This window comes from Spinacia oleracea, chromosome 6 (assembly GCF_020520425.1).
Source record: "Spinacia oleracea cultivar Varoflay chromosome 6, BTI_SOV_V1, whole genome shotgun sequence".
NCBI lineage: Eukaryota > Viridiplantae > Streptophyta > Magnoliopsida > Caryophyllales > Amaranthaceae > Spinacia > Spinacia oleracea.
The window spans coordinates 110,787,106-110,931,284 of NC_079492.1; the positions used below are offsets into that span (position 1 = coordinate 110,787,106).

The following is a 144,179-nucleotide window of genomic DNA, read 5'->3' on the forward strand; positions in this document are numbered from 1 at the left end:
GACCTAATCAAGAGTTTATGACTAAAAAGCGCTCCCACTTAAACCAATAAATTCATATGCTTTACTAATTTTAAACATAAAAATGTATTTCTAGTCTAACCGGAAACATACAAATTTAATTAAAATTTAAAGCTCATATAAATTTATAATTGAATCCAAAAAGTTTAATTTAATTTCAGTCGTTATTTAAATTAATTCATGATTTTAATTTTAGTAAAATAATTAGAATAAATAAAATTTATTATAATTACAATATTCAAAATTAAAATCCAAGAAAATAATTTAAATTATTAATTTTAAAATTAATTAAAATTACGTGAACTGAAATTTTCAAATTAAACATTCAAAACGATCTAATCGTAACGCAAACACCCTACGCATTGCACGCCCATGGGCCGCACGCACACAGCCATTGCTGGCCATGTGCGCGCAGCCCATGCGCTCGTCGCATAGCTGCTGCATCTCCCATCGCAAGCCATCGCACGCTGTGGTGCTCGCTGCGCGCGCGCCAGCGCTCGTCGCACGCGAGCCATCGCTCGCAGTGCGCGCTCGCCAGCGCTCGCTGTGCGCGCGAGCCATTGCTCGCTGTGCGCGCGAGCCATCGCTCGTTGTGCGCGCGAGCCATCGCTCGCTGGGCGCGCGACATCGCTCGCTGGGCGCGCGACATCGCTCGCTGTGCGCGCGAGCAACGCTGGGCGCAGCGCTCGTGGCACGCGAGCTTGCGCTCGCTGCGCGCGAGGCTGCGCGCTCTTGCGCGAGGCAGTGCGCGTTGTGGCGCAGCTCGCTTGCTGCCCACACGCGACTGCCTTGGCTTGCCTTTCGCCCATGCCCATTTGTTCATAGCTCGTGGCCCACGACACAAGGCAGGGCTGCTGCCTTGTGCTCGTGCACCATGCCTTGCTCATTGCATTGGTGCCGCACGGGCGACGAGCTCCCTTGCTCGTCGTCGCATGCCCGCACTATACAACACCCCTTAAGGGTAACACGAAGCGTCCATTGCTTTGTGCGTGCAAGTTATATGAACGAATCGCATAAAAATTTAAAATTTATATTTAAAATTAATGACAAATTAATAAATAATATTAATTTCATAATTTTAGGGCGAAAAAATCGAAAATTTATTATTCAATTGATTTCCGATTGTTATGGATTCAAGTCTAGGTCATAAAAATTTAAAATTTATCATAAATTTACAATTTTTATGGTGGTTTTTAATCATAGGGTTCTAATTAAATTATAATTAATTATGAAAATCAAATTAATTCTAAATTATTCTAATTTTCAACAAATTAATCATAATTACAAATTAGATTGCATAATTAACAAGGCTAGGCATTCAAACTTGTTAAACATATACAGTATGTCAATAAAAAATTCAAGATTTATCAACAAGAATCGCAAATATTTAATTTAACATCTTAAATTTACGAAATTTTGCATTCGAAAAACTAAAACCTTCGAAAAGTCATAGTTAGGCTTCGAATTTGAGAATTCTGGGTTCGGCAGAAAATTTTAGAATGCCTTTTACATGCGGAATTGACACAAAAATCACTCGATTTGGATGAGTAACGAAGAAACTGCCGAAAAAACTGCGTACGTATAATTAAATAAACGCAATTTGCAATTAATTAACAATTACGAAAATTAATCACCCCTTTTAATTCTTGCAAATTTGTAATATTTAACCATGTTCATGCAATTTAGATTATGAAAATAATAAGGGGCTCGTGATACCACTGTTAGGTTATGATACATATGATATTACATAAATCATGCGGAAACAACCATTAACCCAGGAATACATATTATTTACACATAATCATATAGCATAATTTAGATGCATACTCTTTGTTGCGTTCCCTCCCTAGCTGCGCCCGAACCGAGCAAGAACAAGTCTTTAGGACTCCAAGTGTCGTCCCTCCGTAGATAGTCCACAGCACGTCCGGATCCGCCTTAAGATTGACCAACTAGAATCGCCCTTAAGGTACTAGAATTTTCGGCACTTTTTGAGCAAGATGTGTGACTGAATTTTTCTCTCAAAAACTCACTTTGAATACTTGAAAACTCGTTATAAATTGTGAACCCAGGCCACATATTTATAGGGGTATGGAAAGAGAATTGGAATCCTATTAGGATACGAATTAATTAAACTTAGAATCCTACAAGAACTCTAATTAATTAATTTATCAAATAAAATTAGGAATTTAATCATTAACCGAACTCTGCACGTTTTAGGAATCGTGCATGAACACAAACTCACACACACACACACGGCAGCCACGATGGGCCGCCCATGCGCGTGCGTGCGAGCAGCAGCCCACGCAGCGAGGCCCACGCTGCCGCGGCCTTGGCGCGCTCTGGGCCTGCCTTGCGGTAGGCCTGGGCGCTGCCTTGGCTGGGCTTGTGGCGCGCGTTTGGCTTGCTGGGCGATGGCCTGGCTTCGAGCTGGGCCCTCGTCCGGCAGCCTCGTCCGATGCTTATTCGTACGATACGCTTCCGATTAAATTTCCGATTCCGGAATTCATTTCCGATACGAACAATATTTAACATTTCCGATTCCGGAATTAATTTCCGTTTCGAACAAATATTTAATATTTCCGTTTCCGGAATTATTTTCCGATTCCGATAATATTTCCGATTCTGACAATATTTCCGTTTCCGGCAATATTTCCGATTCTGGCAATATTTCCATTTCCGATAATATTTTCCGATACGTACCATGTTTCCGTTTCCGGCAACATCTACGACTTGGATAATATTTATATTTCCGATACGATCCATATTTCCGTTTCCGGCAATATCATCGTTTCCGGAGTATTCATTTCTTGCCTGTGACGATCTCAGCTCCCACTGAAACCAAGATCCGTCGATTCCGAATATTCATAGATGGAGTATTTAATGCCATTAAATACTTGATCCGTTTACGTACTATTTGTGTGACCCTACGGGTTCAGTCAAGAGTAAGCCGTGGATTAATATCATTAATTCCACTTGAACTGAAGCGGCCTCTAGCTAGGCATTCAGCTCACTTGATCTCACTGAATTATTAACTTGTTAATTAATACTGAACCGCATTTATTAGACTTATCATAGAATGCATACTTGGACCAAGGGCATTATTTCCTTCAATTACAATCACCAAAAACATAAAAAGTACGATTATTACGAAATCGAAATCATAAAAAAATAAAAAAAATTGCAATTCGTTATTAAAAATTGAAAAAATACCTTCATAAGTCTGATTATCAGCTGAAGAATTCAAATTAGAAGAAGAAGAATCATTCAAAATTGATATTGAAACAGAGAAATCATGGAATATTTGAGAATTTTCCACCACTTTTTCTCTCTAAAAACAATTTAAACACAAATCTATACTAATATATTAAAAGGCGTTGTGAAAAATGTCTATGTGCCACGTAGTACTCTTCCCATTGCGCCACATCATTCACTCACCAACTGGTATGCCATGTCATGGATAACCAAAAATCAATTCAATGAGGTTCGAACTCTAAACCTCATGTCTGAATGATATTTCTCATTACCATCTTAACCAACCACCAATTGCGGTTTATTTCTTCACATTAATTTTTAAATAAATGTTAACATGAAGTCTAAACCAACTAATAAAATTTTTATTTGATTTTTTATTTTCTATGCAATATTTTGAAAAAAAATAATAAACAATTAGGACAACTATGAAGAAACATGATGTCATGAATCTCATAAGCATCAACTATAGAAATACCTTGCATGGCTGCTTATATCTAATTTGGTGTTATTAATTTGAAGCACTTAGTTCCACTAGAAAATAAATTATACAAATTGTAAGATTATCTAATTGAAAAATTACTTTGCATGATAAATGACGTAGTGTGTTTTTGTAGTTGACAAACTTAATTGATGTTTTTCACTTTATGGTATACATGCATTTCGTCAAATATTGAGCTCAAGAAAAATATAAAATTTTAATTATTCAATGTATCGAGCGGGGCATCGCCCGAGCCACACACTAGTATACTTTTATAAAGTGGAACATGTTCTATTCATCTGCAAAATTAATGAAAACACGCGTTTTATTTTAAAATATTTGCGTTTTAATTCCGGTGCACATAGATCTAGGTGCACACGCCTGCACCATCCAAATTGCGGTTTCCTCCCTTTTTCGATACTAAAAAGCCGCGAAATTTTAATATTGCACACTTCTCTCTCTCACTGACGGCGAGCATCGGCGGCGATGGCGGAAAGCGGCAGCTCTGACGTCAACCCTCGTCTTCCTTACAAGCTCGTGCTCTCCTGCCCGTCTGGTCTCCTTCCTTCTCAGGTCTGTTTTTTTTTCTCTCTCCTCTTGATCCAATTTTTCCGAACAAACCCTAATTAAATAGTTAATCATGCTTAACAAATATCTTAAGTTGTGCTACTTTTGTAGGCATTGCGTAATAATTCGATCAATTTGATTAGTTTTTGTATTGTTTTGATGAAGGTGTCAGTGATTTTCAATAAATCATTTGATCGGATCCCACATCCAGATGTCCACCTTGAGAATTCTGTTGCTGAGGTTGTTGTTACGGAGTACTTCCTTTTTTTTATCGTAATTTTGTTATTATCGCCTCGATTGTTTTGAACTAGTTTTAGTCTCGCGCAATGTATCTAGCTAACACAAATAAGAATAAAGGTTAGGTTGTTAAGTTTCTTAATTTAGCTATTAATGAATTTCAGTTCTATATTGTGATGTGAGAAATTATGCCCATAAGCTTAGAGTTTTTTTGTGCTCTAATTTGGTAGATATGGGATCAAAGAGCTCGACAAAATTCATCATTGTATAACGGGAAGAAGTTCAGAGTATGTATTCTCACTGACCCAGTATATTTTCTTTTGAAATGGGAATCACTTTATCTTTTTGGAGCTATGATGTTAGAGTTTCTTTTGGTTTATGTCATCTTGGGTTTCTTTTGGTGCATGAATGGAGCATATACAAGTCTATTCTATCACATTTGCTTTTGTTTCCGCCCTTTCATGGAAAGTTTGCGTTATATGCACGAGTTTGCCTGGTAACTTTACAAAAAGAGTTTTGCAGTATGGTGGACATGCCTTTCATACTAGTGATGCTGATCATGAGAACAATTGTCACATGTACTTGAACCTTGGTTTGACAGATTACAGGTCTACTCCCTCGGTATCTCTTTTCTTTCTTATGACTTTTAATTTTAAAGTTTGGTTGTCAATGTCACTTTTATCTTGAAACTTGAACTAGTCATAAGTAGGCATTTGCAATGGGACGACCCTAACCCGCCCAATTGCACAGGTCTAATGTTCATAAGGCACCACATACACCCACAAATAGGATAAGATATGATCACTATACCATATTATACCTATACATTTACTAAAGCTTGCATCATGAGATAAGAGTACAAAGGTATGATCGCCTGAGTATACAAGCCTCTATTATGAAAGTTTTTCATAAGATTGCAATGGGAGAATCTATGACTTGCATATTAGAACAGCAGTTTATTAAAACACAGAAGTCGCAGAACACATAATTATCATAGAAAATCTCTTCTATATGAGGTACCTTGATATTGTGTAGTTCAAAATAAAAATAATCATTGCTTAATTTTGGCCCATCATCGTTGATAAGGAAGTTTCATTCTGCTTAATGTGGCAATTTTGGCTGGTAAGGATAGGGCACATGGAGTTGTTGGTTGTGTGAGCAGGTGATTTATTTAAGATGGCGGTGAACGAGTGAATGGTTGATAGATCAAGAAATTGCTTCTTGGTCTTATGAGGAATAGGAAAATAAGAAATATAATGCAGCTACAATAAGGGTATTGCCAAAAGTGTAATGCAAGTGTTGCATATACTTCCGGTAGAGTTTAAGTCCCACCTAATTGTAGATGTTCAAGTCCGAGGTCTTGTAGTAATGAATCTTGGCTTTGAGAACTTATTCTCTCACCATAGTGTTCTTTTAATTAGGCGTAGTAAGAGTGACCGTTTATATTGCCTTTGTCATTTAGGTTATAAGAGTAAATTTAAGTAGTTTTATATGTTCCAAGTTAGTGGCACAACCGAGTAAAAGAGGCTTTAAGTATTTTTTTTACAGGTAGTATTTTTTGAATGATGAAAGCTTGTTGAGATTTAGATATTTCCCAATAATTCCAAATTGCCTCTGAAAAATTGCCCACCAGTAAGAGCAACTCCAATAGTGAGCTACAACATGTTGTGGCTAAGTTTGACACATCAAATTTTTAACTATAATTGATTAAAATTACAAGTTATCACATTGGTGGGCTACAATACTTTGTAGCTCCCTATAATATTTAATTTAAATAATTTATTTATTTGAGTTATATTATTTTTGAGCTACGTAGCCCAAAATAGCTACAAGGATTTTTGAGCTGCTTATGTCATTGTTGTACCAATGGTGGGCTACCTGCTTACATATTCTTTTTTTTTTGTGAGCATGTCTATTTTTTAACCATTGGAGTTGCTCTAAAGTTCCACTTTCTGTCTCGTCACTACAAATTGATGGATACCGTGGTTCCACTTTTCAAGTGGCTTTTCTACATGAGTGGTTTGGGTTTCATTGCCTTACGTTATGTGAACAACTTGAATTGTTGGATATTTGAGGTGTTCTAATTGGTGAGAGTTTGAACAAATTTTAAAACTTGTTTACTAAATACTTAAGTTTGAACAAAAACATAGGATCCTAAGCGTGTGTGTTCATACATATATATATATATATATATATAGGTTTAGGCTCACGTGAAAAGGACATCTTACGTGAGAAGCAATCGTAGCCGTTCAATTCATTGATCCAACGGGTGAGAATAAGTGTATCATTAATGTCAGCGTTGTAATATTTGAGAAAAACAGAGCCCAATTCCCGTCCGTCCATGACTAACTTCTCTATCTCCTTCTTCCTTCTCTTTCCTTTTCCCTGAAACTTAATGTCGATGTTGATATCGAAATTCGACCTTGAAAATGCCGCTAAGCAGCCTAGTATGCTCGCTGTACTTGCATTCACTATACGATGTACCTATGGTTTTCGGTTGGTGTATCTATGGGCTTTAGTCGATGTACTTATGGTTCTTAGTTGATGTATCTGCCATACTTGATGTACCCATGATTTATGAGGATTGGGAAGAGAAATATGAAGCATCAACCATTTTAGACTTACAATTTGAACACTTGATAAAATTCCAGAGCCTTATTTTGGTTCATTTGCTATCATGCGATGTAAATTCATCTTTTTAATTTCAAAAAGGAAAAAGTGGAGCTAACCTCCATTAATGGAGCTCTAATTTTACCGAAAATCAATCTCTCTCTCCACCAACTTCCATTTCCTTTAATACAATTTGCAATCCCACTTTCTTAATTACATGATGTATCTGTAAAATAGGTATGATGTATCTCCGATGAATTGTTGTTGTATATCTGCTGTATTTTCGATATATATGCATTTCTCATATTATAGACTAGGAGGATGAAGATGGAGAGAAATAAAGAGGAGGTGGAGAAAAGGAATGGTCTCAGTTAGATCCACTTTTATTTTATTTGTCTGGTTTACTTGTAATTTTAAATGTTCTCGTTTGTTGCAGCTGCCAAATACAATACGTTGGATTACTTCTCATTTGTACGGTCCAGATTAACTCATTTACACAATTACACAGTCCAAATTACTTCTCATATATATATATATCTTCATGAGACACTCATTTGTTTGTGTTCATAAACAAATCTTGATACCGAGTTTTTTTTGTTTCAACTACAAAGATCATTTTTTTACGTATGAATATTTCTTTAGTTTCTTTGTTAGATAAATTACTTGAGTTAAACTTTTCGCTATTCATTGGTAGATAACTCATTTAGTTTTGATATTTGCATGGATATGTAAGGTTTTTGTAATTGTCTTGCAATAAATTCTTGGAAAAATATGAAAATGAGCTAATCTAAGAAAACAAGGTTCATTTGTGTGCACAACTCAATTAATCAAATGAGTTTAGCAAATAAATCACTCTTGAATGACCAGGTTTTGAATCTTTTGATAGCTCATGTATGTTCAACTTAGTTAAATGAGCTTGAACATGAACATAAACATGATCAAGAACAATATACACAGCTTGGCTCGTTTTCAATCCCTACATGTAATCTCATGTACTTATGCAGTCTATGCTGAGGATATGGTGGTAAACACTACTACTCTAGCATGCAATAATTCCCCAATAAGCTGAATGGGTGTTGAATGGGATGTTATGAAAGAAATAATTACGCATTACGGGAGTTGCAGAGTGAGAGGCGAGTGCTCGCTTTTCCCAAAACCTCTATCCTTCTATAACAAATTTCAGTTATCTGCTATCCATCAGTTTGTCTGTGCTGATGATGTGTCAGTTACGAAGCCAGCTGCATATCAAAATCTGTCTGTATGGATGCATGCATATTTCCTATAGTATTGTTATTCTGATCTTGTTTTTGACTTCTGAAGTCAAATAATATTTGAACCTTGCCAATTTGTGCTATCTTATACGAAGTACGACTTTTGTTCATTATGGTACTTGATGTTTTGCCTTTTTTCTACTTAAATGTTACTACCAAGCTGAAAATAAATTTTTGCTCAATCAATTTACTGTATGGTTTCTCCTAATTTTAGTCTCTATAGAGTTGCATCATTTTTGGTAAAGTCATTTCATATATGATCTAGTCAATCTTTCGATCCCTCTCCAAAGTCCAACCCTTCCTTGGAGTTACTGCCCCCCTCCCTCTATAAGTTTGTGGCGGTGTGGCCATCTGTAGGCTGTAGCTATGCATGTGAACAATGTCATCTGATGGTTTATTGTTTTACTAATGGAAACTCTTGGTTGCATTTATTTAGGACTTTCATGGGAACAAACTTAAATCCATTTTGGGAAAAGTTTCTAGTTCAATCAGAAGGTAGCATATCAATCTTAATGCTACTTCATGCTTATTTTGTTTCGTAAGCAAATGCAATCTCGCTCCTTGAAGTATGTGAAATATTAATTGAAACAAAGGTTGTTGGAGGTACTTAATCCAAACCTCATGTTTTGCAATCTGTATCCTTCCTAAGATGTTTTCCAATGTGACTTTGAAAGATCCGGACAAAGTTCATTTGTCAATAGGAAAAAAAAGGTTCTGCGGTCAATCATGGATAAAGCTGCTGCTTGGTGTTGTAGACAAAATAATTTATTTCAGATTCTCTTGTGTTTGTTTACTTGTAATAAGAGTAGAAGCTTGTCCTAGTGATCTTTGAATTTAATTCACTATCATTTATCATTAAAAACCTTCTATCAATAATCCAACTTTGTTGTTCTGATTGCTACATTTTATTACCAAGTTTATACGTCATATTTAGTGTAAAAACCACTGACACATGATTACATGATTATTTATAGATGAAACTGTACGATGTCAACACACTTCAAATCCTCTAGGAAATGGTGGAATTGTAGAGACTTCTGATGGAAAGATTCTTGTGCTGAAACGAAGTAACAATGTGGGTGAATTCCCAGGTCATTTTGTTTTTCCTGGTGGTCACCCGGAGGTAATTCCAATTATCAGCTTTTCCAGCTTCTAGTCTTATAAAAGTGCTGCAGATGATTTCTCATTGAGCTGTTTCTCACTCCCTCCCCCCCTCACGGCCTCACCAATAGACATGCATATATGCACACAAACTTTACAACGGACCCACATTCACTGACTTGAGCATGTGCATGTATATGTTGATCTTTGAATGAATTTCTGAAATTCCTATGAATGGTTGGTGCCCTCATTTTCTCTGACTGTGAATGTGGTATGGATTTTATGTTACAAAGGTGTTATGTATACCTTGCATGTTGATGTTTTGGTTAATAATCCTGCTACCAAATTGCACATTCGTAGCTAGGTAGGCCATCTTGTTCACTGTGCAAGTATTAATATTTTTTTTTGGCCATCCACCTTTTGCAGCCCGAGGAGGTTGGAATTATGTCTTATCACAATTTGGACTCTGGATCCTTAAGGAAAAGAGTTTCTTTGGAGATGTTTGATAGTATTATTCGTGAAGTAGTTGAAGAAACAGGGGTACCAACCATATCCTTGGTAAGTTAACGGTTTTCTCAGTTGCTTTGGTTATGCTGAGATTATATCTCTTGGGTTATTTGGTGCCACGGGCAGCTTCTTTTGCGTTAAGTTTATATGCATCTGATCCTCACTTATTGCTTGCCTTGAGTATGACCTCGCAAGAGGCTCATTTCTTTTACTAACTGATGCCAAAATTTCTTACTGGTTATGCACATATTTACCCCATCTTAGCTCTGTTTGCACATTGAATTAACCCTGCAGCCTGCAGGAAAAAATTTCCTATGGTTATTTGCTCTAGAAGAGAATTAAGATCAATATCTATATGAGCTTGATTTTTGGTTATGCAAGAGCTCTTATTCTGATGGTAACTCATTATTTTCTACACAGTCCAAACCTGTTTTTATTGGAATTTCAAGAAGGGAACTAAATGTGCGACCTACTGCTTTCTTCTTTATGAAGTGCTCACTTCAGGCAAAAGAAATTGAGAAGTTGTATGGTTCAGCACAAGATGGCTTTGAGTCCACTCAACTCTGCGCAGTTTCTAAGGTTATTTCTCTTAATTTCCTTGGATCCTGACTTGTGCATTTATATTTAACTTTAGTGATTACTTTTGTGGCTCTATCTTGGATTTTTTTAAAAAAATTGTTCGTAATTCGTATAGACTACAGATATAACATGCTAATACCACAACATCAAATTATATTGATAGCTCTCTTACCTAGATGGTACACTTCCTTTAGTTGCATTGCTCAATGCAAGTACTAAATTATATAGTAAATTGGCAGGATGAATTGGAAAATGTGGCGTGGAAGATGCCTGGCTGCCACCACGGAGGATTTGCTCTCTACAGACAAATGGAAGATGCAAAACAGAAGTGATACAATCTATTTGACTTTACTACATGGATTGTATCATTAGCAAAGTAGTGTATTGAGATTTGATGACATATCATGTAAACCTTACTGCTTTACCGTTGAGGTTTTTTGAATCTATACTAGGTATATCATTAAAATGGTATACTAAGGGCAAAATAGTAACTTCAATTGGTATATTATTAAGGGTTAAATGGGAAGTTCATGTAATAAATTGAGTCTGGCCAACGATAAATAACATTTATCTTTGATTTGTGAGTACCAAACTATGTTGTTTGGAACCAAATAAAAATGAAACCATGTTACCAAACTATGTTGTTTGGTATTACATGGAAAAATACAACTACTTTTCTTATTCTAAACTATGTGGTTTGATACTAAATAAAAATGTAGAATATTAGTATATCATTTCAATGATATACCCAGTATAGATTAAGACTTTCTCCTTTACCGCTACCAAATCCATATGCAAGCATGTATTTGGCTCTAATCTTCATGGGGATTATTACGTTATTAGGAAATAGATTGTTAATTTTGGAAATTGCCAATTTTCATACTTGCACTCGTTGCATAGAATAATAACGGTTAAATGTTAATTTTTCTTCTTTTTATTTTTATTTTTATTTTTATAGTTGTCCCTTTCCATTGTAAGATTTGCAACCATATGTATGATAAAATAGATGCATTCAAATTAGTACATCCTCAAATATTCATGGATCAACTGGAAATGCCTCTCTTTTTACCCCGGACGGGATTGTAAAGTAGTAGTACATATTACTATATTAGACACATTGAAATGGTGTTGATGTTGGAGTAAATTACAAAGTTTTATTGCAAAGAAAGGAGATTGAGAAATCAACAACAGGAATACATCCTCCCTCGTTTATAATACATCAGAACAAGAATACATGAGTGACAATGGAAATAAAACAGCAGAACAAGAACTTGGAACCTTGGTACTTAGGTTGTTGAAATTGCTCATTTTCATAACCTCCAAACCGTTGAATAGACCATCCAAGAGTCCACAAATACGTCGAAATATACACAGTACAGTTCAGTACTCACTATATCACATTAATGAAATCTTATAAGATATTGAAACCCTTGATCAATATCAAAACTCCATGATATTATTAGAAACTGTAATTGGATAGTAGATGCGTGATTGATATATCTCCTGCAACTTCCATACACGTGCGTCTTTTATGGTTGAACAGCCTCAATGTCATGGACTTTTTCCGAACAATTCGTACTCTCATAAAAACTCATCTTCCCAAGTCCTAGAAGAAATAGATCATATAAGAACAGGATCACAAATACAGCCTAAGAATTATCTGTACGTAGATTGATTTAAATCCACCTTTTAGAGAGTCTAGATATCTCATATGAAATTGCGTGACACGTACAGGTTGTCTGGATTCATTCCTGGTGCCATGTAGAGATTGCCTAGAATCCATTCCTTGTGCTGACCTGAGCTAACAAAATATTTGCAAAACCAAATTATATTTTACTTGATCGAATAGATCATATCCAAATAAGGCTATGCAAAACTGCCACATTAGTAATAAATAAAAATAAACATGAAACACTTTGAACAATTGAACAGACACAGTTTCCCAAACAACACATAACTATGCTGAAGCTGAAACTAAGCAATAAAGTACCAGAACATATGCACATAAAAATGTATCATCGTGAAAGACTTTTAACAGAAATATGTAACTCATCAGATTGCTCGCCACAGCTCAAGAAATTGAATGTTTCTTTTGTTAAGCAGTTGTCAGCAAGCAAAGAGGAATGCCAGTAGAAAGATTAAGATAATAAGATATCAGAACCAAGAATCTTAACTCAATATCTAAGGCTACTTTTCTCTAACCATCTGCGACTTATTCTATCCAAAATCTGTTTCTTTTGTCAAGCACATGTTAACATGTTATCAAATAGTATATGCTGCATGGATGTATTATATTTCTATCCTAATTTTCAGGCCTTGACTACGTTAACATATGCATTCTTAAACTCAGTCCCGTCAAAACTGAATAAATATTCACTGAATTCTGACCTAATCTTTATTCTGATCCAATGTCAACCAAAAAAAATAGGCACTCCACTAAACAACACTTATAACTTATAATTGAATAATCATGTTGTAACTAATTTGTCATGAGATATTCCTGTTGAACTAAAACATGATGGGAAGACAATATCAAAATAAGCAATAAATCAACTAGAATGCAGCAATTAACAAAGAGGATTTGAGGCAACATGAAAGGTATGGGACTGTGGGAGATTTGAGGAATGAAGTTACCTTCATTTGTCGGCATGCATCAAGAAAGAGGAGTCTTCCAAATTGATATCTGAATGTGGGGCAATTATTCGCTTGAAATTGACCTCAGAAACATTAAAAAGGACAAATTAAGGATCAAAAACTGTTAACATATGGGGCTAAATGGCTAATAACATGTTACGAGAGAAACTAAATTCAGGAATCCATTATAGAGAAATAACACATAACCACACTAGAAAAGGATAGTATTTTATAGTTTATCTGAAGATAGGCAACCAAATATATTCTTGACTTGAGGAACAGTTAAAACTTATTATGTTGGGTTGATTAGAAACCTGCACTGTTCTACATTCTGAAATCCCTTGGCACCAATTCTAAATTATGTTGTGCAGGACTTTCAGAAACAGTCTCCCGCATTAAGGTTGTGTTCTTTTCATTTCAAAATCTCCTAAATTATCTTAGCCAAGTACACATTAACTGAAATATTAGCCTTAAGTGCACTTATCTTAACTGATCCAAGAATTTTAACTGATCTGACTTATGTTTAGATACATAAGGAACCTATTCATCCAAACTGAATTACCTGAAACTATAAATTTAGACCACCCAAAGCCGGATCCATAGCGAGATGTTGTCATCGATACTTGTACAGTTCGACTGACTACTGAGCATGAAAACTAAAGAGACAAAAGATCAGAACAGGATCATATGCCAAACCCCTGAAACTTCTTTTCAGATTAAGAGATACCGCATACTGTATATGTTTCAAACATGTCATTTGAATAGCCAAAATCGGTAATCGAATGAAGTACAAGTCTTTCTAGCATGCCAGGGAGCCAATTCACTTCCACCAGCCTCGTGGTCATCTAAAAAAGATAAATACAAATCTTGACTGAGTATAGTATTAGAGCATACATCAAATTATAATATTACCTAAAATTTCAGACAGAGAAATGCACTTAAGACAAATACAAAAAGACATGTGAGTTCAAGCATTACACTGGAGAATTTCAAGAACCAAAAGACCCATATATATATTCTTAAAAGCATGAGCTTCATCTTAAAACATTTTCAATACAGAGCAATGAAATTGTCAGATTGTCAGATTGTCAGATTGTGTACATAATCATGCTGTTTATGATACTTTTTGCAAATACTTCTTAATGCGATACGACATCCTTATACCAAGAAGCAGCACCTGATTTAGAACATCCTTATGCCAATAAGTTATTTTAGTCAACAGGCAATATCAGGTGATATTTGAAAATTTTCCCAAAATTTTTCGGTTTTTCCATTTTAATTGAGATTACTTATCCCAAGGTTTTCAAATATACAGACACTTGAATTTAGTGATCAGAAAGAAGAAGCACGTGTAACCTGTCAACGCTCACAAGTTCCCTGCTCCGGCATACAAATCCCTACAATTTCAACAAGAAAAAGATCAAGTTAATAAAGAACTGAAGAACAATACAATTTCAACTCAAAATTAAATAACCTCAAGATAAAACAAAAAAGAGATATTAGAACTTACTTTCCTTTGTTCACGAGATCATAGAATGCACCAGACCCAATTCCAGAACTAGAGGCTAGCTTCTTCACTCAAATAGGTGATTTGTGGAGCAATCTCAGACCCAATTCCAGAACCAGATGCATCTTCAGTAGCAATCTGCTGACTTTGTAGCACATTGGCCTGATGACATTGTACTCTCTCCAGCTCTGACAGTACAAGTGCCATTGAAGGCCTATCAGTACTTTCACCCACACATCGTGCTGCAATTTCCCAATATGTCTGAAGACACCATGGGTCTACGGATCCCTGTAGATGACAGTCTATGATATGCTCCAAATAGTCATTATTTGCAGCATTTGTTGCCCTTTCCACTAAGTTCTGCCCATTTTCTATAGCCCGTTTTCCAAGTAAAATTTCAAACATAACCACACCAAAGGAGTAGATGTCTGACTTCTTCGTAAGTATGCCTGTCTTGAAATAGGCTGGATCCATATACCCCGGAGTTCCCTTTACTGCAGTAACGTTGTGACTAGGATGATCGCGGGGACTAGCTTTGGAAAGCCCAAAATCTGAAACTTTGGCATCAAAGTTTCTGTCAAGGAGGATATTTCCAGATTTCACATCCCGGTGAATAATCCCATCACAAACACCAGTATGGAGGTACTGAATGCCCGTAGCAACCCCAACACATATGTTAAGCCTCTGCTCCCAACTGAGACATGGCCAGCTTTGACACTGATGATTCTTGGTTTCAAAAAGATATCTCTGAGGGATCCATTCTCCATGAACTCATATACAATTATAAGCTCATTGTTGTCGTCACAATACCCAATCAGAGTGACCAAATTCCGATGTCGGAATTGTAACAGGAATTCAATCTCCGTTCGAAACTCATCCAGACCCTGGCCATGGTTGTCAGTTATACGTCGTTTAACAGCAATCTTTCTACCATCACTTAATTCCCCTTTGTATACTTTTCCAAAACCACCACCTCCAATAACTAACTGTTGATCGAAGTTGTTAGTGGCTTCTTCAATGACTACAATAGGGATGTGATGATCAGACCTTGGAGCTACAACAGAGTGAGAAGTCCCTTCAGCGAAAGAAACAGGAATTGAGGCCGTGGAATGACCTTCACCGATGCTACCCCTTTCACAGAACCTCAACAAAAGTATAGCCAAAAGGAGGGACAAAAATCCAATAACCACCCCCACTATCACACCGACCTTGTGCTTGGACTTGGGACTTAGCTTTGATAAAGTGATATCAGACTCATCATCTAAGTTTTTCTCTTCATTACTCACTTTAAAAATTTCCAACCCATTCAAAATAGCATTAGGTTGGTTCTGTGCCCCAGCAGTTGGGCCAATGCTTACCCTAAGTGTATTGGTGGTTAGCTCGGGTGTGATATAATCCAAATAAACAGGAGTATCCAAACTCCCTTTGGCTAAACTAGTAAGGTCAAGGTCTTCAGAAATCATCAACGAATCTACATAAACATTAAATTACAATTCGTCCGGAGATGTACTCACTATATCACAGTAATGAAAACGTAGAGAATACTGGAAACCTCGATTCACACTGAAGTTCCATGACACGTTGGCAATGATATCATTTTGGGAGTTGAGTTCTCTACAACTCTCATAGACAACTAATGGTGCAACAAGGCCACTGGTATAATTAGCAGCTCCATTTTTGTGGATATCTATAGAAAGGTCTTTTTGTTCTAAAAACCTATCATCTTGAATCCAACTTCTCCAGAATTTGTCACCATCAAAGTCTATATTCGACCCTCCCATATTTACCCGGTAAACTGTTTCTAAAGCCATTGTAACAAGGTCTTTGTAGCCTGGCAGTGGATTAATTAATGTTGCATAATCTGTGGTCACTGAATCAGGAACTAAAAAGACTTCAATGGCATTCAGAAAGGCGATGGAATTTACGGTGGGTACTATGAGAATGGTAAGTCTATTTGTGTTCACCAAAACTGAATATTCTTTAACAACACTAACTTTTGGTGGTGAAAACTCATTAAGCAGCTTAAACTGTTGAGCAAAAACCATAAACTTTGCGGAGCTCAAATCATAACTCTTGGAAGTGAAGGGAAAGAAATGAAAACGAATGAAATATCTCCCTGTTTGGCTTATAGGAAATGTATAACTCGTTAAATTTCTAAATACTCTAGCTGTGTGATACAACAAATAGTAGTATTACTAGTTGCCCCACAATCTATTAAATAACTATCAGCATATACCCTATATGCTAGGCAAACTAAACACAGAATGATAATCCAACTGACTAATCCATCTTTGTAACCCATATTTGAATTTCCTGCAAACCAAAAACAATCTGTTGTGACCATGACATCCATTAAAGAGGTCACAAGTATAATAACTGGTATTATGCCATATTGCCATGAGAAGTAAATATCAGCAAGTCTTCAATTTGATTTAGTTCTATACGAGTAAAATTTTTGGTCAAAAATACATCTACTCATGTTTTAATTTTTCCCACATTGTTAATCTTATAAAAAGTTGAGACTTTCAATTCCATGATTACAGTTTTACAAATTTACAGTTTTCAGTTTACAAATTTTGTCTAAGAGCCACTAAAGTCCTACCATTATAGTTGTTTTAATTTTTAAGGTTAATTAGCTTAGTCCAATTGTCTTGATTATGAGGACGTTCGTAGCTCAAGTTTCAAATGACAAAACCCATTAATTTCTGGAAACAAATTATACAAACCAACACATTTAGGTTCGTAATTTTCTCAACTCAAGTGAGTCAAGTTTTACTTTATCCATTGTTAATTAATCAAACAACCTTTGAAACTTTGAATTCCAACCTGGTTTAGAAGAGAATGATGCGAGGCTGATGATGGTTAAGATGTTGATCTTAACAAGCTGAAGAAAACCCCAAGACCTCCAAATTCGGCCAGAATAGGTACAACTCTACCCAGAAACTTCGATTTGACAAATTTCAGCCCGAAATTCGACACTGAATTATGATGTTGAGTTAAGGAAGAATGGTGTACGTGTTTGTAATCTTGTAGAAGAGTTGAAAAAGAATGTAGGAATTTATAGAAGAATTGAAGGAAGAATTGCGGTAATTGTATAAGAATTGAAGAAGAATGCGTGAATGTGTGAGGATCGAGTTGAAGAAGAAGGGAGAGGACATTACTATTTATAGAAGAAGGAATACGAGTTGACGTCGTTCAGTGTTCAATTATTGCTGCCTCAAGAAATAGGAAGAATTATTGATGCCTTAACAAAGGGTATTGCCTTCCCTCAAACACAAAACAAAACAAAGGGTTAAATTTGAGGTGTCGGATTAACTGATTGGGTTGATTCATCGGATTTGAGTTGAAACGGATCAGGTTGTAAAGGATTTATTTGGTTAACGGGACGAATTAGATCGGATTTAAAACTTAAATGGTCGGGTCGAATTTTAATACAAAGGTTCATATCATATCGGGTTGTAAACGGGTCGGGTTAGAATGCGGATTGTTAACCGATTTACCTGGATTATAACGGGTTCGAGTTCATATCGGGTTGAGCTAATATCAGACCGGATTAATCGGGTTAACGAACTGAAACGAGTTGGATTGAAACGGATTTAGCCGGATGACATCAGATTCAAATTGATATCGGTTCAGCTTCTTATCGGATCGGGTTAATCGGTAGCAGGTTGGAATCTGAGTCGGATCAATTTGGTTCTACATTATATAATTATAATATCGGTGACTTAATTAGGGGAAAAATGATAACTAACTTCTAAAAGGATGAACCATTTAAGATCACTACTATAAGTTATGGAGTATATTGTGTATAACTTAGTTTAATAATCCACATTATTTTCATAATAACTAAAGCAAGGCGGGCAGAAAGGATTCATAAAGAAGAATTCATTAAATTAAATATTTCTAACAACACAACTTCAATTTTTTTTTACCTTTTATAGGTTCTTTTTCCTTTTTATTGCGAGATTTTAGAAATACCCTAAAAAATATTCTAAGAAACAAATAATAGTAACTGCACATTTTACTTTAAATTCGTAATAAGTGATTTTGGAACAATCTTTTAGGAACAGAGGGAGTAACTACTCCCTCCGAAAGTATCGTCCCTCCTTCTTCCTCAGTCAAACAATTTTCCTTCGTCCTTAGAGAAATATTACGCTAGTCTGAGCAATAGTCCGAGTAATAATTTAATTGAATATTACAATAAAAACTCTCCGTCAAAAAATAAAAATAAACAATCCCCCCCCCCCCCCAGTTACCCTTTGTGCATTAAGAATCGGACTTGGGTTCATAATTCAACATATTTATAACACGTTGTGAAGACTCACGTGGTGAAGTTAATTCATTTGTCAAGCCTTCACGACTTATTTTATTATTATATTGTATTATAGGAAGGGTGTGTCATACTAGCTATATTATATAATCTATTCCATTCAAAACGCTAAAAAAATTCTAAAATAATATGATCGTAATAGATGACTTTGCAATGATAAATAAAAAGAGATAGCAACTAAAACATCTACTTTAACGGGAATTACGATGTCATGGAATCATTACAATTTTAAGTAAATCAAAAAAGAAATAAAATCATACTCCCTCTAAATAGATAAAAAAGAATTTATGTTGCAAATATTGACGTGATGATACCCTTGTCATGATGGTCACTGCAACACCATTAGAGCTTTATATATATGCGCACAACATGTGTTCAAATCCTGACATAAGCAAAAAACAATGTTTTAAATCATGACATTATTTTATGGGATTATTCATTTTTAAAAGAATGAATATTTAAAGTAAAAGTCACATAAATTTGTATTGCAATTGTAGCGTGCTGATACCCCTTTGTCATATTGGTTACTTGAACGGTGACTAATATTCACCCGTTTTTGAATCCTAACAAGAGCTTAGGATTTTGTTTTTTAATTTCACGTGTTTTTATGGGATCAATATCTACAAAAAGAACTCAATCAATAAACCAAAATCATTATGAATTTTATTATTGTACTCAAAAGTAAATCTAGTTGATCCTTTAACAACTATGATCCATAAACTAAAATCATGTTGTATTTTTTTTAATCGTGTTCAAAGTTAAATTTGGTTTGATCCTTTCAAAACAAAAGAGATTGTATGTAAAACAAACATATCCCATAAACTAACATCATATTGATTTTATTTGTTTTGTTCAAAATTAAATATTTTGTGATCCTTTGAAAACAAAATATATTTTACGTAAAATATGTCCCTCCCAAAAATGTGTAAAACTTTGATCAAAACATAAATAGTTGTACGTTTAAACGTCCATAAAAATTATTAAGACTATTTCTCATAAAGAAGTTCAAACGTTACTTTGAATTTTGTCCCCATCAAAAATTTCAAACTTCATCTTAGGGTTTTAGAGTAATGTAAATTTTTAATCTATTGTTTTAATCTATTCATAAACTATTGTTTTAATCTATTCAGTATAGAAGTGACAAACATGTCGTGTTGGGTCGTCTTCATATCGAATACTAACCAACTTTTTGTGTGTCGTGTTATCGTGTTGTGACAGATTTTCCAGGTCTTGTTCAGTATGATTTTAGTTTAATTTTCGATTTCCTTAAAACAATAGAATACCCCATAAATAGAGTTCTTGTATTTTTAAACAAAGAAGTATTTGTTTTTTGCTCTTTCTAAGTTTCGAACGCGAAGTTTATGCAAACTTTGTTGTAACCATTATAGCAAGGGACATCAGCACATCCAGATGTGTAACTACAATTATTTTAATCTATTTCTGTTTTGATTGAGTATGAAATGAATTCATTTATTTGATTTTTGTAATCCTAGAATGATTCCATAAATCCTAGTCAAAGTTTTTGATTTCTGTAATCCTAGAATGATCTCATAAATCCTAGAATTATTTTTTAGTGTATTACACGAGTTAATGGAGAACCCTAAAGCCGTTGCCACTAAAATCCACTATTTTCGCAGATGCTAAAAGTCACCATTCATCTACCCAAATTAATGGAAAACAAGAACATCCAGAAGAACAAAAACAAATTAATTTATTTCAATGAAAAGAAATGAAAAATAAAAAATCCTAATATCCCAAATTAACTATGAAGAACAAGAAAAACCACAAAGGAAGAACCAGAGAAACCAACCAGTAGGGAGAGAAACATGAAAGCATAGGTAAATTGGAAAAAAAAAAATCTCTCCTACCTTTTCTTGGAATTAATTAATGATTATTGAAAGGGTAAAAGAAATTTAAAATTCAAAATTAAAATCTCAAAACAGATTTCAAATTTGTGAATTTAAAATTTCCTGGGAAGGTTATCTTTCAAAAATGAGATGGCATTGTTTAATTGGTGGTGTGCAAGATGCCCCTTCACACCACGTGTACTCCTATCACTATCCCGCAATTCTTGATAGTTAAATCTAATCGTAATTTTGTTGAAAAGGAGGCAGAGATATTGCTAATAATAGATGAAATCTAGTTTAATATGCCTTATTGGTTTGCGTCTTATACTAACCACCTTTGTCGGTTGAGTCGATGGTGGCGGCGTTTGGGTCTGGTTGGTGTCTGTCTCACCAGAGCACGACGAAATTGTAGAGGTGTGGGTGTTTTTTAGTGGGAATTGGAAAACAAATGTTCCATCGTACTTTCAAAAAATGAGAATTCTTTTTTTTTTTTGTCCAAAATCATTTGATTGGGAGGAAAATATAATTATGATACCATTTTTCGATTAAGTTAACGGGATTCTGAGCTGGAGTTATAATATAAAATATGGGATTAAGTTTTATATTGTAATTAACAAAAATAAAAGTTTAAACTAATAAGTAGAACTCGTAAAGAACCAAGTCTATTAGGTTATTTGGAATTTTTTTTGTTTTGTTGGCATATGATATTCCCTTTTGGCCTTTAGTGTCATTTGAATATAAAAAGGTGAAAGGTTTGATACTCCCTCCGTATTTATTTAAGGGATACACTTGACTTTACGGTCGTATTTATTTAAGAGATACACTTGTCATTTTTAGTAATTTATCAACCACACAATCTAATTACATAATACATTTAATTTACACTATGACCCACCATCCTATTAAACAAATAATTTCATAAACACACCCACATCCCACCCCCCAAAATTACATGGTCCCAACTTGTTTAATTATTGAAATATCTACCCAACCCCACTTGCTTTATTATTTTATTTCATTCAATTCTTCTTCTTAATACCCGTATCCGGCCAAATGTATTCCTTAAATAAATACGGAGGGAGTAATACTTTTACTTATTTTTTAAAATTTTCTTTAATTTGGCTCCTCACTGGGATCAATCTCATGGAGGTATTCAGTGATGGGTCCACGCCACAGTTCCAAGTAGACCCAATAATTACGGTCGAAACCGGGACTTTCTATTTTAGGAAAGATAATTCTTTAATTTTGTAGTGGGACTTTCTATTTAAGGAAAGATGATTCTTTAATTTTGTAGTTTAACATTCCCATGTGCTTTGATTTGCTTAGTGATAATAAGTCCGTACAAATACTGATGTAGTAGTGCCAAGTTGCCAACATAAAAGCAGTAGATGCCTACGGAATCAAAAGCTACAAGTTACAACTCCTTTTCCAATTATTGTCCTCTTTTTCAAGGAACAAAGTGATGTCTCAATCAATTCCCCTATTTTCTCTAAATTTTATTAATCTTTACAAACAATTGTAGAAAATAATAGAAGGTAAAGATGTACGGAGTATGGAGTAGCACTCTCCTCCAATTTGACATTCTTTTGTATAAAGCATGTAGTCAAATAAGTGGGGAACAAATTTAATCTCAATGTACCTAGTGATTAGAAAGCTAGTTAGTGATCTCAATATGTATTTGACATGTAAGGGGAAAATAATTGATCGAATGTGGTACGTGTTGCAAATGTATGATGCATGAGGACCATGTTAGTTTATGCTCTTAATAGATCTTAGCTAGTTTTTTTCACCCTACCTAGCTATTATTCCATAGTCTCACATTCCATGCGTAATGATTACGGAGTATATGAGACAAGATCTATCACATGCAAATAACTTAATGATTTGCTGATAGTGTTTGATGTTCTCTCAAAGTTTGTTGATAATGTGTGAAACCAAATTTAACCTAAGTTTAAAATTATTATTTAAAATAAACAAAAGCTAATTATAATTTGTTTTGTTCTTGTGATGCTTTTGAGTTATTGTTTTGTAATTTGTAGTAACCTTTAATTCTTATTTTGATCCTACACTTTGTACTATACAATGTAGATACGAAGTAAAAAAAATTCAGTACTTTGATGTTCAAATAAAATAATTTGTATATCCTAATAGTTATCGGACCCGTTCTTAACCCGTGTCCGAGAGTGAACCCGGCCTGAATTTTAACCGACCTGATAATTATCCGATCCGAACTTGACTCGTACCCCAAATTAACTGCTACAAGCCGACTCAAACCCGACTCGATTAGACCTGAACCCGAAATTGTACCCGATCGGAATAAGATCCGACCTGAACCCGACCTATACCTGAAATGAAAAAATAACCCGACATGACCCGATCGAAAATCAACCTGGCCGAACGTGACCTGAACCTTGATGATAAAGTAACCCGACCAGACCCCGACCAGATCATGACCCGAAACTAGAGATGACAGGACCCAAATTAAGTAACCATTTTTAATTTTCACAACTTTAAATAGACCCAATAATTACGTTCAAAACCGAACTTTCTATTTTAGGAAAGCAAATTCTTCAATTTTGTAGTTTAAACATTCCCATTATGCTTTGATTTGCCTAGTGATAATAATAATATACTCCGTACAAACTGATGTAATAGTGCCAACTTGCCCAACAAACATACAAGCAGTAGTTGCCAACGGAGTCAAAAGCCTCGTACTACAATACAACTCCTTTTCCAACTATTGTCCTCTCTTTCAACTTTCAAGGATGAAAGTGATGCCTCATTCAATCACCTTCCCCTATTATCTTTTAATTTTATTTATCTTTTTTACGAATAATTGTACGAAGAATAGGCGGTGAAAATGGTACTATCAATTACACTTCGTAGGGAAAAAAAAAGGTATGTTTAAAGGGTGGTTCACAGTAATTAGAACTAGATACGAGATATACGATTGCAAGAGTATTGAGTAGTCCATAAACAAAAAAACACTCTCCTCCAATTTGACAAATTTTTTTTGTGTAAAGTGACATAATCAAGGAAATGGAGGAACAAATTTGATCTCAATGTAGCTAGTGATAAGATGGCTATCCACCAATATGTGTTTTACTCGTAAGGGGAGAAATAATCAATCGAATATGGTACGTGTTGCAATTGTATGATGCATGAGGACCACATTAACTAAAGGAAGAAATCCAAGATAAACATGCTCTTAATCGATAACGAGTTTGTTAAAACTTAAGTATTCAGTAATTAAACAAGTTTTAAACTTTGCTCATTTATACTCTTGCCAACTAGAGTTTAGAACACCTCAAATATCTAACGGTTCAAGTTGTTCACATAACAATTCAAATTGTTTTACTTTTTAGGGAAATAACCAAGGGCTTTTATGAGTTTATCATGATAGAACATCAGACGACAATAGTCTACGCCATAATAAAAAGCTTAATAGGAAAACACATATATACTACCCTAGCAGTTGGCTTCACTATGTTAGTTGTCATTGTTAGGAAATCCACTATAAATTTGACAACAATTCTCCCAAATTAAATGAACTCTTAAAAAGAACATTTTGTTTTTCTAAAGGTGAAATAAAGTAGTATAAATTAAAGGTCTTCTATCAGTCATTTTCAAATTCCAATACAAATTCAAAGATGGAAGTATAAAGTTCTACCGAGTAGTTCCACCAGCTGATTTGATACTCTTATCTTTAATTTGGTAGGGGATTTTTGAAAAGATTTTTGTAGCGCCTTTAAAAAAGCAAAAAAAAATTGCAGCGTTTTATTTAAAAGTAAAATTATCGTAGCTTGATAAATACGGAGTATATTTTTTTCACAATAATAACAAGGATAAATTGCTTTTTACCGCCTATAAAAATCGAAAAATTATTTTTTACCACCTAAGAAATTAAAATTTGTATTTGACCACATAAAAAATACTCCCTCTGTCCCTTAATACTCGACCTGTTTTGACCGTACATGCTTGCCAATGCTCAACTTTGACCATCGATTTCTTTAACTACTACGTACATATTATAAAACTTATAGAACTATTAATATTTTGAAAATATATTAAGATGAAGCCAACAATATATTATATACTAATATTTGTTTTCATATACTAGAAATAAAATAGGGTCAAAGTGAATTATGTGAATAGTGCAAAAAGTCAAAACATGCCGAGTATTAAGGGACGAAGGGAGTAATTTAAAACTAGTTTTTTACCACCTCAAAATGGAAAAATAGGTGAAACCTTCATGTGGGGCCTACAAATTCAATTTCCTTCAATTTTTTACACTCACTATGTGACTTTCTATAACTCCTTCACCGTCTCTCTTTACAGCCATTGAATTTTGTCAATTTTGTGAATTTAAGGGGGGGGAAAATTGGAATTCATGGAAGAGAATGAAGTATGGGAAGAGAATGAAGTTAAATACAAGAAATCATAAAATAAGAGGAAGTATCAGAAATATTACTATTAATATGGCCCCCACATAGTCTTCATCTATTTTTGCATTTTTCAGGAGGTAAAAAATAAGTTTTAAATATTTTTGGCAAATTTGCTAAAAAGGACATTTTATAACCCAAACTTTGCGAGAAAGGACCTTATATAATTTTTTTTGTGAAATCACACCTTAATGTAAATTTTTTTGCGAGAAAGAACCTTATATAATTTTTTTTTTGTGAAATCACACCTTAATATAATATTTTTTTGCGAAAGACTACCAAAAGTAAGTTTCCGGCATTGACTGAGCTTTTGTGACCATTGACTCGCATGTGAGAAGCACGTGTGGCTTTATTTTGTTAACCATGCCCAATTTTCCTCCAAAAATTTAAGCTTTAAAAATCTAAAGTTGAAAAAAAAAAATTAAAAAAAATCATGTTTGAAAATTCACGACTCGGGAAAATCAGTGTCTTTAGCCAACTTAAGCCACACGTACTACTCACGTGCAAGTCAATGGCCGGAAAAGCTCAGTCGATGCCGAAAACTTCCCTTAGGTTCTTTCTCGCAAAAAAAATTACTTTAAGGTGTGATTTCACAAAAAATATATATATAAGGTCCTTTCTCGCAAAATTTGAGTTATAAAAGGTCTTTTTTTGACAAATTTACCAATAATTTTTAGGTGGTAAAATACAAATTTAGTTTTTAGGTGGTAAAAAATAAAATTTCGATTTTCATAGGTGGTAAAAACAATTTCTTGTAATAATAAATCTTAAATGATCAAACTTGTAATCTACTCCGTATTTTTATTCTAATCGTAAAGTTTGTCAAACCAGACAAAGGTTTATAGAGATAGTTTCTTTTTGGTGAAAAGGTTAGAGGAATATAATTTAAATACCTTGTTGAAATAACACCTCCTTAGAGAGAACAAATTCGATCAAAAAAATTAGAAAACACCTCCTTTATGTTATATTATTTTTTTAGTTTTAGTTATGGACTAATAGATTTTTTAACCATAGATTAAACAATTTGCAAGTGCAGATTACGAAAATGCAAATCTCCGATCATAATTTGAAATATTAGTTTAAACGACGATGTCAAGATAGAATGGATGCATGACCTAGCTACTTTCATATGAGTCATGTAGTTTGTTGATATACTTTTCATTCTTATGCATGCGATTACCATCTATTTCTGATAGTACATTACTTTTCTAGGTAGGAGATAGCAAGGGAGCACGACTTTTCCTTTCAAGAATAAAAGAAAAATGGACGGTGATAAGATAAGACGAGAAAGAGAAAAATAATGTGTACTAGTCTCGTTATTTCCTTAGATAAATGATGGAGCATTTATTTTACTTTTTTTTTCTGTTAGCATCCGGTTCACCATTAGGGCTAATCCGGATTCGGGGCGAGTTCTGGGTGGTTAGGTTTCAGTCCCCTCCAAATTGTTATTGCGGGGGATCGAACACGAGTTCTCCCTACCAAGTTTAGCCCCAATCAGTCAATCAATACTAAATCAATAAACAATTGGTATTTATTTTACTTTTTAGTAACAAAGAAAAAAGAAGGAAAGGAGGTGATCGAGATTAATACGGAGTAGATTCGCATTACACGCCTATGGGCAAAATAAAAATGTCATTTGTAGTACTTGTATGTAGGGGCTCCATAGTCCATAACTCCATATTGGTAGTCCATTTCGATGATGTATATAATAAAATCAACCCATACGGCTCACTGTACCCACACGACACACTCATATAATTATATTTTTGAAGAACATAAATGTTGAACACACTCGTGTAGGGGAGATCATGCATATAAAGTCGATAACATAACATCCCCACGTAGAAATTGGTTATACATGTAAAATGTAAAATCACTAATGAAGAGATTATCCTAATTAAATTATCCCCTTTAATGTGACATATACAAATAAGTTACTACCCCTGTTCTTATATGATCTTTACGCTTATTATTTGCCTCGGAATTAAAGAATTTTGGTGAACATGTGATGGTGGGGTAACAAAAGGAAAAAAAAGTGGCTATAAATTGTCGAATATGAGTGGATGGAAATTAATATTAAAGTATTGTGAGTGGTTAAGTTATGATGGGCCAAATGAGAGTAAAAATTGAATAAAATAAAGTGTAAAGAATTTTGAACAACAGATTAAAACGAAAAACGTAAAAACTTTCAGGAACAGATGTAATATGTTACTCGAGTCGCACTGAATAGTTAAAATAATATTTCTCATTTAATTTATCATATCTATCGTTACTTTAACACATGCACATGCACTACTCGGCGTGGCTATTCAATCACCATTCACTTAGCACTATTATTATTTATTTGTATCTTTCGTCCAATTATGTGAATGTCTTGCTTGTTGATTCACTTTAAAGACGCTTTAAAAAAGAGATTAAAATACCTTTATCTTTCTTGTAGGAGACATAGGACTATAGGAGTGATTTACAAATGTTATGGACCTATGGTTAATTTAAGGAGTATTATATTGTATATAGAATTTCTAGTGTTGTGTAAACTCATAATAAAAGGTATTCGAAAATTATGTATTTAGTCAAATAAATAATTAATTAAAATATATTAATTGAAAATAAAGGAAATATAACGCTTATTTTGAAACACTTAATCTAAATTTGTTTAGGGTAACTACCAACAACTTTGATGGAAATTCCAAAACACGATATAGATAGACATTGATGTTGGCTGATGTATTGGTTGTGTCCATGTATGTTGTTGGTAGTTACCCGGCCTGATTATTATTTAGATCTAAATATTTCGAAATAAATGTTTGTTTGTGTTTTCATTTATATACTGCAATACTCCCAATAGCTTCGATGGCCTCAAACGCACGTTATTGTTGGACTATGTCATGGTAATTTCCATATATATTCTTGGTAGTTACCTTACACAACTTTTAATTCCAAATACTTTTTCTCTTCCTTTTTTCCCTAACTTTAAATGAAAATTTATTACCCTAGATCATTTTCTTTTTCAGTTTCAACTCCAATAACCTAAAGTAACTACTAACAATATAATATAGATGGACATTACCAATAACAAAACATTTAAAACTAATAAAAAGCCTTTACCAATAAATTAATATTTTTTAAGAGCTAAAACTAATAAAAATCGCTAAATTAAGCTACAAAATAAGAAATATAGGTTAAAATAGATAAAAGTATATGAAAATAACTTAGAAAATTATTTAATTGACTTAGCTTAAAATTAAAGGTTTTCAATGTGATACCGAAATAGTTTTAAATCATGTCACATATTTTTCAGAACTTAAACGAGAATAAACAAGTTATGCTCGAACATGAACAAGCTTCCAAGCGAACATAAACGAGTTGTTGTGAACTAATAATTGTTTAAGAAACCTACGAACAATATAGATAAGATGGACATTACCAATATACTTAAATTGGTTTCAGAATAACAAATCGAGTAATTAAGAAAACGAAAAGGGATTCTGTAACATATGACATAAATACAACCCTGCCTTGGTGGTTTCGTACATATTAGAGTTCTATAGGACTTCTAGGTTTAAGCTTCAAGCCTTGATAATACCTTTGTTTTAGATATAATTTATAAACTTAATTATTATTTTATTGGTTGTAATGCATAAATAAATTATATAATTACGAGTTAAAAAGAATAAAAATCGTTAATTATACTAATTAATCTACAAAATAATAAATAAAGGTGTCAACACATTATTCATCATTTTCTCCCCTCATACTCCCAGTAACTCCCATGGCCTCATATGCACGTTATTGTTAGGTTATGTCATGGTAATTTCCATCTATTTTGTTGATAGTTACCTTATTTTTTTAAGTTAACAAAAAAACTTGAATAACACAAATTAATCTCGTTAAGTAAACGAGCCAAGCTCGAACAATTTCATGCTCGAATCGTCAATATTCGTGAAGGTAATTTAAGGATATATACCTTAATTTAATAAGCTTGATTTAAGCTCGAGTTCAAACTCAAAATTAAAACGAGCATGTTAGTGGACTAAGGTCGAACAAACAAGTTTGGTTGAGTTTTGACCGAGCTTGTTTGCGAGTAATTCGCGAAAGTATCGGCTCATTTGCAACACTATTATGAACAATTTGAAATGGAAATCATATATTGGTTTTCCATATTAATTGAAAACAAATGGGGAAAAACACTTATTTTGAAATACTTAGATCTAAAAAGTATTTATGGTAACTACTAACAACATATATGGACATTACCAATATATTAGCCAACAACAATGTCAATTATATCTTGTTTTGGATAGTTCCATCTACGTTGTTGGTAGTTACCTTAACTTACTATGACAAAAAGTAACGCACGTACAATTAGCGGATGCTCAAAATTTAAGTTCCTCAAATTCAATTATTTTGGCGGTTCTCCAAATTTTCATCTCTCAATTTTTTTTTAAAAACCCAAAGTTTTCTCTCTCCTCCCAAAAAATACCCTAAATTTTATCTCTCCTAAAATTCACCAAAATTTTATCTCTCCTAAATTTTTCCAAAATTTTCTCTCTCCTAAAGTTTTTTGTTTCTCGAATTATTTTTCCAAAACAAATTTAAGTTTTTAATTTACAATTTCAATTCATTATGGTGTCTATGGTGGAGTTCACTACTAACTTTCTTTGAATTTACGTGGTTGGATATCATTTTGGTTGTCCCAAAACTTAGATCTAAGTATTGCAAATTTATTGTATTTTTGTTTTAGATCTATAAATAAAAGTTGTAGACTTGTAGTGTATGGAGTCTTTTTTTTTTTTTGGGATTTTAAAGCTATTCCATGAAACCTTTAAGCTATGGAAACTGCCTACTGGGAGTATGAGAGAGAAGATGATGAACAGTGCGTTGAAAATAGAAAAAGACGATGAGAACTACTGATTTTAAAATTAATTATAAAACGGTGGTTATTACCAAACATGAGGTTGGACATTACTAAACATACCATCATTATAGTGAATATTGGCACTGATCATACATAATACTGGACATGATCAAACCTATAAAGTTTCAACAAAATTGACAAAATAATTTACAACTTGGTAATCAGAAAATATAATGAAATTACCAGAACACGCACAATGACTTTGTTCTTAGCTTGTGTGTTGTTAATGTTCATCTACATTATTGGTAGTTACCTTAAACAATATTTAAATATAAATACTTCTTAAATTTTCTTGGATATTTTACTATATTTTTTATTCATATTTACATTTGTTTCTTATTTTGTATCTTCATTAGTTTAACTAACGATTTTTATTCTTTTTAACACGTAATTATATAACCAAGCTCGAGCGATTTTATGCTCAGTCATTTCTCTTGGGTTATTAATTTTAAATATAAAAAAATAATAGAAAATATTTTAGAAATTCTAATTGTTTGGATAATTGTTTAAGGTAACTACCAACAATATAGATTTGACATTACCAACACACAAAGCCAAAAACAAAGTCCTTGTTCGTGATTTTTAAGATTTTCCAAAACACGATATAGATTAACATTGTTGTTGGCTGGTGTGTTTGTGGTGTCCATGTATGTTGTTGGTAGTTACCTTAAATATTATTATATCTAAGTATTTCGAAATAATTTTTTTAATTCTTTTTTTCATTTATGTACTTCAATTAATATGCAAAAATCGATACCCGACTTCCATTTTAAAATCAACGAGCATGTTCATGAACAAAGATCGAACAAAATAAACTTTTAACTTCACAAGGCAATCATGCCACTCAGTGTAGTGATATTTTTCAACTTTTAACTTCATAATGAACCAAGCTTGAGCAATTTTGTGCTCAATCATTTCTCTTGGGTAATTAACTTTAAATATGAGTATGATCTACTCGCGAACAAACCCAGTCAAAGATCTGTCAAACTTTTTTTTAAGTTAATAAACAAACTTGAATAAACAAATTAAGCACGTTAAGTAAACGAGCCAAGCTCGAACAATTCTACGGCCGACTCGTCAATTTTGGTGAAGGTAATTTAAGGATATATACCTTATTTTAATAATCTCAAGCTCAAACTCAAAATGAAAAAGAGCATGTTCGTGAACTAAGGCCGAACATACAAGTTTGGTTGAGTTTTGACCGAGCTTGTTTGCGAGTAGTTCGCGCCGTGAAAGTATCGGCTCATTTGCTCCACTATTTTGAACAATTTGAAATGGAAATCATATATTGGTTTTCCATATTAATTGAAAATAAATGGGGGAAAAACACTTATTTTGAAATACTTAGAACTAAAAATTATTCATGGTAACTACTAAAAACATATATGGTACCAATATACTAGCCAACAACAATTTCAATTATATCTTGATTTGAATAGTTCCATCTACGTTGTTGGTGGTTACCTTAATTACTATGAAAAAAAGTACACGCAGGTACAATTGGCGGATGCTCAAATTTAAGTTTCTCAAATTCAATTATCTTGGTGGTTCTCCAACATTTTGAAATTACCAAAACACGAACAAGGACTTTGTTCTTAACTTTGTGTGTTGGTTATGTCCATCTACATTGTTGGTATTTATCTTAAACAATTTTTAAATATAAATAATTCTTAATTTTCTAGGATATTTTAGTATACTTTTTATTCAGTTTTACCTTTGTTTCATATTTTGTAGCTTCATTAGTTTAAATAACGATTTTTATTTTTTTAACTCGTAATTATATAATTATTTATGCATTAAAACCAATTAAAATAATAATTATGTTTGGTCATGCCCAATACTATGTATGGTCATTGTCAATCTGCATTACGTTGATGATTTGTTTGTAATGTCCAACCTCACATTTAGTAATTACCACATTTCTATAATTAATTTCAAAACCAACAATTGCCGTCGTCTTCTTCCATTTTAATGCATTATTCATCAAATTATTCCTCATACTCCCAGTAGCTTTCGTGGCTTCAATGTTTCGAGTAATAGTTGAATTAAAAAAAATTATATCGTTTGAATATAAAGATGGGTTGTTAGTAGAATTTGGTAACACATCTATCTGAAGCATAAATCAATAAAAAACTTGAAAAAGGCCAAGCATTTTAACAAATTAGAATAAATCCATATTAAATTTGCAAAGACAAGCTCAAAGAAATTCATTCAAAAATCCATGAGTTAATGTACAAGGATTAACTTGAAAAATTATGAATTTAATGCTCATAAACATAAAACCAAATAAATTTTCAGATATAAATGATAAAGTACAATCAAATAAAACATAAAAATCTAAAATACGATTTGAATCTCCATGTTCATAGCTTTTGTTGGTGATAGTGAGGGTATGATGCCCGAAATCTCTTTGAGAGCTTCGAATTTTAGAGAGAGAGAGAGAGAGAGAGAGATAGTGGTTGGAGAAGTGGTGAGGATTGGTTAGGGAGTGATGTGAATTTGGGCTTGGGCCTAGGTAAAGAAGGCCATCGAAAACATACGTGTAGCTTTGCCCAAATTAATTAAAGTAACTACTAGTAATATACATGGTAATTGTCAATCTTCACTACACTTATGCCTTGGTTTGTCATGTCCAACCTAATATTTGGTAATGACCATAGTTCTATAATTAATTATAAAATCAACATCTCTTATCCTATTTTCTATTTCAACGCACTGTTCATCATCTTCTCCCTCATACTCTCAGTAGGCAGTAGCTTCCATGGCCTCAAAGTTCCGAGAAATAGTTGTAAACTTCAAAAAAATTCCTAAGAGCTAGACCTACACTACAAACTTTATTTATAGATCTAAAACAAATACACACTAAATTTGCAATACTTAGATCTAAATTTTGGGACAACCAAAATGAACCTCCAAACACGCAAATTCAAAGAAAATTAGTAGAGAACTTCACCACGCAAATTGGAATGGTAAATTTAAAACTTAATTTCGTTTTAGAAAAATAATTTGAGTTAAAAAAACTTTAGGGGGAAATTTTTAGGAATTTTTGTGAGGAGAGAGAAAATTTTGGGGTTTTAACAAAATTTGGAGATGAAAATTTTGGAGAACCGCCAAAATACTTGAATTTGAGGAACTTAAATTTGTTGAACCGTCAATTGTACGTTGCGTATTTTTTGTCCTAGTAAGTTAAGGTAACTACCAACAACATAGATGAAAACTATCCAAAACAAGATATATTGACATTGTTGTCGGCTAGTATATTGGTAATGTTCATATATGTTGTTACTAGTTACCATGAATACTCTTTAGATCTAATTATTTCAAAATAAGTGTATTTCCCAATTTGTTTTCAATTGATATACTTTAATTAATATGCAAAATCAATATAGGATTTACATTACAAATCATTTACAATAGGGGAGAAAATGAGTCGATACTTTCGCATACTACTCGCAAACAAGCTCGGTTAAAACTCATTCAGGCTCATTTGTTAAAGTTAATAAGCAAGCTTGAACAAAAATGTAAGCTTGTGAAGTAAATGAACCAAGCTCGAACAATTCATTCTCGACTCATTAGCGTTCTTGAACAATTCGTTTGAATTCGTTATAAGTGTTTCGTGTTTAAATTGAAATTAAAGTCCTTGTTACTATGAAAATTTAGCCATGGTTTTTATGTTGAAATATTACACTACAAAATGAGAGCCTTTTAGAAACAAAGTTTGGCAACTGAGTTATGTACTGTTGCTAAATAGAAACCCACGTTTTTTTTTGGTTGCCAAGTTAAAATGTTAGCAACGATGCTTTTATTTGTCACCTTTGGAAACCATTCTTCTTACTATTTGTTGCTGGATGGCATCATATTTCTTATTTGTAGCCATTTAGCAACCAACTATAGAAACATGTATTTGATTTGTTGCAAATGGAAATAAATTATTTTTAATATTTGTTTCTAGATGGCATGATAGTTTTGTTTTGTTTCCATTTAGTAACAAAACATGGCAACGAGTACTTGATTTATTGCCATTAGAAACAAGTCATTTTACTATATGTTTCTAAAATATGCAATCATATATTTTTTTTAAATAGATAAAAAAATAAATTATTGTTAGCAACATAATATGAAAACAAATGTTTGATTTGTTGCCATTGAAAATAAGTTGTTTTACTATCCGTTGCTAACTTGGCATCAAATTTTTATTTTGTTTTCATTAGAAACAAGTTATGCTAAAATTTGTTGCTAAGTTAAATGTACGTTTCCATGAGCCTTGGAAAGTTCGTTTAATCCATTTTAGCAACCAACTATGGAAACATGTATTTGATTTGTTGCAAATGAAAACACATTATTTTTAATATTTGTTGCGAGATGGCATCATAGTTTTGATTTGTTTCCATTTAGTAACAAAACATGGAAACGAGTACTTGATTTGTGCCATTAGAAACAAGCCATTTAACTATTGTTGCTAAAACATGGAATCAGATTTATTTTAAAAAAAAAGATAAAAAAATAAAAAAGTTTTAGCAACACATTGTGAAAACAAATATTTGATTTATTGCCTTTGAAAATAAGTTTTCTTATTATCCGGTGCTAACATGACATAAGATTTTTAATTTGTTTTCATTAGAAACAAGCTATGTTAAAATTCGTTGCTAAATTATATGAACATTTCGTTATGGTCAAAAGTTCGTTGAATCCGTTTTCAACAACCTATAGCAAGTGATTTTTGTTTCGTTGTCATTAGAAACAAGTTTATGCTTTATTGTTTGCTGCTTTAATGGCCTTAAATCTTAATTTTATTGGTTGTCAATTAATTGATAAAATTAAAAAGTTATTCAAATAGTTTTAGCAACATGCAACAACAGCCTACATATGTAGACGATATGATTTATTGTCACGGGAAACAAGTGGTATTACAATTTTGTTAGAATGACATCAAACTTGTTTTTTTACTGTTGCAAATTGGTGATTAAATATATTTTTATGATAATTACCTAAAACTAGGAGTTGTTTATTTCATTAAGTTTGGCTAGCCTTATCTGAAAGAATTCAAATGTCAACGTGTGTAAATGATCTTGGTGACTGCATGTAATATTCTTTTGTGATCATAAAAGTCGATTAAATAAAGGTTAAATAATACATGTAAGAAATTAAATAAAGTCTATTAGCGTGTGGAAAAATCAATTATATATATTTTATATTCCATACTATGCAGCATTATAGAAAAATATACGGATAGAGAACATATCTAGTTGTAGGGGAAAAACGATAATAAAATAGAAAATCTGGATTTAGTGAATTAAAGTATTTTAACGGTAGAGAATTGAATCTAAGAGTGTAAGGAGTACATGTCTTTACTTATTGTAATTAACGTGTGATAGTACCAGTTTTTACTTTGAGTAGTTAAATTGTGGATTCTTCTCGAGCTTGGTTAATATTGAACCAAGTACAAATCACAACTTAATAAGTTATGATCAATAGATTATGCATGTTAGGTCAATTTAAATTCAGATACGTTAAAAGGTGAATATAACACACTTTATTAATTATCTTATTCAGACTTATCTGAAATTACTAGACCTTATCGATCTCAATTTACTTTTCATGAAATAAGTAAAAATCTATAATTATAACTAAAACAGGCTATGCTTACATCAAATTTGTACACATGTACGTTAACCGAGTAATAACTATAATTTTAGCAATAAACAAATAAAATTATTTGTGTTGTGCAATACTCCGTATGACTTACCTAGTAAGGTGAACATAACACTATCTTTATAAAACCTTAGTAATTATATGTAAAACATTTTGATTCATAGTATTGATAATTTTATTTTATTTTTCATAGTGACCAATCTTTACAAATGAAATTCAAATATCTCAAACATGAAAATTCAAATATAATTGGTGAAACTTAGTCTTACATATCTTTTCAAACGATTACTCACTTGAATTTATGCGAACTTATTTGAACTTGTTTTTAATTATACTTCAAACTTGGATAGCCCTTTATAAAATTATTGATTTTGACTAGATTCTTTTTTATTATTAAAACTGATTTTTAGTGGTTGAAAACTAATTTTTACTTTTAATAACTTATAATTATTACCATCCTTTTATTATTGTAATTTAAAACAAATTTTTTTACCATCCATTTTAAAACAATTTTTAAAGGCATAACTTTTTAGCTAGTTTTAATTTTAACGCCATTCCCAAAAAATTGACGCCTAAAACTTAAATTATTAAAAAATAAAACATTTGTCGATAAAAGAGCTAAAACAAGATTTAGGCCAACAAAAGCGGCGCGGGTCATCAGAAAATTTGAAAATAAAATAAAATAAAATTAGAGATGCATTTTCCCCCTTTTTTGTGGTCGTTATTGTTTCAACTTCAAAGTCGTTCATCAAATTACACCCAATTCTCTCCAAAACCTAAGTAAAATTGAAAACCCCTTTATCTTCCATACTTTTCTTCTTTCTTCTGTGATTACAGTTATTGCAGCGAGGGTTTATGGGAGTATGGTTTTGGTGGTCGAATTGTAAAAGGAAGCGGTATTGATGGTAGAATCGAAATAGGTAGAGGTGGTTTTGGGTTGCATTGGAAAGTTTGTGTGGCAACTTAGGTGGCGGCATCTGAAAAATGGTGGTAGATTTCTCTCATTCGGGTCGTTGTTGTCCGGGCGAGCGAGTAGGTGATTCGGCGTCTGCAATTAACATAGCGACACAACCCAATTATACTCTCTTTCAAGGAACATGGTTTGTAAGCCATTTTTCTATTTGAATCTCGCCCAATTCATTTACAGTTATGATCGTTCTATTTCTATTATTTCATATATTGTATTTAATTAATTCATTATTCTTTTGAAAAGTTCAATCAATTGTAAATTGGCAGATTCACATATGTTCACAATTCTCCTTCGCCATCAAAAAAACAATCTACAATTCTCCTTCCCTCTGTTGTTAACGAAGTAAGATGTTGAGTATGCCCTTGAAGATTTCTATAATTTTGTACTCCATCACAAAAGAGTTGTAAACAAATAGGAAATAGATTTTTTTAATTAAATTTCTGTCTAGATGGGGTTTGCTATGATTTTTGTTTTGTTTTGTTTTGTTTTGAAGCATCTTTTTTTTAATTGCTAATGTTAGTTGTTGAATCATTTGCCACTTTCTAAAAAACCATCATCGTTTGCAGCATACTTTGCATTTCTAAAGCTCAGTTTGTGTAGAGTAGAATGAACCTTGTTGCTAACAATGTTAAGTACTCCACTAACAATGATTAAAAGCAGCATGATTGACAACTTGGGTTAACATTTGCTGCTATATCTCCTTTTTCTTTGTCGAAGAAATCCTCTTTCTACTTCCATTTAAAAAGAACTTTGTGGGTTAGGAGATGTAATGGCGGAGTTCAGAGTGAGGGTATGAAGAGGGAACCATATTACTGAATTGATCATAGAAAGTTGATTCTTTACTTGTCAAGCTGCTCTTTACTCTAGCAAGTATGAATAGAACTGGTGTTTATTTTACCAGAAATAACCCGAGCACAACGTTGTGTATGTCCACCTTCCAACTGTCTATTGTTCTAATAACAAATGTCTAAGAAAAGAGTTGTTTTTCCTCATTCTGACCAGATCAAATGATATTTAAGAAACAATATATTGACATCGTGGGTGATATTGACTTGGTATTAATAGTGACTACAATCTACATTTATTATTTACTTGTTATATATTTTGTATTAAGTATTAGCTGATTGACACTAAGATTGTACATATGTTACCATAATATCATCCTGTTCTCATCACCTCCCTGCTCATCCACCCTTGAGAAAAATACGACTGTGTTGAATAATTTAGCAACCAAGAGTAAGAGCATACTAGTACTATTAGACGATCAATTATTGTGTTGGTCTGCACTTCAATTCAAGATTGGTGTATGGGTTGTTTTATCTGCAGGTGCAACTTTGAAGTTCTTAAGACCAAAGTTGACTTGTTGACTTTAATTAAGACGTTGGTTTTAGGCTCTTGATTTCTAGGCATCCTTTTCACTAATTCGCAAAGGTTCTTTTCTTTGTGGAATTTGGTGTTGCGGAATTCGGTGTTGCGAAATTTGATATGTAGTTCCATTGTTTATATTTGCCGTAGTTGTTTCCTCAGTTCTTAAATTTTCTTCAAAATCTGTCGAATAGTTATTTGATTGATTGTTGTGTTTCAATGTTTTAATTCATAAGAAATCCCTAATATTCTTGTCGATTGATTGTTGTTTGTCGATTGATAGTTATTTGACTGATTGTTGTTTGTCGATTTTTTGATTCAACTAGTAAATTTATCCAAGTTAAGTAGCACGCATTAGTTGTCAATTTTTTCTGTTTGATTCATAAGAAATCCTGCCCATGATTCCATGAAGGAAATACTGCAGTCTGTTTGATTCATAACCTGTCCTAGTTTCTTCAGCTCCCTTGATTTCTTCTCCTCCTCCTTTTATTTCTACAACAAGTGCATAGAGACTGTCATTCATAGTGTAAAGTACTCAACTTAGTAGAATAACCCCTGTCAATGGTACTCAAAAATTGTTTACATGCCTCCTCACCGAGCCACACAACTTTAACAGAATATTAACTTTGATCAAATTTGGAACCACAGAAAGACTCTGAATAGTACCATTCTTCTCCCCCTCCTACCATTAATTAGCTTCTTCTTGAGTTCTTTCTATTATTTTTATATTACTACCCGCCACTATCTTTACCCTCTTAGTATCTTCCACAAGAAAAGGTTTTTCTGTCTTCTTGGGTAAATTTTCAATTAATTTTCTGCAATTTTCAACTTTTATTTTCGGAGTGTGAGGATCTGACACGGTTACTCGAGCTGAAATGAAGAGTTAACATAGGTTATGACTGTCAATTGGTGGGAAATCACTTTAATACATTATATTTGTTGTTTGGACCTTATACATTGATTGACAATAGAGAAAAGAGAGTATAATACCATCAGTATTCGTCGGAGTTGCTGTCAAATTTTGATGATAACAAGTTTGAGAATATAGGACATCTTTGTTTATCTGATTATTTGCACTGTTTAACTCGAGTGTGGATCACATATACCAATTGCATTGTGGTGAATTGTTGATTGGTCCACTTGAGAGTTGGCTGATATTGTTGTATGAGCTAGCTGTCCGTTATGGGCCAAAAGTTATTGGAAAATATAGATCTGTTGGCTTATTTCATTGAGTTATATATATTGAAGAACCTTGCATTAAATCAGATGAAATATTTTTACAAACTCGATGAAACTAAGTAATTCTTCTAACTCTTGTTCTATAATTTATCCTTGAAAATCCACATTTACAATATTTTAAGAGTGATATGAAATGTCCATTGTTAAACATGAAGTAGAAATTTAAACATCAATATTAAACGGAGGAAGCATGTCACAAGCCAAAACAAGCTCAAAATCGTTCTCACTTGGCTCCCGAGCATGTACCTTACATATGATAAAGCCGAGGGGAGAATCGAGAAAATTGAATATAAAACAAAGTAAAATATAAAACACGAGTTATTGAAAGAAAATAAAATTCAAGAAAATAAAATAATTTAACTATAAATAGAAAAAGAAAAAGAAAGAAAGAAAGAAATTTATTTTGAAATAAGTTTGGACATGGAGGTTTATTATTTTTATTAAAATAATATAAAAATTACTCACATAAGATGTATCCTTTTTTATTTTAGAGGATATAAAAAAGGCTTAAGGTAATTACCAACAATATAGAAGGACATTACCATCACAAAATCCAACAACAATGTCCATCTATATTGTAGGTAGTTTCCTCAAGAAATTAGATCAAAGTGTTCAAAAATTAGTGTTATTTGTATCTTATAAATTATTCTACGAGCTATAGACTTGAGTTGATATTCGAATATTTTATTTGGATCCCAGCACGTACCTTGCATAAGATAAGGGCGAGGGGAGAATCGATAAAATTGAAAATAAAACAAAAATAAAATAATAAAAACACGAGTTACTAAAAGGAAATTAAATTAAGAAAAATAAAATAATTCAACTATAAATAACTAAAACAAAGGAAATTAATAAAAAAAAAACACTTACTTTGAAATAAGATTAGACATATAAAGGTTTAATATTTTATGAAAACAAAATAAAAGTAATTAAAATAAGATTTAGAGAATATAGTAAAAATCAAGAATTAAAAAAAATATATGATGTTATGGGGATTCAAACTCAGAGCTGACAAACCGCCAGTGGTAAGGATTGGTTAGTTAGGGTTAGAGATTTACATTCAAATCATTTACAATAAGAAGCAAATGAGTCGATACTTTCGCGAACTACTTGCAGCCAATCTCGATCAATACTCATCCAAACTCATTTGTTAAGTTAATAAGCAAGCTTGAACAAAAATGTAAGCTTGTTAAGCAAATGAACCAAGCTCGAACAAATTCATTCTCGACTCAATAACGTCCGTGAACAATTCGTTTGAATTCGTTTATAAGCGTTTCGTGTTTAAACTGAAATCAAAGTTCTCATTACTATTAAAATTTAGACATGGTTTATATTTTGAAATATTGAAGAACCTTGAATTAAATTAAATAAGTATATACGATTTTGTTATAAAGGTAATTTAATTAAGAATCGTTTATTATAACAAACTCGATTAAAACTAAGTAATTGTTATAACTCTTGTTCTATAATTTTGCCTTGAAAACCCATATTTACAACATCTTAAGAATATGATATGAAATGTGCATTGTTAAACATGAAACAGGAATTGAAACATCATTATTGAACAGAGGAAACATGTCACAAGTCAAAACAAATTCATTTGGTCAATATTTTTTCTATAAAATGTCAATACTAGTTTAGACCTAACAAATGCGTAAGGCACTTACCAACAATATTAAAGGACATTACCATCACAAAATCCAACAAAAATGTTCATTTATATTGTGGTTTGGCAATGACCATTTATATTGTAAGTAGCTTCCTCAAGAAATATTTAGATCAAAGTTTTCAAAAAAAATGTTCTTTTTATTGTATAAATTATTCTACGAACTATGTACTTGAATTGATATTCAAATATGTGATTTGGATCCCGAACACGTACCTTACATAAGATAAAGTCGAGGGGGAAATCGAGAAAAACAAAAATAAAATAATAAAAACACAAGTTCCTAAAAAAATTAAATTAAGATAAATAAAATAATTCAACTATAAATAATTAAAACAAAGGAAATAAATGAATAATACTTATTTTATAATAGGATTAGGCATATAAAGGGTTAATATTTTATGAAAATCAAATAAAAATAATTAACATAAAATTTATTCTTTTTACTTTAGAGAATAGAGTAAAGGTCAAAAAATCAAAATAAGAATATGACCTATGAGAGGGTTCGAACCTCAGACTTTTATGTAAAATAGAGTGGACTTGATTACATACCACCAATACAGTATTTGTTTTGTGTCATTTAGTGCATGTTTTTAGTCAACTTAACTTTGTATAACTTTAATTTTTTTGGGATTTTGGGCCTAAAACAGCCCGACGCACCGCGCATCTCCTCACGGTGAATCCAGCCGCAAATGCCCAGCCGCGAATCCAGCCGCAAATGCCCAACCGCAAGGTGGTTTAGGAGAGGTTGTGCCGCAAAGGGTGGGGGAGGCCGGTGCGAAGGGGGAGGAGGCTTCGACCGGGGGGACTAGCTGCGACAGGGAGGGGATGCGGCGAGAAGGGGTTGCGTCGGCGTCGGGGAAGGTGCTAAGTCGGCATCGGAGAAGGGGCTAAGTCGGCGTCGGCGTCGGGGAAGAGGATGGGACGGGGAGGGGGCTGCGATGGGGTGGGGGTGGGTGGGTGGGGAAGGTTGGTGGTCCGACGAGGTAGTTAAGGAGAAGAGAGAGAAAATTATTAAAACCCCAAATCTTAATTAGCACTAATTATTTCTTATCTATTTTGGAAATTAATTTTTAATATATATACTTCTATATATATATATATATATATATATATATATATATAGAGGAAGGCTCTCGTGAGAACACTTCCTTACGGTGAGAACACTTTCTATAATGGCATTTTCGTAATTTTTATAAACAAAAAAAACAATGTAATTGTTTTTCACGTTTTTTTTCATTATTTCTAATTCTGATTTTCTGGCACTCTTTCTCTCTCTTCTATTCCTCTCTCTCTCCTATTCGAACACCACCACCAATCGCCGCCACCGCTAGCCACCGCCGCTACTTACCTCTCATCGTTGCTTCTGCTCTCTTCTCGCCGCCGAATGCGCTCTCCTCTCGTCGGTCACCGTTCGCCGCTGGCCGTTGTAACTCGCCGCAATTTGAAATTCACGGTCGCCGCTCGCAGCAATCCGGTAAGTTAATGAAGGATTTTTCAATCGATTTCAATCAGCAAATTTCAATCTATGAGATTCGAGTATTGAATTGAGAAATCGATTTCGAAATCAATTGAAATCGATTTTGATTTTGTGAATTGAGAAATCGTTTTCGAAATCGATTGAAATCGATTTTGATTTTGTGAATTGAGAAATTGATTTCAATTCAAAACTCGGACAAAATCGAACCAAAGTTTGAACGAAATCGCCGGTGTTCTTCCTAGCATTTCCGACGGCAGAAGCGGTGGCGGCAGCGGCGGAGTTGGAAGCGAGGGAGCCAGCGAAATAGAACAAAAAATCCGGCGAACTCGAACCAGTAATCCAGTAAAATCGATTTTTCACAATCGATTCCACGATCTATTTTTCAGTCGATTTCTCAATCATTTTTTCAATCAATTTCGAATCGAAATCAGGTTTTCTCAATTCAGAAATTATAATCAATGTGAGTGTGATTTCTGATATGAAATTATAATCAAAAATTATAATTGAAATTCGTTTTTTCAACCTTGTGCGGAACGTAATAAGACCAAGCCCATGGAGAAATTTTTTAGAGAAGAAATAGTTTTTAGAACAAATTTTTTAGAATAATTTTTTTTAGAGAAGAAATAATTTTAAAATCAATTTAGAACATGCTTGAATAATTTTAGAAGACGCTTGAATAAATTTAGAACATGCTTGAATAAATTTAGAACATGAGCTTACAAATTTAGAACATGGTTGAACAAATTTAGAACATCGTTGAATAAATTTAGAACATCGTTGAATAAATTTAGAACATGCTTGAATAAATTTAGAACATGCTTGAATAAATTTAGAACATGAGCTTACAAATTTAGAACATGGTTGAATATTTTTAGAACATGCTTGAATTAATCTAGAACATGAGGTTAAAAATTTAGAACATGAGTTTGAAAATTTAGAACATGGTTCAATAAATTTAGAACATGGTTAAATAAGTTTAGAACATGGTTGAATAAGTTTAGAACATGGTTGAATAAATTTAGAACATGAGTTTGAAAATTTAGAACATTGTTGAATAAATTTAGAACATGTTTGAATAAATTTAGAACATGCTTGAATAAATTTAGAACATGTTTAAATAAATTTAGAACATGAGCTTACAAATTTAGAACATGGTTGAATAATTTTAGAACATGCTTGAATTAATCTAGAACATGAGGTTAAAAATTTAGAACATGGTTTAATAATTTTAGAACATGCTTGAATTAATCTAAAACATGAGGTTAAAAATTTAGAACATGGTTGAATAAAATTAAAACATACTTGAATAAATTTAGAACATCTTTGAATAAATTTAGAACATGAGTTTGAAAATTTAGAACATTGTTGAACAAATATAGAACATAGAGAGTGTAAAAGTGTTCTCACCATAAGAAGTGTTTTCACAAAAGGAGGTGTTCTCACCGGTGAGAACACCTCCTTATGTGAAAACACTTCTTATGGTGAGAACACTTTTACACTCTCTATGTTCTATATTTGTTCAACAATGTTCTAAATTTTCAAACTCATGTTCTAAATTTATTCAACCATGTTCTAAACTTATTTAACCATATTCTAAATTGGTTCAGCCATGTTCTAAATTTATTCAAGCATGTTTTAATTTTATTCAACCATGTTCTAAATTTGTAAGCTCATGTTCTAAATTTATTCAACGATGTTCTAAATTTTCAAACTCATGTTCTAAATTTATTCAACCATGTTCTAAATTTATTTAACAATGTTCTAAATTGGTTCAGCCATGTTCTAAATTTATTCAAGCATGTTTTAATTTTATTCAACCATGTTCTAAATTTTTAACCACATGTTCTAGATTAATTCAAGCATGTTCTAAAATTATTCAACCATGTTCTAAATTTGTAAGCTCATGTTCTAAATTTATTCAAGCATGTTCTAAATTTATTCAACGATGTTCTAAATTTGTTCAACCATGTTCTAAATTTGTTCAACCATGTTCTAAATTTGTAAGCTCAAGTTCTAAATTTATTCAAGCATGTTCTAAATTTATTCAAGCATGTTCTAAATTTATTCAATCATGTTCTAAATTTATTCAACGATGTTCTAAATTTGTTCAACCATGTTCTAAATTTGTTCAACCATGTTCTAAATTTGTAAGCTCATGTTCTAAAATTATTCAATCATGTTCTAAATTTATTCAAACATGTTCTAAATTTATTCAAGCATGTTCTAAATTTATTCGAGCATGTTCTAAGTTTATTCAAACATGTTCTAAATTTATATTTCGCAGCCACCAAATTGAACTTGATTTTAATTTTTGGAATTGAGAAATCAATTGAAATCGATTTTAATTGTTGAATTCAGATTTCAAAAATCGATTGAGAATTCCGATTAAAATTCGATTTTGAAACCTCCTAACAATCAATTGACTGATATTAGAATCAAAGAAATCAATTTAGAACATGAAACTGGATAAATTTCGGATTAATTTAGAACATGAATTCGGATAAATTTACTGATATTAGAATCAAAGAAATCAATTGATTTAGAATCTCAGAAAAACGAAATCGATTGATTTAAAATCGAAATCGAAGAATCGAAGAATCAAAGAAACCTAAATCGAAGAATCAAAGAAACCTGAGAGTTCGAACTCCGATTCGCGAACCACAACCACCGCGATCGGTGATGAATTTCTGCGAGCAGCGGCGAGCGACGTGAGGAGAGAAGAAGCGGCGGCGTAGAGGAGAGAAGAAGCGGCGAGAGATGAGCAGCAACGGCGAGTGGCGATTGGCGAGTAGCGATTGGCGAGCTGCGGCGAGACGCGAGAGATGAGCGGCGGCGAGCTGCAACGAGAGGTGAGAGATGAGCAGCGGCGGTGATCAGCGGCGGCGATCAGCGGCAGTAGCGTTCGAAAAGGGAAGAGAGAGAGAGTAATTGAAGAGAGATAGAGTAACTGAGGAGAGAGAGGAATTGAAGAGAGAGAGAGGAATTGACGGCGATGATTTCATAAATTAGGGTATTTGTTTATAAAAATTACGAAAATGCCATTATAGAAAGTGTTCTCACCGTAAGGAAGTGTTCTCACCATAAGGGAGTGTTCTCACGAGAGCCTTCCTCTATTTTTCGACGTTTTACAACTTTTTAATCTAAATAAAAAAGATAAAAAAAATCAAGAAAACCCGTCCCCATTTTTCGACGTTTTACCACTTTTTACCCCCCTCAAGTTGAGTACTTTGTCATGCGACTGTCCGTGTATGTTTGAATTTGAGTGTTTTCCGTTTTCAAAGATGTGAATTTGTGTAATTTCACTCAATTTGTTGTGATTCTGGTTAATTTGCTGAATTAGATGTTTTCTCTGTCCGGTATTAATTGCTGCCGAATTTCGACCCACTAGCATGCCATCATTTTTTAAAGAAACAACCTTTGATAGCATTTATGTTGCGAATTTTGATCTCATGTGCATTTCATTGTTAGATACTTAGAGTTAGATATACCATAATGTTAGAAAAGTTCATTGTTAGTTATTGGAACAAGTGTTATGTTTCATGTTGTTTTGGTGGGAAACAACTATATTTATCAAGCACTTTGGGAATTATGGTGAGATTACAAATTCGGTTATTATGAAAGACCGTTACAGTGGGCAGCCAAGGGGTTTTGGATTCATCACTTATGCGGACCCTTCAGTTGTTGACCTAAGTTATGGAGGATACTCATATCATAAACGGGAAAATGTATTATGAGTGGAGTTTTGTGGGAATATTGGTACTTTTGTACTCTTATTATCCTTTTTCAATAAGTTTTTGTTGATCTTTGTAGAAACCTAGAAGGTGAAAGAATTCAACAGTTTGTTCTCAATTTGTGTTTTCTGTTAGTTTACTTGCTTGTGCTTTTCTTTGTTATCAGGTCGAGATTAAGCGTACTATACCCAAAGGTGCTGCCCAGTCAAAGGATTTCAAGACGAAAAATATATTTGTTGGAGGCATTCCTTCGAGTGTCTCAGAAGGTATGTTGTTTTATTTGCATTAATCATGATTGATTTTTGTAAAATTTATATGGTGATCATTATAAGCATGCATTTGGTATTTGGTATTTGGTATTTGGTATTCGTCTTTTTCGTGTGCATACATACGATGTTACTCAATGTTAATACTTGACTCATCATATCTTTGATTAATTTTGAACATCTCAGATGAACTCAGAAGTTTTTTCTCCCAGTTCGGGACGGTGGCTGAACACCAGATGATACGAGACCATGAGACGAATCGTTCTCGCAGGTTTGGATTTGTTGTATTCGACAATGAAACCCACTGTAGCTCCTACTTATGGTAGCAACACTAGGACCCGTTTTTATGGGGATGGTAATGCTGGTTATGGAGCCCCCTATGGGCCGGGGCTTTTGATGGTGGGTATGGTGCAGGTAATAACTATAATAGGATGTCGGGAGGTGTTGTTGGTAGACTTGGGTATGGAATTAAGCTATGGTAGTGCAGGGCAATATGCTTCTTTTGGAGGTAGTAGTTTAGGGGCCTATGGATCGGAGGAGAGTCATCCCTTGGGTACTCTAGCAGATTTGGTCGCTATGGTGCAGGATTTAGTGATGCTTACTCTGGAGGCAGTTTAAGTGGATATGGCGTAAGTCAAGGTTATGGTAGCTATGGAGCTTCAGGCTATGGCAGCAGTTAACTTAATATTATTGAATTTATTTTACATTGTAAACTAATATTTTTTTCCTTTTATCCTTCATAGATGATATGAAAAGTGTTTTTTATTCTTTATTTTCTTTACATAAATTTGGATGTTACAACAACCCTTGTCAAGATTCAAGACTCTTCTATAAAGTTTGACGATAGTAAAGATAAGATTTTATTTTAGAAGAGTTTTGGGAAATGAAATACCATAAGTGACGATATGAGATTTTTTTTTTTAAATAAAATAAAAGTCTGGCATATAGTAAAGTGCATTTAGATAAATCTTAGCAAAGATAATAAGAATAGATATTTAGATGATCAAAGAAGTGTGTTTAGAGTAGAAATAGTCCATTTAGATAAATCTTAGCAAAGTAGAAAAATAGAACAATGTTACTAGGTCAGTTCATATATTTTCATCAAAGATTTTTCTTATTTAGAGTAAAATTTTAATTTTAGCTTTGGTCTTACAATTAGGCCAATTAGGGATATCATAGACGGAGTATAAGAGTTTTTCATAAACTTATATTCCCGTATAAAGTATAAGTCATTGTATTTTAACTATTGTTTTTTGCCGTGCATCGCACGGGCTTCAAACTAGTGTTTACACAAAAATTAAAAAAAAAAACTGATTTTTGATATTTTCTAAAATTATTTAATTAATTTTTGGATATTTAAAAAAGATAAAATAAAATAAAAAAAGGTAAAATAAAATTAATTTATGTGGTCCAAATTAATTCCCTTATTATCATCAGTGGCGGAACCAGAAATTGTAGTTTGGGGGGGCCAACGGTTCACGATCGAATATATTATATTTTTCTAAAAAATAATACGAATGATAAATTTTATTGCACATAATATTTCAAAGGTTTAAGTAATATTCCTTCGACTTTCTTAAGTTCTATTCAAAGCAGTAGAATATAAATTAAGTATATGAATATTTTTACTTATAAGAGAATAGAGATAGAGATTAACAGATTAATAAATTATCATACAGTTCCACAATGTACACTTATAGTATTATAAAAAATGATTAAAAGATTGTTATTAAGGAAATAACGTAAAAATGAGTAGAGAAACCCGAAAATTGGTGTAAATACTTTAAACATTGTAAATTTAAGTATAACATATTTGTGAATTTTAGATAAGAAATATTGAATTTTTGAACCTTTACCCAATAAATTGAACTAAGTTGTATGGATTTTTTCCAAAAAAATCATAATACCGTGGTATTAGTGGGGTAATAGCACCATAATAACCCCTCAAACATAGAAAAATACAAAGGGAAAAGAAAAATGATAAAGAAAAAGAAAGGGGAAAAGAAAAAGGATAAAACAAAAGAAAAAATAAGAGTGCTAGCTGCTAAGATTCGATCCTTGAAAGTCTCTACCTGCAAACCAGCTGCGCTATACGTATCACCTAGCCTTTCGTGCCCCCTGGTTCCGCCCCTGATTATCATGGTCATTTTTATCTTGAGCGATTTCCTTCAATATTGCACAAAGATACAATAATTCCCAAAATACGTTGCTTTTTATGTTAATTCCCACCATACTGTCCACGTCAGCAAGGGAGAGAGAAAACTAATTTTTTTTCCGGTTCACCACTGAACCGCTATATGAGATAGCGGTTTGGTTTTAAACTAAACCGCCATCTCAGATTGCGTTTTATGTCATCAAACCGCAATATGAGGTGGCGGTTTAGTTTAAAACCAAACCGCTATCTCAGTATGTACCATTCACCAGCCCATTCTGTTTCCAGTGTTCAACCAGAAAATGGGCTCCAAGCCATTCTATTTCCAATGTTCATGCACCTGCCAAATAGTAAACCTGCAAACAAATCCAAGATCTCCAACAACCTCTATAATCCAACTCCAACAACCTCCACAAATCATACCAACCAACCAACCAAACCATTACACTTAGGCAACAAAATAGAAGAGTGCAAACAAAAAATTTCCAAAATAAAATTTCCAATCGCTCCAAAGTTCAATCGTTCCAATAATGACACATGAGTTTCTAAAAGTTCCAAAAGTTCCAATACTAGCAAAAAGAACAAAAGATTACACAAAAGTTTCTAATGTAGCTCAAATCTAAGTTCTACGTTGTTTCTTTGCATGCTCGGACGATGAAAATGAGGACTCATCCTCCTCGGCAATTGGCTCGGGACGATGACTATCAGAGCAATCCTTTTGTCGCCGGTAAGTGAGAAACTGCAAAGGAGGAGATGAAATAACTTGTGATGCTGGCAGAGATGCAGTACGAACAGGAGGAGGAGTAAGAGGTGGAGGACGTGGAGAAGGTGGTGTTGGAGGGCGTGGGGAAGGTGGTGGTGGAGGGCGTGGAGAAGTAAGTGGTGGACGTGGAGAAGGTGGTGCTGGAGGGCGTAGAGGAGGAGTAAGTGGTGGAGGGCGTGCACGTGGTGGTCGAAAACCACGCCCTCGAGACACATGTGAGGTGGAGGAGGTGTCGGGTGTACACTGAGACGAGGCTAAATCATATTGTTTGAGGATATGGTCTTGCCCCACTCTTGATAAGGTCTCAATGCAAGAGGAACTTAAATTGCGTAACGTATCAAGAGTGAGAGGAAGGGCCAAACTGGGAGGTAACTCTAGCGCAGAATCCACAGCTCGAGTGCATCTTGAGGCAAGATCAGCCAATGCATGTGACTACAAAAAAGAATGTGAAACAATAATTAGAATTTAACATTAGTTATGAATATAAACATTATACATGAAAATGGAACAAGGATTAATTTACCAAAATAATATCAGACGAAGACTGCTGATAATGAGTGGTGGGGGGTGATCGTGTAACAGGAGTAATGAGGAGTCTGGTGATGCTACAATACCAATCCATATACTCCTTCATCCTCTCACGATGACCGGCAAAAGGAGTGCCTTGAACAATCCGACTCTCACGATCACGCCACTCCTCCACATATTTGCGATGCATCTCTTCAAACTTCATGTTTTTGTGCCGTCGATCCACATTATGAAGATCAACACTCGTGTCACACACAACGGGAAGTGACTGTTCCAATCCAAACTGATGCATCACTCGATTTGGGTAGTGGTACTCAACAATGTCAAAGCAAATCAACGGTACAACTGAGCGCCATATATCTCTATCACATCTACAAATCTCGGGTAGTAAACCAAGTACCGTCTCTGAATATGGCTGCCAAGTCATCTACAATAAGTAAAAAGTGAGTATTTAGGCTATTTTAGGTGAAATTAAGCAATTTAAGGCTATTTTAGGCTATTTTGGATAATTTTAGGTGAATTTAAGCTTTTTTAAGCTATATTCGCTGAATTTAAGCTATTTTAGGTGAACTTAAGCCTTTTAGGCTATATTAGGTGAATTGAAACTATTTAAGGCTATTTTAAGTGAATTTAGGCCATTTTAGGATATTTTAGGTGAAATTAACCAATTTTAGGCGCTTTTAGGTGAATTCAAGCTATTGTAGACTATGTTAGGTGAATTTAAGTTGGTTTAGGTGTATTTAGGCTATATTTGGTGGATTTAGGCTAATTAAGGTGAATTGAAGCTATTTAAGGCGATTTTAGGTGAATTTAGGCTATTCTTTGCCATTTAAGGTGAATTTAAGCTATTTAAGGCTATTTTAGGTGAATTTAATCTATTTAAGGCGATTTTAGGTGAATTTAGGCCATATCATGCTATTCTAGTTGAATGTAGACGATTTTTGGTGAATTTAGGCAATTTTTGGTGAATTAAGGCAATTTTAGGCAATTTTTGGTGAATTTAGGCCATTTCATCCTATTCTAGTTGAATTTAGACGATTTTAGGTGAATTTAGGCAATTTTTGGTGAATTAAGGCAATTTTAGGTTATTTTTGACAATTTTAGGTGAATTTAAGCCTTTTAAAGCAATATTAGGTGAATTTAAGCTATTTTAGGTGAACTTAAGCCTTTTTAGGCTATATTAGGTGAATTGAAACTATTTAAGGCTGTTTTAAGTGAATTTAGGCCATTATTTTAGGTGAATTTAAGCTATTTTCGCCTATTTTAGGTGAATTCAAGTTATTCTAGACTATTTTAGGTGAATTTAAGCTAGTTTAGGTGTATTTAGGCTAAATTTGGTGGATTTAGGCTAATTAAGGTGAATTGAAGCTATTTAAGGCGATTTTAGGTGAATTTAGGCCATTATTTGCCATTTACGGTGAATTTAAGCTATTTAAGGCTATTTTAGGTGAATTTAAGTTATTTAAGGCGATTTAGGTGAATTTAGGCCATTTCATGCTATTCTAGTTGAATTTAGACGATTTTTGGTGAATTAAGGCAATTTTTGGCCAATTAAGGCAATTTTAGGCAATTTTTGGTGAATTTAGGCCATTTTATGCTATTCTAGTTGAATTTAGACGATTTTAGGTGGATTTAGGCAATTTTTGGTGAATTAGGACATTTTTAGGCTATTTTAGGTTATTTTGGACAATTTTAGGTGAATTTAAGCCTTTTTAAGCAATACGAAGTATTAGATGAACTTAAGCTATTTTAGGTAAACTTAAGCCTTTTTAGGCTATATTAGGTGAATTGAAACTATTTAAGGCTGTTTTAAGTGAATTTAGGCCATTATATGCCATTTTAGGTGAATTTAAGCTATTTTAGCCTATTTTAGGTGAATTCAAGTATTCTAGACTATTTTAGGTGAATTTAAGCTAGTTTAGGTGTATTTAGGCTATATTTGGTGGATTTAGGCTAATCAAGGTGAATTGAAGCTATTTAAGGCGATTTTAGGTGAATTTAGGCCTTTATTTGCCATTTAAGGTGAATTTAAGCTATTTAAGGCTATTTTAGGTGAATTTAAGCTATTTAAGGTGATTTAGGTGAATTTAGGTAATTTTTGGTGAATTTAGGAAATTTAAGTTTTGTGTGTTTAGTTTAGTTCAGGTTGTTTCTTTGGTAAAGATTTATGCGGGATCGAAGAGGATGTCAATCTTTCGACTACAATCAGACGAATCAAACGGAAATCATATTTGTCACGGCTACAACAGATCTATAGACCCCCTCGTCAATGAAGGCTGTAAATCACAGCGATATAAAAGAGGGTATACAGAATGTTTGATATACTACGATCGTAGCTATGGTGAAAGGAAGTTTTTATTTGATTCGATTGTTATGTATTTGTTAGATTTATATCTTTATGTAGATGTCGTATGACTTTTTATCAATGAATTAATTTGTTTATCAAAAAAAAAAGGTGAATTTAGGTCATTTCATGCTATTCTAGTTGAATTTAGGCTATTTTTGGTGAATTTAGGCAACTTTTGGTGAATTAAGGCAATTTTTGGTGAATTTAGGCCATTATATGCCATTTAAGGTGAATGTAGGCTATTTACGACTATTTAAGGTGAATTTGAACGAATGAACGAGGACAAATTTTGGTGAATTTAGGCCATTATATGCCAATTCAGAATGACGCAAGACAAGGATCCTTGATTGCACTTAACCTCCATAAGCATTTGCATGAACTCTTTCTTTTACACTCAACTACGTATTTTGTGGGCTCACTCTCCAACACCTTAAATGAATGATTTTGACTATGTCTTTCAATTGCGCCAACGAATTAAACTCTTGCCCAATTGCAAATTCACCATCAAAAGAGTGGTTGTTGGACCAAGTCCGCCAAGAATCAAGAAAAATCGGATCCAACTCTGCTACATCGTTGAAAATTTGAGATGGAGCGCTTTCTCTTATAGCTTTGTCATTAGCATCCTGTGTATCTTCATCTTCATCAACAGCACTATCCACCCCAACCGCTTCATCTCCAAAAAAAGCAACAAATAGTTGATCTAGAGAATCGAAAACCATCATAGATGGATCACCATTTGTAGCTTCTACATGTGGTGTTTGAGTTGGAGAAGTGAGCTCCGAAATGTGTTCACTAGCATATTGTTCATCAGTAAGCATTCTTGTGAATGAACCCGTTAACCCACTTTGATTTGTCAAGGGCAAGTAGGGAAATTGACTCGCCCATGCATGAATCCATTTCATGAAAGGATTCCAAGTGAGATAGAGTTTCGGGTTGCTTTGGAAGTTGCTCGATAAACAATTGCATTGTGGTTGATTGTGTTTGAGACATAGCAATCAACATTGCTTTTAAAGAATTGTCATCATCCAATGGAATGGCTTCATATGAACCGGACATCATTGGATACCTCATTAGTAGCTTCAACTCCACATATCTCGAGTCACATCTTATAAGATCATAAACCTTACTCAAAACCTCATCATAACTCATTTGAGAATTGACAAACCCAAATTTTCGCTCTCCTCCTTTATATGTAACATCACCGCTAGTTTGCAAAATTTCCCCTCCCCAATGACAATAAATAGGATAGTCTGGCAACTCCATATTCTAAACAAAAACCATATAATTATTTTAAAATAATAGCTAAAAACAATTGAAAAACTCAAGAGCTAAACAAGAATCAAAGAGCATACTTGTAAGCGATAAACAAGAATCAAAGATCATACTTGTAAGCGATAAACAATTATCAAAGAACACTGGCTTTATGATCCAGCCATCAAAAGCAACTTCATACAGTAGCCAAACATCAAAATCCAATGCATGCTATAGAAAACAATTTGAGCCACAATTTGAGCCACAACCTAACTAGAAGCTCTGTGCACCAACCAAATGTGAACTTGGAAAAGATGTGGACTAGAAAATAAAAATCAAAGGATAATCATTTTTAAATAATATGATTACACTAGAGGAAAAAATATCATAAGTTGCCCTTAAAATAGGCTTATAAGTTGCCAATTATAAGGGCAACATATGGGGGGGGGGTCACTTTTGTGAAATTATCAAAAGTTGCCCTTAACAAGGGCGACTTATAATCTTATAAGTTGCCCTTGTTTGCAACAAGGGCAACTTATGTGAAACTTATAAGTTGCTCTTGTTGCATACAAGGGCAACTTATAAGCTTCACATAAGTTGCTCTTGTTGCAAACAAGCGCAACTTTTGAGTTTTTTTTTTTTAAAAAAAAAAAAAAATCTGCAATATAATTCCTGATATTTTGCAATATAAAATTCTGGATTATAATCTATAGAATACTGTTTCACCAAACATCAACTTGACATTCCTAAAAAATGATATAAATTTCAAATTTCCAATAATATTACCGAATTAATTCAAATGTAATTAATTAAATCGATAAATAACAAAATAATGTAAGAGTCACGGATAACTACAAGCCTGCTCTATTTATTACACAGAGGGTAGTTCACAATCATTGAAATAAATAGCCCACTTGTCTCGAACTTCATCCAACTCCTCTTTGGTAAAGGGCCCCTCCCTTGGAGTTGTGAAAACCTTTAAAAGAACAACGTACATGCAAACCAATAAATTAAATTAAGTTTCATATGAGAAAACAGAAATTATATTGGTCGCGAAAACAACTTTCTGAGTGTACTAAGATTCATTTCAAGTTCTTTATGCACATCTAAGGCTCACTTAGCTCGATATAGATCATATTTGGCCAAAAATGGCATTTTCGATCCCAAATATCAACAAATGAACCTAAATAACTTTTTCATGATTCATATGATTAGTTATATGTTTATAAGACTCATTTCAACTTCGTTATGCACGCTTATGGGTCATTTGGGGTCGATATAGATCTTTTATGGCCAAAAATGGCATTTTCGATCCCAACTACCAACAAACGAACCTATTTCCACATTCTAACCCTTTTTCATGATTCATATGAATAGTTATATGTTTATGAAACTCATTTCAAGTTCGTTATGCAAGCCTAAGGGTCATTTGGGTCGATATAGGCCATTAAGAAACAAACCTATTTCCACATTCTAACCCTTTTTCATGATTCATATGATTAGTTATATGTTTATGAAACTCATTTCAAGTTCGTTATGCAAGCCTAAGGGTCATTTGGGTCGATATAGGTCATATATGGCCAAAAATGGCATTTTCGATCCCAACTACTAACAAACGAACCTATATCCACATTCTAAACCTTTTTCATGATTCATATGATTAGTTATATGTTTATAAGACTCATTTTAAGTTCGTTATGCACGCCTATGGGTCATTTGGGTCGTTATAGGTCATTTACGGCCAAAAATGAAATTTTCGATCCCAACTACCAACAAACGAACCTCTTTCCACAATCTAACCGTTTTTCATGATTCATATGATTAGTTATATGTTTACAAGACTCATTTCAAGTTCGTTATGCAAGCCTAAGGGTCATTTGGGTCGATATAGGTCATTTATGGCCAAAAATGGCATTTTCGATCCCAACTACCAACAAACGAACCTATTTCCATATTCTAAACGTTTTTCATGATTCATATGATTAGTTATATGTTTATAAGACCCATTTTAAGTTCGTTATGCACGCCTATGGGTCATTTGGGTCGATATAGTTGATTTACGGCAAAAAATGGCATTTTCGAACCCAACTACCAACAAACGAACCTATTTCTATATTCTAAACGTTTTTCGTGATTTATATGATTAGTCATATGATTATAAGACTCATTTCAAGTTCGTTATGCACGCCTAAGGGTCATTTGGGTCGATATAGGTCATTTATGGCCAAAAATGGCATTTTCGATCCCAACTACCAACAAACGAACCTATTTCCATATTCTAAACGTTTTTCATGATTCATATGATTAGTTATATGTTTATAAGACCCATTTTAAGTTTGTTATGCACGCCTATGGGTCATTTGGGTCGATATAGTTGATTTACGGCAAAAAATGGCATTTTCGAACCCAACTACCAACAAACCAACCTATTTCTATATTCTAAACGTTTTTCGTGATTTATATGATTAGTCATATGATTATAAGACTCATTTCAAGTTCGTTATGCACGCCTAAGGGTCATTTGGGTCGATATAGGTCATTTATGGCCAAAAATGGCATTTTCGATCCCAACTACCAACAAACGAACTTATATCCACATTCTAAACCTTTTTCATGATTTATATGATTATTTATATGATTATAAGACTCATTTCAAGTTCGTTATGCATGCCTAAAGGTCATTTGGGTCGATATAGGTCATTTATGGCCAAAAATGGCATTTTGATCTCAATTACCAACAAAAGAACCTATTTCCATATTCTAAACGTTTTCATGATTCATATGATTAGTTATATGATTATATGACTCATTTCAAGTTCGTTATGCACGCCTATGGGTCATTTGAGTCGATATAGGTCATTTATGGTCAAAAATGGCATTTTCGATCCTAACTACGAACAAATGAACTTATATTCAAATTCTAAACCTTTTTAATGATTCATATGATTAGTTATATGTTTATGAAACTCATTTCAAGTTCGTTATGCACGCCTATGGGCCATTTGGGTCGATATAGGTCATTTATGGCCAAAAATGGTATTTTCGATCCCAACTATCAACAAACGAACTTATATTCAAATTCTACACATTTTTCATGATTCATATGATTAGTTATATGTTTATAAGACTAATTTCAAGTTCATTATGCACGCCTATGGGTCATTTGGGTCGATATAGGTCATTTATGGGAAATAATGGCATTTTCGATCCCACCTACCAACAAACGAACCTATTTCCACACTATAAACGTTTTTCATGATTCATACGATTAATTATATGTTTATGAACTCATTTCAAGTTCGTTATGGACGCCTATGGGTCGATATAGGTCATTTATGGCCAAAAATACCATTTTCGATCCCAACTATCCACAAATGAACCTAAGGACACTTAATTCGACTTAACATAACTGGAGTATATTTTAGTCTCCCTTGATTTATATATGTTTTTGAAGGAAATAATGCCCTTGGTCCAAGTATGAATTCTATGTTAAGTCTAATAAATGCGGTTCAGTATTAATTAACAAGTTAATAATTCAGTGAGATCAAGTGAGCTGAATGCCTAGCTAGAGGCCGCTTCAGTTCAAGTGGAATTAATGATATTAATCCACAACTTACTCTTGACTGAACCCATAGGGTCACACAAATAGTACGTAAACGGATCAAGTATTTAATGGCATTAAATACTCCATCTATGGATATTCGGAATCGACGGATCTTGGTTTCAGTGGGAGCTGAGATCGTCACAGGCAAGAAATGAATACTCCGGAAACGATGATATTGCCGGAAACGGAAATATGGATCGTATCGGAAATATAAATATTATCCAAGTCGTAGATGTTGCCGGAAACGGAAACATGGTACGTATCGGAAAATATTATCGGAAATCGAAATATTGCCGGAATCTGAAATATTGCCGGAAACGGAAATATTGTCAGAATCGGAAATATTATCGGAATCGGAAATTAATTCCGGAATCGGAAATATTAAATGTTGTTCGTATCGGAAATGAATTCCGGAATCGGGAATTTAATCGGAAGCGTATCGTACGAATTAGCATCGGACGAGGCCCGCTAGACGAAGGCCCAGCACGAAGCCAGGCCATCGCCCAGCGAGCCGCACGCAGCAACGCACGCCTGGACCAGGCCCAGCGCAAGGCCAAGCCCAGCCAAGGGCGCGCGCGCACGCAGCAACGCACGCCTGGACCAGGCCCAGCGCAAGGCCAGGCCCAGCCAAGGGCGCGCGCGCACGCAGCACCGCACATGGGCTGTGCGCTTGTCGTGGGCCGCAAGGCCTGCGCGGGTGCACGGCTTGTACGATGCGTGTGCGGGAAATCCTAATTCTATTAGGATTCGTGCGAAGATTAAAATCCTAATCTTATTAGATTTGCTTTGTTATTTAGAGTCCTAATAAAGTTCTAATTAACAAATCCACATCCTAGTAGGATTACAATTCCTTTTCCATACCTCTATAAATAAGGGCCTAGGGTCATTATTTATACACAAGTTTTCAAGTATTCAAAGCTAGGATTTTTTAAGCAGAAAAATCAGCCATAACTCTTGCCCATTTAGCCGAAAATAAGTAGTACCTTAAGGGCGATTCTAGTTGGTCAATCTTAAGGCGGATCCGGACGTGCTGTGGACTATCTACGGAGGGACGACACTTGGAGTCCTAAAGACTTGTTCTTGTTCGGTTCGGGCGCAGCTAGGGAAGGCACGCAACGAAGAGTATGCATCTAAACTATGCTAAATGATTATGTGTAAATAATATGCTTTCCTGGCTTTATGGTTTTTTCCGCATGATTTATGAATTGTCATATGTATCATAACCTAACAGTGGTATCACGAGCCTCTTATTATTTTCATAATCTAAATTGCATGAACATGGTTAAATATTACAAATTTGCAAGAATTAAAAGGGGTGATTAATTTTCGTAATTGTTAATTAATTGCAAATTGCGTTTATTTAATTATACGTACGCAGTTTTTCGGCAGTTTCTTCGTTACTCATCCAAATCGAGTGATTTTTGTGTCAATTCCGCATGTAAAAGGCATTCTAAAATTTTGACAAAAATAATGTTTTTCGGCCGAACCCAGAATTCTCAAATTCGAAGCCTAACTATGACTTTTCGGAGGTTTTAGTTTTTCGAATGCAAAATTTCGTAAATTTAAGATGTTAAATTAAATATTTGCGATTCTTGTTGATAAATCTTGAATTTTTGATTGACCTACTGTATATGTTTAACAAGTTTGAATGCCTAACCTTGTTAATTATGCAATCTAATTTGTAATTATGATTAATTTGTTGAAAATTGGAATAATTTAGAATTAATTTGATTTTCATAATTAGTTATAATTTAATTAGATACCTATGATTAAAAACCACCATAAAAATTGTAAATTTATGTTAAATTTTAAATTTTTATGACCTAGACTTGAATCCATGTTAATCGGAAATCAATTGAATAATAAATTTTCGATTTTTCGCCCTAAAATTATGAAATTAATATTATTTATTAATTTGTCATTAATTTTGAATATAAATTTTAAAATTTTATGCGATTCGCTCATATAACTTGCACGCACAAAGCAATGGACGCTACGTGTTACCCTTAAGGGGTGTTGTATAGTGCGGGCATGTGACGACGAGCAAGGGAGCTCGTCGCCCATGCGGCACGAAAGCAATGAGCAAGGCCATGGTGCACGAGCACAAGGCAGCAGCCCTGCCTTGTGTCGTGGGCTGTGTGCAATGGGCGAGGGCGAGAGCAAGGCACGAGCAGTCGCGTGTGGGCAGCAAGCGAGCTGCGCCACAGCGCGCACTGCCTCGCGCAAGCGTGCGGAGCCTCGCGCGCAGCGAGCGCAAGCTCGCGTGCCACGAGTGCTACGCCCAGCATCGATCGCTCGCGCGCAGTGAGCGTTGTTGTGCGTGCAACGAGCGCTGCGCCCAGCGATGGCGTGCGAGTGCTTGTTGCGACATGCGACGAGCGCTGCGCCCAGCGATAGCGTGCGAGTGCTTGTTGCGACATGCGACGAGCGCTGCGCCCAGCGATGGCGTGCGAGTGCTTGTTGTGCGTGCGACGAGCGCTGCGCCCAGCGATGGGCTGCGGCAGCATGCTCGTGCGTCGAGCCCTGGCGCGCGCAGCGAGCACCAGCTCGCGTGATGCCTTGCGATGGTGAGCAGCAGCGATGCGACGCAGCGCATGGGCTGCGCGCACATGGCCAGCGATGGCTGTGTGCGTGTGGCCCATGGGCGTGCGTTGCGTGGGGTTGTTGCGTTACGATTAGATCGTTTTGAAATTTTAATTTGAAATTTTCAGTTTACGTAATTTTAATTAATTTTAAAATTAATAATTTAAATTATTTTCTTGGATTTTAATTTTGAATATTGTAATTATAATAAATTTTATTTATTCTAATTATTTTACTAAAATTAAAATCATGAATTAATTTAAATACGACTGAAATTAAATTAAACTTTTTGGATTCAATTATAAATTTATATGAGCTTTAAATTTTAATTAAATTTGTATGTTTCCGGTTAGACTAGAAATACAATTTTATGTTTAAAATTAGTAAAGCATATGAATTTATTGGTTTAAGTGGGAGCCCTTTTTAGTCATATACTCTTGATTAGGTCTACAAATCCTTTAAGGTTAAACAACTTGATTAGAATTAATAAGGACTGAATAATTTGTAGATTATTGGTGCCCTTGATTAATTGCTGCAAATGTTTATGTGATGCATAATGTGTTTTACTAACCAGCTATGTGGGCCATTCATGATAATGAATGGGTGAATGGTATATATTGTATATGTACTGTTTTGCAGGTTATGAAGTGACTAGTATGGCCCAAATAGGATTGAAAATATGGTCTGCGTACCATTAATTTGAATGTAATTGGTCTAAAGTACCAAAGTCGTTTTTCAATTCAAATATGGTCTGCGTACCATCAAATAGTTGTAATTAGTTTTAATTATAGCTTATTCTATTTGAAGAAAATGGTGCCTCCCACGGAGATTTTCAAGACGGACTTTGAAGTTAAAGCTTCAAGATGAAGTCGGGCCATACTAGATCACATTTATCTTATGCATGTTTTAAGTTATTTATTGCTTTTAAATATGTCTTAAAATGCATGAGATCAAAAGCTTGATTATGTTGCATGATTAAGGATTTTAGTTCACTTAAAATCTAACCAACATAGTAAGAGCCTTAAGTTCCAAACTTAAAAATTGAGTTAAAAGGTGCCATGCCAAAATATACACTTGCTTGGATATCCTTTACATCAATCTAGTAATAGTTTTCGCTCAGCGAGGTGTTACTTATTGGTCCTAAAGGGGCAAGGTACACAAATAATTGTGAGTACATGTTAGTTTTGGTGAAACTCAACGATATAAGTAAGGAGTCCTTTTATGTCGTGGCAAAATCGATAGGTTTACCTAATAAGTTCTTAGACGTACCTATCAACCAAGAATAGTTTCTAGACTATTAGCAAAAGGCTTTTGCTTACCTAAGATGTTTTAGGATTAAGTCGACAAACTGTGCTTAGTTCTTCAATGATTTTAGGATCTTGGAATCATTTTATTCACACCTGCCGGAACACATAACTTGAATAAAATGCTTAATGAACATTGAATTATGCATGAATGCTAGAATTTAAGTTTATTAAGAGAAACTGTGAATGGTTATTTATTTGTTTATTCTTTTCAATTGTAGTTTTAAATATGGCAAACAACAATTCATTCAACATTCGATCAATTCTCGAAAAGGAGAAGTTGAACGGGAAAAACTTCCTTGACTGGCAAAGGAACTTGCAAATAGTTCTTATGCAGGAAGGAAAGGAGTATGTCCTAGAAGAGGCGATGCCCGAAGCCACAGGCGACAGGGTCACTCAGGCAGCCCTCAATCGTTGGATTGATGCCAACAAGGATGTGAAATGTCTAATGCTCGCCACCATGAGTGCAGATCTGCAGAAAACGTTCATCAACTCAGATGCTTTCACAATCATCAGTGAGTTGAAGAACATGTTCCAAGATCTGGCTCGAGTCGAAAGATTCGAGACTCATAGGCAAATTCTTGAGACCAAGCTTAAGAAAGGCGAGCCCGTAAGTCCACATGTTCTCAAAATGATTGGACTCATTGAGAATATGAGTCGGCTGGATCAGCAATTTTCTCAGGAAATGGCTATAGACACCATCCTCCATTCTCTTCATAGCGGGTATGACCAGTTCAAGCTGAACTACAGTATGAATAGTCTGGACAAAACGCTCACTGAGCTTCACGGTATGCTGAAGACCGCTGAAAAGACGCTCAAAAATGATAAGCAGGATGTGCTTATGGTGCGTGGGGGCAAGTTCAAGAAATCTGGAAAGAAGAGGAATGCTAAGAAAGGTGGCAACAAGGCCAGGCCAACTAAGCAAACTGGCGCCAAATCGTAAAGAGGAAGGTCATTCAACCCACTTCTGAATCCGAATGCTTCTACTGCAAGAAGAAGGGGCATTGGAAGAGAGATTGCTTGAAGCTAAAGGAAGATCAGAAGAACGGAACAGTCGTTCCATCTTCAGGTATTTTCGTTATAGACTGTATACTTGCTAATTCAACTTCTTGGGTATTAGATACAGGTTGTGGCTCACACTTATGTTCCAATCCACAGGGACTAAGAAGAAGTAGAAAGTTAAGCAAGGGTGAAGTCGACCTACGAGTGGGAAATGGAGCACGGATTGCTGCATTAGCTGTAGGAACTTACTATTTGTCGTTGCCCTCCGGGCTAGTTTTGGAACTGGAAGAATGTTTCCATGTTCCAAGTCTTACTAAAAACATCATTTCAGTTTCTTGCTTAGATGATAAGGGATTTTCCTTTTTAATAAAAGACAATAGTTGTTCGTTTTATTTTAAAGAGATGTTTTATGGATCTGCTAGATTAGTCAATGGACTTTATTTATTAGATCACGACAAACAAGTATATAACATAAATACCAAAAAGGCCAAAAAGGATGATTCAGATCTCACCTATCTGTGGCATTGTCGATTAGGCCATATAAACTTGAAACGCTTAGAAAGACTTCAAAAGGAAGGAATTCTAGAACCATTTGACTTAGAGGATTATGGTAAATGCGAATCATGTTTACTTGGCAAAATGACAAAGCAACCTTTCTCTAAAGTTGGAGAAAGAGCAAGTGAACTATTGGGTTTAATCCATACAGATGTATGTGGACCAATGAGTACAAATGCTAGAGGTGGTTTCAGCTACTTTATCACTTTCACTGATGACTTCAGTAGATATGGTTATGTCTACCTAATGAAGCATAAGTCTGAATCCTTTGACAAATTCAAGGAATTTCAGAGTGAAGTAGAGAATCAATTAGGCAAGAAGATTAAGGCACTGCGGTCTGATAGAGGCGGTAAATATCTGAGCTATGAATTTGATGACCATCTGAAAGAATGTGGAATTCTATCAGAATTGACTCCTCCTGGAACACCTCAATGGAACGGTGTGTCGGAATGGAGGAACATAACCTTGCTAGAGATGGCCAGGTCAATGATGGGTCAGGCCAAACTTCCATTAGAATTTCGGGGACATGCACTAAATGCAGCTGCACTCACTATAAATAGAGCTCCGTCTAAAGCTGTCGAAAAGACTCCATATGAATTATGGTTTGGAAAGCCTCCAAATGTGTCTTTTCTTAAGATTTGGGGATGTGAAGTATACGTCAAACGATTAATTTCAGACAAACTACATCCAAAATCTGACAAATGTGTCCTTGTGGGCTATCCAAAGGAAACAAAGGGGTATTACTTCTACAATACATCTGAGAACAAGGTGTTTGTTGCTCGAGATGGTGTCTTTTTGGAGAAAGATCACATTTCCAAAATGACAAGTGGGAGAAAAGTAGACCTCGAAGAAATTCGAGTCGAACAACAAACTCTAGAGAATGCTCAAGATGACATTCAGGATGAAACTCAGAGATCTTTAGAAGAATCTGGTGAGAATCATGATCAATCTAGAAATGTTACCCCGCGTAGATCGCAAAGATATAGATCTCAACCAGAAAGGTACTTAGGTATTTTGACGAACGAGAGCTATGACGTTCTATTACTTGAAAGTGATGAACCTGCGACTTACAAACAAGCTATGACGAGCCCTAGCTCCAAGCAATGGCAGGAAGCCATGCAATCTGAATTAGACTCCATGTCTGAAAACCAAGTATGGGATTTGGTCGATTTGCCAGATGGCTACCAAGCCATTGGAAGCAAATGGGTTTTCAAACTGAAAAAGGACAAGGATGGGAAACTTGAAGTTTTCAAAGCTAGATTGGTTGCAAAAGGTTACAGGCAAGTCCACGGTGTGGATTACGATGAAACCTTTTCACCAGTTGCAATGCTAAAGTCTATTCGGATAATGTTAGCAATCGCTGCATATTACGATTACGAAATATGGCAGATGGATGTCAAAACTGCTTTCTTAAACGGCGTTTTAACAGAAACTGTGTTTATGACACAGCCTGAAGGTTTTGAGGATCTAAAGAATGCTAAAAAGGTATGCAAGCTAAAGAAGTCAATCTACGGATTGAAGCAGGCATCCAGGAGCTGGAATATACGTTTTGATGAAGCAGTCAGTGACTTTGGTTTCATCAAGAACACAGACGAATCTTGTGTATACAAGAAGGTCAGTGGGAGCAAAATTGCTTTCCTAGTATTATATGTCGACGACATATTACTTATCGGAAATGACATTCCTATGTTGAACTCTGTCAAGATTTGGCTTGGGAAATGTTTTTCGATGAAAGATCTAGGAGAAGCACAGTACATATTGGGCATCAAGATTTACAGAGATAGATCTAAAAGGATGATTGGACTTAGTCAAAGCACTTATATCAATAAGGTGCTTGATAGGTTCAAGATGGCGGACTCCAAGCGAGGCTACCTACCCATGTCTCATGGAATAACTCTAAGCAAGACTCAGTGCCCGAAAACACTTGATGAGCGTAGACGAATGAATGGGATTCCATATGCATCATTGATTGGTTCAATAATGTATGCTATGATATGTACACGCCCGGATGTTGCGTACGCACTCAGTGCTACGAGCAGATACCAGTCAGACCCAGGAGAGGCGCATTGGACTGCTGCCAAGAATATTCTGAAGTACCTGAAAAGGCACAAAGATGACTTCCTGGTCTATGGTGGAGATGATGAATTAATTGTTAAAGGCTATACGGACGCAAGTTTCCAAACCGACAAAGATGATTTCAGATCACAGTCTGGGTTTGTCTTCTGCCTCAACGGAGGTGCAGTAAGCTGGAAAAGTGCTAAGCAAAGCACCATTGCGGATTCTACAACTGAAGCGGAGTACATTGCTGCACATGAAGCAGCAAAGGAAGCTATATGGCTAAGGAAGTTCATAGGTGAACTTGGTGTAGTCCCCTCCATTAAAGGACCAATAGCCCTGTATTGTGATAATAACGGAGCTATTGCACAGGCAAAGGAGCCTAGACACCACCAGAGAGTCAAGCATGTACTTCGTAGATTTCACCTTCTACGAGAGTTCGTTGAAAGAAAAGAAGTCGAGATAAACAAGATTGGAACTGATGACAACATATCAGATCCATTAACTAAACCTCTGCCGCAGGCGAAGCACAACTCGCACACTGCAGCTATGGGAATCAAGCATATTGGAGAATGGCTTTGATGTCCCTGTTTAATGTTTTAAAGTTTTAGAGTTTAAATCTTTGTAAAACATTATTGGTTAATCATTCACAACAAATGAAAAGAATTCATTTTTCCATTTAATTAGTGGTTTATTAAATGATGAGTCCCTTCAATTTGACGATATATTCAAGATAGACTGTCAGGACCAGTCCTGTGACTAAGAAATGTCTATCAAGTGAACTTGAATGTCAAAGGTTGAAAATGGTCCCTAGTCGGAGTTTTCTATAAAATTGGACGCATAGAAAACGTTAGACGATTAGAATGCAAGATGACTAGTAGTTCTGTTTCTTGAACTATGTGGACATGGCAATGTCATAATCATTTGCATAGATACTTACTTTGGGAAGACTAGTATCGGGCAAGACCTATGAAACTTTACTGTAAGAGATGAAAATATGTCATAAGTAAATTTCATTAAAATTATTAGACACTAAATCCTCAATACCTGAGTGATTTGAGATTACTTGTTTGAGAACTGGTTGCTTTGATGTTGACCAACCGTCGCACCGTAAAAGGAGGCTATAAAGGCAACGCTCAGGTAATCACCTATCAAACGAAGTCTAATCTCAAGATCGCAAGATTGGGATTGTCCTCCCATAAATCGGGATGAGATGCTTAAAAGTTGTACAAGGCCACTCGGAGAGCTAGAAACTGTGAAATGCATGGCCGTGCTCGGATGAATCATAGGCTACGATTATCTGTTTATTTGATCAGTTGAACTCTGAAACCGAGGAACACCTATGGACATAATAAGGATGACAACTCTTACCTTATGTTCAAGAGCAAGCATCGAGCGACAAAGGAATTAGGAAATGCACACTTGTCCCTAAGGACAAGTGGGAGACTGAAGGAAATAATGCCCTTGGTCCAAGTATGCATTCTATGTTAAGTCTAATAAATGCGGTTCAGTATTAATTAACAAGTTAACAATTCAGTGAGATCAAGTGAGCTGAATGCCTAGCTAGAGGCCGCTTCAGTTCAAGTGGAATTAATGATATTAATCCACAACTTACTCTTGACTGAACCCGTAGGGTCACACAAATAGTACGTAAACGGATCAAGTATTTAAATACTCCATCTATGGATATTCGGAATCGACGGATCTTGGTTTCAGTGGGAGCTGAGATCGTCACAGGCAAGAAATGAATACTCCGGAAACGATGATATTGCCGGAAACGGAAATATGGATCGTATCGGAAATATAAATATTATCCAAGTCATAGACGTTGCCGGAAACGGAAACATGGTACGTATCGGAAAATATTATCGGAAATGGAAATATTGCCGGAATCGGAAATATTGCCGGAAACGGAAATATTGTCAGAATCGGAAATATTATCGGAATCGAAATTAATTTTGGAATCGGAAATATTAAATGTTGTTCGTATTGGAAATGAATTCCGGAATCGGGAATTTAATCGGAAGCATATCGTACGAATTAGCATCGGACGAGGCCCGCTAGACGAAGGCCCAGCACGAAGCCAGGCCATCGCCCAGCGAGCCGCACGCAGCAACGCACGCCTCGACCAGGCCCAGCGCAAGGCCAGGCCTAGCCAAGGGCGCGCGCGCACGCAGCAACGCACGCCTGGACCAGGCCCAGCGCAAGGCCAGGCCCAGCCAAGGGCGCGCGCGCACGCAGCACCGCACATGGGCTGTGCGCTTGTCGTGGGCCGCAAGGCCTGCGCGGGTGCACGGCTTGTACGATGCGTGTGCGGGAAATCCTAATTCTATTAGGATTCGTGCGAAGATTAAAATCCTAATCTTATTAGATTTGCTTTGTTATTTAGAGTCCTAATAAAGTTCTAATTGACAAATCCACATCCTAGTAGGATTACAATTCCTTTTCCATACCTCTATAAATAAGGGTCTAGGGTCATTATTTAAATACAAGTTTTCAAGTATTCAAAGCTAGGATTTTTAAGCAGAAAAATCAGCCATCACTCTTGCCCATTTAGCGGAAAATAAGTAGTACCTTAAGGGCGATTCTAGTTGGTCAATCTTAAGGCGGATCTGGACGTGCTGTGGACTATCTACGGAGGGACGACACTTGGAGTCCTAAAGACTTGTTCTTGTTCGGTTCGGGCGCAGCTAGGGAAGGCACGCAACAAAGAGTATGCATCTAAACTATGCTAAATGATTATGTGTAAATAATATGCTTTCCTGGCTTTATGGTTTTTTTCGCATGATTTATGAATTGTCATATGTATCATAACCTAACACAGCCGGCGGGGTCTACGGCGCAAACCACGTAGGTCCTTATTTTCAAAAAAGCAAAATAAATTTCAAAATAGATTCGTCCACTTCTATTGGACGGGGCGTCCACCCTCAGCGGACAGGTTCGCCATCTTCAGCCGGCGGGGTCTACGTCACAAACCGCGTAGGTCCTTATTTTCAAAACATCAAAACAGATTCGTCCACTTCTATCGGACGGGGCGTCCACCCTCAGCGGACAGGCTCGCCCACCTTCAGCGGGCGGGGTCTGCGTCACTAACCGCGCAGGTCCTTAGTCGCTGCAGCGATAACCTTTTTCGGTTTTCCCTTTTTCCAAAAATTAAAGGATTGGTTTTCCGTTTTTCCAAAAAAGAACGATGTGCTGGATTTTCCTTCGTTTTACGTCCTATAAAAACAAGGGGGTTTTCTCGTTTAGCTAGCCCTGAAAATGAGAATCTTTAAAAAAAAAACGTTTTACCTCGTGATTGGGCTTGGCCAGGCCCAATTACACTTTACAGCTTTAATTTCGAAAACATCTGTAGCTACTCCCAATGACAAAGTGAGGGAGTTTCTACGCACCTTTAGATTCTTCCAATGACAAAGTGAGGAAGTTTCTATACTATCAGTTGACAAATCCCAATGACACGTGAGGGATATGTCGACACTTCAAGTGATGACCCTTAAGTCAAATGTTATCACTCGGGGGCTCGTGAGACCCTTGCAAAACAGGTCACATACACCATGGCTTGTGTGACGCACTCCGTCCAATACTTTGACCATCGTCTTACTCCAACACTCAGTCAAAGTGGGGGCTAACTGTAGACACCTACTTTTGTCCCCGTTCCCGCAAGGGAAAGGTTCGATGATGAAAACGTAAATCCCCACTTGACAACGCATCTCCTACAAAATAAACGAATCTCGATTCCCCATTTCATTTCACCCGAAACCTGCCATTTATGGAAACCTGCTAAAAATAGTAACTGCCGTAAAAGGTAGCGTCTAAAAGTGGCAAATCATAAAATATAGAAACCTGTCAGAATTAGGCGTTGCACTCCAACATAAATCCTAAATGAGATAGAAAACCGCGAGAATCCTATTCCTAATAGGATTCGGAAATAGGAGTTACGTATTAATTAAAATCCTAACGAACCTAGGGTTCGTAACGGGCCCAGACGCATTCCGTCATAAAATTGATACGCGCTAAAAGACTCAAATTAATCTCAAACTCTACGGATTTTAGGAATCCGAATCTGACTAAACAAAACTGCCCAGACCCTATTTTCAACGCCTGGCTCTGGGCGCCAAAATCTTTGGCGCCCAGGCCTGGGCGCTGAAAATACCTGGGTACGTCTCTTTTCCTAATTCTTTGTGGATTAGAACTCTGCAATTCTATCTTTCCACGAACTCTTCCCTATAAATAGGCCCCTAGTTTCGACGTGAAAGAACACACAACAACAACAACACACAATTATATTCTGAGTATTGACTCCAACCCTTAGCCTAAGCCTCTCGCTGCGAAACTGTTCACGCGTTCTGTCGCAATCGATCCATAAATCGAACAGAACGTATCCTGCCCCATAATTGAGATTCGTTAAATAAAAAGGAGAAATAGCAAAGTCAAAGTGGTTAGTTTTCTGAGAACCGTGACGCACCTCTCAAGGGTGCGTCGTAATGTGTCCCTTTTCGATGATTTAACTGCTTTCCTCGCCCTTTTTATGAACTGTTAAACTAACCTAATCTGATTGTTCTATCACGCCTAACAAATATAATATTTTTGGGAAATCAGATTATCATGCTAGGTCCCTTAATGCTATTTAAATCAGATAATCATGATCGAATTAGCATTATATGTTGCATATTGCTAAAATCAACTCAGATTAGTTTAATAGTTAATGCATGTCTCTTCAATTATTTATGCTGAGCTAGTAAGGATATCCTGCCTCTGGAGTTATCGACGAGCGAAGTACTCCTCTCGGTAGTTACAGTCCCCCGAACCCTCAATCTCTACCTTGCGGGTGTATATTGAGAGATCCCCGCACCAGGGATCACAAGGGAACCTACGGCCGTCGTGGTCAAACATAATTGCACTCCCTTTATGTCACGATAACCGGGTTTTGTCAGTTTTTCTCATTGTCGTTAAAAAATGAATGGCGACTCCTATATTACTAGTCAATTGGGTGTATACTCACAGGAAATCCAATTACACTTGATTGAACAAAAAGAATCGTCACACCCACGAGGGACAAGGTCACGCATTTGCCTCGCGCTTTTTCGACCCCCTCACAATGACCATTGTCTACAAAGTCTAATCTTTGGGAAAACAGCCCCAATGTTTAAGATGATGATGAAAGCACTTAAGACCACAGGACACTTCCAAAGAGCTCAAATATGCTGCATTTACCTTCCTGTAAAAAACCTACTTCTCTGATATAGAGGTCATCTTATCTTAGCCCTTTAATGATAGTCTCTATACATGAGCCTTTAATGATAGTATCTATACACGACCCTGGCAATGCTTAGTATTCAATACTAACTTAAACCAACCATTAATTGAAAACACAAAAATCAGGCAAGAGAATAAGAAAGTTTAAGTTAATATTCAATACTAACTTAAACCAACCATTAATTCAGTTAGTGGCTTTAATACTCATGTGTGCATCCTTTCAAAGCTACATGCCTATACAGTGAACAAGACAAACATTTAGACAATTTGCTCAATGTAACACCGCCAAACAGGTAATCAATCATTTCCAAATTGAATTGTGACCAGTTGATTCTATCGATATTTTCATCTGTTATTTAAAATATCCCTAGTTCAGTTGCATCAATCCTCAAATTATTGTTCATTACATAACCAAAAATAATCATGAGAAATCTACATAACTTGGCGCACATAATCAACAAAAAATTCGTAGAAAACAGAAAAAAATTCAGACGAAATTAACAAAATGAATCAAATAAAATTCAGACGAAATTAAAAAGCAAAATTGAAGACGACGATCAAAATTACAAATAAAATCGAACCTCCTAATGGTAAGGAAGATTGAGAAATTTGCAGAAATCACCAATTTCATCGCAAGTAGGATTTTCAACAGCTTTGGTAGTGAAAATTCGACGGCCTTCATCAATTTTTTAATTCGAATTGAGTGGGGAAGACCTCTGTTGTCGCCTGCGAAGGAGGAGAGAAGGTGCGAGTTCGTGAGTGTGGTTTCGCCGGTGGCTTCGCCGGTCACTTGAGAAGGAGGACGTTTTGCAGGAGCTGTTTTTTTTTTTTTTTTAGTTCTTAGGTTAAGGCTGCGCTTGTATGGGAGGGATATTTTCAGATTTTAATTAATTTTTTTTTAATTTTTTCCCCCTTAAAGGTTGCACTTGTTTGACAAGGGCAACCTTTGATGAGCAACCTACAAGGATTTTTCCTCTAGTGTAATAACATCGCTATCTCAATTAGTGGTTAGAAATACATTAACAATAAAAAAAATTGCAATTCATGTTAATCATGATCATAAATCCATCAAACAAACCTAAGCATAATCTTCATAATAACATCATCCAACAAACCTAAACATAAGAACGATTTTTAATGAATTAACTAGTATGTATCCCGGGCGTTGCCCCGGGTTTTGACTTTTATTCGGAATTTTTTTAAAAATATGTGCACGTAGAGATGGTGTCATCATCAAATTACGGTGGTGACATAAGATTAGTGGCCGATCAACAACCTCCCTGATTAAACTCCACATCCAAAAATCTAAACAAAGCCGGATCTTTTTCTTCAAAGTAATAATTGTACCTTTATGAATTAAGTAATCATTCCTTTTTTTGCATTCACTTTTATTCAATGAATTGTTTATTGTAAAAAGAATATATAGGCTTATATGGAAAGATATTACATAAGTTGTAGTTGATTAAGATGGTAAGAAGTGTAACTTTTAACAAAGAGGTTTGGTGTTCGATCCTTGTTAGATGTTTTTTGGTTGTAATGACGTGTCATGATGCTAATAGTGGTGACGTGGCGTAATAAGGAGAGATTTACGTGGCACGTATACATTGTTCAAAACGCCTTTTAATATATTAGTATAGATAATTAACTTCAAATACACTAATTCAAAAAAAAATCAAATTAGGGCTTACCTGAGGTAGAAGCACCGACGGCCGGTGGTGGGTGAGGATGAAGCTCGACGGCTGTAGTGGGTGAGGACGAAGCTCGACGGCCGGTGGTGGTGAGTAATAAGCCCGACGGCCGGCAGAACGCTGGGGAACAATCCACGAAACGGAGGAGCGACGGGGAAGGGTGCGAAATAGGCTCGACTGATATGTTGTGGGTGAGGAAGAAGCTTGACGGCCGGAGTAAGGGTGAGGAAGAAGCACGACGGCCGGCAGAACGGGCAGCTGACCGGTGGTTTGCGGGCAGCAAGAGATCAGGAACGACAGAGAAGAGAGAGAACCAGAGAAACGGACGGGCGGTTTTTTATTTTTTATTTTGATATTTTGAATTTGCTCACTGAGGTCATGTGTTGAGGGCAAAGGGTAGACCGCCATCTCATCTGAGATGGCGGTTCATTAAAGTACCAAACAACTTAAACCGCTATCTGAGGTAGCGGTTTTGCTTTGATTATTAAAAAAAAAAAGACCGATTTACTATGATGACGTGGACGATATGGTAGAAATTAACATAAAAAGTAACCTATTATAAAAATTATTGTATTTTTGTGCAATATTGAAAGAAATCGCTCTTTCAACTTGGCTATCTTAGAATTTTCACACTTTTAATGCCATTTTCGTAATCGAAAAATACCATTTAAATGGAAATTTTACTCCTAATCAACTAGATTAGGCCGGAAGAACTCGTTGGAACTTTTGCCTTTCGGAAGCTGGAGAAGAAAACTGGGACTCCATAATTGCTACTGTAATTGAGGAGCAGAGTCGATAATCTCTCCCCTGCGAGCCATGGATGAAGAATTACTGGCATTGCAGAAACAATTTGAGTTCGCTCAACAAGTTAAATCAAGTATTCGATTATCCGATAGAAATATCGTCGAATTAGTCCAGAAACTTCACGATCTTCAAATCATCGATTTTGATCTCCTCCACACTGTTTCCGGCAAAGAATACATCACTCCTGTACTCCTTCCATTCCATCTCTTTTTAATTACAGCATTTTATCGATTATATTACCTACTTTCTTTCAATCTGGACTCGAATATTGTGTGTGATCGAATTTGTGGTTTAGGGTTTTGTAATTGACGTTGAATTCGATCATTAATTGATTTATTTATTCAATTTGATGCGTTATTGTTCGAATGATAATTCTGAAATTGAACTGCTGCATACTTTCTATTGATTTCTTCAGTTAGTTTTGTTGATTGTTTTTGCATGTTTTACTTTGCAACTGTTGGGTAAAATTATGAACCTTCGGAAACCCTGGGGAAATGGGTACATTACTAGATATTTTTTATGATTTTGCAACAATTGGGTGAAATACTGATTGTATTTTTAATCACTTGTATTGTTTATGTTTTGTTGGTGGAATTGGTTTCCTGAGTCCATCGTATAACTCTTATGCAATAGGAACAACTTCGCCTAGAAATATTAGCTGAAGTTAGGAGGCTAGGGCGTGCTTCTTTGATTGATCTTACGGACAGTATCGGTGTTGATTTATATCATGTTGAGAGACAAACTCAAGTTGCAGTTTCCGATGACCCCGAGCTTATGTTAATTCAAGGGGAAATTATATCAAATTCTTACTGGGATGCTATGGCTGAAGAAATCAATGAAAGACTTCAGGAATGCAGTCAGATTGCCGTGGCTGAGCTTGCTGCACAGTTACAAGTGGGTTCCGAGCTCATATCTTCAATGTTGGAGTCACGGCTTGGGACTTTGGTATGATGCTTTCTTTAAAGATGACAGTAACACCCCCGATATTTGATTGAACATGAATTTAGATGTGGTTTCTGTTAATTTGCATCCATGTTTGGCGTCATGGCGTGTAGGTCAAAGGTAGACTTGAAGGTGGACAACTGTATACTCCTGCTTATGTTGCACGTGTAAATGCAATGGTTCGTGGGGCTGCAAGGGGTATAACAGTTCCTATGAATTTGTCTGCCTTGTGGAGCTCTTTGCAGCAGCTACTACAGGGAATGAATGGTTCAACTGGCGTGGCTGTGGACAATTCATTTTTCCAGACATTGTTCAACGGGTTGCTGAAGGAGGTGGAAATGCTTGGTTCTCTCCGTGCTGGAGTGCACTGGACACCTGCTGTAGGGATCCGTTTTTCCTCTTACATTTTCGTTAAAGTTCAGTTTTTCCTTTGCCTCTCATCTGGAGTAAAAGAAAAGTTATACGTGGATAGATTTTCGGTCTTTTGTGGCGTTTTTATGTAATGTCATTATCATGATTAAAGTTGTGATGTTATTTTTATCCTGGTTCCAGGTTTTTGCTTCTGCTCAGAAGGAATTTGTGGATTCATTCCTTTCACAGGTATGAAGCTCATCTGAGATGTTATTGTGCTACATGCCATCATCCATCTCCTCCTCACTTTTCCTAATGGTCGTGTGTATAGAACTTAACTGACAACTATTCTCTAATTTTAATAAAATCAAATTTGCTTTGAAAATGCATAATACTATAAGATTATGTATGCTACTTATAGTTGTGAACTTTTTATGATTTTTCCATACGATGCTGATCAGGAGCCTATCAGATAGACCCATGTAGCTTACTATTTGGATTCAGAGTTACAGTGCCTTATGGTGCAGAAATGTAATTCATTCTATAGTTTTTGTTAAACAAACAATCAAATGTACCAGTGTACTCCCAATCCATGTATTAATTTGCTAGGTTTATTCATCCCAGTGAGTTATTTTCTGTCCAGATGCTTGTTTGGCTTTCACTAAGTGGATATTTAGAGCACTTCTTCTAAAGACATAATGAAGCAATAATAATTTATTTCCTGCGGCTGATTCTCATGTTTTCCTTTTTTTCTTTGGCAGAATTCCTTCATAAGCTATGACTCTCTTCACAAATTAGGAATTCCCCAGCCCATGCAGTACTTACAGGTAAACGACTCCCGTTTTAATGATGTGTTAACAATCCTAACTATATATGTCCCTTTTCTACCTTAACATTTAAAAAAAAAACACAATGCTCTCAATATAGTCCAGGTATCCTGAAGGTATTCCTTTGGTAACCATGTTTATCCACCCCTCGATGATTGAGATGTTAGATGCAGCTTTAGAGGATGCTATTGAACGTAATAGCTGGTGAGTGTTTATCATTCAGTACGGATCACTTACTGTTGCTTCAAACTTCTTTAGTTGTTATTGGGTTTTAGTGTGGCCATTCTGAATTGCTTAACTACTTTGGGTAATGTTGTACCTAATTGGTCCTTATAATTGTGTGATTGTTCATATTGTTATGAACTTTTTTGTTCATTAATGTTTTGATTTAGGAAATACATATAAAAAATCTTACTTATTTCATCTTGCTGATGAATTTTCTTCTTCAATGACGATTACCTATAACCTTAACAGTCTGTTGAGCTGTATAGGAACTTTCAGTTGATTAGTGTTAGCAGGCAAGGATCTGACTTTCATAATTTTATCAAATATTTTCCTGTATCCATATGGAGTTTGTTATTATGGTAAATAGATAATCTATTGTAGTAGCATTATATTAGTGGAACTTACGAAGCCTCCTACATTACCACGCTGTTGAGTTATGGGCACCATATGTTGTTTGAACATAAAAACCTGACCTTTCTGTATTTGCTTGACTACTGTTTGATGTGGCTGATCAAGCTCCTTGTCTATTTCTTTCTTGGAGATTACCCTTTATCTCTGAAACTGAACGATAGTTCTTTTTTCCCTTCCTACTTCTTGGACAGTCAGGAATGTATTAGTAGTAATTGCTCCACTTATTATGGCCTTGTGGAGTTGTGAGTGCTTGGAGATAAAAGAAAATTATGAACTGGCCGGCCTACTTGGTCAGCTCTTTCTGACCCTAATGATTAAAGAGTTGGTTACTGTTAGGCTCTAGAATCTAAGCTACAGTTCTTTAGCCCAAACCAATGGCAAACTACTCAGGCACTCAACTAACCCTTATCTTTTTATTTATTTTCCTGATAGTTAATCAACTTAAGTATACTATGTTTTACCCCCCTTCTTTGTTGTCTCGTAAAATGAGGTGGTGAGTGAAAGGGGGGGGGGGGGGTGTTGGTGGAGTGGGAAGGAGCATTTGTACAGCCTTTCCTACTTAACTTGAAATATGACAATACTCTAATGCTAACAAGTCTGCTCAGACAATACAAGCCTCATGATTTTGCTTGGACCAGTCCTGGTCATCTCTGCTCAAAGCACCTGATATTTGTAAGATGTTATCCTGTTCCCGTGCAGCTTTGTTGGGACTCGGGAATCAATTAGGCAATATAAATTGAAATCTCCCTATACAGGGTTGTTTTTACCTTCACATCGGAGGAACATCATGGTTTTACTTAATGTGATCTACTGTATACATCCGAGGCACAAATTTCTATGTTTGTTTCTTCCTCCGCACTTTTTTGGTTGACACACTTCATTTTGGCACAACAATTAAGGATGTGTGAAAGAGACATGTAAAAGACAATAATGCCTCTTACTTACCCACTCCTACCACTACCTATTCTTCTCTGATCTTCACAAAATGTGTACGGTATATTCCTAATATCAGTCAAGAATCAAAATGCACCGGATTATGTTTATGAAAATTGAAAACAAATCACGCCTATGGCCTACTGCCAATAAGTTGATTGAACCAGCCATTGAAGCCATGAATCCTATCTTTAGGGTTCTTTCCCTAAACCCTCAACCATGGAATTCTCTTTTTTTTCCGCACTCTCTTCACCACCACTAGTCCACCCAACCAACTGACAAACAAACCTTAATCTATTTCCTCCTCCTCTTCCGTTCTTTCTCTCCACCGCTCTGGTTTTGACCATTTCAGCGAAGCAATTCGCTGCCGTTATCCCGACGACTTCTGTGATATTTGATGACGGTTTTTTTGGGAGGACTTTGTGATGAAGTTAGGGTTTCGGTGAGGAGTGCTTGACAGTGGTTAGACGACGTTGAAGATCATTTGAGGACACTTTTACCAGTCATGAGAAAGAAAGCTCAAAAAAGAGTGAAAATTGGGTGTATCGTTAAAGAATTAATTGCGGTAATTCAAGAAGCAATTGTTGAATTAATTTGAAGAATCTAGATTTCGATCGACGAAAATTTTCATTGAAATTGCAGCAGAAAAAAGAGAGTGAGGGGTTTGTGGCAGCGTATGTGGTCGTGGTCACGGTGGAAGATGGAGTGGGGAAGATTATGATAGAGGAGTGAGAGACTGAGAGGTGTCTGCTATGCCCTTATGGGGGAGGGAGGAGAGTGAAAGGGTAGGGAGGAGGGAGAACAGGGGTAAGATTGACTTTTTAACATTTAAAACTTACCAAAAACAGAAATGTGTCAACTAAGAAGAAATTTCCTAAAGAAGAATATGTGTCAACCAAAAAAGAATGGAGGGAGATGGATCCACAGCTTGTGGTTGTATTTAAGTTATTCAATTGAAATTACATCTTTTTGAAAGCCATTACAAAATGCAGCCCAGAGGAGGATCACTTCTGGAAACTTGGAGTAGGATGAAAATAGTTCACTGATTCACCCTACTGCACTTCTATAGTTCTTTATGATGCTCTTGCCACAGTGTATACTGCATATTGGCCATTTGGTTTGAATGGCTTATCTGATATAAGCATCTCAAGGGGGTAGTTAGTTGTTTTGGTTACCATTTATTTGATGAACTTTCTTTCTTGTCTTAATCTTCAGTAGCTTATGTAGGCAGGTTGTTCTGTTTTCTTTAGAATGTCAGTTAATGTTTGGTTAGTGTCGTACTCTATTACTCCCTCCATCCCTGTTTGTTTGCACTATTGGAGTTTGACATTTTATTTAACGAAAGTAAAAAGTAGAGAGGAAAAACAATAAAATATGTAGAGGAAAAAAGATGACCATCTAAGTGAATGTAACAAATATTTAAGGACATCCGACTATCCGAGAAAGGAATATGCCAATATGGGGAAAACAAAAAGGCACGGAGGGAGTACTTGACAACTAGGTTGCTAGCTAACTTCTAAGGCCTCAGTTCTCTGCTAGATTGTCATGGTTCCCTTGTAACTTGTTTAAATCTATGGCATGTTTGTTAACCTGTGTAGTAGAGAAAATGAATCACTAAGTGTGTTGGTAGAGGTTTTATTACTTTCTTTGTTCACTTATATGGTATTGGGACCCCTCCTTTTTCTTTTTCCAAAGATCTGATCTTTGAAGGATTACAGGATTGATTCTCTTACAGTGCTGCCCTCTTTGTGTGACTCACGAGATGCATATAAGATTTTGTCCTTGTGCCCATCTGTACAGTCAGCACTTAAGGTGACGTCTCTGAGTCCGCATAATATTCCTCTCACCACTTTTTATATGTTTACTTATGTCATCAAATGTCATTCTTGGTTCTCAGTTCAATAGAGCACTCGTTGTGGGAGAGTCCTATGTTCTTAGTGATGGCTTTATCAAGGTATGGGATGCGGATCCTTGAATGTTGCACATCTTTCTATACCTTTTAGTCTAACAAAACCTTGATATGTAATGAATTAATGAGCTTGTCAAAAGTTAATCTGCTATGTTTCTATCATTTGTTATCTCTGTTACACGATTATACTTAAAATTTACTAAGTGACTGCTTGCAAATTTCATTGTAAAGGATGTCTTTACTCGACTCGATAAAGAGATGCAAACTTCAATTCCTCTATCTTGTGATGCTGGATTGGGTGATGAGAAGAATCTGACCAAGGAAAGCAAAGGTGGATATGGCACAGGCAGGTTGTCTGAGTCAAATAATACCAGTACTGAGAGCGGAAATAGGCCAGCCATTGAGAAAAGTTCAAAGAAGAAGAAAGGAAAATTTTCAGGGAATAGTAGGAGTACTGAAAGTGATTTGGATAAGCAAGAGCCTAATCCTTCAAAATCTAAGAAAAACCAGAAGAAAGGCAAGGACACTTCAACATCACATGTTTCAGAGTCCAAAAGATCAAAAGAAGACAGTGTCAGTGTTCCTTCAGAGGAGTGGATAATCAGTAAGATACTAGCTTTGGTTCCTGAGTTGGAAGAGCAAGGTTGGTAATAAAATTATTTTCCGTCTTTACAGTTATCCTATGTGATCTTGATTTGATACATAGTCTTATTGTGCATCAGATGTGGATGATCGTGAGAAGATTCTTAAACCCTTGGCAAACCATTTGAGACCTGCGCTGGTCACTTCATGGAATGAAAGAAGACAATCAATGTTAGCTGAAAATTCAGATAGAATGAAACGTCTTTTTGATAACACGCAAAAGAGTTTTGACGAGGTGTGTAGTCAACTAGTCATATACGTCTTGTGGTCTTGCTGGAAAAATCTTTTGATATATATCCAATCAGATTTTTGAAAATATCGGCACGCATCACGTGCATAGAGTACTAGTAAGTTTATAAATAAGCTATTGGTTCAAAAATCGCTGTGCCTTATAAAATGGGACTATACCACAGCTCATATGCCAGTCTCTTGACATGGAAGCATTACTTCACTTTCCATTTTAGTTTCCGGTAAACCAATCTGTTGGGAGGCCTTGGAGAGTTGGAGCTAACAAGGCTTCTGTTATGTCTTGTATTCCTTCTTTCTTCCTTCTTTCTTCCTCTTTTAACTTTTGTTTCTTTGTCCAGTCTTTTTTGAACATGCAGCTTTATGAAAAAGCATTGGACTTATTTGAAGATGACCAAACAACATATGTGAGTTTCTTCTTTTCTTATGCACATGTCACTTGGTAAAATACATTTTTGTCATTGATCCGTTGGTGTTAGTCATGGTCTCATGGAATTTTTCTCCTGTTATTTTGTTGCAGGTTATACTTCACAGACATTTATTAAGAACTACTGGAGCTTCAATCGCTGACATGCTTTTATTTAACTTGGTATTTGTTTGGTTGCAAAGATGTCATTGTTGTTCTTTATACCGTCGTTATGTTTTAATTTTTTCATGAGGAGTAATGGGTTTCTGGAATTTAGGATGTCTACAACAAATTGAAGAATGGAATTCCAGTTGAAAAACCTCAAATTTCGGAGCCTGTTTCTCTTGGTTCTGGCGAAAGGAACTCCCTTGTATGTGGTTAAATGACTTCAATGGTTTCAGTTTACTGTTGACTAACTTTCGGCACATATAGACTTAAAATAAAGGATTTTTTAGATTTAGTATTTGATCAAGCTTATTGTTCTATTTAGGCAAAGAGCTTGCGAGGTTCACTTTCAGTCAAGGCTGTCTCTTTGGTGGAATCTTTGGAAGGAAAGGTTGACTTGCCTACCATATGTTAAATAGTTTCTTCCTTCTCTTTCTTCCCAAACTTCGTGGAGTTCTTTTCTTCCTCATTGCTTTTGACTACTTTCCACATTATGCATTGTGCATTTGTGTTTTATTGCTCTTTTCATAAAAAATTTGTGTGTCCTGAACCATGGGTTATATCATTCGTTCTGTTGTTATTGCAGCCTGTCTGGTTTGCATTTGCTGGTTTTTGCTTAATTTTTTTGTTGAAGTGAGAAGAGAAAGGGTTCCTTACAACCTTATACCTTTCCATTTTACAACCAATTTAGCCAAGTTTCTGTTGGTTGCATTCTTTTATCTTAATGTTTAGTATACATCATACAGTTTCGATGGCCTGTCTTGGACTGCTTTATCACTGTACCCTAGATGGTTATAAACCAATATCTGAAACCATATCTATTTTAAACTGTAAAAGAGCAGCATATCACATGTAGGATCCTAAGTGAACTAACAATGATCACAATGCAAGGCTAATACTTTTAGAGTCCTAGCCCCTAGGTGACTTATAGCTGAGTAGTATCTTCAGTGAGTGTATTTGAGCCTGTTTTGAACTTTTCGTATTTAAAGTGTTAACTAGAATGTGCCCATGTTATTGCACCGAATGTACTATATTTGCAAATGAAAATAACTAGTTTTTTAGCCCGTGTATGCACATATGTTTTAATCAAATCACATAATGCGTACTTTGATATATGAAGTAGAAGTTGAAGGGACAATTAACTAATCACTTTATTCTACAATTGATGTAATATGATGTAATGAATGTAAATAACATTAATGAAAATCATATGGATGTAGTGAATGTAAATAACATTAATGAAAACTATATGAAGAGACGTGCAGTATTTTTATTATTTTAAAAAAAGTAAATTGGGATTTCAAGGGTAACTCAATTAGAAAAAAGGAAAAATAGAAAATCATGAAGTGGACACGTGGCAAGCAAAACATCATGTTTTAAATTTAGTATAGATAGATTTGTATACAAGCTTGTTTGGGTTTAACCAATGGTAATTGGGACCAAAGACTCAGGACTTCAGGATTAAGGTCCGTGTTCTTTTCACTATATAATTTGTGTTTCAGGAAAATTAATTTAGAAAGAAACCTAATAAGTTCAGTTACCATAAGGGACATCACGGTGAGACAAACGAAGCCCTAATCATGCCTTCTAGACTTGGTTAGTCCGTCAGTGCTAGATTTCGGAAATCATTGGAAAGGACTAGGAAGGCTATAAGGTTATCCACGGACCAGATTTGTTGTCTAGACTGTGTATGTCACTAAAGTACTGAACCCAAAATAGTCCCATTGCAGACCATTTGGGAAGTTAAAGTCCTTGTTTGTGATACCTTCTAGGTCAGGAAGCTTCCTTGGGCCACTAATGGACTCTGGAACAAAAGTGGTTAGGGAGGGAAATATTAAGGCACTGGGAGAGAACTTCGGAGTTCGCAGTAAAATTGTTGGGACCCATGAAGGTTTGCATCCACCTTTCCTCAAGGTTAATCATGACATGGATAGGTATATAAAACACATGAATTATAGCCGTTGTGACTGGGACCACAACGGCCGTTTTGGGTCTGGTGTCATTTGTTAATATGGTTAGAATCGATTAGTGGTGAGCCTCTGTTGCTACTTGGAAGCTAAGGACTAAGGTGACTTCTCTGCAGTTCTTTCTACACCTTCCAGTGGTTTCTTGTTCGAGTCTTCTATGTATGATTGATGGATTTTACTAGGTTGAAGAAGTCTTGTATCTCATGTTAAATTATTGGTCTCCAAGCACCCATGCCATTGGGAGATCCAAGGAGATTTCCCTTACTTTTTCAGGCCCCTAGAGGAGTTACAGATGTGTGTGACAGCCTTCAAAATAAGCTTTTTTATGTGTTATGTCGTCTAGATAAGTAATACAGAGATGGACATTGGGAAGCTTACTGCCTTACTTGGAACCAAGGAGAATTTGTTCCACTTACTTTTAGGATCTTTAACCAGGTTCTGATATGGGTCTCGACACTGACCCTAAATCCATCCTTCTTCAGGCTCCTTTTTTCAGGTTTACCTTTGCTTTGTGTGCTAGACTGCTAGTCAATGAACATTGATGTCCTCTTGTGGAATACGATTTTGTTAAGCAGAATATTAGTTCATTTATATATTTTATTTAGTTCTTTTGCCGATGAGTAATACTTGAAACCTCTGCATGTGACAGCAAGTGGACATGTTCATGACTGCATTGTCAACATTGGTGGAAGAAAGGTAAATTTGAGCTCTCCTTCCCCTATCTGAAGTTTCTGGCCATTGGAGATTATTTGTGTTGTGGCTGAATGCTGGGATGAAATTTGCAGACTAATATGTTGATTCTTTGACATCAGTTTTGACAACTAACATTTCATATGTATCTTCTTTCCTAGTGGATTATTTTTGAAGAAGCTTGATAAAAAGTTGGAAAAGTCGCTATTGCATTCATATCGCAAGGTATGTGTCCCTTGTCTTCCCCTGTTTTTGTCTTCTGTTTTTACCTAGGGCGCCTATCCAGCTATCCTCTCACACTACTAGTTTCTGATGAAAATGACTTTTGTTAGTGTTTCTAGCATAATGTTCTGATCTGCATATTACTGTTTGGGAGTATCAAGGACTTGGTTCATGGCTGGGGGACTTGATTAGACAGACAATGGCCGATTGTTAAATCCTGATGGTCCTGTTTATTTAGTTCGACATTCAATAGTATTTTTTTTTTAGGTTTTCAAAAGTGTTCTTACGAAATGATTTACACAGGACAGAAAATTGCAATTACGGAACATGCTTATATGTTTAGAAAGCTCAAGTTAGTAAAGCGCTTACAACATAAGAACTTAGTTTTGTACTATTATTAGTATTATACCCTTTCATGCTATCCTTTATATTTTTGATGTTTGAGATATGTAACCTTAGTTTTGTTGTCTACTGTTTGACACATATACGGTTCCTATAGGCTAGTCATAGTCTGTATTGCACTTGAATTACCTGCATAACGTTAGCTGTATATATCATAAAATAGAGCCTGATTCAAAGAAAGCAAAGGCTAATTTTGTCACTTGTCACCTATGTAAACTTGTCACCTTCATCTTGTGTTGCATAGCATCTCTGTAGCTCACGCTAAGACGAAACCTTTTGTCTTGGTTGGTGAAGTCTATGTGCAGCAGCCAACAGGTCACTTCATCCCAACTTGCAAACCATTCATGTGAAACTCAGTAATAAGCTAGGCCTGATGATTTCCAAGACTAACTCCATAATTGTGGATGCCAGCTTGGTTGTAGGCTCCTGAGGTATATGTGGGAACTCTGTGTCAAACCCCACAACTGGAAGCTCACTACTCGTGCGACGTGTGTACGTAGAAGTTACAAAATATGTCATTCTGAAGATATCAGCATTGTTTTGCACTTTTGCATCCATCACAGAGTAGTCTTGTTGCAGACTTGCAGCGTTTACCACCTTGGTGGAGTGTTATAGGTGGAAAATCAGATCTCAAGAAATGAGGAAGAAAAGAACTGAATTTGGGGGAAAATTAGATAACCGATTATATTAGTGATGCAATTAGATCATATACTATATGCAATACAATCCAAGGCGTTCGAGTGGCTGGACACTCCAAATTCTACAAGCTAAAACAAAGTTAAATAAACTCAACCAATTTCTGCTTAACTTTCCTCTCACTGATCACCTCTCTATATTCATGTTTTCTGGTTTCCTTTCCATTCTTATTACCTTAACAAACTCACTTCCTTCTTTTTCGAGCTAATATTAACCTACTAATATTATCATACTAAACAGAGTAATAGTACCTCGCCTCCTAGGCTAGTCTAAGTCTACTATATGGAGCCACATCAAGACCCTGGATGGATTCCTTTCTCTGTACTAGATGTTATTTATAGGTCCAAAGCTTAGGCTAGTCTATTACATGGAACCACATCAGACACCCCTGGATGGATGCTTTCCTTTTCCGTAGTGGGTATTATTTATAGGTCAAAAGCTTATTGACACGAGTCTTTACTCGCAACACTTCCTATAATGTATTGTATGTACTATGGATCCTCTGACTCCCAATCAGGTTGCCTTCTCGGGTCTCGCCGGTGTTGTTGCAGCGATGTATCTGAGAGTATGAGCCAAGACGCTTAACCACACTAAGACTTATTCAGTTGCTTGGCTTTCCTAAATAGTGTAGGTCAAAACTCTGGTAATATACAGTGCCTGTAGATAGAAAATCAATGGTGCCTATGGGTGGAGACAATGTGGATGATGAGTTCAAAATCTAGAGCTCATGAAACTGAGGCTACCCTGAGGCAACTGCAATGATTAAAACTAATGTTCGACTTTATGGTAGAAAGAACCCTATGGTAAATGAGAGGATATGTTTGGCAATTGTTCAGTTGTACTTGTTGGTGTTTTCCCTGAATTTTGTCTCTGTGCAATGTGTATCCAGGATCTCACATCTCAGGTATCTATGGAAACTGACCCAGTTTTACTTCTACCGAAAGTCGTCTCTTTGCTTTACTTGAAGGTCAGTTGATGTTGTGCAGTTAACATCTGTCTTTATTCGCGGAGATTCTGTTTGTTTTCTTTCTTGATAGATTTGTTTTTTTCCCTTTGTCATAGATTCACAATAAAGCTCTCCAGGCTCCAGGAAGGGCAATGTCTATTGCTGTTTCTCGGTTAAAGGTAATGCTTACATGGCTGCATTTTTGCTCATATCCTGAGATTAAAGTGCCAATTTTTACTTCTGGCTTTTCATTATGGACTATACCTTTCTCAGCGTCTCAGCAACATCATCATGGAAATCCACTTGATTGCCCAAACAGTTAAATTATTCTGCATGCTATTACTGTTTTAGAATCTGTAATTCATTTTATTGTAGTTTTTCTTTGTGGAAATGTCTCGATGGCCTTGGTTATTTTGCTTCAAAATTTTCTGAGATATTTTGCTGCTTGTTAATGTACTGTATACTGAAATGTGGATACAATGCGGTGTTACGGTATGGAAGGGGATGGCATTATTACAATTATAGTTCTGAAATGATCATACGTCTCTAGCTATTCTGCCTGCTTCTATGTCAAGAGGTGAATTTTACTATGACTTTTTTTAAGGCGTCTTTCAAAGAACTATTTTAACACTTGTGAAGAAACCACAATGACTTGCTTTCTTAACTTTTATACACCTTTGTGTTGGGTATTTATCCAAAATGCATCTGTACCTTTTTTTTTCTTTTCCAGGACAAGTTAGATGATTCAGTATTCAAAACCCTAATGGACTACCATTCTGCAACAGTGACACTTTTAGCATTGATGTCAGCTTCTTCTAATGATGTGAGTAATTTCATACATATTCAAGTTTTTGATTACTTATTTGGCTGTTAGATTCTCCGTGATATGATTTCTGCTACCGAGGGATTTGTATCTCTTCCTCCACTAGGCAAAATGTATATTAGGTACTGTATTCTGAGAAATGAAATTATTGCTGATCCTTATGGTGAACTGTGAAGGAGTGTTCCCTTTTGAACACTGGTAACAATGATAATGTGTTAATATTAGTTCACCAAATCCATAAAAGTAGTTTCAGCTTGATTTAGCTTATGATGGAATGTCACTTACTTCCAGTCAACTATCTTGTTTACTCAGGAGGATGAGTTTGCATCACAAAGGATCACAACCAAGAAGGAGCTTCTTGAGAGCCTAATGCCGACTTTGAAGGCTTTAATTCTGGGAAGTTCCCAACCTCAAGGCGCAAGCTGAGTACTCTAGTGTACATGAGTAATAATGTAATATTAGAAAGATCTTGTTAACAGGTGCCCCTGCGCCCTGTGGTATTTGACAAGTCTGATATAGATAATACTTCACAGTTTCAAACTACTACGCTAGGTGACCTGTATCGAATCAAATTCATTAACCATTTAATTTTGACACTTTCCATGGTTAATTGATTTTTTTTTTTAAATTTCCTTAGGTTCCATTAATATTTCCTAGTTTATTAATTCCAACACAAAAACACAGTGAAACAATTTTTGGACCAAAATACTACGTAGGGTCTCTCTTCCCTTCCACTCTATCGTTGAGAGGCAAATTATTGGCTATGTCCGGGATGACTCCCGCGGCGATTAACTGAAAACTAGAGATGACTCCTAGCGATTAAATTTAAAAGGGAAAGGCGCCCCATCGGGGAGTGGAGATTGTTAACAACATGGTGTTTTTGGACGTTGTTTCTGACAGTTACTTGATGGCAAATGACTCTTCCAAGGAAATCACCTTTGAGATTCCAAGAAAGAAAGGTTTCAAGAGAAGCTACAACATCGACGAACAGTTTTACAATTGCCTTTATTCCCCGAATAAACTTATATAATCATTAATCAAGAGAACTTGTTGATGTTGATTGACGTAAAAATTCTCTTTGGAATAATTACCTCTCTTGAGAGGTGTATTTTGGGTTTTGATTTTGTATAATATGGTTATTAAAGAACCAGATAAGCAGAAATGACTCAAATACAACCATTTTTAGCACCCACACCGAATATGTCAGTATCAATAAAGTAAATGCCTTGTATTGATACTTCACAATTTTACGCTTATTATTTTTTTCTGAAGGAACCCAACAAGGGAAAGTTATATTACTAAATCAAAAGAAATTACATCCAGAATACTACTTGTACTTGGAAAATCCTCCTCCCACAAACGTCGCCCAAAGTCCTAAGGTTGGAAGTGGGCTAGATTATGAGCAAGCGAATTACCACTACACTTAACAAAATCAAAACAAACTTCAGCAAAATAAGAACAAAACTCCAGAATATCTTCAATGACTAACAGGAAGTCAGGAAGTAGCTTCGCCCCTTTGTACCACCACACAGAGCTTGAATCACCAACAAGCAGTCGCTCTCAACCATCAACCGACTGATACCCAACTCTTTACTCACCTCTAGACCTTCCAAAACAGCCTTAGAGCATCAATTGTAACGGTAACTCTTATTTTCCCCCTCTTAGTCTCTCTCCTCATCCACCTCAACATCACTCTTAATAAGAGTTAGCTACCAAAAAATACACGAAATATACTTACTCTTATATACTACCTCTTATGTAGCTTTTTCATATTTTTTATTTTATTTTTAATATAAAAATATCAAAAAGCAAGCATAAAAGCCCCACAATATTCCACTTCACCCCCTCTTATTTCTAAGTGTTATAACGGATGCAAAGAAAGATTAAATTAACGTAATTAAAGAACGCAGAGATTTAACGTGGTTCACTAACAATGTGTTAGCTACATCCACACGCAGAGGGGGGGAAAGTTTTATTGATCTTGAGGAATACAGATTACATAATACGGCTAGGTTATGACCTAAAGAGTTTATATAGTACTCTCTAGACCTAAAGAGTTTACAGAATACCGTGTTGGGACGTTGCAGTAAGGGGCTTGACCGATTCAAGGCATTATCTAACACTAAGAGCTACCTCTTATTTAGAGATGTCATAATCAACCTCTAAATAAGAGGGAGCTAAGAGTTATCACATTTTAGCTAAGAGCTAACTCTTAAGGAGAGATAAAAGCTAAGAGGGGGCTAAAAGATAGCTAGTATTGATGCTCTTAGCTTCTGCTATTATAGGCTCCCATTTCTCATTGTGTTGTACCGTAACACAGCCCAACAATGTTCCAGTAGCGTCCCTCACAACAGCTCCTATACCAGACCCAACATCCCCCAATTGTCCTGCATCCACATTCACTTTAATCCACCTCACAGGAGGTGGATTCCAACGAGTTGGGTGTTCAACGACACCCATTCCTGCAACCCTCTTCTCCCTCATCATCTCCTCTCAAGTCTCACTATACGTCTTTCTAGCATACTCAAACGTACTAGCAGGTTCATAAATTTCATTCACCATCACGAGCTTGTTACGAGCACCCCATATTTCCCAACAAAGAGTGAGGAAATGAGCCATATCCTCTTCATCAAGTTTATCAAAACCCATCTCCCATCAATCAAGCAAAGTACAACATCTAGCTGAAATTAGGTGTTCGAACTTACTTGCACTCCATATTTTGCTTGCTAGCTGACAATCACGTAGGGCATGAATAACATATTCTTCTCCTCTTTGAAAAACACCAAACTTAGCATCATAATCTCTGACCCTTCTACTAATACCACATCATGTTGGTAAGGCACCAATGCAAGCTCTCCACGCAAATAATTTAACTCTAGGGAGGACCTTACATTGCCATACCTTCTTCCATAGACTCCTGGGGTTTCACGGGGCTACTTCATCCATCTTCCAACCATCATGAGCCAGAGCACTATATGCCAATCTTACTGAGTACTCACCATCCCTCTCAAGGTCCCAACAGAGTACATCATCAGGAAACCTATTACTCAGTGGGATACTTAGTATCCTGTCACGTTCAAATGGTGCAAACAGTTGTGAAATAAGTTCAACATTCCAACAACCTGTCATAGGATTAATAAGGGTTTCCACCTCTAAATCCACACTCGAATCCCCTCGTGGTGACAAGACTTTGCGCGTTGGTTTACCAGGCACCCACGTATCAGACCACACGCGCACCCTCTCCCCATTACCAATTCGCCATCTGCACCCACGCCGCACAACCCACCTTGCCTCCCATATTCCCTGCCAAGTATAACTTAGCCGACCCCAACTCAGCCTCCATGAAAGACTTCCCTGGGTAATACCGTGCTTCCAGTAGTTGAATCTCGCTTGAGCCATTGCGACGTGCGTTTGGATTCTGGATTAGACTATCCCTATGTACCGTCCTTTGGGTACATAGGTCGAGCTGATCACCTGTGCTATAAGGCTTCCACGATTATTCACCAACCTCCATGCTTGTTTTCTAATCAAGGCCCAATTTAATAGCTTGAAATCGCGAAATCCTAGCCCTCCCTCCTCTCTTGGTCTACAAAGCTTCCTCCATGCCACCCAATGAATGTTTCTCTCTTCCTGTTTTTACTCCCACCAAAATTGAGCTACAAGGAACCGTAATTCATCACAAAAGACGATGGAAACTTAAAAACACTCATCGCATAGGTAGGGAGAGACTGGGGCACCACCTTTATCATAACCTCCCTACCCGCCTTAGAAAGCACTATCCCCTTCCAACCTAGCTTGTAGTTCCTTCCACAACTTTTCCTTCACCCCCTTCGTGATAACCTTTTTTGATCTTCCAACCGTAGTTGGCAGACCCAAGTACAGATCATGCACGTCCACCCCACGCACACCCAACTCAGCCGTTAACTCCCCTCTTCTCCTAAGTGGCACACCCCTACTGAATGAGACAATAGTCTTCTCAAGGTTTACTTTCTGCCCTGAAGACAATTCATATAGCTCAAGCACCCTCCTAATTGAGTCTGCATCCTAACTAGAAGCTTTAGAGAATATTATGCAATCGTATGCGAACCAGAGATGGTTAAATATAGGGGCACTGGCAGCGATACGAATTCCATGTAGCGCATTCCTCTCTTCAGCACTCCTGATTAAATTGGACAACACTTCATCGTATTAAATGGGTCCCCCTGTCGAATACCTCTTTCTAGTTTAAACTCTTCTGCAGGGCGTCCATTAACAAGAACCGAGAACGTAACTGAGCTCACACAATCCATAACCTGCTTGCTCCATTCATTATCAAAGTCGAATTTCATTAGAACCGATTCCAAGAAACACCATTCAATTCTATCAGAGGCCTTTGACATATCTAACTTCAAGGCCATACATCCATCAACCGTCTTCAAGTTCTTCATATAATGGAACAAATCAAAAGCCACAAGGATATTTTCAGTAATTAAGCGCCGACCCGGGTGTGAAAGCACTTTGATTTACCGATATTATGTTATCCAAGAAAACTTCTAATCTGTTTGCAAGAGTTTTAGAGACCAACTTGTACGTTACAAAGATAAATATGTCGAAAATCAGACATTTTTCCCGCTTTACTTTTTTCGGAATAAGAGCAATGTTCAGTAATAAAAATTGGTGTTTCTATCCCCCTCTTTGAGCCACAATACCCTAGAGCATTTTCTCTAGTAGGCTTCTTCGTGTTTAACTAGGCCTGCAATATCTCGTACCAAGCTACGGCACTGCTCCAGCTGGGTGTCCGTGAGAGCCCCTTTATTTAACTTTTTTAGCTGCTTTCTTTTTTTCTTTAAATCCCGAAAGGTCAAACCAAACTTCTCATCACTCCATCCTTTCAAATGAGAATCACACATCTCCAATTTACTCTCAAGATTATACCCACCCACCCAAGCATTATTGATAGTTCAGTAGGAACACTTGACAAGAGGGGGGTGAATTGTTTCTTGGGAACTTGAGTAAGTTTCTTGCGGAATTTAAACAATAAAGAGACTGAGAACAATGAGCGAAGAAAGATATAAAACGGAGGAACCTTCTTGACCCTAATCAAGAAGAACCTCACTACTCTTTTGTATTAATGCAATAACTCTATTACAAATACACTCTTTAACTCGAGTTCCTCTCGAACACGAGTTCCCCACAGCAATCCCCTTCGATTACTGTGCTACTCTTTCTCTCTCTGACTTAACTCTAAGTCGCTCCTTTTCTCTTTGACTTAACTCTAAGTCACTGTTTCTCTCTTTGACTAAACTCTTAGTCGCTCTTTCTCTCTTTGACTTAACTCTAAGTCACTCAAGGATCACTCAATCCTTAAACCCAAAATACAATTTGATATAAAATTCTAGTACGTAATAAAGCTTATAATAATAAGGAACTCAAGGAACACTCTATTTTGCCAACTGACTCTTTTAAAACGTTTAAGCTCTTTAAGATAGATTTTGTAGAAATCAGTTGTGTTTTGAAAAGCCAAAACTCTTCTCCTTTTATAGGAGAGTTTTACCTAAGGTTGGGTACCCATGTTCTCCTCAACTACCCACTAACAGTTACTGCTCAGTAACATGGGCATAGTTGGAGAGAAACAGGGAGACCAAATCAAAACACTAAATGCACGTTTAAATAGAAATACGTGGGAGAGTTTTAAGGATCATGGAAAATCTTTTGCTTGAGAAACAAGGAGAATGAAAACAGAATCCTATGTTTACATTTATTAATTAAATTCATTTTATTTATTAACAAAGATTTTCCAACTTAAAACTCTTTTATAATTACAGTTAATATATTTCAATTTAAAACGTACCAAAATACTTAGGTTCCTTTCGTTCCAAATTACGTATAAACAATATTAAATACTTACATAAATCCTAAACATAAACTCATATGTTGTAGTCTTCATGTTGCACCTTTAGAAGCTTCACTCGAAGTCTTCCCAATTTGTTCCTTCTCTGGAACATCGAGGATCCACATAATATATGAGGATCTCGCCTTAGGAACTCGCCTAAGGATCTCGCCTTTGTAACCTTGCTTAATGATTATATCTTCAATGTAGTATTTGACATGGATCAATTACTTGCTTATATTCCACGTTGCTTAGTTTATCCAACTCAGGATCTCCTTAACTTAGCATTATCCCTCTAAGGATCTCGGAACCTATTATGCAACATAACTTAACCAATTGTCAGGAGTTTGCTTTGTCATCATCAAAACTTTAGGGTCAACAATATTCCCCCTTTTTGGTGATGACAACAAAAGCAAACTTTCACTAAATGCAATAATAATCAATAAGCATAAATATAAAGCAATAAATTAAATAAAGTATTTTTATAAAAATTAATCTAAATTTCCTAAATGAAATTAAGGAAAATTGAAATTAATTTTAATAAACGAAAATAAAATTAAAAACGAGAAATAAAATTTTATAAACTTACATCGAGAAGAGAGTAGTGAGACGGACTCAAGTGATCAATTTAAGTTAAGTTTGCATTCATTTCCCCCTGTTGGCATTAACAAAAAGTAGAAAAATACAGTACTAATATATACCGATTATAGCGCCCTCCGATCAACGGTTGGCAAACTAAGTTAGCCTCAAAGTTAAGTTCCAACGTACTAAATTCGAATATAAAACATAATAATTAACAAGCCAAGTTTTTAGAGATACGATCTTTTAGGAGTTCCACGGAAATAAAAGAATAAAAATCCTATGTTTCCCAACAGAGGGTTACATACCAAAAAGAATATGAAAAATAAAATAAAAAATTCCAAAAAAATCAAAAGCGTAATGTAACACAAATGGATAGGATCAGGAAAGATGGCTTGGGTATGTAGCAAGTTTAGGTTGTTCCTTTTTCAACTGCATATAGATCCATATCCTTTCTCAATTTCTATTGCGTCTTTTTATTCTTCCACTTTCTCATCATCATTCTCATTATCATAATATATATCAACAAACAACAGAGAACTGTTCACCTTAGGAACCACGTTGTTAACCCTTTCATACTTTTTTTTTTTTTTTTTTTTTTTTTTTTTATATATAACAACGTCCCCTTAATATATACATCATAACCCATTCTTGTTCCCCCTGAGAACGTGCTGCTTCTTTTCTTTCATTCGGGTTTTTAAAAGCACCCCCACCACCCGACCTCCGCTGTATTTCGCGGGTCGGTGAAGCTCCCTCTTTTTTCGGGTGGTTCGAACTAGACAGAGAGGCGGGTGGCTACGGATCGGGGCTAGGGGTGTTGGTTGCTGTCGGTGGTGGTTAGGCGAGTCTGGTTCGTGGGTTACTGCCGCAGCTGTGCGAATATGTGTGTGTTCGCCGGCGAGGTTGCGTCGCCTTAGGGTCAGCGACAGCCACCAACGAACCGCGTTTCTTCGTGGGATATTTCTGGGTTTCCGGCGAGTGGACAGGCAGGACGACGAGCGAGACCGGCCGCTGGGTCAGCGTGGGTGGCCGTCGGTCATGGCTGGCCGAGTAGGGCCGCCGGTGGCCTTTTGGGTCCGGCCGCCGGTGGTGTTGGTGGTGATTTTCATTGTTAGGGTTTTTAATTTGGGGATTTTTTGAATTTTAGGGTTTGTGGTGGTGAAATTGATGAGTTTTGAATTTGTGGTGGATTTGGGTATGAGAGATCCATAGGTGTGATCCATTAGCTTTTAATTTTGGAAAAAATAAAATTTAATGGAAAAAATAAATAAAAATATGGATATATAAAAAGAAATAAAAATAATAAAAATAATTTGTGGAAAAATAAAAGATGGAAGAAAATTGTAACAAAAAGAATATATCCATGATCCTCCTATTTTAGTGGAACTGTTTTAATTACGTATCTCATATTGCTTGACTAATTAAATACATATTTTAATTTAAAATTTGTAGTTGTTCCTTAACAATGGTAAACTTCAGTTATGCTTTACGCACATGTATTTATAATGGTATATAGTAGTTATGCATAAATCTATAAAAGTAATACCTTGTGAGGAACTTTCCTGCTTACTTATCTCAGCTTGATCATCCCGATATCGAATCTCATTTTCCCGTGCTTCTCTCTGCTTGTTTACTTTGCAAGATTCTTGCAAAAACTTTCATTAGTTGTACGAAACAGTAAATTATCAAAGTAAATTTGTACAACTAGTGAGTCAGATCCTTTTGATTTTAAAAATAGAATTTTATCAATTCTTCCTCGTTTAAAATCATTTTGTAAAAGAAACTTGCATAATCTCTCGTACCACGATATAGGAGCCTGCTTTAACCCATAGAGAGCTTTGTCAGGCTTGTAGATGTGATTCGGAAATTCGTGATTCTCGAAACCTGGGGGTTGTTCCACATAGACGTCTTCTTCAAGAAAATCATTTAAGAAAGCACATTTGACGTCCATCTGATACAACTTAAATCCCATAAAGGCTTCCTGTTGATTGTAGCCTTCGACTACTAACCTTGCCTTGTTCCTGACGATCGTTGTATGTTCATCGAGCTTGTTCCTGAACACCCACATCGATCCTATGACCTTTTGATTCTTTGGTTTGGATTCCAGATGCCATACCTTGTTCCTTTGGAACTCGTTTAACTCATTTTGCTTGGCAGTGATCCAATCAGTATCTTTCAAAGATTCAGTGTGGTTCCTTGGCTCGATTATGGAGAGGAACGCATGAAAAGCACAGAAGTTCCTTAGTTGAGACCTTGTTTGAGTTCCTTTCCTAATATCCCTGATAATCAGATCCATTGGGTGAGAACTTTGATGTTTCCAGGGCTTAGGTTGAAATTGTGCCACTGGAACATCTAAGGTCTCCTCAGTTCCTTCTGTTTCCTGAGATCCTTGTTCCTCTGCATCATAGGTTTCTTGGTCTTCTTTAGGTTCCTCAGAATCATCATTTTCTGGTTCCTCGGGATTAGCATTTTCTGGTTCCTCGGGATCAGCATTTTCTGGTTCCTCAAGATTATCTGGTTCCTCAGGATCAGGGGCTCTTCTTCTAGGAACTTCTTGGTTAGTAGCAGCTTCTTGTGTTTGTGGATCTGCTATTCCATTTTGCTGTCTTCCAGGAGAGATTTCCTCATCATAATCTGTAAAACGAATTAAACCAATTTCGAAATCTTCTTGTTCCTGAATTTCCTCAACATTGTTAGCTTCATCAAGCATAATATATACATTTTTAACTCTTTCGAAAGAGTCTTTAAGAGAGGTATTCCTGACAGGCAACTTAAAGAATCTACCATGTACATCAGATTTAACATTATCGAGGTAGGTTGTGTGTTCTTTGCTAAGTTCCACTGCCTTGTCACTTTGAGCCTTTATTACGATAAGCTTTTTAAAATTGTCTAGAGTTTCTATCAATAATTCCACTAATTTAATTTTAGACAGAGATAGAAGAGTTGAGGACATTACTTCACTTGATGGATCTTGGGTTGATTCATCGATCTTTGCCATAAGACAAAGGTTTGCTGTTTCTTCTGGTTGATCCTCATCTTCTTCCGAGTCAGTGGCTTCTTCCCAAGCTTCGATCATTGCCTTCTTAAAGTTGGGCTTGGCAAAGGTGGATTTGTTGAATCTTTCCTTATATTGATCCTTTCCCTTGCCTTTCCCTTTTTCATTTTCCCACTGAGGGCAGTCTTTGATTTGATGGTCAGAATCACCGCACTTGAAACATCCTTGGTCAGACTTGGAACCGCTTAGTTTTCTCATTGAGTTCCTTCCTCTTAGATTTCCAGGTTTAGAGTTCCTGTAAAATCTTTTCATTCTTCTGACCAACGTAGCAACCTCATCTTCATCAGGTTCTGAGTCCTCCTGTTCCTCAGCCTTGAGAGCAAGGCCTCGGTTCTCAGGAACAGCTGCTCCTAGATGTAATTCGTGAGTCATCAAGGATCCCGCCAATTGTTCAATGTTGAATTTGGTGAAATCCTTTGTTTCGAACAATGCTGTGACCTTGGTTCTCCATCTATCATCCTGTGGCATGCTCCTTAGGATCTTCCTAACCTGTTCATCAGAGGGAATATTTCTTCCAAGAGAAACTAGTTCATTAGTGATATTAGTGAAACGAGTAAACATTTCTTGTATTGTTTCTCTTGGTTGCATTTCAAAACGTTCATACTTAGACATTAATAAATCAATTTTTGAACGTTTGACCTCATTAGTTCCTTCATGAGTTATTTGAAGGAGATCCCAGATTTGCTTTGCGCTCTTGCACCCCATAACTCTGTTATGTTCATGAGGTCCAAGGCCGCAATGCAAGATTTTCACAGCCATTGCGTTGATTTCAAATTTCTCAAAATCTTCCTTAGTAAAATCAGACATAGGTTTAGGAACTACCTCATTTTGAGCATTGGTCATTGTTACCTCGAAATCACCGACTTCTATGACTCGCCAGACTTGATAGTTCTCTGCCTTGATGTAGATCTCCATCCTGTTCTTCCAGTAGGTGTAGAATTTTCCGTTGAACATTGGAGGTCTTTGAGTGGAATAACCTTCCTCGAGTTTCTCGTAAGCGTTCATACTTTCCAGGAACTTTTTCTCAACAGGGTTTCCTGTATTTTTGTGAGATCCGGCTCTGATACCAACTGATAGTTCAGTAGGAACACTTGACAAGAGGGGGGGGGTGAATTGTTTCTTGGGAACTTGAGTAAGTTTCTTGCGGAATTTAAACAATAAAGAGACTGAGAACAATGAGCGAAGAAAGATATAAAACGGAGGAACCTTCTTGACCCTAATCAAGAAGAACCTCACTACTCTTTTGTATTAATGCAATAACTCTATTACAAATACACTCTTTAACTCGAGTTCCTCTCGAACACGAGTTCCCCACAGCAATCCCCTTCGATTACTGTGCTACTCTTTCTCTCTCTGACTTAACTCTAAGTCGCTCCTTTTCTCTTTGACTTAACTCTAAGTCACTGTTTCTCTCTTTGACTAAACTCTTAGTCGCTCTTTCTCTCTTTGACTTAACTCTAAGTCACTCAAGGATCACTCAATCCTTAAACCCAAAATACAATTTGATATAAAATTCTAGTACGTAATAAAGCTTATAATAATAAGGAACTCAAGGAACACTCTATTTTGCCAACTGACTCTTTTAAAACGTTTAAGCTCTTTAAGATAGATTTTGTAGAAATCAGTTGTGTTTTGAAAAGCCAAAACTCTTCTCCTTTTATAGGAGAGTTTTACCTAAGGTTGGGTACCCATGTTCTCCTCAACTACCCACTAACAGTTACTGCTCAGTAACATGGGCATAGTTGGAGAGAAACAGGGAGACCAAATCAAAACACCAAATGCACGTTTAAATAGAAATACGTGGGAGAGTTTTAAGGATCATGGAAAATCTTTTGCTTGAGAAACAAGGAGAATGAAAACAGAATCCTATGTTTACATTTATTAATTAAATTCATTTTATTTATTAACAAAGATTTTCCAACTTAAAACTCTTTTATAATTACAGTTAATATATTTCAATTTAAAACGTACCAAAATACTTAGGTTCCTTTCGTTCCAAATTACGTATAAACAATATTAAATACTTACATAAATCCTAAACATAAACTCATATGTTGTAGTCTTCATGTTGCACCTTTAGAAGCTTCACTCGAAGTCTTCCCAATTTGTTCCTTCTCTGGAACATCGAGGATCCACATAATATATGAGGATCTCGCCTTAGGAACTCGCCTAAGGATCTCGCCTTTGTAACCTTGCTTAATGATTATATCTTCAATGTAGTATTTGACATGGATCAATTACTTGCTTATATTCCACGTTGCTTAGTTTATCCAACTCAGGATCTCCTTAACTTAGCATTATCCCTCTAAGGATCTCGGAACCTATTATGCAACATAACTTAACCAATTGTCAGGAGTTTGCTTTGTCATCATCAAAACTTTAGGGTCAACAATTATTAATGATATTCTCGCATGATTCATCTGTAGTCTACATTTGGTCGAACCGAAATGGCTTGTCACTAAGGGCCTTCTTTACCTACTTCGACCAAATGGTCAATTTTATTGGAGCATGCTCAGACCATTAACGATCAAGATTCCACAAATGGCAGTCCGGAAACATACCCATCCAGCTATCGGTTGCCAGTGCTCTATCCAAGCAACATTCTATATTTTCCTCCTCAACACACCATTATCATAAGTGAAAGCATACCCCGTAAAAGGCACCTCTCGAAACCCACACACATCCACTGCCTCTCGAAAATTAGCCATTTGCCACTTCGCCCTATCATTACCTCCTTACTTCTCCGACTAATATAATATTTCATTAAAGTCGCCAATGCACACCCAAGGAAGCTGCGACAACTATGCGGCAAGGTCCGCAAGAAGTTTCCATGAAAGGTATCTATATTGCGCTTTTGGTACTCACATATTATGTGTTGGTATTAAAGATAGTTTATTTGAGCCACTATAGACTTAAACTTCCTCGTATCTCCCCCACCCCATTGACATCCCTAGTTGCATATAATCAGTTAGTGTTAGGTTATGATACATATAACTGAATATAAATCATGCGGAAAAATTATAAAGCCAGGAATCCAAATTAATTGCCACATAATAATTAGCATAATTATGATGCATACTCTTTGTAGCGTGCCCTCCCTTGCTGCGCCCGAACCGACCAAGAACAAGTCTTTAGGACTCCAAGTGTCGTCCCTCCGTAGAAAGTCCACAGCACGTCCGGATCCGCCTTAAGCTTGACTAACTAGAATCGCCATTAAGGTACTACAAATTTTCGGCAATATGGGGCAAAAAGATGACTGAATTTTTGCTTAAAAATTCTCTCTTTGTGAATACTTAAAACTCGTTATAAATTGTGAGCATTAATCACATATTTATAGGCTATGGAAAAAGTAACCGAATCCTACTAGGAAACGAATTAATTAACTAGAATCTAATTAAAACTCTATTAATTAATTTATCCATTAGGAACAGAAATTTAATCATTAAACGAATCCTACACGATATAGGTTTCGTACGAAAGCACAAACACTCACACGAGCATGACCCGCATTCGCGCAGGCCATGCCCGCGCACAGCCTACGCAGCCGCTCAGCCCACGCGAGCTACGAAGCCCACGCGAGCTACGCTGCCCATGCATTCACTACTACAAAAGGCGTGTTTTCTAGACGTCTTGGGCTCGACGCCTGCAATGCAGCGTTGGAGTAAGATTTTCGTTTCCGTGTTTTCTCGACGCCCTTGGGTGTCGAACTAATTGTAGTCACCTTTTAGCGTCGAGGGATATAGCAAAATGTCACGTGCAAAGCACATGGTCTCAATTAGCAGGCTCTGTGTTACATTTTGGGAAAAAAAAACCGTCCCCACCCCCTTCTTTCTCTCTCTTAATCGTCTTCTGCTCTCAACCTCAACCTCAACCTCAACCCTTGCCTCTTCTACTCTCTCACTTCTCATCCTTGAAATTTCTAGATCTACTCCAGGCTTGAAGATTCTGCCCCAATTTCAAGAAATACGACAAAATATGAACGAAATTTAAAGACTTTGAGGTATTAATTTGTCTCTGATTTTTGAATTTGTAGATATTCAGGTTCTTGCCTCAAGTTGAAATTTTTGTTCGATTCTGTGAATTTAATTGTCCGTTTTCTATCAATTCTTTCTCCTGACTTCATATTCGATTCGATTAATGTATGTTTTGATCTGGGTACATTTAGGTTTTCTACACTTACTATTTTTTTTTTGTCGTTATCTTTTACTAATATGGATTTCTCCCATTTGTGTTCATTCGAATGATATGTCCAATTAGGGTTCTCAATTTTTTTCCCATTTCGATCAATTTAAGCATAGGAAATTTGGGAAAGAAAATGTTGTGTAGATTCGAACTTGAAACCCTCCACTTGCCGGTTAGTTTAGGGATGAAATCTTGCTTGAATTTGTATGTGATTTGACTCAGGGACCGTTTTTTTAGTTTCAAGGTTTACCAGGATAACTAGAAGATAGTTTCTCCTTCACACTGTCTCCTTTATTGATTCAGGTCTTACCAATTTCACCATCTCTGTCTCATGAAGATAGGCTAGCACCAGATTTTTTTTTTGCTTAAATGCTTATGGTATCTCATACTTTAAGACCTTTCCTGACGTGGAGATACGTTTAGACCTTTCTCGGCTCTAATAAACAAATTAACTTTTAGTGGATGAAGGGGGGTCAAAGGCTCGAAGCACACACTATAAATTTTTCATATGCTGTTAAAATCATTTGGAAAGGCATTAAAACAGTTTGTCGGTATGCGTTTGATTGGGCTGGATGATGTTGATGTGCAGATTTAGTTGTAAACTTATTTTAATTTTAGTGCAATTATATGGAGCGCCTTATCTTGAATTTCATTGACTGTTTTCTGAGGTTATCGTAAAAAAACTCAGTTTGCAGCTGCAGATATTTACCGTGCCCTGTTTTTCTTCACTCCACGTGAAGCTGTTTAGAACTGTATTCTGGGCTTTAGGTAATCACTTTTGGCTCTTAGATTAATGTCACTGATTAAGTTCCTATGATTATTGTGGTTCTTGGGGTACTTGATGATTAGTGGCTTTTGGGATTTTGGGTGTTTCAAAGACTTAGTTAATCACTCTTTAAGTTTTTCTTTAGGTTGGAGTTTCTTTCAAATCTTATTGAATCCATGCTTATTTTTCATTAGTTATCATATCTGGTGAATTACATTTCACAAGATATGCTAATATGTTTATTGATTACATTGCTAAAAAATAGCCTGGTTGAATTTTCATTAGTTAAATTTGGTGACTCAGTGAGCAATGTGCAAGTTATGAATGTATATATTCTGGTGTCCTACAGTATATGTGAAGTGTTGGCTACTATATTTTTACTATATCCTAGCGTTAATCCTTAATCCTGACTAGGACAAGGCCCCTTGCTTATGTTTTATTTATTTAATATTCAAGGTTGTTTAGCGACTGCAATGGAGGATATGCAGCAGCTATAAATTTGCAAATAGAGAGAAGGCTAAAGCTGCAAACTTAATCCCTCCGTCTGCGGATCTACTCATGGATTTACATGTTTGGACACCAAATATATAGGTTGTATCAATTACAGGTTGTTTTCCGCCCCCTCTCTTGCTCTCTTACCTTTATTGTTTCAATTATTCACTTACCTTGCGGCTTTTATCAAATTTTGTTTATTATTTGTAAAATTTATAGGATATACTACGTATTATTTGCAGGATTTAATTTTCTCTTTAAAGCCTTTCATTGTAGTTTAGGGTTTCAATTCTTTGATAATGATTGGTGTTTTGGATTGTAACTTTTTCTACACTTTTTCAAAATTTGAAATTGAATTATGTTGAAGTATCGGCTCTTCATTTGCAAGATTTTAAGTCTCACATCATGATGTCTCCCCTCTTTTTGAATTTCGATTATGTGTAGGTTAAGAAAATTTATCTTTAGATATTTGGCTAATGTATGCAACACAACTGAATGGAACTTTACAAAACAAAACTAAACTGGACTTTATAAAACGGAACAGAATAGTATGGAACTAAGCAGAACACTTTTGATAGAACCGGAGTTTAAGAAACAGAACTGAACTTTACGAAATAGAACAGAACTGACCTTTATGAAACAGAACACAATGCTTTAAAGCGCCTCAAGCCCTTCAACTGTACCTTTTGACATGCTAAAAATGTTCCTGGGCAAGTCAAAATATGATCTATTTCTGGTCATTGCTTGTCGCATATGCAATTGCTTACTTATGTTTAAATTTGGATCTCTTTAGTTGAGCCATAATTTTATTTTTGTGTATTCCTCTATTTATATGAAGTTAGGTCCCACTTTAGGTCGTGGTACAATTGGTTTAAACATCAAATAATTTAATTCGTTTTTCTAGTTCTGAAATTTACAGTGAACTTACTTCTTCTTTTTTTCTTTTTTTTTTACAGAGGGCGGTGAACTTACTTATTGAACTGACTTTGAATGCATATATGGCTGATATAATTTCATTGACTTTTCAATCTTTGTGGAAATGATCTTTAAGTTAAGTGACCGTGGTTCTTTATGCTAATATAGGACAGGGATCTCGATCATTACACTATAACAATCTGGTTCTTTTTGCTAATGTAAGATGTTGCTTGTTGTAGCCATTAAATTGTTCCCAAGTTTGGCCCAGAAGAACTTCTCTTGCTTTTCCCACAAGGATGTGAATTAATACAAGGAGACAAAGGTGGTATGTACTCATTCCAGCCTTTTTATAATCTATGCATTTTATTTTTCGGTGTATAAATGTAACTCAAGAGCTGGTGTTGCAGACCATCCTCCCATGGACACACAACTGAGATTGATTTGTCTCTTAATCAAGCCAGACCCATCTGGTAATAAAGTTTCAAATTTCAATCGCTCACTTTAAGTCTTTAACCAAAAGAATTTGAAATAAGTCAATAACACTAATATCCTAAAATCTTCTTATAGTAGTATGCTTTTTTGAAGTAGCTGGATTGACATTAGAATGGATAGTTGGAAGATATGGATGAGATGTAGAAGTTGTAGAGTTGTTCAACGTTCTGTTGTTAAGTGAGATCAACAACTCTATAAGTTATGAAGTGTGTAAAACTGATTATCTATATTTTGGTGTTTGTTGTTCTTCATTTCCATTATTTTGTGGGTTTCTTGAGTTGATTCGCGAATATGACAACAAAGAAATTGAAATATGTAGCCGTAGAGTCTCCTTGAACCTTGATCACAGCATTCAACTAGCTCATATGATCTAAATCATTTTCTTTTACATCAAATCCATCTCTCGTAATTTCTGTCACCTCTTTTTGCAGCTTTTCATAATTTGTGGATGTTGCAGCACTCTGTCATTGCCAATTACCGTAAGGTTAAAGTGTCTCAGTCCCAACTGGTAAACATATCCTGCGTTGGAGGATCAAATTAGCCAGGTACCAAATAGAAATTTTCTTACTACACTAAATGCGTACCTCTCTCTCCTCTCTCCTCTCTCCTCTGTCATTTTCATTTCTTACTTTTTCTGTAATAATTCCATGGTCCTCCCATGAGCTAAATATTTGTTGTTCTTTTAATTTACCCCGCTGTCTGCCTGTTGTGGTAACCATATGTAGATAGTTTGTTCTGCTCCAGGTGCAGTAATATTGAATTTGGGATTAAAAAAACATTGATACCTGAAGCCAGCCTATATAGTCTTGGGAGTGTGTATACTGCATGACTTTCATACTGGCCAGGTCTTCTTTGCTGCAATACACCAATTCCACATTAGTATGACTTCACCAGGCATTTTCTTGAACTATCTATTTGACTGACACGGGATATTTTGATTGATTATATGGGTAGGTTCAGTTGTGTTGCTTGTGAGACACTACAGTACGTCAATCTAACTAGTTTTGTAGTTGGCTACACAACTACTGCACCAAAGAGTATGGTGTAAGACCTTCTGTATAATGAGCTCAACCTTTTACATTAATAGTTGGTTAATGAAATTAAGTGAAACTGAGTAAAGTTTATGACTCAAAATATTTGTCTCCAATACCAAACTTCCATGAGCTAACATGGTTGTCAACTATTGCCGCAATCATGTCTTTCGCGTATTCTACAATCGGTATAGGACTAGCACTCGATAGCATTCTCTCTGGTAATTTCTCTGCCCCTACCCTGCTGTTTTGTTAGCATTATTTATGTATTTAAGAGAAAATTGACTCGATTGTGTAGGGAATGGAGGGAGGACAGCCTTAACAGGAATAGAGATAAGTTTGGGTACATCAGCTGCTGAGAAAACACGGAGGATGTTAAGATCGATTTGAGACATTGCATTTGCTTACAGGTTTTCTCAAATCCTTGTTGACATACAAGTAATTATATTTCCTTGATGAACTTCAATTGTGTTTCGAGATTACATTTCAAATGGAAACTACTGTCTGGATCACATTTTAAAAGGAAGCTACTCATTTTTTTGTGAAGACAGAGTGTCCCATAAGATTAGGCAGCAAATTAGTGTTTAGCTTAAATTCACTGAGGCTAACTGGGACATGTATATTTGTGATGTTAGTAAGGAAGGAGAAGGAAGGAGAATGCAGAAAAGTAGAGGAGGAATAAGGAAGGAAAAAATTGTGTGAGCAGTTGGTTTCCTCTCTTCTCACTTATTCCTTTGTAATTTCTATTTTATGTTAAGCTTGCCACCAACCTGATTAATAGGTGTATTGCTACAATAACAAGAGAACTAATAATTGCGCTTAAGATGTCGACGAAAAAGATTTAGAGTAATATGTAGTACATATTTTAAAGATGCTGACTAAAGTTGAGTGTCCTACTTCTTAATGTGTTGTTTATGTGACTCTGTTTGAATTTTCTTTCTCAAATGACAAGACTAATTTTCTTCTCCATGTTCTCTAATATATTTGTTTTATTAGAAAAAGAACAGAGGCTGCAAGTATAACACTACTAATATAATGCACACAATTCTGGTAAGTTTATTAATTTGTCAGCCTTGCTAATCTCGTCTTGTGTCCAAGTGATTTCAGCCCACCCATAAAGTCTTCAAGTGATTTTAGCATGTGACATGGAGGATATTCGGTGGCTCCAAATTTACAAATCGTGAGATGACAAGAAGCTCCAAAATTGGATATTTTAATGTAAATTATGTAGCTTATGAGCCTTTATAAATAATTGTATTAGTATATAGTACATCCTACTATCCTAGCTATTTAGTTTTTCTAGGTTTCAGTTCTTAGGTTTGATTTATAATATTTTGTAATATTTGGTTAGGATTTCGGTTAGTGATATAGATGGGTGTATTTTTGGATTCTGGTTAGTACCATACATGTACGTACTATGAATTTTAACTACTTAAGTTTTTATACGTTAATTTTATTGATAATTGAAGATCAATTATTCAAAATTTGGGTTTCAGTGATCTTGTGTTGTTTTTTATTTTAAATTTATATATATATATATATATATATATATATATATATATATATATATATATATATATAATACGTGAGAAAAAAAATCTAATAAAAATAATTCTAGACGCTTTTAGGCGTCGAGAACATAAATTTCTGGTCGCGGGAAGAAAATATTGTCCACACTGAAATTTAATATCTAGACGCATAAAGGCGTCGAGAAGGTCGACGCTGAACAGAAAATATGGTCAACAAAAGGCATCTAGATTCTCGACGCAGGAAGGCGTCGAGAATTCTCGACTGTAATTTTGTCGACGCTTTCTGAAAGCGTCGAGGAGGAATTTCTAGACGCCTTTAAGCGACGCAAAATGGTGAAAAAAGCATCCATAAAAGGCAGAATTTGTAGTAGTGATTGTGCTCGCAGCCAACTCACAGCCACAGCCTGTTGGGCCTGGCCTTGCGCTGGGCCTGACGTGGCCTTGGCTGTTTGTGTGGTGTGCGGGCTTGCTGGACACGGGCCTGGCTTCGTGCAGGGCCTTCATCTAGCAAGCTCGTCCGATGCTAATTCGTACGACGCGCTTTCGATTAATTTCCCGATTTCGGAATTCATTTCCGATACGAACAATATTTAACATTTCCGATTCCGGAATTAATTTCCGTTTCGAACGAATATTTAATATTTCCGTTTCCGGAATTATTTTCCGATTCCGATAATATTTCCGATTCCGACAATATTTCCGTTTCCGGCAATATTTCAGATTCCGGCAATATTTCCATTTCCGATAATATTTTCCGATACGTACCATGTTTCCGTTTCCGGCAACATCTACGACTTGGGTAATATTTATATTTCCGATACGATCCATATTTCCGTTTCCGGCAATATCATCGTTTCCGGAGTATTCATTTATTTGCCTTTGACGATCTCAGCTCCCACTGAAACCAAGATCCGTCGATTCCGAATATCCATAGATGGAGTATTTAATGCCATTAAATACTTGATCCGTTTACGTACTATTTGTGTGAAACCACGGGTTCAGTCAAGAGTAAGTTGTGGATTAATAACATTAATCCACTTGAACTGAAGAGGCCTCTAGTTAGGCATACAGTTCACTTGATCTCACTGAATTATTAACTTGTATAATTAATACTGAACCGCATTTATTAGACTTACCACTACAAGAAATTGTACTATTAACGACGAGAAATCCCGTCGCGAAAGGCCAATAATCGTTGATTAACGACGGGATTTCCTGTCGCGAACCCGTCATAAAAGGGGGCCGTCGTTAATAGAAATCCCGTCGTAAATCCATCGTAAACCCGTCGTAAAAGACATTTGCGACGGTTATTCCCGTCATTGTTTGGTTGTTAGCCCCGTCGCAAAAGGCTTTTGCGACGGAAATTTTGACCCGTCGTAATTAGGTTGTCGTTAAAGATACAAATTCTTGTAGTGTACCATTAAATGCATACTTGGACCAAGGGCATTATTTCCTCTAGTTAGTTATATCATAACTAGATTTAAACCCGTGCGATGCAAGGATTATATTAAATTCTTAAGTTAAAATAAAATTCGTACGAAGTATATATATAATAACTGCTATATTTTATATTAAATTAGATTAATGTCTGATTTTGGATTGAATTTCATTTTAGATTTAACTCGACTTTTTTAGTTCATAAATAATTTTGAAATCTTATTTTTCATTGGACATAACCATTAGATTTTCTATGTGGCCCTCTAATATTGGATTAGTGTTGGATTTTGGATTGAATTTTATTTTAGATTAGTGTTTGATTTTGGATTTAATTTACTTTTAGATTTATTTTTAATTATTAGAGTGTTTGATTTTGTATGGAGTTGTATATATTAGTAATTAATTAGTTAAAATATCTACGTGACACCTAATTAATTATCTACGTGACAGTCGTTTTTTTAAATTAAAAAATAAAATAGAAATCTTATTTTTCATTGACCGAAATCATTAGATTTCCTATGTGGCACTCTAATAGCTCAGCAAGTATCAACGCGCGGATGGTGCAGGGGCCTGCACGTAGATCTACGTGCACCTGCACCAAAACGCAAAAATATCAAAAGAAAACGCAAAAAAGAAAAAATACGAAAAAGAACATAAGAAACTAAACAGAAAGAACATAATAGAGTAAACGAAAAGAACATTAACCAAAACCTGAAAATAACACTAATGTTAAAAAACTAAAGAAAATGTACAAAAATGAAAATAACATATTCTCTCTTCTGATACACTATAAAAAGAACAACTATTTTACAAAAAGAACATCATGTGAAAAATGCAACAAAAAAAAACATATTATTGATAATATTAAAAAAATTAAAAAACAGTAAAAAAGTTAAAAAGAACACAAAATAATTAAAAAAAGAACAAAAACTTTTTTCGAAAACACAAAGAACAAAATCAAAAGAAAAATAAAATAACAAAAACTCAAAAAAAAAATTAAAAAACGACAACAAAAACAAGAACAAAAGAACAAAACACATAAAAAGAACAACATTTTCTTTTTCTTTATCAAACAAAAGAACAGAATGAAAGGGACGAAAAGAACAACAAATCTATGTTCTTTTTATTAGTTGTATTTGTTCTTTTCAAACCACTTAGTGTTCTAATTAAAAAGACGAAAACGACGATATTTTGATGCACTTAAAACTAGATCTATATTTTTATTTAAATCCATTTTTGTTCTTATCCCACGCATCAGGTCTATGTTCTTTTATTAAGTGTTATTTGTTCTATTCAAACGATTTTATGTTCTAATTAAAAAGACGAAACGACGATTTTTTGATGCACTTAAAACTAAATCTATAATTTTTTTTTAAAGTATTTTTGATCTTTTACCACGAATCAAACTATGTTCTTTTTAAAGTGTTATGTGTTCTTTTCAAACCATTATATGTTCTTTTTTTTAACAATCTATGTACGCTGATATGAAAGAAAAAACTATGTTGATGACATAATAAAAGTAAAATTGTGAAAAGAACATTACACTTTGAAAAGAACATTAGAGGAAAGAACAAGGAAACGTACCTTAAACACTTGATCAATATTTATCAAGAGCATCAATATCTTTTAATAAATCTTCAAAAACTGATCTCAATCCTCGGAAAATATTATGCTCTCCAGAGATTCTCTTGTTTCGAAAACTAGCCAAAGTGAACTAGTGTTTTTCTTAATTCACTCATTTTCAACAAAGGAGAAACATTCAGAAGGAATTTTAGAGAGAGAATAAGGAGAAAATATGTTTTTACTCTTTCACTCACCATCCCACTCTTTCTCTCTCAAAAAATCTCTCTTATGCTGAGAGAATATAAATCCTCCTCCTCTTTCTCTCTCTAAATGGTTATGATTCATAAGTACAATTATTATATATATAGTTGCTGAAAAATAGAAAATGAAAAAAATAGGAAGTAGAATCAAAGAAGAACAGAGAAGGAGAAAGAAAAAAATTCTTAAAGAGTGCATAATGAGAACTATGCACGTGTTTTTATTTTGTTCTTTTAACAGAATATTATAAAAAGAACAAATGAAAAGACTAAAAGAATAAATAGAGAGACTAAAAGAAAAGGTCAAGTACCTTGTCCAACAATAATATATGATTTGGAATCATCATTGTCATCATTCTGTTATGAATTATCAAGCACATTATTCATAATATCTGAAAAAATAATAGGTTAACATGTATAAAACGAAGAAAAAGAACGCAATCAAGAGAACAAAGGATAAATAAAAAGTAACAAGAAAAATAACACAATAAAATAAAAATAACAAGTTATGAAACGCAAATGAAATTGAAAATAATAAAAAAGAAGAACACAATAGAATGAAAGAACAAATTATGAAACGCAAATGGTCTATTTTTCTACTATAATGACACTATTCTTTTAATACGAGCATAAATAAACTGTTCTTTTAATACGAGCATATGTTCTTTTAATACGTAAAACTGTTCTTTTCTGGAAAAAAAATCGTAATTACATAATCAAAATCTTCAAAATCAACAATTTCAACGAAATCAACGTGTTGTTATATAATTTGATTCATTAAAATCATCAAAACCATCAAAACTCGATTATTACAAAAGAAAAATCATCAAAATAATCAAAATAATCAAACACACGATTATTAATTACAAAATCAAAATCATCAAAACATAGAATTTAATATTACAAATTTGAAAAATTACCTACCAAAATCTGACTATCAGCTGCAGAATTCAGATCTGAAGAAGAAGAAGAATCGATTTAATTTGATGCTGAAGCAGAAAAATCAACGAATTTTTGGGAATTTTCACTACTTTCTCTCTCTAAGAACCATTTTAGAAAACCTAGTTCATACTTTATCTCTCCCCTTCACAATTTGAGTTCAAAACATAAAATCTAGAAGAATATACTTCCTCCGATTCTTTATAGTTGCAACATACCCCTCTACACGGTATTTAAGAAAGTGGTACTTGAGTGGGGCCACAACCACTTTAGTCACATTACTTACTTTATCTTATGTGTAAAATTGTAAATTTGGGTAAAAAATATTTCCATTTTAGGTGTGTTGCAACTATTGTGACATTTCCATTTTAGGGAAGTGTTGCAACTATGTAGAAATGGAGGAAGTATATCGCAAGAAGAAAGCAAATCGAATAAAAACGCGAAAACAGAGCCTTAATGTTCTTTTGTTCAAGGAAAATGATCTTTTGTTCCCGGAACTTAATGAAACACGCGCGTTTTATGTGTTTTTTTATGTCGTTTTGTTCCCGGTGTACCTAGAGCACGGTGCACACGCCTGCACCATCAAATTTGGGAGCAAACATGCCCACTTTAATTATATATATATATTAGATTAGATTAATTAAAATACTCTGTAAAAGATAAAAGTCGAAAGCATGGTCTAGAAAGATGGCAAGACTGTGTAAGATGCTCGGCCTATTAACTAGAGTATTCAGCCTTTTGTTTTGATAGTGACAAAACAGTTCCGCTTAATTAATTCAGTTTAAGGTTTGTACGGATAATTTGTTTCTCCCCTACCAAAGATAGTGCTTATAACTGTTCATTATCCAACAGTCCCAACCTTTCTATTTTAGGAAAAGAATACTTTCTATATTTAGTTAGATGAAGATAGTAGATAACATGAAATCTGAGAACGAGTTTTGATTGGTTCTTATTTCCTCCGATCCCTCCTCTCCTTCCTCTACAAGTAACCCAAAGATCTCCATTTATCACTTCATCTCCATCTTTTTGTACTCATCTCCACATATCTTTGCTTCTCATCTCCCTCACTTCTCCTGTCACTTACTACTTTTTACACCCTTTTCTGTTTTTTATAACAAAAATAAGTTGAATATTTCTTGATTAATTGAGAATCATGCATTAACATAAACATTATAAAGTCTACAATTGGGTGGCCGAAATAAGTACGCAACGAATTGAGCTCAACAACAATCTCAAGTGAAAACTGATTAAACTTATTGTGAAAGGTGCGTAAAGTGTTGTTCTTGTTTGATGGTTAATTAAGTAGGTTTTCAATGGATTCCTGAAAAAAAAAGAGTTAATTAGAATTAATGGACATTAACTTACTTAAGTATCATGTCGATCTAATGAAAATTTTACATTGAAGTTTTGTTGGGAAATCTGCTACATTACGGCTTGTTGGTTTCACTGAACACCAATTAATACGATAAAAAGTGTAATTTTAGTTAAGTTAGAGTAGCTTTTCATTTGTCAACATCAGATTAATTATAAGAGATGGACTTCAATTAGTGATCATTAGGATAATTAAATATTTTAGTTGCTAAATAAAAGGTATGATGAATTTTTGGTTAACTATTACGGGAAATTATTGTTTTTGTCCCTTGGTTCAGATGAGTTCTTTCCGTACGAATATATTTCGTTCCATCGATTCACCTTAAAATAGACCGTGCAATCTTGATGCATGAACTGATTAATTTCCCAAGTGTTCCATAATTTTGGTATATTACTGTTTATATTTTGGTATGTACTAATCGAGTTTATTTACGCTTCGAAGCTCTCAAGTGATCAAGCTCATCGTTTTTTCATTCTTCGCCGGTTCTTCAAGCTTTTTTTAGGAGCGTTTTAATTAGGAGTTACATCACGAAAGGTACGTATGACACTTAAGTAGGTTTTTTTTAATGAAAAAATGAGTTAGAATTAATTGGCGTTAATTGGAATTAATTAACGTAATTATCATATTTTAATGCAAATTCTAATAAATGAAGTATAATGGTACAGTTTGTTGGGAAATCCACTAATTAACTAGTATGTGCATCATGTATAAATTACCTCGTGTGTTGCTGGTTTAATTGCATAATAATATGATGATAAGTGTAATTTAATTCGGCAAATTATAAAATTAATTAGAAAATCCTTTAGTGGAGCTCATAATAATACAAAGGTAGTGTAGTACTCGACCAAACTTTTTTTTTTTTGAAGGGTCTCAAACTGATAGACATATTCTCAAAAGTTTCCGTTATGATAAAACATAAAATTAATTAACAAAATAATCGTTATTAGACTGGTTTGAAAGAATTTATTGTAACACAAGTTACACAACGGCACTGAGAATCACTTTTTAAATTATTTTTTTTGATGGTCAAGGTCATATCACATGTCAGAAAGAAAAGGTCCGCATAGAGCTGTCAAAAACTGACCCGACCCGAAAATCCGACCTGAACCGACCGAATCCGTGACCGACCATGACCCAAAATTATGATAAAACAGGTAACCCGAAACCCGACCTGTACCCGACCCGAAAAAATCGATAACCGATTTTAACCCGATGTTGTAACACCCGAACCCGAACCCGATACCCGACCCGAAGATGACCGATAACCGAACTGACCCGACCGAACAATGACCCGAACCCGATTCGATACCCGACCCGATGACAACCCGAAACCAATTGTAACTCGATGAAACCTGCTATTTACCCGACCTATGATAACCCGCTTTACCCGACCTGTTGATAACCCGACTTGTCATTGACACGACCAAATATTAAATTCAACGATAAATCTATTTTAATTATTTATTACTAGATACTGAAAAATAAAAATGCGAAAAAAATTAAAACGTGTTTAACAAATTAACGTTTTTATATAAATAAACAAAAGTAAAGTAAAACTAGTTTTGTTTTTACAATAATTTCGAGTTATTTTTTGCAATTTGGATGAGATGAAAGGTAGGAATTGAATCTAATATCTTAACTGACAGTCTTTCTCTTTGTCTGCGCGACCTATGTCAATATGCTCAACAACGAGAAAAACGGTTACACTATCACACAGGAGACTTGCATTGGCTCGAGACCCACTCACTTACCCCTCATTCCAAAAATAAAATTCGAGTTGCAGGAGTAAATGTTTTTCACTTTCACATTTTGAGATGACCAAATCGGTTATTGGTTCGCAATCCATATTCACTTTATATATGTATTGACTTGACAAAAACACGCGATTATTTGGTCTATATAAAATTTAACTCTAAAATAAGTTAAACAATATTTTTTACAATATAAAATAATTAAAATGTATAAGTTAATTATCAGACCCGAGTTTGACCCGACCTGAATTCTATCTGATCCGATTATTATCCGATCCAAACCAAGACCCGAACCCGAATATTATTGTATTGCAAACCGAATTAGACCCGACTCGATAAGACCCGAACCCGAAATTACCTGCTACAAACCGACTTAAACCCGACCCGATAAGATCCGAACCCGAAATTAAACCTGACCGAAATGTGACCCGACCCGAACCCGACCTGAACCCTGGATAGGAAAAAACCCGACATGATCCGACCTGAAACCGACCCGACCGAACCCAAACTCAACCCGAATGGAATATTGACCCGACACGACCCGACCTCATCATGACCCGAGACCCGAGATGACCCGACCCAAACCCGACCCGATGACCTGTTTTGACAGCTCTAGGTCCACATGTCAACATTAATTTTACGAGATGGACTAGAAATTTGATCAGGATAATCAGAATTTAAATGAATTTTTAGAAATAGTCAAATTTAGCATTGGAAAGCAAAACATCTTTTGTGTCGCCTCTTAGCAGGTTAGGCGACTCGATTATTAATAAATTTAATAAAAAGTCCTGAATTTTTTTTGGTGTCGCCTATAAATTTTAGAGGCGACCCGTATAATTTAAAAAATTTATAAAATAATTTTAGAAAATATTTTTCGTGTCGCCTATAGAGATTAGAGGCGACATTAAAGGTTAATTAATTCTAGAAAACATCTTTTGTGTCGCCTCTTAGTATAATAGGAGACTCAAAATGATTAATTAATTAATAATTTTTTCTAAAAATATATCTTTAGTGTCTCCTTTTACTTAATAGGCGACTTGTATAATAGTATTCGTGTCGCCTCAAAGGGGAGACTCTAAAACACCAAATACTTTTAGAGTCCCTAGCTCCAGAGTCGCCCCATAGGCGACACTAAATACAATTTAGATACGACTCGCAAAGGTGCTTTTGTAGTAGTGTATGAATTGAATAGAAAAGTAATACTCCGTATGTGGTAAATTTTTGTTTCTGCTTTAGTTTTGTTTGGGTGAAAAAAATTAAAAGACTACTAAATCACTACAATATTCAAGATTTAGATTATGTTTGAAAATATCGATTAATTAAGATAGAGTACTGATTTTTTGGCTATTGTGAGATGTTATTGTTCATTTTCTTGGTTAACATGGTTAACATAGTTTATCATAGAGTTGATCATAGATTCATAGGTTGTTTACTTGTTTTGATTCAAATTCTATCTCGGCTTGAAAATATCTTAAATAGCTGTTATATTTGTCCGAATTATTGGGATTGGTCTCAAATATTTTGGCCCGAGCATAGGCTCGAGATTTGGCCCAAATAGGGTCATAGTTTGACTGAAAGCCGAGTGACACATTATCAAATTTATTTTATCACTCAGTAGAGGCAAATAAAATGTGGTGAAAAGCTTAAAGTACAATTAGGCCCTGTTCATATGAGTTTTATTTGGATGAACTAAATTGAATAAAACTGTATTGAATTAAACTGCACTGAACTAAACGTACTGGACCTAAATTAATAGTAAACAAACAAAAAATAAAAATAATGAAAATAAAATAAAAAATAAAAAATAAAAAATAATAAATAAAAATAATAAAGAACGATTTCCTTCAATAATGCTTGAAGATTCGTAAATTCCCAAAATACGCTACTTTTTCACTTATTTCTCAATCTACCGTCCACGTCAGCAAGAAAGACGGTCTAATTTTTTTTTATAAAATCTACAATAAACCGCTATCTGAGACAGCGGTTTAAAGGGGTAAACCGCTATCTGAAATAGCGGCTTACTTATTTAATGAACCGCTATTTCAGGTAGCGGTTAACCCCTTATAAAACCACGCGGTTTTGTAATAAAATCGCGCGGTTTTGTTTTAAAGCAAACCGCTATATCAGATAACAGTTTATACAATTGAATCGCCATCTGAGATAGCGGTTTGCTTTAAAACAAAACCGCCATCTCAGATGGCGGTTCAACGCTGAACCGGAAAAAAAATTATTTTTCTTTCTCCCTTGCTGACGTGGACGGTATGGTGGGAATTAAGTTAGAAAGTAACGTATTTTGGGAATTATTGGATCTTTGTGTAATATTGAAGGAAATCGCTCAATAATAAATAATAAATGATAAATAATAAATAATAAATAATAAATAATAAATAATAAATAATAAATAATAAATAATAAATAATAAATAATAAATAATAAATAATAAATAATAAATAATAAATAATAAATAATAAATAATAAATAATAAATAATAAATAATAAATAATAAATAATAAATAATAAATAATAAATAATAAATAATAAATAATAAATAATAAATAATAAATAATAAATAATAAATAATAAATAATAAATAATAAATAATAAATAATAAATAATAAATAATAAATAATAAATAATAAATAATAAATAATAAATAATAAATAATAAATAATAAATAATAAATAATAAATAATAAATAATAAATAATAAATAATAAATAAAAAAAATAAAAAAAATTAAAAAAAAATGATAAATAATAAATAATAAATAATAAATACTCCCTCCATTCCTTTTTGTTGTTCCCATTTCCTTTTTTGGCATTTCTTTTTGTTGTTCCCTTACTGAATCTTTACTATTTTTGGCCATAGTTTTTTTACCAATTTACCCTAAGATTCCCCACTATTTACCTAAAATACCCTAAGATTCTACCCTTTCCCACCCACTTTTACCCCACCCACCTTATTTAATTATTTAACCTAACCCCACCCCCTCCCTTTATAACCTGTCCCTTTCTCACATTTCACTCTCATCCCTCATTCTAATTTCTCTCTCTCACCTCTTCGGATCTCTCTCTCTCTTATTTCACTCTCTCTCTCTCTTAAATCCCTCCCCTGTTCTTGAGAAAACCCTAGGTTTTCCGCCTCTGTTCTGAGTTTTCCTCTCCAAATCTCTCAAATCTGAAACGTTTTCGCCTAAATACTTTCATAAAAATTACTCGGATTCATATTCCGATCAGATCCCCTCTATTTTTGTCCCCTTTTTGGTCCCTAATCGTCGCTGATATTTATTTTTCTGGTACGTGATGGGTTCTTCTTTGTCTAGAACTCGAGGTGATTCTGGGGTGGGAACTTCCGGTCAAAGAATCCCCGATTCCAACTGTGATTGGGGATCCAAGTGCAACTGTCCCAATAACGAGCATTCCTACTCCGGCGAATATAAAAACAATCTGTATTTGGCCCAAAAAGAAAATACGAGTACTCGAAACTATTTGAAAGAATGGTTTCGGAAGAAGGAAGTGGAGCCAGGAGAGGAGGTTGAGTCAAAATATGACGATCGGAAACCCACTCCCTCAGATCTGCGTTTTTTCGGTGAAGGAGATTCCGATGAGGTATTACTTTTGATTTTTTGCGATTTATTTAGGGTTATTTATGTCGGTTTTATTAAAATGGTTTGATGATTGTTTGCATGTCTAAAAATGTGGGATTTGATAAATGTTGATGATAAATGTAATAAATAATAAATAATAAATAATAAATAATAAATAATAATAATCCCTTCGTCCCATAATCATGTTCCAATTTATTCTTTTCACGGTTTTCAATGCATATTTTATATCATTTATATTTTTTATTATATATTAGCAAAAATAATAAAATTTTGATATTATTTAAAGTAACCATTGAAACGAATCAAACAAGACCCCACATGACTTTGTTTTATGTTATGTATTGGAAGTAATTTAGAAGATTCTTTTCAATTGTGAATAGTGTCAAAATTCTGAATTGAAACATCATTATAGAACGGAGGAATTATAAAAAATAAATAATAAATAACAACAATAATAATAATAATAATAATAATAATAATAATTAATAGTAATAATAATAATAATAATAAACAATAATAATAATAATTAATTAATTAAGAAGTAATAAATAATTGACTATTAATCATTTTTTACTTATTAAAAATAATAAATAATTAATAAACAATAATATTTAATAATAAATAACAAATAATTAATAATAAAAAGTAAATCATAAATTATAAATCATAAATAAAAAATAAAAAATAATAAATAAATTTTGTATAGTAAATAATAAATAAATATAAATAATAAGTAATAAATAATGAATAATTAATAATATTTATTTATTTATTATTTAGTTATTAAAAGTAATAATTAATAATACAATACTAAATAATACAATAAATAAAATAAGTAAAATAAATAAATTGAGACGTAGTAAAAATTACCTAAAAAATAGCCATGAAATCTTGCTTGATTAATTTCTCAAGTCTTCCATCATTTGTATTACTGTTGGAGAAAAAAAAGCAGCAGTTGTGCATAACTTTTGGTATATAATTGGGTTAATTTATATATCGTCTTCTTCGTTCTTGCTGTAATAAAAATATGGTTTCTAGTTTTATTTGCCGGAAAATTTTACTGTTAATCATTAAAATTTTATTGTCTCTGATTATTCTTTCTTGTGAAGATTACGGGGATAGGTCCAGGATAAATCGTGGACCACGTCGTAGCACTAGTATTGATAATAGGGTATTTATCACCGATATTTGTGCCTCTGAATATCTTGTTACGACATCGAGTTCCACGTTAGCCAATAATAATGTTAGTAATAATTTGGGGCTGTACAAGACAACAAGGGTTTTAATTTACTAGGAAAGTCGAGTACAAGTTTTCTATTAGTTAGACAAGAAGGTATTTGATCCGGTTTTACTTTCAACCGTTTATGGTGTGCATGATTTAAGCACCACAAGTTTCACGGTCATTGCTCAACAACTCAGGCGCCTTAGTAATTTTAGGCCAGCACGATTCCCTACCATAAAAGAATATTTCATTAATGTGAATTCCGATATTGAGATTATTTTGAATTCGACCTCGAATTCATTGGCATTCTTAAACGTGTTGGAAGATTTCTTACTCCCCGACGATCTTATCAAAGACAATGCCACAATTGTTAATCCACCTAGAACCTATAATGGACTCGTAGATGTTTCTTTCGAAACTCTTTACCGAGTGAATATGGAAGGACCAACTATTGTTGACGCTCTTTGGAGAACATGGGTCCCAGATAAGAAATTCTTAGACAACAAGAATTTTGCGATGTCGGTCCACAAAACCACGGTTGTTCGTTATGCCGAGAGAGGGTTAGCCACCACAGATAACGCACCCTCTGACGTATATGGAAGTTGCAGAAGGCTTAAGATTTATGTTGGCCCCGTGGTAGATTTCAATGTCTCATGGAAACTTGTTGTAGATCCTGATTTCCAATATTTCCTTAGATTTTACTTTTTGCGATATTATAAGTACATTTACGTACGAACTGCATTTCAATGTGGTTTTGGATTCATGCGTAGTTCTTCAAATTTGGACCTCACATATCTAAGTAATGGGGAATTGGATACTCCTATTTACCTGGATTTTGTCACCCCGATAGTTGTTGATAACAAAATTTATGTAAGCACTGAACCTACTATAAACGATGAGAACCAAGTCGATTCTATCTTGAATGGGGAATTGGAGATGATAAAAATGAGTGATATCCACACCTTTAGTCGAGCAACTAGTCCACCCCCATTGCAGTCTATTTCCAAGAATAAGACTCATCCACCCTCATTGCAACCAAGTTCTAAGAATAAAACTGGCGTTATAGTGGGGACGATCATTGAGGTTATTGTATTTTGGCCTCTCTGTTTATTTTCTACAAAAGGAGAAGCGTTGGCGTTGGTGAGGTCAATATAGGACTTCGGTTTCGTTTTTACTTGATGCACATCCTGTCACAGCTGTTAGCACAGTCACCTCTGCGTCCTACCCTCGTCAAGAAATATTCGTTTGCAGTCATTCAAGCGGCCACCCGCAATTTTGCTGAAGATCAAATCCTTGGTCATGGTGTTTTGTGAAAGGTGTATAGGGTAGCCTAGGTGAAGGAGAAGTTGCCTTAAAACGACGTCATCCTAACTCTAAGAAAGATGATCATAAGTTTCATGTTGAAATTGAGTATGTCACAAAATTTTGACACACGAACGTGGTGACTCTCGTCGGGTATTATGATGAAGACAAAGGGAAGATCTTGGTTTATGAGTACATGCAAGAGGGAACTCTACAAAGTCATCTCAACGGAAAGGGGAAACCAAGTCTGAGTTGGGAGGAGATATTCAATATATGCAAAGAGGCTGCCAAAATTTGCAATATATTCACCAGGGGACCGTAATATAGTTCATTCACCGGGATATCAAGTCTGCGAATATTTGCTTGATAAGGGTTTCCAGGCCAAAATTGCAGATTTTGGGCTTTCTAGGTTTCCGGTTGACAATAAGTCCGAAATGGGTACTATTGGGTACATGGATCCTTCCTCTATCACTAGTGGAAAAATTAGTCATCAGACTTATGGTTACTCATTCAGGGTGGTCCTGCTATAGGTTCTGTGTGGAAGACCCGTTGTTGTAGACGAGATGCATATAACTAAATAGGTTCGAGACAACTGAGAACAATCACATCAACTCATTGATGTGACACTTGAAGGAGAGATAAAGTCAGACTCTCTAGAATGTTATATGAAAGTTGTTGAAGAGAGTTTGGTTGGCGCAACCGATGAAAGACCTTCAATGTTAAATATCTTAACGAGGTTAGATGAAGTGCTTAACAAGACTATAAAACCAGATAGTCAGATATTCCTCCGGATGCTGCTAGTAGCTCAAGAACAGAGCCCCTTGTTTCCCCAGACTTGACTTTACATGGCTTGTTGTTGAAGTGGATGGTTGAAGATGCCAATACTACTAGTTCAACAATGGAGAGCAAAGGAAAAGAACGAATGGAACTGACTGATATTCAAGTGAAGTGTAAAAGTTTTATAATTTGTGCATCACCTATAAACTCATTATATTTTGATGACCCTTGTCCAACACCACACAGATGGAGCAGATGGAGGAGGTCCACAAGTTCGACTGAACATCAAGGCTAAGTGCATTCACATACATTAAGCAAAGGATGTTACACATATCATATTATAGTAGAATGTGCAGGCATTCAGTTTCACTTAGAAGAACATGTCCCAAAAATACATGATGCAACAATATGGACATTTGTCTGCTCATGAAATTAATTGATCAGCACATGGTTAAGGAAAATTTAGAATCCAACGACATATATAGATGGAGGGCGTCCACAAATTGACTGAATAGCAAGACTAAGTGCATTCATATACACTACAAGGAGTCAACTACTGACTAACAGAAGGCATGAGCTGAGCACAATTTTGCGAAAAAGAATACATGGATAACAAGAATGTGTAGGAACTTAGGTGAATAGGTAAGTGTCCAGAACTACATGACATGTAGAATTAGTATCGAAAGAGAACTAATGGCATCCATCCCCTAAAAAGTTTCAACTATAACATGCTTGTAGACCGCATTTAGAATATGACAAGTTTTTTCTTTATTATCCTCCTTCAACAAAGCGTTTCATGATCTACAACCCAAAATTTGAGAGCACATATCATATAGACCCCGCAATCTCCGGTTATTACACATTAAGGAATAAGGAATAAGCAGTTCAATAATGAAGATATTAAAAATCAAATTTTATAATTTACCCTATTCTTATCAGCTACATACTGATTCTCCCTATTTCTTAGAAAATCACACTATTGAAATTGAAAAATTCACCCATCAAAGCCAACTTTGAAAATATATGATATTCACATATTCAAATTTAAAATTTTTCAAACCTACAAAGGCTTCTAGGTAGTTCTCCAATCAATAAAATAAAACACCAAGAATCCAAAAAAAATAAACAATTTCCTTAAAAAATACCTCCAAATAGTAGAAAAAATACAGGACTTCCCTCCCCATGTGAAATGTCTTCAGATTCGCCACAGAAACTGTAGATGACCTTCCGCAAGCACATTATACAAAAGAAGAACCATACCAAGAGTTCTGGCATGGTCCTTCCTAATAATGGTTTGATAAAAATCAACTTGCTTTATAATTTAAATAGTTGTTACATGTATCAAAACACCAAAAGACGGTGTTATCACTAACATATAATTTTCTTAATATGTTTATTACTAACACGGGACAAGGGTCATCAAAATATATGAGTTTGTTGGTGATGCACAAATTACAAAACTTTTACATAACACTTGAAATATAAGCTAGTTCCATTGGTGCTTTTCCTTTGCTCTCCATTGTTGAACTAGTAGTATTGGCATCTTTAACCATCTACTTTAAGAACAAGCCATGTAAAGTCAAGTATGGGGAAACAAGGAGCCCTGTTCTTGAGCTACTAGCAGCGTCTGGAGGAATATCTGACTATCTGAGTTTGTATTCTTGTTAAGAACTTCATCTAACCTCATTCAGATTTTTAACATTGAAGGTCTTTCCTCGGTTGCGTCAACCAAACAGTATGCAACAACTTTGAGATAACATTCTAAAGAGTCTGACTTTATCTCTCCTTCAAGTGTCACAACAATGAATTGATGTGATTGTTCTCGGTTGTCTCGAACCCATTTAGTTATATGCATCTCATCTACAACAATGTGTCTTCCAAACAGAACATATAGCAGGACCACCCTGAATGAGTAACCATAAGTCTGGTGACTATTTTTTCCACTAGTGATAGAGGAAGGATCCATGTATCCAATAGTAACCTTTGGACTTTCCGTAATCACATGGGTCTTATTCTCAACCGGAAACATAGAAAGCCCAAAATCTGCAATTTTGGCCTCGAAACCCTTATCAAGAAAATACTCGCAGACTTAATATCCCGGTGAATTACTATATTACGGTCCCCTCGTGAATATATTGCAAACTTTGGTAGCCCCTTTGCATATATTGAGCCTCTCCTCCCAACTCAAACTTGGTTTCCCCTTTCCGTAGAGATGACTTTGTAGAGTTCCCTCTTGCATGTACTCATAAACATAGATCTTCTCTTTGTCTTCATCACAATACCCGATGAGAGTGGTCACGTTCTTGTGTCGAAATTTTGTGACATACTCAATTTCTATATGGAACTTATCATCATGTTGCTCAAAGTTAGGATGGCGCCGTTTTAAGGCAATTTCTCCTTCACCTAGGTTACCTTATACACCTTTCAAAAACCACCATGACCAAGGATTTGATCTTCAGGAAAATCGTAGGTGGCCGCTTGAATGGCTGCAAATGAATATTGCTTGACGAGGATAGAAGACGCAAAGGTGATCGTGCTTCCGGTATGACAGGACGCACATCAAGTAAAAACGAAATAGAAGTCCTAGATTGACCTCACCAACACCAATACTTCTCCTTTTGTAGACAATAAACAGAGAGGCCAAAACAAGGAGAACAATAACCCCAATGATTGTCCCCACTATAACGCCAATTTCATTAGTAGAACTTGACTGCAACGGGGGTGGACGAGTCTTATTCTTGGAACTTGAATGCCATGGGGGTGGACTTGTTTCTAGACTTAAGGTGTCGATATCGCTCAGTTTCATCATCTCCAACCCATTCGAGATATCATCGGCTTGGTTCTCATTGTTTATAGTAGGTCCAATGCTTACATAAATTTTGTTATCAACAACTACAAGGGTAACAAAATCCAGGTAAATAGGAGTATCCAATTCTCCATTACTTAGATACATGAGGTCCAAATTTGAAGAACTACCCATGAATCCAAAGCCATATTGAAATGCAGTTCGTACGTAAATGTATTTATAATATCGCAAAAGTAAAATCTAAGAAAATATTGGAAATTAGTATCTACAACAAGTGTTCAGGAGACATTGACATCTACCACGAGGATAACATAAATGTTAAGCCTTCTGCAACTTCCATATACGTCAGGGGTGCATCATCTCTGGTGGATAACTCTCTCTCGGCATAACGAACAACTGTGGTGTTATGGATCGACATCGCAAAATTCTTGTTGTCTAAGAATTTCTTATCTGGGACCCATGTTCTCAATAGAGCGTCAACGATAGTTGGTCCTTCCATATTCACTCGGTAAAGAGTTTTGAAAGAAACATCTACGAGTCCACTATAGGTTCTAGGTGGATTAACAAGTGTAGCATTGTCTTTGATAAGATTGTCGGGGAGTAAGAATTCTTCCAATGCATTTAAGAAAGCCACTGAATTCATGGTCGAATTCAAAATAATCTCAATATCGGAGTTCACATTAACGGAATATTCTTTTATGATAGAGAATCGTGAATGCCTAAAATCACTCAAACGCCTGAATTGTTGAACAATGACCTTGGAACGTGCGGTGCTTAAATCTTGCACACCATAAATGAACGGTTGAAAGTAAAACTGGATAAAATACCTTCCCGTCTAACTAATAGAAAACTTGTACTCGGTTTTCCCACTAAATTAAACCCTTGTCTTCTGGTACAACCCCAAATTATTACTGGTATAATTATTGGCTAACGTGGAATTCGATGCCGTAACAAGATATTCAGAAGCATAAATATCGGATGGTTGAAGATGTCAATACTACTAGTTCAACAATGGAGATCAAAGGAAGAACACCAATGGAACTAGGTGATATTTCAGGTGAAGTGTAAAAGTTTTGTAATTTGTGCATCACCTACAAACTAATTATATTATGATGACCCTTGACTCTTGCTAACTTTGTAATTGTAATTTTTACAGAAAAAGAAATTTGACAACAACAACCAGGCAAGCAAGAAGAAGAAAAGGAATTTTTTCTTGGTAATAGTAAGTCATATCACATTATCTAGAATTTGTCTTTAGATACGTACCTTCATACTTTTATGTTTGCATAGTTTTTACATTTTATGCATAATTAGGTAGTAGATGTCGATTTTACTTCTTGTTCTTTTTCAAAGTTGATCCACTTATCTGGACAAATGTAGTTTATTGTTGTTAGCCTGAGTTATCTAGACAAAATTTCGTGATTGTTTCTTCTTGTTTTTACTGTTTTCCAGGTTGGCCATGTGAATAAGCTACGTCTTAGGTACATGGCTATAACTGAAGTAATGATAATAAGTTTGTAGTGAATGTCTAATTCATTAGTAATTACCATCTCTGACATGACTGTCTAGACATGACGTAATTATGTGTTGAAAATCTATGAAGAAAATTATACGTTAGTGATAACACCCTCTTTTGGGTGTTATGATACTATGTCAATTATAAAGCAAGTTGAAGTTTATCAAACCATTATTAGGAAGGACCATGCTAGAACTCTTGGTATGATTATTCTTTTGTATAATGTGCTCACGGACGGTCATCTACAGTTTCTCTGGCGAATCTGAAGACATTGCACATGGGGAGGGAAGTCCTGTACTTTTTCTACTATTTGGAGGTATTGTTTTAAGGAAACTGTTTATTTTTTTTGGGATTCTTGGTGTTTTATTTTATTGATTTGAGAACCACATAGAAGCCTTGGTAGGTTTGGAAATTTTCAATTTTAAATGTTTGAATACCACACATTTTCAAAGTTGGCTTTAGTGGGTGAATTGTTAAATTTCAATAGTGTGCCTTTCTGAGAAACGGGGAGAATCAGTATGTAGCTGATAAGAATAGGGTATATTATGAACTTGAATTATTAATTTCTTCATTATTGCACTGATAATTCTTTAATGTGTAATGTCCACAGATTGTGGGGTCTATATGATCTGTGCTCTCATATTTGGGGTTGTAGATCATGGAAGGCTTTGTTGAAGGAGGATAATAAAGAAAAAACTTGTCATATTCTAAGTGCGGTCTAAAAGCATGTTATTGTTGAAAACTTTTAGGGTCTGGACGCGATTAGTTCCCTTATGATACTTATTCTAGATGTCATGTATACTAGTTCTGGAACCTTATTAGTTCACTTGAGTTCCTACACATTCTTGTTATCCATGTTTTCTTTTTAGCAAAATTGTGCTCAGCTTATGTCTTCTGTTAGTCAGTAGTTCACTCCTTGTAGTGTATATGAATGCACTTAGGCTTGCTATCCAGTCAATTTGTGGACGCCCTCCATCTGTATGTGTCGTTGGATGCCAAAATTTCTTAATCTTGTGCTGCTCGGTTAATTTCATGAGCAGGCAACTGTCCATGTTGTTGCATCACGTAGTTCTAGGACATGTTCTTATAAGTGAAGTTGAATGCCTGCACATTCTACTGTAATATGATATGTGTCTGGTTTTTAGTAAAACGATGCTCAATCTACATTCACTATTTGAAAATAGTTGAATCCTTCAATTTTTCCTCAATTTTTATCCCCTGTGAATGGTCTTGTTCAACTTCCCTTGCTTAATGCATGTGAATGCACTTAGCCTTGATGTTCAGTCGAACTTGTGGACCTCCTCCATCTGCTCCATCTGTCTGTGGTGTTGGACGTCAAATTTTATATACAATGTGCTAATTTAATGATTTGGAAACTCTCCGTGTCGTTGTATGCTTGTATCTTAGTTTGGATCTGAAGTCTGTGAATGGAATACGCCAACTACAATTTGTAGAAACATGTTCAAAACCTGAACCCGGGTAACTTTCTCTATTATCCCCAACGTTATTTCTGTAGTAGTAATCTTTGCCTCAACTTGTCCTCAGGTTGATTGTTTTCCACAGATGTAGCATGAAAAATACTGTATTATATGCTTTGGGAGAGGATGTAGGAAATTCTACAAGAACAAGTTGACATAACTGTAAGTTGAACATAGAAATTAACCTTGATGATTCATTAATGTGGAGGGTTGACAATGCTAGTTGATAACCTTTGAAACAGCGTGTTTGATTCATTACATATGCTGGAGGAAAATTTATTTTGTTAAAAGGAAGTTGCTTTTTTTTTTCTTTCTCATTGCTATCAAATTAAGTAGGGAATTGGTTTTGAAGTTTTAAAAGTTGATTCGAAATCAATCTACATGCAAATGTTTTTTTTCAATAATTCTTAGGCTGCATTTTTAATCTTTGTCATTGAGTATCTCACACGTCATTTATCTGCCTCTAGGGATACATTACATTTCAAAGTTGGATGAGTTTGTGAATTTTATTGACTGACTAGGAAGTATGGGATGTATCATCCCTTGCTGATCCAAGGCAACCCATTGTACTCTTAATTAAGATATTCCCGTAGAAAATGGAAGAACATCTCTTGGAAGATTTATCAGTTGCTTGCAACTTGTTGTTATATCGGTACAAATAGTCATGATTATAGTAGGAAGCTGACTCATCTGAAAGAACTTTCTTCATCTCTGCGTATGTTGGCATGCATCATCTGGAAGAACTTTCATCATGTCTAAAGAGTGGTGGTTGATGTAAGGTTGCCTTTACTTTTTGGTTGAGCGGATTAGGGCTTCTGTGTGGGGGTGAATTTGTGCAAATTGCATGTGACATGTGTGTTATTTCTTCTATACTTCAGAGGGCCTCCATCCCACAACAGTGAATTTAACTAAGTTGGTGAACGACTTTCTAGAATATGTAGACAAGAAATTTGCAACGCATGTGCTCCTCCAATGCAATTGTGCAAGTTGAGGTGAAACCAGACATTCAGACTTTGTAGTATGGTTGTCTGGGATAAGAGATGAAGGTGCTTATATCATCTGAGAAACGCGCCTCTGATTTTAGAAAATCTCATGGTTGTGGTCAAAAGGATGATGGATCCTTTCTGGCATACGGTAGGGATCAAACACTAGCTTTTCTTCACATACTTGAGTAGTATTTACGATATAAAAGAGACTTGATATGAGTTGTACTATATATGTCACATCGTAAGTGTAGACACCTAAATTGTGTCTCCCCTAACGGGATGATGACTATACTATTATCCTAGCAGGGTGGTTGGTGCAACTCCGTGCGAAAGTCCCAATTGCTAAAATGCATTCCAAATTAATCCAAAGTCCAATTCCGGTGCCCGTTCGCATTACGGAACTCGGTACAAAATTCAATCTCCAAAAATCAATTTCAAAATCCAAACACAATCTCACCCAATGGATCTCTCCATTGGTCTTACAAGGCCTTTTCCAGTCAAAATGACATTAAGAAATCCAAATTCGGGTGCCGACCCACAAAACCGAGCATGCCGGGCCCTGTCGTAAAACCGAGTACAAAATACGAAATACGGATACAAAAAGGAAGTGTATTTAGCCGCAAACTTCCTTAATCCCCAAGAAATGCTACGTGCCAAGCAATGTACGAATCGTACAAAGGTACATCCATACAAGATAAAAGCAAGGACGACGTCATCGTCCTTGCTTTGGCGGAACCTGGGCCACGTCACTTGCGCCAGGCGCCGCTGGCTTTGGGATTTTAGCCGATTAATCCCCTATTAAGCCCTCATTTTCTAAGCATTTGGGGCAGCAAATCATAAACACATCGTCGTAATTTCAAAGTACTCTCTAAAAATCAAATACAAAAATCAAATTCTAAACTACAAATTCCTATACAATTTCAAGCATTTAAGAAATTGGGAGTACTAATAAAAAATCTAGCCTAACCCTAAACAGGTAATTCCGAATCCCTTATCAAATCTATAATGCTTTCTATTCTTCTACCTTTCTAAATACAAACTCCTATGATGTTATCATTAGGGTTCATGCGCATGATTAACTAGGAAAACTATGCCAAAGGTGTCATCTTTTGGGAGGTTTCACTCTTGAAATCCTTCCCAAATGATTGTCCAAGCACCATTTCAAATATGTCATACAAGATTCAATCTTTGATTTCAAAAATGATTAGTAAAGTTGATACTTTTGTTCTCAAAAGTGTTACTTACAACAATCACACACTTTTACAAAATTCAAACCTTTTCAAAAAAGTTCAATGATATGATGTTTATGAAAAGTGCAACCCCTTTTCTAAACTAGAACTTGTGAACATTCATCTTTTATGTTCAAATACAATTCATATTTCAAGATTCTATGATGTTTAAGGTTGTTTGTAATCACTTCCTTAAACTAGAATCAATGTCAAAGTTGTGGAGCACATTAAAGTTGATCGAGATCTTTTTCACATTAAAAGGTTTGGACTTTAAACATTAAGCCTCCCAAGTTCAATATTCAAGTTCAATTTCAATAACCAAAATCTAAGACACTTTAAGATGAGAAACTCATCTCAAAGTTGAGATTTTTAGAATTGAATCTGTGTCGCACGCACTTATTATTAAGTAGTCGTTTGGCGTTCGGATCTCAAATGCAATAGTAAAATTTCAATACCGCAATTTCAATATCGCACCTATCAATACCGCATTTCAATTCCACACTTTCAATATCGCACCCTTATTATTGCAATTTCAATTCCGCACTCTTTACTCACCTTATTTTTAAGGTGATGTGGTTTTGTACGCATTTCAATAATTCCTTTACTTCTTGTGATGATGCTTTCATCACCTCACATGCTAAATTCAACAACATACAAAGGTTACATCACGCTTAACAAAGATAATTCTTGGACAAACCGGCCTTAGGTTCCTTTAATTAACTTTAAAGCAAAGTGACCACGTACAAGTAGCAAAATTCTATGTTCTAAATGCATGTTCAAACCAACCTAGTGTCATGATTAGGGTTATCCGAAAATGATCCTAGGCTAGTACTTGATTGTATTTCTAAAAGCTAGCAAATAAGCATCTCGTTCCCTTGCCCGGATCTCACCCATCCGTTTCTAAGATTCAATACCTTATCCACAAAGAGTCAACTTTGGTCTTTCCAAACGGGACCCTAAAAAATTGTTTGGTGGGGACTCCTTTGAAATTCAAAATCTTTCAAAGCCCCGTAGGGAGATACAAAACACAAAAAAACCCCCCTATAATTCTGGCAACTCCACTAGGGAATTCTAACTTACAATTCGATTAAATGAGCAAGCTTTGAGCAAGCAGCCACTGCCACGCTCAAGTTCTGGATGCCAGCAGCAGCTCTGGGCGCAAGCCCCTGCGCCAGGCGCTGCTGCCTGCATTCAGCACGGTGGCTTCCAGTGGCTGGTTGCCCATGCTGCCTAAGTTTTCGAGTGGGAGTTCAGTTCAGATTTAGAATTTTGAAGCACACTCCCAAACCTTGAGAACGAATGCCGAAAAACGAGCTTTTCAAATACAATATTCGAGTACAATTTTCAATTTCTAGGCATGACATACATGTTTTCGAAAACCATATTTGTGCAAAACGAATTTCTAGCTTGCCCAACATGAATGTGTTCTACATTCGGGCTAGCCCCGGGGGAAACAAAATGGTGATTCTCTATACGGTTCCTGACCAAAGTGTATGACCATTTTCGCGCCTACCGAAACTTGACATTTGCTTGACATTCCTGATGTCAAGTATGGAGGTCGTCCGCCAACCAACACCTCCCCCTTGAGGAGGTGAAACAATTTTTGCCGAATCCGCCTCTTAGTCAAGCACCCTTTCGACACCCAAAGCCGACCAGTTGCATCATACAAAACTTAGACCGACCTTAGGTTGAGAACTTTGTGAAGGAAATAATGCCCTTGGTCCAAGTATGCATTCAATGTTAAGTCTAATAAATGCGGTTCAGTATTAATTAATTATACAAGTTAATCATTCAGTGAGATCAAGTGAACTGTATGCCTAGCTAGAGGCCGCTTCATTTCAAGGGGAATTAATAATAATTAATCCACAACTTACTCTTGACTGAACCCGTAGGGTCACATAAATAATACGTGAACGGATCAAGTATTTAAGTGAATTAAATACTCCATTTATGGATATTCAGAATAGACGGATCTCGGTTCCTATGGGAGCTTAAATCGTCAAAAGACAAATTATGAATACTCCGGAAACGATGATATTGCCGGAAACGGAAATATTTATCGTATCGGAAATATATAAATAGTATCCAAGTCGTAGATGTTGCCGGAAACGGAAACATGGTACGTATTGGAAAATATTATCAGAAATGGAAATATTGCCGGAATCGGAAATATTGCCGGAATCGAAAATATTGCCGGAAACGGAGAATAAATTCCGGAATCGGAAATATTAAATATTTGTTCGAAACGGAAATTAATTCCGGAATTCGAAATATTAAATATTGTTCGAATCGGAAATGAATTCCGGAATCGGAAAATTAATCGGAAGCGCGTCGTACGAAATAAACATCGGACGAGCTTGCTAGACGCAAAGGCCCAACATGAAGCCAGGCCTGCGCCTAGCGAAGCCCGCGCACAGCAAGGCGAGCCAGCAGCCCGCCAAGGCACGCAAGCCCAGCCAAGAAGCACGCAAGGCTAGGCCCAGCGAGCAAGCAAGGCCAGCAGGCTGGCGCGTCCAAGCATGGGCTACAACGCTGCTGGGCCGAGCTCCTCGCGCGCGCGCCTAGCGCCCTTCGTGGGCTGTGCGTGTGTGTGCGTTGAGTTCGTTCATGCATCGAATCCTTAAGCGTTTAGGATTAGTTCGATTAAAGATTGTTTTCCTAAAACTACTAGATTTAGTTGTTGAGTTAAACACTAAATTAATTGATTTAATTAATATCTAATTCTAATAAGATTAGATAAGTTGAATCCTAGTAGGTTTCTAGTTCCGATGATCCTACCCTATAAATAGGTGATGGCAATCACAATTTATAACACATCAAAAAGTATTTATATAGTTTTAAGGTTAAAACTAAAGTTAATAATTTGCCACAAAATTATAACCGAATAAAATAATACCTTAGGCTAAATTCTAGTTACTTGAATCTAAGGCGGATCCGAACGTGTTGTGGACTATCTACGGAGGGACTACACTTGGAGTCCTAAACTTGTTCTTGTTCGGGATGGGAGCAGCTAGGGAGGGCACGCTACAAATGTATGCATCCTAAATTATGCTAATTGTTATGTGGCAATTAATTTGGATTCCTGGCTTTATGGTTTTTCCGCATGAAATATATATGTTTTATATTTGTCATAACCTAACAGTGGTATCACGAGCCTCTAATTAATTCCATAATCAATTATAGTTAACATGGTTAAATTTTATACATTTTCAATGAATTAAAGGGGTGATTAATTTCGTTGATTGTAATTAATTGCAAATTCGTGCGATTATTTAATTATATGTTCGCAGGATTTTCGGCAGTTTAGTCAATAATGGTCGGAATCGTATAATTTTATAGTGAATTTCGCATGTAAACGGCGTTTTAAAATTTTGACTAAAATCAGACTTTTGATGCCGAACCCAGAATTCCAAAATTCGAAGCCTAACTATGACTTTTCAGAGGTTTTAGTTTTTCGAACGCAAAATTTATAATTTTGGATGTTAAATTAAATATTTGCGATTCTTGTTTGTAAATCTTGAATCTATGATTGACCTACTGTATATGTTTAACAATTTTAATGCCTAAGCTTGTTAATTATACAACCTAATTTGTAATTGTAATTAATTTGTTGAAATTCGAATAATTTAGAATTTGATTTGATTTTCATAATTAATTAGCAATTTAATTAGGAATCCATGATTAAAAACCACCATAAAATTTTTTAAAATTGAAAATTTTAAAATTTTATGACCTAGATTTGAATCCATGAAAATAAACTTGATCGGAAATTAATTTGAATAATAAATTTTTGATTTTCGCCCTAAATTTATGAAATTAATAAAATTTATTAATTCGTCGATAAATTTAAATTATAAAGTTTTGATTTTTATAAAATCCGTTCACGAATCTTGCACGCACGAAGCAATGGACGCTAAGTGTTACCTTTGAGGGGTGTTGTATAGTGCGGGCATGCGACGACGAGCAAGGGAGCTCGTCGCCCATGTGGTACGTATGCAGCGAGCAAGGGCGTGTCACGAGAGTGCAAGGCAGCAGCCTACCTTGCGTCGAGTGCTGCGAGCAGTGGGCGGGTGGGGCGAAGAAGCAAGGCAAGCGAAGCAAGCAGGTTGCGTGCGCGGGCAGCGAGGGATGCCCCGCACCAGCGAGCGCTGCACCGCCCAGCGAGGGATGCCTCGCCACAACGAGCGAGCTGCTGCTGCGCGAAGGCGTGGTTGGCTCGGCTTGCTGGTCTACGCGTGGCTGCTCGTGCCTTGCTATGCGATCAGTCGAGTGGGGCGTTGCTGCTACGTGGACTCGACGGGGCATGGGCGCGAGCCCATGGCCTCGTCTTGACCCGATTGGTTCGTTTTAATTTAATTTTGATTTTCAGTTGGAAAAACGATTTTAATTAAATTTAAAATTCGTAATTTAATTTTTTCCCCGGAGTTTAATTTTGAAAAATTTAATTGTTATAAATTTTATTTATACTAATTTTTTTACTAAAATTAAAACCTTGATTAAATTTAAATTAATTAATTTAATAAACTGAAAATAAATTAAAGGATTCAAATAATAATTTATATGAGCTTTAAATTTTAATTAAATTTGTATGTTTCCGGTTGGACTAGGAAATACAATTTTATGTTTAAAATTAGTAAAGCATTTAAATTTCTTGGTTTAAGTGGGAGCGTTTTAGTCTTAAACTCTTGATTAGGTCTACATTCCTTTAAGGTTAAAACAACTCGATTAGAATATTAATAAGGATTGAATAATTTGTAGATTATTGGAAGCCTTGATTAATTGCTGCAAATATTTATGTGATGCATAATATGTTCAACTAACCAGCTATGTGGGCCATTCATTGATAAATGAATGGGTGAATGGTATATTGTAAATGTACTGTTTTGCAGGTTATGGAAAGTGACTAGTATGGCCCAAATAGGATAGAAAACATGGTATGCGTACCATTAATTTGAATGTAATATTGGTCTAAAGTACCAAAGTTTTATTGCTTTAAATATGGTATGTGAACCATCAAATAGTTGTAATTAGTGTCAATTATAGCATATCCTATTTGAAGAAAATGGCTCCCATGGTGAAATTCAAGACGGAGTTTCCAATCCATTTTCAAGACGGAGTTTGAAGTTGAAGCTTCAAGATGATGTCGGGCCATACTAGATCATATTTATATCTTATGCATGCTTTAAGTTATTTATTGCTTTAAATATGTCTTAATTATGCATGAGATTATGGCTTGATTATGTTGCATGATTAAGGATTTTAGTTCACTTAAAATCTAACCAACATCGTAAGAGCCTTAAATTCCAAACTTTAAAAATTGAGTTAAAAGGTGCCATGCCAAAATAACACTTACTTGGATAACCTTTACATCAATCTTAGTAATAGTTTTCCGCCATAGCGAGGTGTTACTTATTGATCCTAAAGGGGTAAGGTACACAAATAATTGTGAGTACATGTTAGTTTTGGTGAAACTCAACGATATAAGTAAGGAGTCCTTTTATGTCGTGGCAAATGAGATAGGTTTACCTAATAAGTTCTTAGACGTACCTATCAACCAAGAGTAGTTTCTAGACTATTAGTAAAGGCTTTGCTTACCTAAAATATTTTAGAATTGAGTCTAAATACATAATGTGCTTAATTATTCAATGATTTAAGGGTCTTGGAATCATTTTATTCACACCTGCCGGAACACATAACTTGAATAAAATGCTTGATAAATTATAAATTATGCATGTATGCTAGAATTTAAGTTTATTAAGAGAAAATGTGAATGGTTATTTATTTGTTTATTCTTTTTCAATTGTAGTTTTTACTATGGCAAACAACAATTCATTCAACATCCGATCAATTCTCGAAAAGGAGAAGTTGAGCGGGAAAAACTTCCTTGACTGGCAAAGGAACTTGCAAATAGTTCTTATGCAGGAAGAAAAGGAGTATGTCCTGGAAGAGGCGATGCCCGAAGCCGCAGGCGACGGGGTCACTCAGGCAGCCCTCAATCGTTGGATGGATTCCAACAAGGATGTAAAATGTCTAATGCTTGCAACCATGAGTGCAGATCTACAGAAAACGTTCATCAACTCAGATGCTTTCACGATCATCAGTGAGTTAAAGAACATGTTCCAAGATCTGGCTCGAGTCGAAAGATTCGACACTCATAGGCAAATTCTTGAGACTAAGCTTAAGAAAGGCGAGCCCGTAAGTCCACATGTTCTCAAAATAATTGGACTCATTGAGAATATGAGTCGGCTGGATCAGCAATTTTCTCAGGAAATGGCTGTAGACACCATCCTCCATTCTCTTCATAGCGGGTATAGTTAGTTCAAGCTGAACTACAGTATGAATAGTCTGGAGAAAACGCTCACTGAGCTTCACGGTATGCTGAAGACCGTTGAAAAGACGCTCAAAAGTGATAAGCAAGATGCGCTTATTATGCGTGGGGGCAAGTTCAAGAAATCTGGAAAGAAGAGGAATGCTAAGAAAGGTGGCAAGAAGGCCAGCCCGACTAAGCAATCTGGCGGCACCAAGTCTGAAAAGAAGAAGGTGAGCCAACCCACTTCTGAATCTGAGTGCTTCTACTGCAAGAAGAAGGGGCATTAGAAGAGAGATTGCTTGAAGCTTAAGGAAGATCAGAAGAACGGAACAGTCGTTCCATCTTCAGGTATTTTCGTTATAGACTGTATACTTGCTAATTCAACTTCTTGGGTATTAGATACAGGTTTTGGCTCACACTTATGTTCCAATTCTCAGGGACTAAGAAGAAGTAAAAGGTTAAGCAAGGGTGAAGTCGACCTACGAGTGGGAAATGGAGCACGGATTGATGCATTAGCTGTAGGAACTTATTTTTTGTCGTTGCCCTATGGGCTAGTTTTGGAACTGGAAGAGTGTTTCCATGTTCCAAGTCTTACTAAAAACATCATTTTCTGTTTCTTGCTTAGATGCTAAGGGATTTTCCTTTTTAATAAAAGACAATAGTTGCTCGTTTTATTTTAAAGAGATGTTTTATGGATCTGCTAGATTAGTCATTGGACTTTATTTATTAGATCACGACAAACAGGTTTATAACATAAATACCAAAAAGGCCAAAAAGAATGATTCAGATCTCACATATCTGTGGCATTGTCGATTAGGCCATATTAACATGAAGCGCATAGAAAGACTTCAAAAGGAAGGCATTCTAGAACCATTTGACTTAGAGGATTATGGTAAGTGCGAATCATGTTTACTTGGCAAAATGACAAAGCAACCTTTCTCTAAAGTTGGAGAAAGAGAAACTGAACTATTGGGATTAATCCATACAGATGTATATGGACCAATGAGTACAAATGCTAGAGGTGGTTTCAGCTACTTTATCACTTTCACTGATGACTTCAGTAGATATGGTTATGTCTACCTAATGAAGCATAAGTCTGAATCCTTTGACAAATTCAAGGAATTTCAGAGTGAAGTAGAGAATCAATTAGGCAAGAAGATTAAGGCACTGCGGTCTGATAGAGGCGGTGAATATCTGAGCTATGAATTTGATGACCATCTGAAAGAATGTGGAATTCTATCAGAATTGACTCCTCCTGGAACACCACAATGGAACGGTGTGTCGGAACGGAGGAACAGAACCTTGCTAGACATGGTTATATCAATGACGGGTCAGGCCGAACTTCCAATAGAATTTTGGGGACATGCACTAAATACAGCTGCACTCACTATAAATAGAGCTCCGTCTAAAGCTGTCAAAAAGATTCCATATGAGTTATGGTTTGGAAAGCCTCCAAATGTGTCTTTTCTGAAGATTTGGGGTTGTGAGGTATACGTCAAACGATTAATTTCAGACAAACTTCAACCAAAATCTGACAGATGTATCCTTGTGGGCTATCCAAAGGAAATAAAGGGGTATTACTTCTACAATACATCTGAGAACAAGGTGTTTGTTGCTCGAGATGGTATCTTTTTGGAAAGAGATCACATTTCCAAAATGACAAGTGGGAGAAAAGTAGACCTCGACGAAATTCGAGTCGAACAACAAACTCTAGAGATTGCTCAAGATGACATTCAGGATGAAACTCAGAGATCTTTAGAAGTATCTGGTGAGAATCAAGGACCATCTAGAAATGTAACCCCGCGTAGATTACAGAGATATAGATCTCAACCGGAAAGGTACTTAGGTATCTTGACGAACGAGAGCTATGAAGTTTTATTACTTGAAAATGATGAACCTGCGACTTACAAACAAGCTATGACGAGCCCTAGCTCCAAGCAATGGCAAGAAGCCATGCAATCTGAATTAGACTCCATGTCTGAAAACCAAGTTTGGGATTTGGTCGATTTGTCAGATGGCTACCAAGCCATAGGAAGCAAATGGGTTTTCAAACTGAAAAAGGACAAGGATGGGAAACTAGAAGTTTTCAAAGCTAGATTGGTTGCAAAAGGTTACAGGCAAGTCGACGGTGTGGATTACGATGAAACCTTTTCACCAGTTGCAATGCTAAAGTCTATTCGGATAATGTTAGCAATCGCTGCATATTACGATTACGAAATATGGCAGATGGATGTCAAAATCGCTTTCTTAAACGGCGTTTTAACATAAACTGTTTTTATGACACAGCATGAGGGCTTTGAGGATCCAAAGAATGCTAAAAAGTTATGCAAGCTTAAGAAATCAATCTACGGATTGAAGCAAGCATCAAGGAGCTGGAATATACGTTTTGATGAAGCAGTCAGTGACTTTGGCTTCGTCAAGAATGCAGACGAATCTTGTGTATACAAGAAGGTCAGTGGGAGCAAAATTGCTTTTCTAGTATTATATGTCGACGACATATTAGTTATCGGAAATGACTTCCTATGTTGAACTCTGTCAAGATTTGGCTTGGGAAATGTTTTTCGATGAAGGATCTAGGAGAAGCACAGTACATACTGGGCATCAAGATTTACAGGGATAGATCTAAAAATATGATTGGACTCAGTCAAAGCACTTATATCAATAAGGTGCTTGAAAGTTTCAATATGGAAGACTCCAAGCGAGGCTACCTACCCATGTCTCATGGAATGACTCTAAGCAAGACTCAGTGCCCAAAAACACTAGATGAGCGTAGACGAATGAGTGGGATTCCATATGCATCATTGATTGGTTCAATAATGTATGCTATGATATGTACACGCCCGGATGTTGCGTACGCACTCAGTGCTACGAGCAGATACCAGTCAGACCCAGGAGAGGCACATTAGACTGCTGCCAAGAATATTCTGAAGTACCTAAAAAGGCACAAAGATGATTTTCTGGTCTATGGTGGAGATGATGAATTAATTGTTAAAGGCTATACGGAAGCAAGTTTCCAAACCGACAAGGATGATTTCAGATCACAGTCTGGGTTTGTCTTCTGCCTCAACGGAGGTGCAGTAAGCTGGAAAAGTGCTAAGCAAAGCACCATTGCGGATTCTACAACTGAAGCGGAGTACATTGTTGCATATGACGCAGCAAAGGAAGCTATTTGGCTAAGGAAGTTCATAGGTGAACTTGGTGTAGTCCCCTCCATTAAAGGACCAATAGCTCTATATTGTGATAATAACAGAGCTATTGCACAGGCAAAGGAGCCTAGACACCACCAGAGAGTCAAGCATGTATTTCGTAGATTTCACCTTCTACGAGAGTTCGTTGAAAGAAAAGAAGTCGAGATAAGCAAGATAGGAACTGACAACAACATCTCAGATCCATTAACTAAACCTTTGCCGCAAGGAAGCACACTGCAGCTATGGGAATCAAGCATGTTGGAGAATGGCTTTGATGTCCTTATTTAATATTTTAAAGTTTTAGAGTTTAATACTTTGTAAAATGTTATTGGTTAACCATTTATATAAACGAATAGAATTCATTTTTCCATTTAATTTGTGGTTTATTAAATGATGAGTCCCTTCAAATTTGACGATATATTCAAGATAGACTGTCAGGACCAGTCCTGTGACTAAGAAATGTCTATCAAGTGAACTTGAATGTCAAAAGTTGAAAATGGTCCCTGGTCGGAGTTTTCTATAAAGATGGACGCATAAAAACGCTAGACGACTAGAATGCAAGATGACTAGTAGTTCTGTTTCTTGAACTATGTGGACATGGCAATGTCGCTATCATTTGCATAGATACTTACTTTGGGAAGACTAGTATCGGACATACCTATGAAACTTTACTGTAAGAGATGAAAATCTGTCATAAGTAAATTTCGTTAAAATTATTAGACACTAATCCTCAATACCTAAGTGATTTGAGATTACTTGTTTGAGAACTGGTTACTTTGACGTTGTCAACCGTCGCACCGTAAAAGGAGGCTATAACGGCAACGCTCGGGTAATCACCTATCAAACGAAGTCTAATCTCAAGATCGCAAGATTGGGATTGTCCTCCCATAAATCGGGATGAGATGCTGAAAGTTGTACAAGGCCACTCGGAGAGCTAGAAACTGTAAAATGCATGGCCGTGCTCAGATGAATCATAGGCTATGATTATCTATTTATTTGATCAGTTGAACTCCAAAATCGAGAAATACCTATGGACATAATAAGGATGACAACTCTTACCTTATGTTCATGAGCAAGTATCAAGCTAAGCGACAAAGGAATTAGGAAATGCACACTTGTTCCTAAGGACAAGTGGGAGACTGAAGGAAATAATGCCCTTGGTCCAAGTATGCATATAATGTTAAGTCTAATAAATGCGGTTCGGTATTAATTAATAATACAAGTTAATAATTCAGTGAGATCAAGTGAACTATATGCCTAGCTAGAGGCCGCTTCAGTTCAAGTGGAATTAATAATAATTAATCCATAGCTTACTCTTGACTGAACCAGTAGGATCATACAAATAGTACGTGAACGGATCAAGTATTTAAGTGAATTAAATACTCCATTTATGGATATTCGGAATCGACGGATCTCGGTTCCAGTGGGAGCTGAAATCGTCAAAGGCAAATTATGAATACTCCGGAAACGATGATATTGCCGGAAACGGAAATATGGATCGTATCGGAAATATATAAATATTATCAAAGTCGTAGATGTTGCCGGAAACGGAAACATGGTACGTATCGGAAAATATTATCGGAAATGGAAATATTGCCGGAATCGGAAATATTGCTGGAAACGGAAATATTGTCGGAATCGAAAATAATATCGGAATCGGAAAATAAATTCCGGAATCGGAAATATTAAATATTTGTTCGAAACGGAAATTAATTCCTGAATCGGAAATATAAAAATGTTGTTCGAATTGGAAATGAATTCCGGAATCGGAAAATTAATCGGAAGCGCGTCGTACGAAATAAACATCGGACGAGCTTGCTAGACGCAAAGGCCCAGCACGGAGCCAGGCCTGCGCCTAGCGAAGCCCGCGCACAACAAGGCAAGCCAGCAGCCCGCCAAGGCACGCAGGCGCAGCCAAGCAACACGCAAGGCCAGGCCCAGCGAGCAAGCAAGGCCAGCAGGCTGGCGCGCCCAAGCATGGGCTGCAGCGCTGCTGGGCCGAGCTCCGCGCGCGAGCGCCTAGCGCCCTTCGTGGGCTGTGCGTGTGTGTGCGTTGAGTTCGTGCATGCATCGAATCCTTAAGCGTTTAGGATTAGTTCGATTAAAGATTGTTTTCCTAAAATTACTAGATTTAGTTGTTGAGTTAAACACTAAATTAATAGATTTAATTAATATCTAATTCTAATAAGATTAGATAAGTTGAATCCTAGTAGGTTTCTAGTTCCGATGATCCTACTCTATAAATAAGTGATGGCAATCACAATTTATAACACATCAAAAAGTATTCATATAGTTTTAAGTTAAAAACTAAAGTTAATTTGCCACAAAATTATAACCGAATAAAATAATACCTTAGGCTAAATTCTAGTTAATTGAATCTAAGGCGGATCGGAACGTGATGTGGACCATCTACGGATCGGAGGGACTACACTTAGAGTCATAAACTTGTTCTTGTTCGGTTCGGGAGCAGCTAGGGAGGGCACGCTACAAATGTATGCATCCTAAATTATGTTAATTGTTATGTGGAAATTAATTTGGATTCCTGGCTTTATGGTTTTTCCGCATGAAATATATATGTTTTATATTTGTCATAACCTAACACTTTGCATGTCGCATTCATATTCGTGTTAGTGTGACAACGTGCTATTTGTGCATTGTGTGGGTGTCTTTGCACCCGTGAATGACTAACCTCGAATTCTAGCTTTGCCAAAACCATTTTCCTCCAACTAGGAAACCTAACCCCTAGGAGCATCATTCAAACCTCATGCATCAAAATCGCCGATTTAGGGTCTTTTAGAAGTGCCACTCCACTTGATTCAAAACCTCTAAACACGCCTGACGCTCAAATGCCAAATTCCAAATTCAAATTCAATCCAACGGCATCATAATGCCGGATTTTCAAGTCCAATTTCCATTTCCAAATTCAAATTCAATCCAACGGCGTCATAATGCCGAATTTTCAAGTCCAATTTCAAGTTCCAAATATAAAACCCCAATCCAAAGGCGTTATAATGCCGGATTTTCGAGTCAAATTTCCAAATTTAAGTTTCAAGAACTCAATCCAACGGCGTCATAATGCCGGATTTTCAAGTCCAATTTCCATTTCCAAATTCAAATTCAATCCAATGGCGTCATAATGCCGGATTTTCAAGTCCAATTTCCAATTCCAATTTCAAAATTCAAATCCATGATGGCGTAATTTCAATTCAATCTTTCGAATCTCAAAATTCCATATTCCAAACCTCAAGTTCAAATTTCCAAACTCATAACGGCATAATGCCGATTTTCAATTCAACCCTTCAAACCTCAAGTTCGAATTTCCAAATCCATGTTCTTCAATTCAATCCTTCAAATTTTAAGTCCTATGTCCAAAACCTCAAGTTCAAATTCCAATCCAACGGCGTAATGCCGGATTTTTAATTCAAAACTTTCAAATCCAAGTCCTATGATGGCGTAATGCCGGATTTTCAATTCAATCTTTCGAATCTCGAAACTCTATGTTCAAGGCCTCAAATTTCTAAATCCATGGCGGCGTAACGCTGGATTTTCAAGTCTCAAATTTCTATTTATATCCTTTTCAAAAATCAAAGTTCCAAATCCAATTTCAAAATGCCTAAAACCCATGACGTTTTCAAGTCCAAAAATTCCAAATATACAAAACTCCTCTTTCCAAATTCCAAGTTCAAACTCCAAATCAAAGTCAAGCTTCGAAATTCGCTTTCAAAGATTACAAAGATTCTCGCTTTCCATTCCCCCCAAATACAAAATTCAATGCATCTTTATTTCGGGTTGAAATTCCCTTGAAATATTCCAAATTCTATGTCGGGATAAAATTCCCTTGAAATATTCCAAATTCTAATCGGGTTGAAATTCCCCTAAAATATTCCAAGTTCTATAATAGGGTTAAAATTCCCCTAAAATATTCCAAGTTCTATAACCGGGTTGAAAATCTCTAGAAATAATACAAATTCGAGTTCCAAAAACATTCTCAATAGGTTGAAAATCCCTAGAAATAGTACAAAATCCAATGGGTTGAAACCCCCCTAAAATATTCCAAATTCGATTACGGGTTGAAATCCCCCTAAAATATTCCCAAATTCCACGACGGGTTGAAATTCCCTTGAAATAATACAAGATCCAATTTCCTCTCTAACGGGTTGAAAATCCCTTGAAATAATACAAATTTAATTTCTACCTCCTAACGGGTTGAAATTCCCTTGGAACAATATAAGATCCAATTTCCTTCCTCGTGGGTTGAAAATCCCCTTGAAATAATCCAAAACCCATACAAATTCCATCGGGTTGAAAGTCCCTAGAAATAATACAAGATTCAAATTCCATTGGGTTGTAACTCCCCAGAAATAATACAAGATTCAATGTCAAGTCTATTTCGGGTTGAAGTTCCCTTGAAATAACACAACTTCAATTTCTAAATTCTCACGAGTTGAAAGTCCCTTGAAATAATACAAATTCGATTGTTAAACTCTACAGGGTTGAAATTCCCTTCAAATATTCCAAGTTCTAGTCCCGGGTTGAAATTCCCCTAAAATATTCCAAACTCGATTTATGGGTTGAAATCCCCCCGAAATAGTTCCAATGGGTTGCAAATCCCGGAACAAGCATACAAAATCCAATTGGGTCAAAATCCCTTGTCAAAGTCCAAGTTCTAATTCTAGGTTGCAAACCTCTAGAAATGGTACAAGGAGGAAGCCTCCACAAAAGAATGAAGCTCCTTTCGAAAATACTTCCAACGGGTTGTAAATCCCGATACAAGTACAAATTCCTATACAAGTCCTAAAAGGTCATAATTCCTTCAAAATATTTCCAACGGGTTGCAAACCCCGGATACAAGTACAAATTTCAAAATCCCGAGTCTCCGGAGTGGCACTTAGAGTCAAGTTTAAGTCTCATTCATTGCATGCATATCATACCATGTGTCGGGAAGTCCAAGTTCTAAATTCAAGTCATGTGCTAAATAGGTGCTCAGACTCATTCTCTCAAAATACAATTCAAGATGACTTCATTGGCAACGGCTGTAGCTGAGCTATATGACCGTGTTGAGGAAGTTCGGGCTCGCATAAGGGCTCTCGAAGACAATCAAGTAACTCTTTTCAATGCATAAGGCTGGAGGAAGTCCCTCAAGGTTACTGCTCTAAATGGAAAAATGTTCAAAATTACTGTGGGCGAAGGATCTATGATGAGCGAGTTCGAGTCTGGATCCCATTCTAGTGACGAGTCTAAGAGTCTAGGACTAGAGTCTTGCATCAATCAAGAGCCTCTAAAGGCCGAACTTCAAGTTAAAGTTATCGATGTAATGATTGATAATTTCAATAATACTTCAATTTCCTCCTATTCTTCAAGTCCAAATTCAAAACACATTCCTAATCCAAACAACTTTGCTTCTCAAGAAACTGATCTTGAAATCTTAAAATCTATCGAAAATCATGAAAACAGGACGCCCATAATTAAGGAAACAGAAAAAGTTAACCTTTCTAACAACAGTGATACAAAAATAGTTCAGATTGATAAGACTTCGTTTGATATATGATTACCGAGCGTTGCCGTTATAGCCTCCTTTTACGATGCGACGGTTGACAACGTCAATGTAAGCAGTTCTCAAACAAGTAATTTCAAATTACTCAGGTATCGAGGATTAGTGTCTAATAAGTTTATTAAATTTAATTATGAAAGATTTTCATCTCTTACAGTAAAGTTTCGTAGGTCTGTCTGATACTAATATTATGAAGTAAGTATCTATGCAAATAGACTACGACATTTCCATGTCCACATAGTTCAAAAAACAGAACTACTAGTCATCTTGCATTCTAGTCGTCTAGCGTTTTCTATGCGTCCACCTTTATCAAAAACTTCTGACCAGGGACCGTTTTCAACATTTGACAATCAAGTTCACTTGATAGACGTTTCTTAGTCGCAGAACTTGTCCTGACAGTCTATCTTGAATATATTGTCAAATTGAAAGGACTCATCATTTAATACTAAACCAAGATTAAATGGAATATATGAAAATACATTTTATATATGATAAATGTTCAACCCCTATGTTTTACAACCATGGGCCTCTATATATTTAAATCAATTAATGGAATTCAAAACTATGTTTGATATCCAGTGCCACAATGTGAGTGTTGCATCTCATTTGTTGCATAGTTTTAGTCATCATGCTTTCCCAATCTTAATATCTTTTCATCGAATGCCTTTTGAGATAGAATGATAAGATCTTTTGAGTATGTTTATTACATGATCTAGTCTTTCTTGATTCCATCGTGGTTTTACACATTTTTCAACGGAGATCCATCAGGTCAGCAGCCATGTGATTCACACAAGTTTAGTGAAGAAATCATAAACAATTCTGTTTTATCGCTTCTTAGGCAAAAAGTACTATACTTCAATTTTATAGGTTGCTAGTAATGTTTTGTTTGGATTTTACTTATCCAAGCAGTTCCCAAATATGTAGAAGACTTTTCATATGTATCTTAGAACATAGAAATTAATATTAATTTCTCACGCAACAACTTATGGTCTTCAATCCGTATTTCTATTTCAAAACACGGTGCATTATAACTCGTCCTTGCCATTGGTTAACTCCAAAGGGATCTTGCTTTATCATTTTCCAGTGTTTATGGGTGTAGCATCAATATTTAGCATATATATCTTCATTTCCTTGAATCGAGAACTATTTCCTATTTACCTTTTAAAGTACCATAGGATTTTCTTGATCTCAATCTAGTTGGTATTTACTTAGATCAATAGAGAAGGTATATATTCGTCATGCCTAAAGCCATACGGTACATTTTTGGCGATCCTCGATCATATTATACCATACATGATAAATTCTTTCGCAGAATAATTCTCAATTTAATTCTATCCATGTAACATTAGCTCATCCAGTTTCAGTAGTTATTGCATCCAACTAAATTCCTTGATTTATAATATAAAGGTGAAGAATCTCATTTTGATTCTTTGATAGATGTTTAACTTAGAAAATGCTTATACATAGTTCAAAAATTCATTACTTAGATTTATTCACATGGGTCGAATATCTCCGATAGAGTCTTTCATGTTTGATTTAGTAAATGTCATTACTTAATCCAAAATAATATTCTAAGATCTATGTAAATAGATCTTAATACCGAATATGTACTAAGTTTCGCCTTGGTCCATAATTGTAAATAATTTCAAATCTAAGTCATTAGCATTTGAATGTTATTTTGCAATAGAGAGATATATGTAATACACATAGGACCAATTTAATTTTATGTACTCCACTAAACTTATATATCTATAATAATCATTTACATTATATGAAACCAAAATACTTATTATTTTCACTAAAATACAGTTCCAATTCGCAATTATTTGCCTAAATTCATACCCGAATTTCAAAAGCTAGCATTTATTTCAAGCATTATTTGGATCCACAACATAATGTACATAGTTTCTTCTAACATTTGATTGAAGGAATACTTTTTGTTATCCAATTTCCATATGTACTAATATGCAATCATTGTGTTATAACCAAACATGTGCCACAAACGATTAGGAACGAACCTCGCAAATAAAGTGTATAGAACAAATAGAAAAAACAATAATAAAATACACAAGTGTTTATGAGGAAATTTAGATTTCCTCCCCTCAAATAATATCTTATTATTATTAAGTTCCTGCAAAATAATACAATAACTTCTCAATTGATGATTCCTCTAACCAATGTGTTTTTCCCTCTGATTTTCGAGCTAGGCTTAAACCCCCTTTTACAGGCTAAACTAGAAACTCGCGTATACTAGAATTATACTTTCTCCCTAACTCTAAATAATTCTAGAGTTTGATACATATCAAAATATTTCTAGTTTTCTCATTACAATTCTAATTAAACTAGGAAACTAAATAAGTTATTAAGCTAAGAAATTATTCCCATAAAAATTGTATGTATCTTGAGGATTTGTTTCTCGTAACTTAAGGTAATCATGTTTGGTTGTAAACACATTCATTTGTCCATTGCACTTAATGCTGACTTAATCCAAAATCCTCACTCTTCAACTTATTGCATATCATTTGGGCTTGTACGATAACTTGTCGTTGGCCCCAAAATCCGAAGTGAGTCTTGAATTCTTGATCGGTTTAATTAAGTTGCATTTAAAAAATACAAA

At 35.5% G+C, this 144,179-nt stretch overlaps 2 protein-coding genes, 1 long non-coding RNA gene and 2 pseudogenes across 14 annotated transcripts; 4 read left to right on the forward strand and 1 right to left on the reverse strand.

Annotated features, from left to right (window-relative positions):
- The first annotated feature begins 4,151 nt into the window (after positions 1-4,151).
- Positions 4,152-11,174, forward strand: LOC110784745 (nudix hydrolase 9). 2 transcript variants are annotated; one of them, XM_056831397.1, is made up of 9 exons: positions 4,152-4,321; positions 4,481-4,555; positions 4,783-4,839; positions 7,599-7,633; positions 8,870-8,928; positions 9,408-9,556; positions 9,961-10,092; positions 10,462-10,620; positions 10,860-11,174. In XM_056831397.1, exons 1-9 carry the CDS (start codon positions 4,235-4,237, stop codon positions 10,950-10,952), a joined length of 846 nt encoding a protein of 281 aa, XP_056687375.1. In that variant the 5' UTR covers positions 4,152-4,234; the 3' UTR covers positions 10,953-11,174. The 2 variants fall into 2 exon arrangements, with proteins under 2 accessions (XP_056687375.1, XP_021844888.1); XM_021989196.2 differs by lacking the exon at positions 7,599-7,633 and adding an exon at positions 5,075-5,160 and having other exon boundaries at positions 4,154-4,321.
- Positions 11,175-11,754: 580 nt separating this feature from the next.
- Positions 11,755-18,009, reverse strand: LOC110784746 (probable receptor-like protein kinase At5g59700; annotated as a pseudogene).
- An 18,562-nt stretch (positions 18,010-36,571) lies between these two features.
- On the forward strand, positions 36,572-47,460 carry LOC110784707 (glycine-rich RNA-binding protein 3, mitochondrial-like; annotated as a pseudogene).
- A 24,975-nt stretch (positions 47,461-72,435) lies between these two features.
- LOC110784743 (E3 UFM1-protein ligase 1 homolog) lies at positions 72,436-85,963 on the forward strand. Its single transcript, XM_021989193.2, has 20 exons — positions 72,436-72,745; positions 73,193-73,504; positions 73,615-73,881; positions 74,054-74,101; positions 74,614-74,679; positions 74,780-74,883; positions 77,967-78,060; positions 78,146-78,202; positions 78,389-78,800; positions 78,880-79,034; positions 79,387-79,452; positions 79,566-79,634; positions 79,729-79,821; positions 79,942-80,007; positions 82,233-82,279; positions 82,435-82,498; positions 84,483-84,560; positions 84,656-84,718; positions 85,270-85,362; positions 85,675-85,963. The coding sequence occupies exons 1-20, from the start codon at positions 72,572-72,574 to the stop codon at positions 85,786-85,788; spliced, it is 2,442 nt and encodes an 813-aa protein (XP_021844885.1). The 5' UTR covers positions 72,436-72,571; the 3' UTR covers positions 85,789-85,963.
- Positions 85,964-98,670: 12,707 nt separating this feature from the next.
- Positions 98,671-104,206, forward strand: LOC110784742 (uncharacterized). Of its 11 annotated transcripts, XR_008922800.1 has the most exons (8): positions 98,672-98,865; positions 100,270-100,420; positions 101,262-101,545; positions 101,628-101,690; positions 102,144-102,257; positions 102,442-102,964; positions 103,042-103,153; positions 103,851-104,206. It is a non-coding gene; the product is annotated as an uncharacterized lncRNA (long non-coding RNA). The 11 variants fall into 11 exon arrangements; XR_008922797.1 differs by having other exon boundaries at positions 98,671-98,865; positions 103,042-104,206; XR_008922796.1 differs by having other exon boundaries at positions 102,442-103,153.
- Positions 104,207-144,179: the final 39,973 nt, after the last annotated feature.

Bases quoted from the DNA above. Each gene is read 5' to 3' on its own strand.
- LOC110784745 (XM_021989196.2), top strand. From the start codon at position 4,235: ATGGCGGAAAGCGGCAGCTCTGACGTCAACCCTCGTCTTCCTTACAAG. The intron at 10,093-10,461 runs GTAAGTTAACGG...TTTTCTACACAG, and splicing joins GGGTACCAACCATATCCTTG to TCCAAACCTGTTTTTATTGG. The intron at 10,621-10,859 runs GTTATTTCTCTT...GTAAATTGGCAG, and splicing joins AACTCTGCGCAGTTTCTAAG to GATGAATTGGAAAATGTGGC.
- LOC110784743 (XM_021989193.2), top strand. From the start codon at position 72,572: ATGGATGAAGAATTACTGGCATTGCAGAAACAATTTGAGTTCGCTCAA. The intron at 78,203-78,388 runs GTATGGGATGCG...TTCATTGTAAAG, and splicing joins TTAGTGATGGCTTTATCAAG to GATGTCTTTACTCGACTCGA. The intron at 79,635-79,728 runs GTATTTGTTTGG...TCTGGAATTTAG, and splicing joins ACATGCTTTTATTTAACTTG to GATGTCTACAACAAATTGAA.